Source organism: Salarias fasciatus, chromosome 13 (assembly GCF_902148845.1).
Source record: "Salarias fasciatus chromosome 13, fSalaFa1.1, whole genome shotgun sequence".
Taxonomy (NCBI): Eukaryota; Metazoa; Chordata; class Actinopteri; order Blenniiformes; family Blenniidae; genus Salarias; species Salarias fasciatus.
In genome coordinates, this window is record NC_043757.1 from 22,601,542 (window position 1) to 22,718,983 (window position 117,442).

General features: G+C 42.4%; 4 protein-coding genes across 14 annotated transcripts; 1 reads left to right on the top strand and 3 right to left on the bottom strand.

Annotated features, from left to right (window-relative positions):
- Positions 1 to 3,299: 3,299 nt before the first annotated feature.
- LOC115399517 (serine protease HTRA1A-like) lies at positions 3,300 to 28,403 on the bottom strand. Its single transcript, XM_030106937.1, has 9 exons — positions 27,763 to 28,403; positions 20,977 to 21,076; positions 20,195 to 20,399; positions 7,706 to 7,900; positions 7,583 to 7,615; positions 7,358 to 7,472; positions 6,821 to 6,878; positions 6,580 to 6,675; positions 3,300 to 3,500 (listed from the first exon to the last, which is right to left on the bottom strand). Exons 1-9 carry the CDS (start codon positions 28,226 to 28,228, stop codon positions 3,332 to 3,334), a joined length of 1,437 nt encoding a protein of 478 aa, XP_029962797.1. The 5' UTR covers positions 28,229 to 28,403; the 3' UTR covers positions 3,300 to 3,331.
- A 3,416-nt stretch (positions 28,404 to 31,819) lies between these two features.
- LOC115399407 (pleckstrin homology domain-containing family A member 1-like) lies at positions 31,820 to 49,867 on the bottom strand. 7 transcript variants are annotated; one of them, XR_003932643.1, is made up of 15 exons: positions 49,711 to 49,867; positions 45,586 to 45,843; positions 44,680 to 44,736; positions 44,510 to 44,555; positions 40,664 to 40,761; positions 40,147 to 40,278; positions 39,460 to 39,600; positions 39,091 to 39,159; positions 38,377 to 38,441; positions 38,169 to 38,232; positions 37,979 to 38,068; positions 35,762 to 35,835; positions 34,964 to 35,038; positions 33,810 to 34,081; positions 33,572 to 33,712 (listed from the first exon to the last, which is right to left on the bottom strand). XR_003932643.1 is itself a non-coding variant. In XM_030106738.1 (13 exons), the coding sequence occupies exons 2-13, from the start codon at positions 45,724 to 45,726 to the stop codon at positions 33,481 to 33,483; spliced, it is 1,209 nt and encodes a 402-aa protein (XP_029962598.1). In that variant the 5' UTR covers positions 45,727 to 45,843; positions 49,711 to 49,867; the 3' UTR covers positions 33,332 to 33,480. The 7 variants fall into 7 exon arrangements, 4 of the variants coding, with proteins under 4 accessions (XP_029962597.1, XP_029962598.1, XP_029962599.1 ...); XR_003932644.1 differs by lacking the exon at positions 34,964 to 35,038 and having other exon boundaries at positions 49,711 to 49,866; XM_030106738.1 differs by lacking the exons at positions 33,810 to 34,081; positions 34,964 to 35,038 and having other exon boundaries at positions 33,332 to 33,712.
- Positions 49,868 to 51,842: 1,975 nt separating this feature from the next.
- Positions 51,843 to 87,551, top strand: phactr2 (phosphatase and actin regulator 2). 5 transcript variants are annotated; one of them, XM_030106860.1, is made up of 14 exons: positions 57,869 to 57,926; positions 62,891 to 63,023; positions 75,157 to 75,342; positions 76,433 to 76,507; positions 76,817 to 76,957; positions 78,321 to 78,566; positions 79,797 to 80,334; positions 80,537 to 80,715; positions 80,981 to 81,137; positions 81,430 to 81,485; positions 82,619 to 82,680; positions 82,973 to 83,110; positions 84,757 to 84,833; positions 86,289 to 87,551. In XM_030106860.1, the coding sequence occupies exons 1-14, from the start codon at positions 57,921 to 57,923 to the stop codon at positions 86,302 to 86,304; spliced, it is 2,010 nt and encodes a 669-aa protein (XP_029962720.1). In that variant the 5' UTR covers positions 57,869 to 57,920; the 3' UTR covers positions 86,305 to 87,551. The 5 variants fall into 5 exon arrangements, with proteins under 5 accessions (XP_029962721.1, XP_029962723.1, XP_029962720.1 ...); XM_030106861.1 differs by lacking the exons at positions 57,869 to 57,926; positions 62,891 to 63,023 and adding an exon at positions 51,843 to 52,072; XM_030106863.1 differs by lacking the exon at positions 62,891 to 63,023 and having other exon boundaries at positions 57,842 to 57,926.
- Positions 87,552 to 97,925: 10,374 nt separating this feature from the next.
- sf3b5 (splicing factor 3b, subunit 5) lies at positions 97,926 to 98,784 on the bottom strand. Its single transcript, XM_030106872.1, has 2 exons — positions 98,732 to 98,784; positions 97,926 to 98,483 (listed from the first exon to the last, which is right to left on the bottom strand). Exon 2 carries the CDS (start codon positions 98,457 to 98,459, stop codon positions 98,199 to 98,201), a length of 261 nt encoding a protein of 86 aa, XP_029962732.1. The 5' UTR covers positions 98,460 to 98,483; positions 98,732 to 98,784; the 3' UTR covers positions 97,926 to 98,198.
- Positions 98,785 to 117,442: the final 18,658 nt, after the last annotated feature.

Below are 117,442 nucleotides of genomic sequence, written 5' to 3' on the forward strand. Positions count from 1 at the left end.
TATTTAGAGAATAAACAAGGAGCGACTTCATGTCATCTTGTATGCAATGCAAGCAAATTTCCAGGTTTCCTAATACAATATCCATATTGTATTAGGAAATCAGATAGTAATACGACAGAAAGATTAAAGGCCCTGTTCCAAGGTTTTGGGGCATTCACCATCACAGCAAAAACGTTACTTTAATTAAAAAGTTTACTGCAGGGAAATGTCAAGTTTAATTACCCCCACTAATTTGATCAATTACTGCTGAAAAAGAAGCCCGGTTGGCCTTAAAAGTCACTTTATTTTGAACCAACACATATACTTGTTTGATCAATGTTGGCATACAGTGTTCATCAAAGCACTTCATCAGCTTCACCTTGATCATGCAAGTTCCTGACTTTAAGTATAAGTTTAACAAACTGAAAGACATGCACAAACCAGCATGCCAAGGCAATAATTTGGGACTGAGGGCCACTCAGTGATGTAGCAGGTCACCTTCTTGCCTCGCAGCAAGAAGACCCTGGATCACTTTTGGAGTTGAATTTGCATTTTTTCCTTGTGCGTGCTGAGTTTCCTCTGTGCACTTTTGCTCCCACAATCCATAGAAATAGTTGTTAATGTTCAGAAAGGTGACTATAAAATGGTTGTAGGAGTAAATGTGAGTCTTTATGTGACTGTCCGTCTCTTTGTCTTCCCCCCGATGATGGACTGGTGACTTTCCCACAATGTACTCTGCATCCCAACTCCGGTCATTTTATCAGCTATGTCAGCAGGTAGAAAAAAATGAGTGCTTGGATCTGTTTTCTTGTAAATTTAGGTAAATTATGCAACACCTTCTCAATTAGTAAAACTAGTACACAGTAATACTTGCATCTTGGGTTGCTCTTTCTAAGCAAACACCATTTCTAAGAGAACAATAGCACATTTTCAAACTGATCTACTTTATCTGCCGTATCAGTGAAATGTAATATCTCATACGAACGATAAAAATGTAATTCCATACAGCCTGATTCAATTGCTGTGCGCCCGCTAGCCTGTTTGTTCAAACACCAATAAAGTGTAAAGAGAGAGTCCATAGATCTCCGGCACTGGGACTTCGTTCTGAAGCACGGGGGGTGTCAAATGAATGACTAGTGCATTCTAAGCAGGCTGCATCTGCAGTGCAAAGTGCTCCCAACTGTATCAACACTGAAATGAACATTACTCAGCTCAGACACACCACAACATCTCCCACAAAGGATGGACGTCCTTCGTGGAAATGGCTGTCCTCGGTGCACAAACAGAAGGCCATTAATTTCCCATTGGAGTCATCTGAAAAAAGTTTTTAAAAAATGCATTTTCAGTTTTTATTTTCTTTTATGTTACCCAAAGGAAATTAATACCTCTGTACAGTGAGACATTTAGTCAAGCAGTGGGGTCAGAATGGCCACTCGGGGTTGTAATATTCTTACATCAACTGTCAGGTGGCAAAGTTTAAACATTTTCCTTTGCTTTTCAGATGTGTTGCAAATCACAGCCCATTAAATGACCAGAGCTTTTCTCACTTTATCATCTTAATGCCAGATTTTGTGCAAAATCTGACACACTCAGTCAGTGTTGCACTTACAATATGTTTCGTATTTATATGCATTTGGACCAGGAGAGAGACTGTCAGTCAGCATTAAGACCCAGAGGTGGTGAGGTAATGCGGCCATACCCTGCATGACTGATGGCTTGGAGTTCAGGATTTGGCAGTTTCACGACTTCATTAAGAGTTCGGTGTTCCACATGTGTTTTGTAATCTCTCTAAATGTTTTGTGGGCTTGGAACGATTGAGTCATGAACCCGCGTCTTCGCCAAGTGAACTCAAAACAAATAAATGACATTTTTAATGCAACATCTGCCTAACATGTTTGAATAGCTGATTGTCCCGGGGTGAGGGAGTGCAACACTGAGACAATGCCATAAGATGGCAGCAACACTTACAGTCATGCTTTAGAAAAAGAAAAAAGAAACAACCATATTCAGTAATGCAAACACACACAGCTATATTGCTGAATGTCCGTTGGATCCTTGAAATAACCCGTGACTGTGATACATGCTTGTGGTCTGCCTAACAACATGGGAAAGCACTTCTGTAATACAGCTTCCATGTGGTGTATGTGAGTGGAAAAACCAAAGAAAAAAAAATGGGGGAAGAATAAACATCCACTGGAGCCAATGGTCTGCAATTCAAGCACAAAAAACTAGGACATAAACCACGGAATGAGAAAATAATCTCCCCTGTCTTTCACTCTTCAGAAGCTGCTGTGTTACTCTCCCCTCACACTGCGCAGCATTGCAAATCTTAAGTCTGACCCACAATTTCTGAAACAATCACGGGTCTGGACGGGTTTTTAGTTGCAATTTTGACATGTTTGTAAGGACAAAGATCCATTTGTTTATTTTGAAGATGCTTTTGTAGTTTGCGGTGGTTTTTGTAGTTCCTATTTCATCATCTTCATCCAAAATGTATGTGGTGAACAGAAATGTTTACCATGGCATTTCAGGGTATTCATGTGAGCCTCACATCTGTGACCACTGCATTGTGGGTCGAATCTCAGCTTTGGCTCACACTGCAGAACTCAACAATCCCCTCAGACCACTATCGAGGCCGTAAGGAGGCAGTAAAATCAAATTTAAACCAGATCCCAATTGGTTTTATGTATGCATGAGCACAAAATGAATGAACTCTTCACACACATAAAGAAAATGATGCAACACCAGGCTGTGTGCAGTCCTCCTCAACATGTGACTCAAAGCTGACCGAAAGAGAGACAGGAGCAAAGAAAGACAGCCAAGATGTCGAATGTCAAAAAACATTCAGGTAAAACTTTTATTTTATTCTCAGTATATATCACATACTCAACACAAATCGTTCTACAGTACTTTAGAAAAAGGATTTTAGAAAACAATCCGACTTGCTCAGCGAACATTAAAATTCCCTAAAAATGCAGGACAAGGCCTGACTGAGCAAACGTTAAAAATAAAAAAGACATGAGATAAGAGGCGAGCAGAAGAAAACACGATGTCGATAAAAGTGTGACGCTTGTAAACAAACAGTAGTAGCATTAATAAAAGCATTGAAGACTAAAAGTGAGAATGCACACTGAAAACTAGAGTACAGCTTCTAGAGCATCTGAACCGTCGTTCCTCTCGAGGCAAAGCCAAAATTTTCCTGGGTGTGTGGCATCGCCGGCCTTCGGCCACACGGAGAGGGTGTGTGTCAGTAGAGCCCCTCCCCCATCCCCCCCCGCCCTCATCCATGTAAGGTCCACTGGTGATGAGTAAAACCTAGCTCCAGCTCCTGGGCTGTGTGATTTACCGGGGGTCAAGGGTCAATCACCACGGGAACGACGGTGAGGATGGCATCCTCATTGCCGCGGCGCACAACTACTCTCAAGGAGTCATCTCTCTTGATGGCGGCGCTGACATCGGTCGCCGATGAAATCCTCTGGCCGTTGATGGAGATGATGACGTCGTGCTCTTTGAGCCCGCCGCTGCAGGACAGAAAAGACAAGACATGACTGATGAGAGGAAAGCGTCTGTGTGGCTCTTAAGATTGATAACCTCAAGGTGAATGGACTCGCTTTATAGCAACTATTGTTACGGCGAGTCTCATTTGTCCGTTCTCACACACACTCAGACACCGTTGGGGTGACTGCATGCAAGCAAGCAATTTCTCAGGGATATTTTGACGCTATGGGGGAATCGGCCTCGCAATCTTGCAATCTGAGGAAGACTCCTGTAGTGGTTCATCAAAGCTTTAAGAAAATTATATGCAACATACGTTTTCTATTGAAAAGGGATAAAATACAGCTAAAATGGTTAAAGAAGATAAAATTGCTAAAATGGCTCAATCATTTGAAAAGGTGAAGAGGAAAGAAAAAAAGAGTGAATCAGCAAAAACAGTCGAAATAGCGAAAAAGGATGAAATGGCTAAACCCACGAGATGCACGAAAAATTGGTGAAAAAAAGGTGAAACAGTTTAAAAACTTGAATTCTATCTCCGACTCAAAACTGTACTTATAAAATAACTTCATAAAACCAACTTAAAAACCTTTTTTTACATAAAGCAAAAAAATAAAACAACTTTCTAAACATTATTATCCTTACTCTGAATGGTAAACATGCTGTACGATTATTCACGCAATCTTGATTTCATAGACTGTTGCAAACTAAGTCCTTTGGCCATACAGATTGTCATCTCCTTATAGCTTTTCCCTCAAGACAAATAAAGTGCTTCAGAGTGGAGGGCGGATGGGCTTCTGCAGCTATGAAAGTACGTGGGAGTTGGTGGTGATACAGACTAATGAGCAGCTCATCCTGTTGAACCAAGGGCTCAGAATGAGCGGCTGCTGCACATCATTCTATATCAGGACTTCCTGCTTGCTCTGCGCTGCATGAATGCAAAAATGCAACAAGGACGACAAAAGAAGCCCAATGCAGACGTGCAAGTGCACTGACGAGGTTTCTCCTTGTCGATATCCTCAAAACGAGACCAAAACTATTGATGAAATTAAATCAAATGCATGCGTTTGGCATAAAAAGACAGAGGCATCTTATGAAATTCTTGTGTTTCAATTATAAAGCAACCAGTGACTCACACTTTCGCCGCAGGAGACTCTGGAGTGAGTCATTACATTAAGGCTTCAAAAAATGTTTTCTATACCACAATTTCAGCAACATTTTAGGATATTTCATAACTTTTTTTGCTTTGAAAAACAACACCTTCACTAGAAATGAAAGCCTTTTCCTTCACGGTGGTGTGAATAATTAAAAACATGACAATGATCCATACTTTTGTCCCTGGGCACTTGGTCCTGCAGTGACATCTAAATTTGAGTTGGATTAAGTCAAGGTTACATAATGTTAGTTTTGGGGGGGGGGAAATGGACACTGTCAGCAGAAATTAATGCAAACTGCTTGTGACAATATGATGAAATCAGAGTTTCAATAGACAGGCTAGCAGATGTTTCGTATCAGAGCTTGGGTAAAATGACTAAATATTTTGATTTTATGACAATTTCTTACACAATGTAGGGTTCAACAGTAATTCCCTCTAGATGTAAATGGAGATTAAGATATAATGAAGTTGTACAAGTTCCTTGAAAATTAATTAATTGCAGCTGAAAAGAGGCGGAAGCATTGTGAGATGTCCTCGGCTCAATGCACAGCCTTTCTGAGTGAAACGTGCCTGTTCGCAGTGCATGTTTGGGTCCCAGACTTCAAATATCAGATGTTTGAGGTTAATCTGTGGCAATAAACTGTTCATAAGTGTGATTGTCTGTTTCTGAGTGTTTGCCCTGTGAGAGTGTACCCTACCTTCACCCGCAGTCAGCTTCCATTATACCTAAATTAGATAGAGCGATTTAAAAGATGGATAAGTGGGCCGGCGGATGAAGGCCTTGGCATTCTGCATTAAGTCGTTATGCTGTGCTTCGCTCAGGATTGTTTTCACACTGGTGAATACAATCGACCTCAATACAACATCTGCTTGAAGACTTTTAATGATGCTGCCATAATGATTCAATGATGGGCGTAGTGATATTTGAGTATCCATTCAGTTAAAACACGATGGCCAGATGCGAACCGCTAATGAAACAACAAACACTGAAAACCCCGCACATTATCGAAAGCGGACTCCTAAACACAGTTGCTTTAATCGCAGCCAGATGTAAACACAGAGACGCCACGCCTTCACTCCGCTACAGCATCCAGGAAACAGTTCGGTCCGTCCCCTCATTACACTCGGCCGCTGCAACACCTCACAGGCTGCACAAGCGAATGGAGGGCTGTGTGCAGCGGGGTCCAGCTTTCCCAGGGCTGTAAACAAAAACGGCGCCGAGCAAGGATCAAAGATGTGAACGTGCGACCCTGAAAAGTGAAAATATAAAAGGAGTCACCGAGAGGTTATTATGCAAAGAGCCGTGCGATTTAAAGCAGCGAGTAAAACCGTGACAAGGCCGCGGAGCTGCGACCGCTCTGGAGCGGCGGGCCGGGTGAGCCGGCGCAGGAAAACCACAGCGCAGCCAGCTACCTCCCTGCATGAGGCTGGGAGGAAATAGCTGACCTCAGCGTCTCCCGCCGCCCCTCTCTGCTGGAGCTGCGGCGGTGGCTGACTGGTGTGTGTGTGTGCGTATGTGTGCATGTGTGTGCGTGTGTTTGTGCGGTCGGGGGTGGGGTGGGGGGGGGGTATTTTAGCAGGCCAGGAACTCCAGGAACGCTGAAGTGAGCCATGAATCTACATCCTAGCAGGACAAGCTGCTTGCGTGTGTATGTGTGTGTGTGTATACACAGTTGAACCACAGAAATAAAGAGAGGAAATGAAATATATGCTCTTATTTGCATAGTGCGAGCGATGCGGAGGCCGTATGGAGAGTGGTGACGGTCTGGCGGGAATTAAACGCTCATGCACCGCACCGGGTGCCAAAGACAATATCCCGAAGCACCAAAAAGAGTCAAAGACGACTTCCATTTGCACTTCAGGGCAAGCCGTAAAGTTAAAATCAAGTTAATCTGCACAGACCCAAAGCTTTGGGAGCCACGTGGGAGTAATATGTGTAATATGTTCCTTACGTTGCAGCTGGTGTCTTTGCAATGACCTCCATAACATAAGCTCCCGAGGTGATGTCAGGAAAGTCACGGTGTCGAGTCTTCAGCTCTTTGGCCAGCCTGGCGGTGGGAAAACACGTTAAATAGCAGTCACATCGTTTTACCAGCAGAGCACAAAGACATGTTGCAATTATGTGTTTTTTTACAGCACAATAAAGAGTGCCATCTGAGGCGTTGTGGGGATCTAATTTTATTAGAAACTTACGCTGGAGTGAGAGTCATCATCCTCACACCAATATATTTCTTCTTTGCGTCCGTTCTCCCTGGAGGTGGACAACAGCACGAGACAATCGGTCACTCTTCCAGTGCCAGTGTGCCCGTTTACACATCTGCATGCTGCAACTTCTAAGTTTTTAAAGGTTTTCACACAGAAATCAATCTAGAAAATGAATTAGAAGACACACATAAAATACAAATTGTTCTAAAACGCTAAATGAGGCAAAGAGTGAAAACCAGTGAAACAAAAATAAGGCTTTTTTTTTTACGGTGTACTTTATTTGCAGCACCAAAATTTATTGGGTAATACTGGGCAGAGATTCACGGAACTGGGAGTGTGGTGAGTATAACTCATGCGAGCACACAGAGATGAAGAAATAACAACCGCAGCAATGGTATGTTGGATTTTATGCTCCTTTCCTGTAAATGCAATCCGGGCCCATGGGTTTTACTTCGTTCGCAGAGTCTCGAGGATTAGAAGCCATAAACCGAAAGTGTTACAGGTTGTATGAGTGAGTGTTCCTACCTCTGGACTGCCTGTCGTATGACTCGGCCAGAAACTCTCGGATCTTGTCTGAGGGAATGGCGAAAGAGATGCCAGCTGTCACCTTCAATGTGTTGATCCCAATCACTTCCCCGTCCTGAAAGAACCGACCTCAGCTCAGTGACTCAACTCTGCACTATTAGGTGGGTTTAACAAGTCACAGTATTGCAAAACTCTTCCTGCAACACTCCCAAAAAAATTCCTTACCAGATTGACTAATGGTCCTCCTGAGTTCCCGTACTGTAAGACAAAAAGATGCATTAGTGGTTATCAGTTTCTGGCGATAATAAAGTCAGTACGTAGTGAGATTATCAACACTGCTGTGTTTACGTTGATGATGGCGTCGGTCTGAATGTAGTCCATGTCAGAGTTGCGCAGGCCCAGCTCTCTGCCGCCTCGCTGGGTGGTGCTGACGATCCCCGTGGTGACGGTGTTCTGCAGGGAGAACGGGCTGCCGATCGCAACCACAAACTCCCCCGGCCTCAGGTCTGACGAACGGCCCAGCAGCAGCACCGGAAGCTTGGTCTGCAACACCAACACAAACCGTTTTTACTGTGTTTCTTTACTGCATGAGGATTAGTTTGCATGAATGTGAGGTTCACTGATTACCCTCAGTTGGCCAAAAGTGTCATTGTGATTGCTTTCTAATGTCCAGGTTGTTGGTTGTCCACTTTGGGAGCTTAAATTGTAATCCCAGGAGTAATCCCCAGAATGTTCAGTTTCAAATATACAATATGTAGATAATACACCCAAAAAATACCCTTCAAACTAACACAGCCTCTATCAGTTTCATTTTTCACTCGTGCACACACATTAAAATATAATGACAGATATGTAAATTATCAATAATACATGAGCATTGCCTTGTCAAAACATGCTGTGTAGTATTTAAGGCTGTCTTATGAATATAACCCACTTGATAAGAAAATACTGCCATGTTAAAACATTACAACAACAAAAACAAACCCTTAATGTCTGAATGAAGTTGAATAAATTAATAAAAACATCAAACAATAAATAAATAAGTGGTAAATGGGCTCATGTTTATGCAAAATGCATATTTTTGTATGCACATTGTACGATGTAAAAAAGTGTTTTGAGCAACTCAACAAGCAGAGCGCTCCGAGAAAATGAAAAGTGTTGTGCTGCTTTAACTGCAGTCCTTCTTCTGAGCTTTAAAGACTTCTCATGATTGTGTTTTACAAGTGGACAGTCAGAAAATAATTACAGCTAAACCACAAGTCTTCTGAGCACCACCCACTCACTGCTGCATGACGGTGCTCCCACGCAAAACAATCACTACTTTCCCACCGCAGGGCAAAGTAACATATAAGCCAAACGGCTCCGCTTCAGATACTAATAATCTACATCAAAAGCTTCATTGTGGAGCTGGAAGAGCAGCCCAGTCGAGAGGTTTTACCTAATGGCGAACGTATGCCAACAGACCACAGATGCTGGAAAACGGACTGATATACAGTAAATAATGAGTACTTTAGGCTCTGGTTAAGTCTGTTACACGGGGCAGTGGAAACCAGGCTTCTGAACGTTTGCTTCCCCAGACAGACACAGAAAGGATATATTTATCCATCCACGGTGACAGTTTCCCTCTCTGAATGAAATAATCTGTGCCCGGCAGTCCACGGTCGAGGCTCACCAACCGCAACATCACGTTGAGTCTGTCGCACACAGACTGCACCCAACGACCGGGCGGCACGCAAACGCAGTCCTCGAAAAAAAAAAAAAAAAAACAACAGACTTGTCCCAAAGTGTACCCACTCTGTGTCCATTTTGTTTATTCAAGGTTATAAATAGGAGCCGGAGGAGGCTTTAAGGTAACTGAGACAGCAGCATGAGTTGGCACACACGGACAAAGGGATACACGTGAAATGTGCACACTCGGGAAAATACTCCCACACAGCAGGCCGATCACAGATGATGTTATTTTCACCGTGAGTCACAGCATCCTGCGGTGCGTGCATGCCGGTGTGTTTGCACTGTAATGCAGACAACAATAAACAGATCGCAGACGACCCTCAGGCTCAGGGTCGGCGTGGTAAACTTTGCGGAAGATGATCTTGACCTCCGGGTTGAAGGTATTATTAGAAGACGACTAATATAGCGCGTGTTCGCACAGAGATACACAAACATGTACACAACAAACACAAATGTCTGAGGCCATATCCTCCATTCCTGCGGGTTCCTCTGGACATCGCATGGGTGTTAGAAAGTAAACATGGCCCATATGGACACACACAGGCCCAGAGAGGAGTGTGCACGCACCAGGCAACATGCATTTGATATGTGCAAACACGCACAAACAGACACCTGACACAGGACTAATGGTCTGTATAATCACCCCTGCTCCCCTTCTCCAGTCACACTGTATGTGAGATAAGAGTATAACCAGCTGGAGCGAGTGAAAGCGACACACACACACACACACACACACACGTACACACACTTGAGAGGGTGAGAGGACATCGGCTGGATGCAATTCACTGCCAAGACATTCAAGACTTGGCCACTGGTCCATCATCGCCATGGTGACGATAACATTTTGTGATACTGATAGAGTCATGGTGACAGACTATCAACAGAGGGAGCAGCTAGCCTCTTTATTACCGCTACAAATGTGATATTTTTGCTTAATATGAATAAATAAAGCCTACAGGAATCCTTCTACCCAGCCCATTCAGCCTTGCAGTACTAGTTTGCGCCAAAAGATATTGAATTGTGTCACTGAAAGAAGCTGAAGGAGGAATTGGTAACATAGGCTGCAGCTTTCAGCTACTAGACTGTTATTTTTAATGTGATAAGCAGGTAGACACCATTTACCGACTGGACACACTCATCCCAAAGACTCTGACAGCCGGGTGGAAGATAGACGCCTGCTAAAGTGAGCCAACACTCCCACCCAATGTAAAACAAGAGGCATGGCCTACAGTATATATCACATTACGGCCCTTTAATGTGAACATTGTTTTCAGTCCATTATTGAACTTGAATATTTTCATGCGGCAGTGTTTTCTTAATGTTCTAATTTTTTAATAACACACTGCATCCCTTATCAGCATATAAATAACTTCAAGCAAGTTAACAACACAATTTGCGTATCCGACAGCGCAACGTATGCAAAAGAAAAGCAAAAAGACAACAACAGAGATGAGCGAGAGGCCATGTGATCCGCGACCTTGAGACGAATGATTTAACTGAAAGTAAGCCAAGAAAGCGGAGCGAGAGCTCCAAGACATCTCTCTGTCCACAGGCTTTTAAAATAAAAATGTTTGAAGTCACTCCAAAAGAAGAGACAGTTGATAGAAACTTCTTTCAAAGGGCCTCTTCTACTTTCATGTTTGGGACACAATTCCGAGTGTATGTATTCTTCCTGGGTTTGAAAAACACAAGTTTTATCATATCTTTTTGAAGGATTCTTCTGTTTGCTTTTTGAACTCTCAGGTAAAAATTCTTATTTGTCCGTATTTCCCACTAAAATGTGGTCAATTCCTCAACGGGATGAAAGAGCTGCATGAACTTCAACGGCTTGCTGCTCGTCTCCATCTGACCCAGGTGTACACACGCCCGCGCAAAGTCGCACCGCATTCAGAGAAAAACACGAACACAGGCATCACATTTAGACGTTTGTCGATAAGAGGCCAGCGCCTAGGTGACGACGCAGACCCGATTCAGCGCCAGGAGACTCTCAAACGTTGTGACAGACCCCTCGCGCAAATATCACTTACTGATCGTTGCTAGTCAGCTGGAATGCCTCGTGGAAAATCGCTTTCACCGCCCGAGTCTGCCTCTCCTGACCGCCCAAGTGACTCACCATGCTATTTCAGACCGAGGTTACGAGGCACCGCCACTTCCCAAAAAGACAGTATAGCCACACTTAAAAGGAAGGAGGCAAGGTGAAAGGGGGGAACAACAAACACCGCAAGCCACGGGCCGCCGAGAGTCGGAGGATGTGAGACGGATGAGTCAATCTGAGTCTTGTTTGATATTAAGGTGATGCATGAAGCACACATGTATGACCCAAGAAATATTCTGGGTTCCCATCAGTTTGGAAACACACGCTAAAATACACATCATAACCACTGTGGAGTTTATTTTTTTCTAAAAAAGCCCTGATTCAATGTGGTTTATAAGCATCACATCTCTTTTCAGAAAATGAAAGGTTCCCGTTTGTTGGAGGCTCCGTCATTGACTCACATGATGATGCCGATTATGCTCACCGGCGTCACAAAGGAAGCTATGTTTTCCACGTTTCCGAGTGTTAAGATAAGCGAGAGAAATGAGGCATCAGACTGCGGGAGGGATTGTTGAACTGCTCTGTTTGTCTTCTCCAGCGGAGCAGTCGTGAGAGGCACGTGCCGAGGAGATTTCCATCTTCATCTCATGCCTCCCGCATGCGGACGGGACACATTTCCTCAACCAACGTGGTGAAAGGACAATAAGAGCAACAAGCTGGCAGAGCTGCAGCAGGAATTTATCATTGTTTAATGTTACAGCCGGCGTCGTTTGGAGCCTCGTTTAAAACCCATTACGCTAACTACCGTTTTATGACTAGACCAGGTGCAATTTTAACTCCAGTCAAGCTGGGATGGACCCAAGCTTAATAGTTTCTGAAGCACACGAGGACACACATGCCAACGCACCGAGAGAGGCGGGAGGCCGCTTGGGCGCGAACGCTCACAAACTGCGTAAATTAAAACCCCTCCACACCTGGAGCTGCTTAAGATATACAGCCAGGCCACTTCGACGTGCACACAGAATCCTGAGTCGGGTCAGAGCACGACCTGAACTGCAAAGAAGATCAACTGCAGTCACTTAAGATCTCCAGTTTCTCACGAGAAGACGACTTCAAAAAGACGCCTCGCTTCTCAGTCCCAAAATTCACGAGTGCGCAGAGGTGTAGGGTTTTACTGGTACAGTCTGAACCTGTGCATTCCAGGTTGTGTGAATGCAGATAAAAAAGAGGCATGAATCAGCATGCTGCGGCAGCGGTATAAGATCAAGTTATGGGATCAGAAGATCAGGCTGAAGGGGTGGGAAGAAAGGATGCTGAGAGTGTGTTTGTCTCCGGGCCTAAGTGCTTGTCTGGCTCAATGTACGCTTGTTTGTGCAAGTCTGGTAGTAAGGAAAAAAAAAAAAGGTACTTGGCTAAATACTCTATGATTTTAAACAACATGACACCAGTAGATGGTATTTAGCGTCATAATAACCACATAAAGTATTGAGCCTTCCTGGCATTGTAGGTGTCCAAGTCACACTGGGTAGAGCCGTATCCTTGCTGACATCAGTGCGGAAACCACTATGGGTTCCATATGTTGTTGTGAACGTTGTTTTGGCTTCTATAAGAGCAAACATATGTCTGTGAGAGTCGTGTGCATGAAAAGGGCTTTGAGGGCGTCTCACTTCTCTCAAGATGCCGCAAAACTTTGAAGTGCACAAATCATAATAATGAGAGAAGAAGAGGCCAAACGTCTTCATTTGCTAAACTTCCTGCAGCCTGCCACAGGATGTGGGTCATACTTTTGTTTATACGCTGCTCAGAGTGTCCACCGTGAGGCCGGGTGACCAAACCAAGCTTTGCTTTAAGTAATGTGACCCAGCACGGCTCCAGAGTGAACTTATTTATCCAAACCGTAAAAGTTTGGCACTGTACTGTTGAGTTTTATGAATTAATAATTTAGTTGTTTAGGTATGGATGCAGAAATGTCATTTGGAGGAATTACTTTATTATAGGACACATATTAAAGCGACACTAAGGAACTTTTCAACCTTAATAAAACATTATAATATCTTTTGTGATGATACATCGACTTACAACTAGTTGAATGAGCCCTCTGTCACGGCCTGAGGGCGTCAGTATTGCTTTCACTTGGACTAAGCAGCTGTGAGGAGGGTGGTAGGAACCCTGCACACTAAAAAACTCCAAATGTGCAGACTGCTTTACAGCATGGTCTCCGAGGAGGGAAAAGCGGTACAAAGACAAAGTTACGTTTACCAAAGTTAAACGTTTATTTTCAGCATCATGATATAACATTGTTTAGCCACCATTAGATTCATTTAGATTCATTACCTCGTCGTTATCCATCCTTCACACAGCCACTGGAAACAAATGAAGGCGAGTTCAGTCCAACAGCATGCCACCAGGAGCAGCATTTTACGACGCCATGTGCTAGTCCTCATGGGAACTGTAGTATTCGTTCAGGCAAAACACTACCGCTTTTGTCCACCGGCGCCGCCAAAATCAACGAAAACTGAAAGTTCCTTAGTGTCGCTTTAAAATACTTGAAAGTTTTTTTTTTCCACCATCCACTGACTGTTCTGAGGCTTTTTGAAGACTTTTTTTAACTTTTTAACAGGTATGCAAATCAACAACCATATGCCACTAATATATGATAAACATTTCTACTTGATTCCTGCAGAAGATTTCACAAATCTGTGGTATTAGCCAACACAGTATTATCCTCCAATATAGGCATGTTCTGCAGTTGTCATTAACAGTTCATTCACGGTTAGTTTTGAAGAAATTGAAGTGCAGATGATGCATATTTTTGAAAAGCTAATTTATTATTAGCTAAGAAAAACACATTAGTAGATCCACAAACCAACAATATTTTCATGCATCCATTCTTTTATTCAAGTCAAAATGTTTTTTTTTCATTCTGTCACAATTTGACTGTTGGTACTGTGATTAAGATGTAAATTGTTTTTTTTTTCTATTCCTCTTACATTGTTTTAAAGCATCAAGTGTGCTTTTAACCTTCAGCAAAACATTTTTTAATTCCTTATCACCACTATAGCTTCTCCGTTTGAAAAAAAAAAAACTTGTTTTGTGAGGATGTCTTCTGCTCTCAATGAGCTCTCTGTCAGCAGAGATAAAGACTGCAGTCTGCATCAGTAATTCTGATTTATATAAGTGTCTCTCACAGTTACACAGTCGTCTAGACTGTTCTTTATGCACTAGAGTAAGCTCAAAAGAACCACATACTTGTAGCCTTGTTTGCATATGTTGCGCTTTCATAAAGTACACACCCAGTGTGGAAAATGGCACTTGCATGAAATGAGAGAGTGGTTAATGAAAGGCACAACTGGCTGAGGGCTAAATGTGAATTTACTCTCAATAAAAATAAACATTTCCACACTTATTTTGTAAAAACTGTTCGATTTAATGCTTTGAGATATCTGCTTTTTTATAATACAATGAAGGTAAGTGAAATTTAATTCACGGTGCCTGAAGCATTAGGAAAGCACATTTGAAATATTGAAGTGAAGTTTATTTACAGTATGTTGATTTCACTTTAATATTCAGAGGAACCATTTTCATAAAGTTTCTTCCACGGAGAGTGGCTCCTTTATATGAGAGAAATGTAATGCTGCGAGGAATGACATTCACTGTGAGCGGAGATGGTTTCAGAGGAGGATCACGAATCAAGACAAACGATCTGCTGCCACTGCACTGACAAAGCATCTTCACTGGAGTATTCACAGAAAGTCTAATCAAGCTCCGAGTTTCCTCAACATACCAACAGTTGCTACATGTTTAAAAAGCTAAGGAAAAAAGTTTCATCTTACTGTACTTACCGTCTGACAACTGCTATGAATATTTGACAGTTTCCTCTTTTCTGACACCCGCTGCTTAAAGCCTAAGAAGGCAGAAGGAACCGTGGGGCTCTGCTCTCACAGTCTGCGATCATACAGTAAATCAAGTTCGGGTGAGATTTTGCCATTTGCTCTCCTGGTTGACAGCTTTACGGTCATGCCCTTGTTTCGTTTGGAGCGCTGCCATCATCTGTCATGTGCATCTCGAGAGAGACATCGCTGACAAGTAAAAAGCCCAAACAGTTTGGTCCAGGCTGCACCCTGTCTGACGGGCCTGGAAAAGCCAGAAAGTAGGCCAAGACAAAGTGGGACAAAACTGCAAGTGCGTGTGTCTGTGTGTGTATGTGTGTGTGTGTGTGTGTGTGTGTGTGTGCCTACTTTCTTTCAAGCATGGGAACCATTTTTGTTACAGTGACGAGGGATGAAGGAGAAAGGATGGGTCAGGAAGAGAGCAGGATGTGATTCATTTCCCCTCCGCCTGTCTCTGAAGGACGCCGTGCACACAGTGGCTTTCCACTGGAGCGTGCGCTCCATATTACTGCAGTGAGGAGCCTCAAACCCATCCATGTGTACGGACACACACACACACACACACACACCTGTACACTCATTTGAATAACTGATCAAAAATCTGTACTATTTGACTCTACACATCATCTCCACCAAGTGGGATGATGCCTGTTTATAACACATGCCTCCATGAGGGCAAAGTCTCCACTTTCCTCTCACACACACACACAGACAGACACACACAGACACACTCCAATTATAGCACAGACCTAAACCAAGCAAATTTCCCTGGGAGAATGGTTTCAGACTCTCAGTCCTAAGTGATGAGTAATACACACAGCGCCATAATGAAAGGGGACCATCAGGGAAACATGAGGTCGACACGCCAGCCACGATACTAAACTTGTAAACTTTATGTTGGGTTTATGCTAATGCCCCGTTAAGCGGTCCCGTCAGCTTTTGACCCACCTTATCTTTACACTCCTTTCTTTCCATTCTGTCATACATGATGGAAGATCCTCCACTCCACATTTACAGGAACATTTAAAGACAGACGTGAGGCTCTGAATACGTCAAGTCGTAACTTCGAAAGTTTAGGAGCAAGATGAGGTTAATAAAAGACGATTTGGACACTGTTACGGGTGAAGTGCTGGGAGTAGAGATACTTTCAAACTTTACATCAGCCCTGCTTGGACCAAAAACGGGCTTGATTTGCTTCATTGGGAGAAGGTAACACACCCAGCTACAGACGAGGATACGCGACACACTTCTTAATTTTCATGACAGCTATCTCATTGATTTTACTGAGCTAAGCATATGCTGAACTTTTTTCCATCAAAAAAAGAAACGAAAAGAAAAGAAAACTACAATGATCCCATAGCAGAGGTGATAGTTTAAAAAGTTGAGTAACCATGACATCATCCTCATTTTCTCCTGATTTCACACATACTATAGCAGCTCTGGATGAGAAAGTATGGAAGTTTGTCAAAAACACTCCAACTCGATGATTGTCAGCGTCTCTGCCAGGAAATGATTTAATTGACACGTCAAATCGCGTGCACAGTCCATTCTGGATGTTCGTCCAAGATGCTGAGACTTCATGCAAGTCCGAGAGTGTCAATATCTGTCGAGTTAAAATGAAGGGCTTTCTAAATCGTTCCACTTTCAAATCTGAGAAAGTCCTTCCAGGTAAAAGCAGCACATCCAGCAAGATGAGCTTTCTCTCTCTTCACTGTGCTGTTGCCACATCACACGGTGCGCTCATTAGTCTATTAGCTGACATAACCCTCCAGACATATGGATCCGTTTTCCAGGCCTTGACCGCACCATCCTCTGTTTTTCTGTCGCTTTTCCCTTTCTCCCCCCATACTCTCTCTACACAGGAACAAGTGAGCGCCGCTCTCTTTTCCCTTCCCCTCTGAAGTTCCAGCTGCTGGAGACAGACTAATGCGTTCCCCAGAGCTGAGGGGCAGACCGCAGCCCCGGGAGCGGACGGGACTCTGCTACCAATAAACTCCAATTTCACATCGAAAAAAAAACAAAAAAAAACAAAAAGAGGGAGAGAGAGAAGACAGCAGCGAGTCAGTACAGTGAGGGAAAAATCCAGCGTTCGGCTTTCTCGCTTGTAAACAATTGGACTGTTGTGCACTGTTTATCAATTATCTCTGGCAGGGCTCTGGAGGGCTGGTGGCTACAGCAATCACTATTTATTTAACTGAGCATCATGAGGTCCACAAAGACGTCAAGGATTCAGTGGAGGGACACCAGAAAATAAAAGAGATATTCATTACTGTTGTGGTGATTTCCTGACAAAAACTAAATCTGAAAGGTTCAAAGAGAGCAAAAAACGAGGTCAAATCAGCTACAGGCCAACAACAATCTAGTAATTTGTTCATTTGAGTGACCGTTTCTTCCCCTTTAAGCAAAAGGCAATCGATTACCAGTCAAAGGACGAGCTTATTTCCACCGCTTCCATTTGTTTAAGCTACTATTATTAGCATATCTCATCCACACTGAGCCTTCAATTAGTCCTTCTTCAGCAGATAGCGTTCAAAAAAAGTGAGTGAAAATTGCTTTCAGGTTTAAATTCAGCTTCGAAGAGCTTTGATTCTAAAATACTGTCTCGCCTTAATGATCCCGCTGTGAGGATGTTTTATCTGCAGTTACCCTCACATTATGAAGACGTCTGTGTTGACGGAGACTTTCTGGAGCCCTCAAGGACTCGACATCGCTCTGTTATCTACACCTCCGACAAACTGTGCTGGAGTAAAAGGATTAATGCTTTAACGTCAAGCGCGCTGCTATTACTCAGCAGCTACCGAAATTAAATATCCTGCAGCAAATAGTATCAGAAGGATATAATTACCCATTTAAATCTAAATCCAAAAGAAGAAGTGTGTCTGCTTGTCCTTCCTTCTCATTAGAACTCGGTGATCCTTTAATTTCCACATGTATTAACTCTCACTAGTGGTGAGAATCGCACACATGCTAACTACGCCACATTATCACACACAGCACTTCCAGCTCCGTCGTGTAGTCTTCCCAAAGCGACCGCAGACCGACTCATGACCTCCTTAACTTCGCACAATGACGGACGCACTAAATCAAAGAAGTATATCGCGGCGCTGAATGTGTTTCCTCCCAGCGCGTCACCCGAGACGCAGGTCGCGTTCATCTAATTACAGCTATCTGGCTTTATTACAGTCACCTGTTGTTTACCAGTCAGATGGAGAGAAATGCTCTGGATAAACCTCGGATGAAAGGCCGCGTGAGATTTCTGGAATGATTTCTGTCACAATGAAGTACACTTGTTTGTGACTTCACCATAGAAAATCAGCCACTGGTGACTTGACTCTAGACACGGAGCATGCAGGGTATACAGGACCCCTAATGAGGATCAGCCTGTCATCAACAGACGGAGCGGCACTTCTTCAAGGATGAGCAAACACAAAGCATCTGTCACTGCTCTTTTCTGCACCCTTTGCTCGCATTGTCGCGGGGACAAAACCTAAATGGTACAAGCTCTTCGGAACCGCGAGTCTTTGTAATGCACCTTGTGTTGCAAAGCCATGAACATCCTTTCAGCTATGTCACCCAGCCATGAGAGCGAGCTCCATAATGCACCCCGCTCCGCTGTGACTCGCAGTCAATAGGCCCTGGCTCCTCGCCACGCATTCCTCCACATGACTGGCTGTGATTAACGTGCAATGTAGAACCCTCCAGTCCAGCAGACAGACAAATAAACACCGGGGAGCAAAGGGATGCAGCGGAGAGCTGGGAAGAAGATGCAACAAAAAAATGCTCGCCTCGAGGATCAGCCCTGGCTTTCAGCTGGCCGCAGGTTTTCACCTGTTCATACCGGGCGATTGTCTCTGCAAGACTTCTCAGGACTGGAGTTGCTTAATATCTGTCAGATGTTTTGGCAGCTTGTTGTCTGAACACCAACAGGATCTGGAGACTGACTGCCAGCCAGCTGTCTCTTTAAGACCCATCTGGTCGCACCTGCAGTCTCGTTTTACTCGCACTCTGGATAATCTGCGAGATTGAGAACAATTTTCATGCCAGACTTAAATCCCTCAACCCTCAACTTTCACAACAACAGTTTTACAGGAGTATTTTTTTTTTCCAGTGCAACACTGATTTGATGTTGTTGCACTGACTTGGAGTATATTTGGCAGTTGTTTTTTAAATTACATTTAATTTGAAAATCTTTGGATAAACACACAATTATGAGTCTGTATCCTGTGTAGCGTTTATGATACAAACTGTTGAGGTGAATTAGTTTGTAGAATTCTGATGACCAACACTGTTTTATCCAACTGTTTAGGGAAAGTTTCTTGACTTCCATTAGAATTTATTGCTGTAATGAGTAAAAGTAACCTGGTTCATGTTAAGGAGCCAAAAACAGCAACATGATTTTACTGTGCGGGAGGCCAGCTTGTATAGCTTTGACAAAACCAATCACTTCTGGTAGTGTGTATTATTTGAAGCTTTCCACTCCTTAAAATACTTGAACTTGAAAAACTCAATCCTGCAGATTGTTACTGACATTTTTTTCTCAAGGATTAAAAATGTATGAAAATGTTTGGTCCGAATCTCATACAAGCACCATCGACTATCTGATCATGTTTAGAGAGACTGGCAACGACTCTCAATCATCAGCCTCAAAGAAATATGAGGAAATGTGAAAGTACCCAAATGCATCCACTTGTGTGATAAAGGGATAAAATAATTGGGAAACATTTTGGAAAGTACTTCTTCGGTCAAAACATATGAAGATGTTTTTTGTTGGCTTACTAACTATGGGGATGAAGACAGGATGCAATTAGCTTAGATGTCCATAAAGGCTGAAAACAGCAAGTCTTGCTTCATCTCAGTGGCTTCATCTTCACTCAGACATGTAAGATTAACTGTTAGTGGTGCAAACAAAGACTTGCATGTTCTTGTAATTTCCTGGCAAACAGAGACTTAATGAAAGGAGTTTTTGTGCTAAGACCAAGCACATGAACTGCTGTAGCACTATGTTTATATAGATGGAAGAATGGTATTGATCTTCTTGTCTCGCTGTTGGAGAGAAAGAGAATCAGTTTCTGAAACAACTGTCTGAGAGAAATACTAAAAAAGACTGAATGTAGTCAAGTTTAAGGCACGGCTCCATTAACAGTGTTCCCTCAATGTTTCCTTTAAACTGCACACACTGACCGGCGCTTCGATCTTGATGAGGGCGATGTCCGACTTCTCGTCCACGTCTTTGATCTTGGCGTCGTACGAGGCGCCGCTCTTCAGCTCCACTTTCACTCTGTGTTTGTTGGCCACCACGTGCGCGTTGGTCACGATCTGGCCGTCCTCCGACACGACAAACCCAGAGCCGCTGGCAACCGCCACCTCCCGCTTGGAATAGGTCATCCTGTGACGGGAAAGGAGAGGATAGTGGGGGCGCGAGGGGATTAGAGTGCTGCAATTATGCCCTCTTCTACGACAACAAGTGTCTCATTTTAGAAAAGCAAACAAACCAAAGCATGATGTAACTGTTGTGTACATCTCGAGTGTGAAGCATGAGAGCCTTCATGCAAGTTACGAGGGGAGAGGTAAGCATGTGAAGAGCGAGCGTTCGAAGATGAGTTGGAAAGATTAAAATCAGAGACAGATCTGAGGGGAGCAAAGAGGGGAAGAGTGTGAGACAGAAAGGTGGATATCAGACGAGCGAGCAGGCATGCAGAGAGCCGCTTTACAAGCCGCTGCGACAGACAGAGCCGAGAGACGGGCCAGGTGAGGAAACGGCGTGTCGAAAAATGACAAGAGCAAAGATAAAAGAGCATAAAAAGCTTGTGAGACGATGAAAAGGGAAGATGTCGAAAGATTAAAGTGGGGAGTAAGGTGCCATACAAACGACCATGGTCTGGTTAAACACACAGGTGGGCTGTAAATTCAAGCCCCCGCTTCACACACAAACACACACACAAACACACACACGCAGCTCGTACTTGCGGAAAAGTTCAATGTGAACTACAGACGGGGCAATTTTCTCCACCACGTCGGCGATGAAGTTGTATTTGTGCCTCGGGCTGTCTGGGTTGTCCTGCGCTGAAAAAAAGAAAAGAAAAGAAAAGAAAAAAAAAAGCAAGGGTGTAAGGATGTGAGAGAGTAAAACATGACTCACAAACACAGACACGCACGCGTACACATGCACAAGCGTGTCGGACGAGCAAAACCAAACAAAAGATGTTCAGAAATACTACGTGATGTAAGAACTCTGTGAGAATAGAAAAACCAGCAAATTAAACTCCCTTTCGTCATAACAGAAGGTGGAAAAGGAAAGATGACAGCTCCTCTGTGGCTTGGCTGTCTCGTTCAGGTCTGACACACACACACACACACACACACACACACATACACACACACACACAGTCATTATCAAACTCCACATTTAAATAAATACTGCCCTTTGCCCTTATTTCACCCCATGCTCGAGGGTATAAACAGACTCCGAGATGTTTAACCATCGGCAGATCAATCAAGCATAATAACGTTAAAGTCACATGTGTGAGGATTGCCAAATTCAGTGAATCACCCATCCAGGATTGGACAAGTCAGGAAACGCTGACTGATTCACCTGGCAATTAAGACGTGCCCAGATGACAATTTAGCACCAAAGCTGTGAATCAAAGTTCTTCCCCTCTGGGCTCTTGCTTGAACAAACTCCTACTTTGCCACGTACCTTTGACTTTTCTGTCTCACAGGGGCAATTTTCAGTCTCTACTTTAGCCCGAAGACAGAACTTGTGAAAGTCAAAGGCGGCCGTAAGCCCTGGGATATCGTTGATTGCAGAAAAGAGAGAAGGAATGAGAAGGAGACTTTCCACCTGAGGTGCTGTTAAACTCACACAAGCATCGAATGAGGACCATGTTTCTATGTCGAATACCTCTAAAAGGTATCGTACGAAAACGTTCATCCCACAGGAGGAGGGTGCATCAAATCATGTCATTCGATCTGATAGTTCGCAAGACGTTTTGCTGAAAAAATAAACATCCAAGAAGAAAGTAAAGGCGCCACAGCAGTAAGCCGGAGAGAATGAATGTTTGTACAAAGTTTAATGATTTTCCATCTAATAGTTTATGACATATTTTAGGTTTTAGTGGGGAATCGATAGCTAAAATACAGGCTGGCCATAACCTGATAAAGCCATTTTCCAATTTGATTTAACTAGAGCGTACCCTTTCTCGGCTGCTTGATTCGCTCCGTCGTACAAATCCCAGCATGAGAGTTGGATGTTTGAATGCTGGTACATGAAATCAAGCTATAAAAAAATATGTGGAGAACATGGCAGTCATTTCCCCTGTGCAAACACTCGGGGATAGTTAATAGTCTGCTCCTGTAAGATTACAGTAAGAAGAGACAACCTGTGTTGTTTCTGGAGCATCGATTCGTGCTCACTTCCACTTTATTACGTTCTGACGAGCAAAGCCCTCCTCGCAGACGTGAAAATTTACAATCACCAACTCGGGGCAAAAATGATGATGGTAGACTTATAGGCCCGGTGGTGACAATCCGACACAGTTGGGAAATCGTGAATCAGACGTTGTGTGACTTCTGAGAGACCAGCCAAGCTATAGATTCCTGATTTATATACTAAGAAAGATTACTTTACTGCCTAGTTCGGCTTTTAAAAAAACATTGCGGTTATCAAATACATCTGACTTATGGGCCAAACTAAAAAACTGAAGTTTTCACCTTCAATGCCAATTACTGACATACTAATTCATCCTTTACTGTACAGCACAGATTAGAGGAGAACAAGTAAAGATTTAAATGTCTCTAATCCGTCTCCTGAATTACAGGTAAACTCGAAGCCACATCTCAGTATGCTGGAATAAATACATATTTAAATGTGTATAAACAGGGCAGGAAAACGGAAGAAGCCTCAGATCATGAGGTCGGTTTCTAGATGATTCGAGCACAAGTAAACAAGAAAAAAGGAATAAACACATTTAATCAATTTGCCTCCAGCAAAGGAACTTGCACTCAGGCACTTCATTGAACTGCTGGACTGTGAAGCACGAAGCTCGACTGACTTCAGAAGGTTCAACTCTGCCAATACTTCAAGGAAAAGCAAACAAAGGGAACTTCTATTTATATTTAAGGCCATAATGGCACTGAAAACTTTTCCAGTCACAACCACACACAAGTTGCAGCTTGTGTAGTAGATCAGCTCTCGGGCTTTAAGTGTTTTGACCAGAGATATCGACAAAGGCTATTTTGGGCAAGAAAACATCATTTGTTTTCCAGATAACTGAGCACCCTTTAAAAGCAGCCAATAAAACGGAACAGAACCCAAAGCATGAAACGAATGCGAAATCTGTGAAACCGCTCCTTTTCAACCTGTTGCATTTCAGAACATAAAAGAGCAAATATCGGGTTGAAAATGAAGCACCACTTCATCAGTTTGACTGCATAACAATGTCAGCAAGATAAAGACAAAAGCAACACTCTTTGAAAGTCATTTGAACAGTTGGATCGAATCTACAAAAAGATCTGAACTGTCATATTCTTGTACATATATTTTTTTCTTCAGAAGGAGTAGAGGACCAAGAACTGAGCCCTGAGGGACACCACAAGAATGATACTCATACAGAGACCAAGAATCTTATTCAGAGACTGAAAAACCACGTCAGCATAATGAATAATATTAAATCTAATCTTTAGACCATAGTGCTCAGTAGTATAATTATTATTCAGGAAAAACAAAAAACATCTACTTGTAGTACACAAAGTCTACTAATGTGTACAGTAATAGTAGTTTCTAACCTACACAGCAGCAAATTAATGCTGGAAAAATGAGTCCAATAAAAAGTAAATGTGGAGTTTTGCAGACTCAGCCAAAGATAACAAAATTTTAATAACAACATGGTGACTTATGAAGAGGAAAGAATTAGCTAGCGGTGCCCCGATTCACTCGCATGGAAGGCACTGGGAATCGCATTCATTCCAAATGAAAGCGCACACTAAAATTAAGCATCCGTTAACAATGATCAGATGTCCAAATGATTGCTCCTGGAGTTAGTCCAAGAGTTTAATGGTGAGGGGAGAAAACCATCCAAATACAACAACTTTAAAAAGACAGTTCGTTAAAAAGTGGACTCTTTTTTTCTCACAATATCTTTCAAGCGCACATAAACTCCCAGTCCCCGTGCCATATCCCCCTTTCCCCTCCCTATTCATCACATTGACTTTAACCACAAGGGTCCCCACTCAAATCGCAGCTCCTTTTCTTCTTCACTTTTCCCATACATGGTACTTGCTGTTTTACTGGCGCCTGAGGACGGAAGCAACTTTTTTCCCTTAAAGGAAAAAGCTTAAGATATGAAAAAAGTAGATGCGATGCTGTGTATCCCTCCCTCTGCATCTCTGGGCACAGGGAGTCCCTCTAGAGCGGCGCCTTCAGAAGAAATAAATCTTTTAATGATTCTTCACTATGGCCAGCATAAAGAAATGAGGTGACTGGGCGGAAGAAAAAGACAAATAAAATGCAAATCCAGGTGTTTTTCTTTTTTCTTTTTTTTTTTTTTCTTTATTCTTCACTGGCCTGAGGGAGGAAGCTAAACTTCTCAGGTTTTGCAAAGCTTGGAGAGTCAAGGCAAGCACTGGGTCTTACGAAATAATTTCCAATAGGTCATGTTGGCCGGGCACACACTCGTCACTAAAACATATGCATGAATCTGTTGGTTCTGATGAGGCTGTGTTTTTTTCTTTTCCACAGTTACAAAGACATTAGAAGTGATCTGCATGCGTTTATGATAATTCAGAGAATGACTGGCAACACTTCAGGGTAATCAGAGTGCAAGTTGGAAGTAACTAATTTTTTCGGCACAAATTTGAAACACTTTTTGCAATGCAATAATGCAACTACGACATCGGCAGAAAGACAGAGCTTCATTTAAGTTTTATTGTTTGTTTGTTTGGGAGTTCAGCAAATATTAAATTCCAGTTATTACAATACAACTGTTTCAAGGGATGACACAAAAGTAAGAAACATAAAGTACAAGATGCTTTAAGAAGTCAAAGAGTCTTCTTTCTTACTGTTGTCATTTGGGAAAGTCAGTGTGAAAGGAAAACTTTTGTTGAGCAGGAAGAAAAAAATTGAAGAAGCCAGAGAATTCCAGTCATCATGAACAGGAAAGAGAACAAATGAGGAAAACAGACAGGCAGACACTCGGAAAACAGCAGCGGAGACAGAGTGATAGATCGACACCCGGAATGTCAGAGACACGTGCATCGAGGTGATGTTTTAATATTATGAAAGGCCGAGACAAGTTGAGGAAGAATGTGCACACTCAGCGAATATCATGAGGCGGAGTCACCGAGTCCACTCTGCTACATCGCCTTGTAATGTAATAAGAGCTGCACAGTCGATCGCCTGCTACAGGCCGGAGTGGCTTTTCAGCTAGATTGGAATCGAAGCAATTTATCAAGTCCTGCAGGGGAGCAACTCTGTCACTGTTATTCGTCTAAATCCAACTCTTAGAAAATTACCTTCTCTTAAAAGCATCTATATTTATCTCTCATTTGAAAGTCATTCTGGGAGTGCGGGCAGCCTGTTAAATGGAACACATGCAAATTTGGAGCCTGGCAATCTGATTCATCCCACAACAGTCTCTTCATCATCTCTCCTGTATCAGAACGAACAAAAAAAAAAAAAAAAACATTCTCAACAAATATCATGGCAACACTTTGACCTACTTTCCTTTGCCAAATCAAATTACTGGCATAATCAGCATCTTTACTGTGCAGACGCAAAATGACCTCATGCAAAGTGTACATGTGTTTTCTTAACAAGGGGCCAGGTTGAAGGGAGGGTCAGGGGGTTTGAGTTTCATCTCACTGTCGACTCCTGAAGCAATCAGCGGCTCTCGTTTATTTATCGTGGAGAGATCCTGCAGACATCAGCCTGTGCAGGACAAAAAAAGGGACACGTCTTCCTGCAGCTATGGAGATTTTCAGCAGGCGCCTCGGAAAATCGATCGTGTTCACCGCAGTCTCGCTCGCCGTCAGACGTGTGAATGACTTAACCGGTAAAGTTGCTTACATGACTGACAAACAAATGTGGCAAAGCAGTCTGCCCCACACTTTCTGTCGCACATGTAAACCGTCCCTCAAATAATAATGGGTTCTAATTTTGTGTTTTTCCCTCGTGTCTCCAGCCTGTTTTAAACTGTCTTCACCAGAGGACGAGCTGTGGCTTTGAATCGGAGCCAGGAATTCCTCCATGTTGCTGTTTCGTGTGATTTATGGGCAACAACAGAAACACAGAGCAGCAGAGAGACACCGAGAGAGGAAGGAGCCGAGGGGTCGGTGGCAGGAGGTGGGTGGGTGGGCGTCGGTGGGGGGGGGTCCAGTAAGTTTCCGAGCCTTGAGGTAAATTATAGCTCTTTGAGGTAACAGGTGCTGGAGCTCTTCATTTTAGGAGTGTTTAGGTGCACATGTGCAGACGGACAGATGTAAAAGACGTGGAAAGCCGAGGAAGGAGGCGATGCCTTTACCACCTGCAGCCTCACCAGTTTAAAGCCGACACTTTGCTTGACGCTTCGTGTCGGACACAAACGCACAGCGTTCATGATGATGACGACTGCATCAGCGGTGAAAACGTACAGAATGTGCTCAACGGGGCTGAGCTGTCCAGCCTGGAGACTGATGTCTGTTTATAATCCAAACACCTCGATTGGGGTGAAATACTTGTCAAATGAGATGCTGAACATGTACAGGTCCACACTGAAACACTCACACACACGCCAATAAACATCCCAAAAATACTATTTCATATCAGGCTGCACTTATCTGGCTTTGGAAATTCCTTTCTTTCCAGCTAATGCAGATTTGCCTGGCGTTCACTTCATTATATCAAACAATCTTGCAGATTAGCGCCATGCGGCTGCTGGGTAGGCACGCCAGGCAAAGTCCGACAGCTCACACCCCAGCTTTACATCAGGGGGGAAACTCATGACTTCATTCAGTCAGGCGAAAATAAAAACTGTTCTTTGAGCAAATCTAATTGTAATGCAGGAACAAGAGGGGAAACCCACTTGAATGGGGTCTCTTGTTGTCCCGAACACATGGGGATTGTGCGCCACTGAACTCATCTGTGTCAACTCCGAGCCACAAGTGTGAGGATGGAAGGGTCACGGTCAGAGGAAAGTCAAGGGAAATTGGGGTGAAGCAGACTTTCTACCTGAGCTGGTTTCATTTGTAAAGGTGTCCCGACTGTTTCACTACTGTTTGAGTCAAAACTGTGTCTGGAATATTGTGGGACTTGGTAAGGGAATTAAATGAGGGTTATGTTGGATGAATAAAGACTGGAATGAGTAGTTTAGAATTTTGCATCTATACTTAGTGAAGTCTGAAAGGAAACAGGACTTCACCTCTCACCTCTCAGGCTTCATCAGGACTGAGAACCCAGTATTTATACAAAGTTCCGGTTCCAGTATTGGACTCTCAGATTATTGAAAACTGACCAGGATTCATCCGTTTCAACCAGAGTCCAATATTTATACTGCAGAATAGAATAGCAGGTCAACAATGAACTGCCAGACTTTCCTGAAACTGATGAAGACTTTCAGATGAGAGGAAAAATCTTCTTTTCAAACTTTAACACTGGAAATGTGTTTTCATACGACTTTTCATCCAGTCAACAAAAATCTCTCCTATCCAAACAACATCTCACTTATTTTCCAGGTGTGGCTGGACATTTATCTCGAACCAAACAAGCAGAGCGTTACCTTGCCCGCAGGCTCCGCGCTGAATGAAGAGAACAGGTGGCTGCTGCAGCTTTTGCGCACGGCGGCTGACCCGCTTCAGCTCGCAGATGTTCCGGTAGGACACCCCGTCGCTTCCGCACACCGGCTCGGTGGCTTTGCACACGCAGATCCCGCTCTTGCCTCTCCTCCTCACGGTGGCGGAGTATCCCACCCCGCCGGAGACGGAGCACTCCAGCCCCTCCGCGCACACCGGGTCCCCGAGCTTCCCGCCGCCGCTGCTGCACGCCTCGCCCTCCCCGGACGCGCACACCGGGCAGCAGTTGCACGCATCCAGGGCTTGTCCGGACAGGCAGGTCGCCGGGAGCCGCGGACACATTGTTTTGTCGCAGCGAGAGGGACATCCGACAACATACCGACCGGAGATCTGCGCGTCTCCCGGCACGGACGCGACAGCGACAATTACGCACAGCAGCAGCGAAGAAAACATGATCAAAACTACAAGAAAAAAAGAAGGTCAAGTTACAGAGGAGTTGTTAAAAGTTTGCTCTCGGCTTTCAGTGTTACGGGATGAGAGAGCTCAGTGCTGGAGGGGGGGAAGTCATTCCAGCTGGAGAGGCATTTAACTGAAACTCCGCTGCGCAACCAATTACGCGCCTTTACGTTTTCCCCTGGCAGGACATCACAGAGGAAGCACGCACTCCGGACAATCACAACAAGCCCGCTGATTGGTGCCTCCAAGTGACGTGAGGGACGGAACACTGTGGATGTGCCTCCTCAAACTTCACTTCACTCTGGAAACATGTATTGTGCACTCCAAAGTTACCAGTAACCAGAGATATTTTAGAAAAGCGCTTCAACAAAAATCCAGAACCTTCAAGTCTTCCTGCTACTGCTTACTGGAGCAATAATGTGAAGAATTTGCTCATATTCTACTGCAGCTATATCATTCACTTCTGTATAAAGTGGCTTTGCATATTCTGTTTCTCCAGAAAATGATAGTTTTTGCGAAAGTGGTGCTGTAATTGTTTCAGTGTGACACAAAACTTTAAATACTTGGATGAAAAATACCCCAAAGTAGTACGTAGGTTCTCCTTCTTGTTGTTGGGGGGGTTGATGTGGTCAAAGTCCCTTTAGAAAGGCAGTGGACCTCAAGGAAGGCACAGTCCTTCCAGTGTTTTCACTTGTATTCATATAAAAGCTGATTTAAATGCTCCCATAGAAATTAAGTGGGGGGAAAAAGTGAAAACAATTAGTGGTACGATGCAGAAGCCATGCAGTCCAGATGTTTTACACACTGCACAGCCCTCCACACACCCTGTGGGCCTACTTCCTTATGGTTTATTTATTTTTTTGTTTTACTACTCCCTTATGGACCTCAACATGGGCCTTATGTCTAATTAGAAAAATCAGCAGAGGGAAGGAAACGGCTGGGTGCATGCTGGGCTTTAAAGAGTTAACAAATCCTCTATAACCAACTTATCTGACTCCTACGAAAACATGAATGTGAAAACTGTTTGTTTCATTATGAGGCATGATTACACACACACACACACACACACACACACACACACAGTCAGCAAGAACACAAACAACGCCCTGATTATCAATAATTACCCATAATCACTGCCTGCTGGGTTTAAGAGCAAATCAATCAAAGAGCACTCAGAATGCCACTCCTCATTGGATTGTCTTTTAAAGAAATGCCACAAAATAATCCCAAATATTGATTTTTCTGTTGAAATGACACACATTTCCACTATCAAAAGAGCGCACTTTGTTGCTGGCCGCAACAACGGACCTCCTGTGTGATTTAGATTTCTGTGGCGAGCAGGAGTCCAATAAACCCTGCGGCCATAAATCAGCTTCGTAAAGCGCCCCAACACAGTGCGATCGGTTGTGGGCTCAGGGTTGTTTTAATGGCTGAAGGTGGATGAACCCTTGAAGTCACGGCGTGTGAATGTAAGGAGAGGTGGCATCCCGTGGAGCGCCGATAAAGCAGCACAGGCGATGGTTCTGGGCCTTGGATGGGATCAGAAAACCAATAACTTTGATTTTTATTAATTAAAAAAAAATGCAATGACTTGACTTGTTAAGAGTTTGTCCTTCAAACTGCTTTACATTGCAGGAGTGTAATCCAGAATTGACTGTAGGTTTATGGTACTGAGTTAAATGAGGGGGTAGGTTTATTTCCGAGGGAGTAAAAACAAAAATACATTGACCGCAATGTGTATTTACAGTGAATTCTAAAAATCTTTAATGGCACACAGTGTCGGTGGACGTAACGCGCAGCGTCGCCGGCCTCGCGATGTGGCAACACGTAGGCGAGAGACCTTGGGAAAGTCTGGAGATAAAAACAACCTCATCCATAAGGAACACCCATTCTCCGGCCCGGGATGGACGCCGCTGAGGTCTGTGAGGCCTCCACGGCGAGCGAAGCTCCTCCAGGACCGCAATTAAGCTGAAGCCACACCAAAGCCTGGCATTGTCCGACAACTAGCCGGAAGTCTTCCATATATAGAGGATCCAGCAGATGTAAACATGTAATCTGCTGCTTCAGGACATAATATATCACGGTTTCCCACTTTACTGAGAAACACTTGACACAAGCCTGATCAGATCTGTAGGGTCTGCAGATGCAGTTACCACCATATAAAGAGCTGGAATATCCTGATGCTCGTTATCTGACTGATTAAGGAGGCTTCAAGTATTCAGATTTTTTTCTTCCAGACCCTCGGTACAACAATCTGCTCAGACTCCCAACTCTCCAAAGGTTGAGTGTGTGAGCAGCACCTCATTAGGAGGTGATGAATGACAGAGTTTATTATCAGTACTGGAGAGGAAATGTGTAAAGCGGTAGACCGCAACGCTGAGTGCCGTTAAAAAAAAAAAAGATAGAGCTACTTTGAGTTTATTTTGGGTTTTTTTTTTTATGGTTTTAGGTTAAAGGCAAGTCACATGGAAGTGTTTTCCTTTTACATCAAAGTTTTAAAAAAATAATTTCTGAGAGCAAAGCAGAGTTCTTCAGACAGACACGGACTCTTTAAAGTAGGGAAACGAGCCAATTTTATTCTTCTGAGGGCTGCAAAAATGTCATCCTCCGAACCGGAGGCTCAAATCGTGATGGAGCCCAGTGATCGTACAGGACTTACGAGAATTCTGGGAGGTGAGTTAATGAAAAGAGCTCATCTTAGGCTTTGTCTGCATTTGACAGCTTGAAATAAACCAGTAATATTTTATCTGTATTCATTTTAATTGATATTAGTTTGAAAGGTGCTCAGAATAAACTCCATTATACTATTATCTGAAAAAAAAAGTAATTCTTATTGACAGGAAATCAGTTCACAGGTCAAAAAATATGGGGCCACCTTTTGGCCATGTCTGCTTTAAACTGCTGAAAACAGAGAAGTTCAAACTGGATGTAAAACTAACAAATACTGGCTCCATTATGTGGATTTTTTTTTAAAGTAGACTTTTTAATTTTAAGATTAAACTGAAATCCATACAGACAGGCCTGGTTGATCTAATAAACATTGAACTTTTTTTTTAACTCTATGAAATATCTGCCCAGGACAGTAAAACAGAAGAGAGTCGAGGCTGTTTTTAACATCAAACCACAACTGGAATTTTAAATCCAGATCAAGATTGTAAATAATGTCGGCTTTTCAAACGACACAGAAAATCTTTAAATAAGAAACGACACTCTGTAAAAGTTTTGGGGAGTTGAACTCCTTAAACGAGTGAATTTCTCTGATAGTTTAGTAAAAACAGCAACAAAAGACTGGAGGCACAGTATGAAGGGTTAAGATTTTACAATAAAAATGAAAAACACCGTTCACTCCGGTTTCCTCCCATTTTCAACACTGAAGAACAGTGATCGGTGTCTTGAAGAACTCAGTGGGTCTTCATGAACGTGAGCTTTTTTCATTTAACCACAAGAGGGCAGAGGAGGCTTTGAGGAATCCCACTAAAAGAAGCAGATCAAGCCTGAAGTGTTGCTGAGCTTCTTTCTTTCTTTCTTTCTCTGCTCTACCACCACACAGCGACCTGAACACCAGCGAGCAGCACGGTGAAACCCGAGCACATTTTCAGTGTTTATTTCTTTCAAGTCATCCACAGAATAAATAGAGACAATTCAAACCAATTACACCAGACTGTAAAGGTGGGATGAAATAGTTTGGCTTTGCTTGGGTTGAAATAAAAGAAAGCAGGCACTTAAAAAAAAAAAGAAGAAGAAAGAAAGAAACGCATAGTGTGGATTTTTTTTTTTTTTTTTGGAGAGAGTTTTTAAAACAACACCATGAGGCAGCGTTCTGCTACTGGTTTGGGAACACAGTTCCAAGAGGACCAGGACACGTCTAAAAGCATATCAAAAATAAATCTGTTTCTAGTCTGCAAACACAACAACAACCAAAGAGAGTAGATAAACAGAGACAAACCGAGAGAACATTGAAAAGGTAGCATGCAACAGAAACGTCGACTGAGGATAAACTACGATCCGGAGAGTTTCCACGACGTGTAGATTTTACCTTTGAACTGTGATCGAGCCACGTCTAACCCTGCTCTGCTGCACTTTTTATTAAATATGAATTACAAAACGCGTACAAACGCAGTCGCTGTATCGTATTTTCCCCACATAGTTCATTAAGTCTAACACACTGAAATGCAGTTGGCAACAAAATCAAAACAAAAAAAAAAAGCTGATTCGGGTTGTGAAATGACACACGTGCTTGTTTTTGTGGACTTCTGCATAGTACTCTCACTTCTGGTGGATAAACTGTACAAATTAGCTTGTGGTCATTAACAGTCGTCTACTCAATCAATTAAAAAAAACAAACAAACCCTAAAATAACTGATGTGAACGCTCCTGTGCATTCCCCCCGCCCCCCCCCCCCCCCCCCCCAAAGATGTTCAAGTCAAGATCTTAGCAAATGGTTAAAAAAAAAAAAAAAAAAAAAATGTGGCTGCAATACATTTGGTCTTGCATAATTATGCACATCAGGACACACAACTAATAAATGTCTGCAAATCTAGTCCTCGTCCATCCATGAATCCCACTTTGAATTTGCATAACCTCAGCACTGGCCAGAAATAGTACACAAATCCAGTGTTCTGTTAATGAGTGTGAGAACGGACCACACACGGTTTAGTGTTAGTACATCTAAAGGGACGCCCGACGTCGTGTCCTCGGTCTGAAGACACGAGGAGCCGGCCTGCGCCCTTGACAAGCTCCCTTATTTTCTTGGCACAAAGTGGTTTACAAAAATCCTCCTGCCATAAATACCGCCGAACGCATTGTGCCTGTACAGCTCGGAATAAAGTTCTATTATTCAATTTTAATCAGCACAAGTAAAATATGGGCTTTTGTTTTGGACTGCGTCTCTGTAAATGACGCCGTTCTAGCTGTGAGAGCGGGCGGGGCTGCGAGGGCGATGGGCTGGGTCGTCTTTGGCACTGGAGTGCAGCTCAGAGTTCACCCGGCGTGTTTCTCTCGCACGCTGAAGGAAAAGCTCCGAGGATGAGTTTTCTGAGGCGGCTTCGGCTCCGGGAACCAAACGCCGCCGTGCTTTAGCGCCAAAGCTCCCACCTTCAGCGTCCGTCAGACCTCGCTCACCGGCAGGTCGGCCTCGTCCAGGTGGAGGAGCGCTTCGGACGCGTGCGGCTCGAAGCTGCTCCGCCGTCGCCACGGTGACTCCTCGGAGTTGGCGGCGGCGGTGGTGGTGGTCACGGGCTGCTCGCAGGTCACTTGGCCAGGCGCGTCTCCTGCAGGGACAGGCGGGCTGGCGTGTGGCTGTGACTGGGGCGCGGCAGCAGGCTCATGAAGTGCTCGCTGTCCCACGCCAGGCTGCGCGCGTGTGGCGCACGTGACGGCGGCCCCCCACTCTGGGTAGCATGGTGGCATGGCAGATATGGGCGAGCGAGGGACGGGGGGACCCGCGGGGCTGCGGTAGAAAGAGGAACGGCTGCCGTGTTCCTGCGGCACAAAACACACACGTCACACAGTTACGCATCTGTGTTTCCTTTAAAGAAGCTAAACTTGAGTAAGCTGCAGCACAAAGTGAGTTACAGACTTGAAGTAGCACCAGCGTGTGGGGCTTTGATGCAGCTTGGAGGTTGTGGGTGCTGAAGAATGTAGCATTGCTAGAAAGTGGAGATGATGGTAGTAGCAGTGGTAGAAGTAGCAGTAGTAGTAGTAGTAGTAGTAGTGGTAGTAGTGGTGGAAGTAGAGGTAGCAGGAAGAGCAGTGTCAGCGGGTTTTAGTTTGGGTAGTCTCAATAGGAGTTCAGAGAGCCGGCTGGTTGGAGCTCATTATTCACAGCTTTTCATTGTCAGATTTCAATCTCTGGAAAAAACAAAACAAAACAGAAGCATAAGCGTAAAGAATAACACACAGCAGGCGTGGTGAAAACAGGACAGGAGGAGTCCGTGAGACGGTGGTGAAAAGTTAGTCAGACAAATAATGAAATCTGGAGACACCGAGACTAACGGAGAAGCATCGGTCATCAATAAAAGGTGCAGTTTGAAAATTTTAACTGTATGGATGTTTAGTTTTTAGTTAGTAATCTCCAAGAACTTGCGAACAACATGCAACACAACAGGACATGAGCTTTTCCTGTGCCTTTAAATATTCTGCAGGTGTGACATGAGTCCATAATTACACTGGTAAAACATCTCACTTAAGATATGAATCTCATTGTGTACACGATGGAAAAATGTAGTCCTGCTCTTCAGCGGAACAAAAACAGAACTTATGTCTTTAAATATGTTTCAGTTGGTTTGTTACTGGGCTAATTTTAGAGGAGAGCATAATCTAAAACAAGTGTTTGAGAGTCATGAAGTCTAGCTGCCATCTATAGTGTTGCATACATTTTTTCCTATCATCGATATCAGGATCGGGTCACGAATTACACACAGTGATAAGATCCAGCTGCACTAGGCAGACACATTTATGTTGAATCCAAAGTCCAAAGTCAAGCTGCTGCAGGATTTTATCAGGAATCCAATCGGATAATCTCCTTTCGATGAGGACACAATGCAGGTACGCCCCCTTAACCCCCCACCACACATTTCCCAAAATACCGAGTGACACAGCAGCTCCGGACGTGTAGATTCAACATATGCGAGTTCCCATAGCAAAGCTGTTAAAACCACACAAACACAAGAAGTGGACACGTAATCACGTTTGCTATCGTCCTGTGTATGAGAAAGAGAGAAAAAGACATACAGGCAGCGAACGGGAGGGAGGAGGAGAGACAAGCAGGATGTCACACATCTAAGACAGGTGCACAGCTGCAGCAGACTGCAGAGATAACAGGGGGGGCACGGAGGAAAGAGAAACACAAGGTGTGAAAGGCACAGTAAGAACCACAACAGACTCAAGCTCATCGCACACTTCATGCAGTCAGTGTATGTTTCTGCGTGGACGGCACGTTTATTTCTGCAAAGTTATGGTGAGCGCATAGGCAAATAAAAAAAGCTGTGGAAGTGAAGTGAAGCCAAACCAGAGACGGGGAGGCAGTGACTGCCAGGGCTTTCAACACGGTCACCTAAAACTGCTGCCAAGTGTCTTTCTCTGACTTTTCCCACATTCGAAAACTTGAGGTGCGCTGCATTTAAAGTGACATGCTGACGGCGGCGGCCGTCACATGCAAGGCAGTTTGGAAAATTCTTCACTATGAGAATGCAAATGGGCCTGAGGAGAATGTTAACGTGGAGGAGAATGGGAGCAGGAGGAGGAGAGGAGACGTGAATGAGAGAAGCTGGAGGAGGAGGGCATGGAGGGAGGAGCGCTTGTTGGGTTATCGCAGCCATATTTAGGGTGTGGTTGGTTCTCAGCAATAATAAAAAAAAAAATAATAAAAAGGAGAGTATCAGATGTGTGGTCAGATCTGATCTGCTCTCATGTCTGCAACCAAAAAAGGCCAGCCAGTGAGTGGGGGAAAATTAAAAAAAAAAAAAAAAAAAAAAGTATTGCAAAGATGAACTTATAGCTTAAAGGGGGGATTTAGACGAGCTGACATACGTGCTGCTGCACTCCCCGATTCGGGATGTATACCTCTGTATACAGGGGTTCGACAGCCGTCTGGCCTGCCGCATCTGCAACAACACAGTGCAAAGCAGGATTAGAGCAGATGGGCAGTCTGTCCACTGGGAGGAGAGGAGGAGGAGGAGGAGGAGGAGGAGGAGGAGGAGGAGGAGTGACAGAGAGAGAAAGGAGAAAGACAACAGAGAGAGGAGCCGAGAACAAACAAGCCAGAGAGAAAGACTGAAAGAAAGAACGACATGAGGCAAGAGAGGAAACTGTAGAGAATTGGAAGTGACGGAGAGAGCCCATTTCATCCAGATGGGACAGATTCCTCTGCAGCCTCAACTTCTAGGGATGTTTTTACATTGATGACTAAACCGATGAGGTTACTGATTACCTGCCGTAGTTAAAGTTTGGACTGGTAAAGTCTGAATCCAGCCAGGAGGTTCAGCTGCACTTTATTCTATTTTCAGTCCTCAGGGTTTTACACTGTTGAATATCTAACTGAGACTTACCAATTCTACAGAAGAAAAAAAAAAGAAAAAAGAAAAAAAAAAAACATCTCCCAAGCAGGTGGTAATGAGGAAAATGAAAAGGTGGAAATGAAGAGAGAAGCTGCCCATCAAACTGCATGACAATGAGGTGTAAAACGTATCTGTTCACCGTTCACGTCGGGCTGATGGAACATGTCTCAAGGAGCATCGCAGGTCCACATTAACAAAAGAGGAAAGTGCTGGACTAATGAAGACCGAGAAACCTGAACTCACTGGGGAACTGTGAACTGGTGTGAGAAAAACGCCATCCGTTTGTGGCTGTGGCCTCAGGGGATTTCAAATCAGAGGTGTAGCAGCATTTAGGCTTCCTGGGGTCGGACTATCACAATAATCTGCAATCTGCAAATACTGCCTGTGGAGTACCAAGAGGCTTTTTCACAGTTTATTTCATGTGAGATTTGTTTGAAAATTCAGTAAATTTATTTAATCCTCATTAAGACAAAAGGTATTTGTCGTACTTCAAACCATCAACTTTTTTATCAAATTTCATGGTCCCAAGTATGAATTGATTAATACGCTTTTCTCTTTAAAGATAAATTACTTTCAGCTGATACTGTTTATTGTGGGGTTTCACGTGACTTTTTATTCACTCCTTTGTTAGTTTTCTTTGCTCATCACTTCTTTGTTTCCATTACAATAATGTTTATTGATGGAGAGGATTTATTAAAAGTCCTTCTTTCCTCTCATGTAGTTTGATTTCATTTCTTGTAATTTTGTATTATATTCATATTTGTGAATAAAGTGGTGAACCAAGCTTGAGCCACCTTCCTTGTAACATGCAAAGAAATCTCCTCCTGCCCCCAAAGATCAGCACAAACTCATCTCTGCATTAAAATCTACTCATTCCTCGGTAACAGCCAGGTTTTTATTAGGCTGACTTTTCCAAGACAGGCACCGATCGGGGTGCGCACAAAGGTCGGCTTCTCTTCAAACATGGGAGACTAAAAAGTCAGAACACCAAAACCCTGGATGAAGGGGTTGTCTCTTAGGTGGACTCGAGCCGTGATTGAGGGATCGCAAACAGATCAACCGTGGCTGATCCATTGATCTAATGAGACAACCTGGAGTAAACGGGTGCCATCAGTTTCTAACTGGGCATCAATCAAAACAGCTGATCCATTGATTGACTGAGGTAACCCGGACCCAGTGGGTGCAAGCGGTTTACTCAACCCCGGGCTCCTCCCATGTGGAACCGGCTCCCAGTTCTCCTTCACTTCTCTCCTTTCTTTCATGTAATATTTCATAACTACGTCACTGACCATTGTTTCTCTTGTAGTCTATGTACTCTCTGTTTATATATGAAATATATGTCGATACAAGATATAAAGATTGTACCTGTCTGTCCTATCTCCTTCTCTTTCTGTCCCCTCACCCCAACCAGAATAGCAGAAAGCCGCCACCTCTGAGCCTGCTTCTGCAAAGGTTTCTTCCTGTTAAAAGGGAGTTTTTCCTTTCCACAGTCGCTTATGGTTGCTCATGTGGATCTGTTGAGCTTACTCTGTAAAAGTGTCTAGAAATGACCACGTTGTAATTGGCACTTAATAAATAAAGGTGAATTGAACTGGGAAAAAAAAAAAAAAAAAAAGTCAAGTCTGAAGTTGTTTGTCTGCTAAAGTCTCACCACAGGAGCTTTACTTATACTGTAGTTCAATTTACATACTGTGGCAGCAGACCTCCCCGGACCCCGCTGGGCGACAATGGCCCCTGAAATAGCCTTGATCCAGCTGTGCATCTCCTCTGGACTGTCGGCCTAGTGAAGAAGAAAAGAAAAAAAAAAAAAAAAAATTTCTGAAAGCTGTAAGTATGTGTAAGTGCCAGCCACCTTCCTGCTATCACAGAAAACATCTTACCTGGATGTAAAATGTCCTGGATGTTGTGACGACTTCGAATAGATTATCTCTCATCATGATGTCACTGCAAGGAGGTGGGAAAACAAGTCGGGTCAAACTCATCTCATCTACATCTTCATCTTCATCTGGATCAGAAACGGTAAACACGAATCCTCCTGGACAAAGACGTTCTTGTATAACGGAGAGAATGTCGGAACATGTTAAATACCTCTGCTTGCACTCCTGGACTTTGTGGACTTCTTTTAGCGGGATCATTCTTAAAGGTTCTTTCTCCTGGAGGTAAACACAAACAACAGTTGGTGCCACAGAACAAACACTACTTGCACTGGTATTGCAGATTCTTTTCCCCCCTGAGAGCGCTGCTTTAATCTGAGGCTGACATCCTGAGTTTGTTCTCTGCTTTACAGGAAGAGGAGAAAGTTTAATTTCCTAGAAGCAAAAAGCAAACAAAAAAAACAAAAAAAAAAAAAGCCCTGATGGTTGTAACTTTCTTGACCGCTCCATTTGATACAGTAGACAGTGAGTCTGTGCCCTTGGGCCCTGTTGATCGCCAAATACACAGACAGAGTTGTCAAATAAGGGCGAACCCTGACAAGGACGGGCTATGGGACATGCAGTGGAAGGACAGCCTGTGTCTGTGTGTGTGTGTGTGTGTGTGTGTGTGTGTGTGTGTGTGTGTGTGTGTGTGTGTGTGTGTGTGTGTGTGTGTGTGTGTGTGTGCGCGCGCGCGAAAGCCGGGGGGAACGGCGACGTGACGGGACATGTGAAGTGAGCGCACTGAATTCCACAGAAAACATGTTGAGACCCGCGACCATATGTTTTCTCTCACTCCACCTCAGACCGACGGCGGCGAATCAAATCCCAGCCTGAAGGAAATAAATGCATTCACTCTAGGATTTACGTAACTGCATCACTTAATTACCAAATCTGATTTGAAGTAACTCATTGAGTTTTCTTCCAGGAGGAAGTATCGTCGTTTCCAGTTCCTCATCTGGAAAGGGAAAGGAGAGAAAAGACTTTGCGTTAGTTTCAGTTAACATTTACCTATCTAGCAGTAAAAACCTCTTTTCCATAAATCTCAAAGACTGCATACTTATGAATAACTTGTATTTCCAGATGAAAAAGTCATACATTTTGTTGATTGTGACCGTTTTCATGATGACAACAGTTCTGCAGATTCATTTGACCATTTTCCAGGGAGAATTGAATTACAGGACTTCTCAGTCAGTCAGCAGAAGGCCAAATGGAATTCAATCAACCAAGCAAACTAGTCACAATGGCCGCCACTCACCACGGCTCCCTGCTTGACGCAGTATCCCGACTTGATGACGGTGTGCTCCTGAGCCGGTCGACCCAGGAAGTACGGCAGCTGGCTGTGAGAGCGATGCAAGGCTTCACGCTCCGCGCGGTCGGCACCATCACCACCTTCATGCTGGAGTGGAACAGAACAATAAATATTCATCCACTGCTGAAGCTGAGCCTAACTGTACATGTACATTCAGTTACACACACACAACACATCCTCACGTGTGCACCTGAAAGCAATTTAGAGTAACTATCAAAATCACACAGGAAGTACATATCAAACTACCTCAAGGTTTAAAAACCTAAACAAAACTGCAGATGTTAAACTGCATATTTGTATCTATACTGTAGCATTTTAAAGCTGGATCCAACAATAATGCAAAACAGATTTCAGTGCACATATACTGTCTTGGAATATGTAACTGCAATAAACTACAGAGTATGTACTACTCTACATTGGCTCTAAAGGTTTAAAATAAAGTGCCATGACAGCTGCTTTTACAAGGAGCTGCACTCTCTTGTTTCATGAATGACTGGCAAAAGGAGAAACATTTAACTTTGGTGGGCACATCAATGTATCACAGGAATGTGAAACAGTCATTTTCAACAGACTGTGTTCTCATGTACACATCGAAAAACAGTGTGCGGCAAAGCACTGGTAAACAACGTCAACCTGTGTTTGGGTAACGATGGGAACTCCTCCAATGATCTCGGTCTTATAGGAGACTTGCTTCTTGGGTCCGACGACATCTGGCAAGGACTTCTGGTTCTCAGAGTTCTGCTGGCCATCGGACAACTTTGGCACCTTCAGAAAGAAAAAGACAAAATAAATCAACCGCACAAAGTTGACAGAGTCCTTTGAGCAATTCATAGTTTGGAGAGGAAGATCAATCCTTTCTCCACAGTCAGTATGTGTAGCTTTCTATATATTCCTTTGACAAGTCTAACATGTTTAACCCATTTCCTTTCTGCATGTTTAAAACTTCATGGAGAACAATGGGAAAGGCCCTTTATCCCAGAAATCAGTCCAAGAATACAGCATCCTGTTAGTCACACTCTGACTCACCCTGCAGCTCGTGTCTTGACAGTCCTTTCATTGATTTTAATAGAGCAGGAAGAAATAAGTTTTCCTAAGTTATGAAGCACACTTCAAAGAGAGCAGGTAGGGGCATGGTGTGTGTTTCCCTTACTGTTATTTTGGTGGCTTTATTGAGAGCGCTGACCCAGTCTACAAGGTCCTGCTGATCATTGGCCTGCAGGAAGAACTTCCTCATCCCGGCATTGATGACTAAGAGATCATAAAAAAAAAAAAAAAAAAAACAGCAGTGGGAACAATGGGAAAAGTGAAAGTATGTTCGGGCTTCTTCCGTCACGGTCACGCTAAGCCATCGGATTAATTCTGTGGATAATTTTGAATCCCACAAAAACACGGAGTTGAAGTGCAAATATGAACCATCAAGATTGCTTTTTGTCTTCTTCGACAGAAAAGGTGGCGAATTTCAGAATACATGCTTCGCCATGAATTTCTCTGGAAGAGCAAAACAACTGAGCCAAGAGGCTCTACCACACACACACAGACACACACACAGACACACACACAGACAGCTAGAATCAGCTGCTTCAGTCTGCCACCACCTACCCACTGGAGGGGGGGGCACAGCTACCACTCACCAAACATTCTCACACATTTCCGCACTCATGATAATGAGCGAAAGCCTTTCTTAATCACAAAGAAATTTTTGGGTCAAATGCTGATTAGCCATGGATCAGGATTTGGGAGCTGAAAGAACTCGAGTCTCTCGTTGCCTCTCTCGGGCAGAAATCCTTCAGTTCTGCAGCTCAAACCATCCTTATTTCTCCATCTCCTTTCAGCACCACAGCGATGAATTACATTAAAGCTGAAATGGTCAACGTGATGGTTCTGGGCTGTAAAAGTCACAGGCAAACTCGTGGCACAATCGAAAATCGTCCTTTCTAGTGGTGTGTTTGGCGCAGGCCTGGGAGTCAAGCAAGTCTGCACTCTGGAGTGCTGGGATGACCAATCTGGGAAAGAGGGCATCTGACTCATAGTTAACACACTATAAAACAATCCATGCTGCTGGGAAATGCAGCCCAGCGCCCAAAGTTCACACAAATGCTGCAGATCTCTCTCAGCTTCGCACATCCATCTCAGACCGTCATCAATCACAGAAAGCAATCAAGTCTCCTTTTTTTCCCCCTCACAATAAATGTAACATTTCTTTTTTATCCTCATCAACTCGCACCTCTTCTTTGAACTGTATGAGCCAGAGCAGCGATATTCAGATATCAGAGCAACATGTGGCCGACAGAAGACAGCTTAAAAATAACTTCATACATCTCCGAATCAGGTTCCAATTAGGATGTCAACATCCTGTCGAGAGCACGACGAGGCAAATGGTGCGCACACGGCCAGACACGCAAACGCACACGCTCACACATCCACTGTGGTTCACGCCAGTATTTCCTGCCATTGAATAGGACGTAAGAAAAAGCGTGGAGATAATGAACAAAGATCTGATGAAATGTCATTTCCATCCGGGCCTAATCTCCTACAGTCGTTTCTTTCGAAAAGTAACTTTTAGGAGAGAGACTAACAAGCGGGGTTTCGGTTGAACGCGCTCACTTCAGGGCTAACTCGAGCTTTTAAGTTTAACAGAGACATTGACAAAGCTTATACTACATGTCTCATTTGCCGGGCTTCATTAAGGATCATAGCACAGCAGGCAGAATAATGACCGACAGACTGATTAAGAAAAGGGCCATTTGTTTTTTTTTTCTCGATGGTATAAAGCTACTGATAACATAGAAATGATGACAGACTGTAACCCGGCCTGAAGCTACGATTGAACGAGTCTTTAAAGTCCCAAGGAGGTGATTTATTAGGATCACTAAAATTATTTGAAATATCACTGAATTAAAATGTCATTATCTTGAAATGGATTAATTATAACTACTGATTCAAATTTTAAGCATTGGTCAGCTAACCATGGAGTTCCACACGGTTCTATGTCAGGAATTATACTTTTTACATTATACATGTCTGTTCTGAAGAATATTATTAGGAAACACTACATTAACTGCTATTGTAATGCAGATGACAGTCAAATCCACTCATCTGTTAAACCAGATGATTCTGATCAACTTGTCAAATAAGAAACTTGACTTAAAGATGAAAAGGCCTGGATGAGCTGCATTATTATATTTGGCTCGAAACATGTGCCAGCCAAATGATCTCAACATATGGATGGAATCACTTGTGCCTCCAGTACCACTGTGAGAAACCTGGGAGTTATTTTAGACTCATTGTTCAGCTTGGTAGGAATGCTGTCTTTCACCAGCATCACCTAATGTATTTAAAATCAGCAAGATGTTGAGTCAGAGTGACACAGAGAAATTAATCTGTGCATTTGCATCTTGGAGAGTGGACTATTGTAATTCCCTGTTGTCTTGACAACCAGGCCCCACCATATCTTAAAGAGGTGTTAGTCCCACATTACCCCAGGGGAACACTTGGTTCTCGGAGTTACTGGCGGTTTCTCGGTTTTCTAAAAGTAGAAAGGGAGGCAGAGCTTTCAGCTATCAGGCTTCTCTTCCATGAAACCAGCTCCCAGTTTCAGTTAGGGGGGCCGAAACAGTCTAGTTAGGGTTCAGACTTTTCTATTTAATAAACCTTACAGTTAGAGCTGGTTGAGGTCATCCCGGGACATTTCGTAATTGAGTTGATTTAGGTTTAGACTGCTGCACTGAGCTTCTTTCCTTTCTCACTCACCACGTTTCACTACTAAACATCACTAACTTTATCTCTCTCTCTCTGTCTCTCCGTCTATCCCCACACTCCAAACAGAATGGCAGAATGTTTTCACCTGGCTCTTTTCAGGTTTCTTGAAACGTAGTTCCTTTCCACCATCGTCTGTTTGTTCATGTGTTATAGTTGGGTTTCACTCTGCTGAAGTGCCCTGACATAACTATGTTGTGTGCTTATTTGACACTATATCAATACAACGTCAGCAAATCCTCCTTTTGCCTCAGTATAGCGAATACAGCAAGAACATCTAAGTATTTTAGTAAGCTGTTGGGCTTATTAAGTTGTTACAGTGAGATCTACTTGTACAGCCACGGTGGGAAATGATTATGGCAACCATCATTGCATTAACAGAGTCTGCTACTTTTTAACAGCATTGTCTCTTTTGGCAGCTGCAGCAGTGTTCTTGCTTTTTGCCTGGATGACATTCTCGTCGGCCTCAAAAGTTGTTAATATAGTCATCCTTTCCTTCCATAGTGATGCATGTAGCAGATATAAGCGCCCTTATGCAACAAACACCACTTTTATGTGAGCACGCAGAAGTAAGATGTGAAAACTCTGGGTTGAGTTGCCAAATTAATGACAAGCTTAGTTCCATATGTCCTTTTACGATGTCAAATCTCAGAAAGGCCGATGGAGTGTCAAACTAAATTGAAATGAAATTAAAGCTACACCCGTGTTTATCCAATTTAAAACCACCAGTTAAGGCTGCGATTTATAGTGGCTCACACATTTATACACAACCTTAAATGCACAAGCGGCTCTAAAGTGGTGGAACCTGCTAGCATTAACTCAGATCATTACCTGCTGCAGCCGCCTGCATCTTTATGTGTTGACTAAACAGTGTTAAACTGCTGCCTGGTCAGCAGTGTGGAGAACAGGAGGAGAGCGGTGTTTGACTGAGGTTAAGTGGCAAACGAGGACAAGGCACATTTCTCCTTCAGGACAAACCATAGACTGCACTAGACTTCCACCACAATGCAGATATTTGCTCTGCATTCCTTTTACGAGAAACACCTGAGATCTCTGTCCATGCCAATCATACAGCCTACTGACACGTTGCCCGTGTGGGGAAAAAAATATCAAAAGATAAAAAATTTCTACAGAAAAATAAACCCCTTTTGGTTTTTTGCCTTAAGAACATACAGCTCGAGCAAACTATCACTAAGAAATTACAAACACACAGCAAAAACGTGATGCTCAGTTGTCTTACCAAAACAGAATTCTGCTTTAGGCCTCAGCTTGGTGGCATCGCTGACCTACAGAAGGACAAAGCCCATGATTATGACCTTCCATGTTCAACCAAATAGTGCAAAAATGTTGTATTTATCCATAATCTCATCACACGAATGTTGGAGAAGATTCACGGTGCAGTGGCCTTACCTTAGAGATGTAGGTGAGTTTAAGTGAACCAACACAGTCTGCACCAATCGGCAGGTTCTGTGGAAAAATGTGACAGAACAACAAATAAATAATAAGACAAGAGCTCTCCGTCTCATGCTTATTCAAAACAAGTCAGAATCATAAAGCAAAGCACATTATACATTGACTTTACTTCCCGACAGCTAATTTCAGCGCTCTGCTGTATGTCTGAAACTGGGAGATCCAGATTTAACGTCATTAAAATTTAACAATTTCTCAATCTATAAAAAGAAAGGGACTCCCTGAATTATTTAAAATTTTCTCCTGAGCTACATCATTTATGAATACTTAATGTAACAGTGCACTAACAAATGTGGCGTCTCCAAAAGCAGCGTGATGCACAAACTTGAGGCCAAGACTGTGGAAAATGTTACAGTGACGAGTCAGAGGGCAGACAATGACCAGCACTGTGATCGATGCAAATACCTGCTGCGGAATTCACCGTCTTAACCTGACAGCTCTGCTGTTTGAAAAGCTACTTCCATGTTTAGGGTTGAAACACACGTTCACTCTCTCCTCGTTTTAAATGATTTACAGCCATAGTAGACACTCCTGCATCTGTAATACGTGCTCATCCATTCTGTCGACTACAATTACATAAGAACAAGTCCTCCCATCCTTGCACCGACGTCTGGCAATGAAAACACTGAGAGTGAACTTAATTTTGTGGCTCTAATGAATGTAGAGAGCTTCACTATAAGTGAACTGAGGTCAGCACACAGCTGCAGGAAATAATCTCAATTCAGAGCAACCTACTTGTTAGCAAGTATCTGTTTTCAATTGATTTCCATCAACAAATTAAACAATTTAATTTTAATGAGTGCAGAGATGACTGAAGGCTACAAGCTAAGCTAACGGTGTCATTACCTGCGGGTTGTCCATAAACCACACCAAGCTTCCCTGCTGTGTGTCCAGGATGAAGTAACGGCGCAGGAACTTGCCACTGCTCTCATTCTCCTCGATGTCCAGAAAGCCACAGATGCGGTTCTGTCGGTCCACGTAAGGCATGTTGCCGCCGGGACATTCCCCGGCCTGCTCGGTCCGGGAGCGCAGAACGAGGAGCGAGGGAAGAGCGGAGGGAAGTGGGGGGGGGGAGCAGAGGCAAAGCTGGACCTGCGAGAAATCCTTCAGGGCACAGAGAAAAGGAGAGGTGTGAGGGGGAATTTCAGTTGTGTTAATGATGAGCCTTGCTCCACTCTCCTCTGTTTCTGTACTGTATCTGTGTTTGTCTGCCACCTGGAGCTCACCAGGCTACGGCCACGGAGAGGGGATCATGTGACAAGCCACAACCCCGCCTTCATCCTTTCATATCAGCCTCACCCACAGGCTCTCCCCTCTCTTTCTCTCTCTCGGGCTCCGTTTTTCCCCTCCGTAACACATACTCCACACTGTCACTTTCTCTTCGACCTCCTCCACTCATCCTGGCTCGCTCCCTTTCTTCCCTGATCCCTCGTCCCTCGCAGTCCTCTCCTCACTATCTCCTCCCCAACTGCTCTCTCATCCGATTTGGCAAGCCTCTGGCCGGCCCCTTCTGTCCCCTCCCTCCCTCACTCTCTGTCTCTTCACAGCTGAGCACCCACTTGAGCATTGTCAGCAAAGTAATAATAATATTAATAAGGGTAAAAGGAAAAAAATAAACACAAACACACACACCACTGAGCTCAGGCTTGTTCGGCACAAAGAGAAAACACAAACACCCCGAGGAGCTGTTCCAAGGAGGTTTGCAATATTTAACCTGCAGAAACCTACAGCGCTTCATTAATCAACAGAAGAGTAAATGATTACAGTCCATCTGTTCAGTCCTCCTACGTGCTTAAGTGCACCCGTCTCAATGTCGAAGTCTGTGTGGGTGGGCGCACTGTGTCACTGTGGGCATATTGTTCCGTTAGCCCGTTCAAACCGCCGTCTTTTTGGACCGAGCCGAAAATATGTGAGCGAGATGAGTCTGTGGAAGGCCAGAGATAAAGACGCTCTTTCTCCGGGACATTATGAGCACTGTGTGGGTGGAAGAGGGGCCAACGAGGGACAAAAGCGCCGGTTGTTGTGCATGGACTCTGGGCTGAGGAGCATCTCAGTTAGCCGCTGCATCTAACCGAGTCATCCCAATTGACACACAGGCGTAAGAAAGGAGCAATACTGTGCTGCGATCATCGTCTCTGACAATACTGAGAGTCATGTGAGAGACATCTCTGTAGAGCCCAGTGATCCTGGGAATAAAATACTGTGCAGCAATTCAGCTGCAAACATGCTCGTAATGTAGAAAAACAAACAGGAGAGCCAAACACACCTTACTTTACTCTTCTGAATGACTGTTGAAGGTTCCAGTGATCAAAAACTGATATGACTATATGCTAAAGCAACCAAGGAAAAGTCCAGAAACATAACAGTAAATGCATGGTGTTCATATCCTAGACATCGTCCCCACATGGGACAAATGAGATCTGATTAAAGGCGTTGATGTAAATGAGAGCGATCCATGATAGTAACACCAGCCATGCGTCAAACAAACGACGCACTGAAGAAAACAGTCTCTGTAGAGCAGTTGCACACTGGAACAGCTGACCACCACAAATAGCTCGAGAAAGCAGCTCTCAAAAGAAAACTGAAGACAGCAGTGCTGAATAAGGAAATTATGTTGCATCAATTTTGATTTTGTTCAAAGCTACAAGTTTTTGTTTGTTTGTTTTTTTAATTGCTGTTTTTTTAATGGAACCTTAAACCCGGGAAGAATAGGTGTCACTACTGTTCACACCAACGAGAAGAATCCTGGCACAGTGAACAAAATGGAAAATCCGAACATTGATTTTAATGCTTTTCTTCCAGACACTATGCAGTTAAAGTCTCCTTCTTGTAATAGTCAAATAATGTCCTCTATAGATCATAACAGGCTGGACATTATGAAACCAATTGTGTTTTATTTGCTTCTATAGCTGCAATAAACAATCCACCTGATGCTAAAATGTACACAAAAACAGTAGTTGAAGGTACTGTTTTATCAATAGAATTACATTTTAAAACTGAAGTGACAAACATTTTGTAGGAGAAACATTTACACCGATGGTACAGAGCGATCAGAAACCAAAAGTTTAAATGACCCGTTTCTATGTGAATATATGAGGAACCACATCTCACCTTGCTGTGTAGCTCATGTAACGAAAGAGAAAATAACCAGGTCATACAAACTGAAAAAAAAAACAGAACACAAGTCGGGATAAAGGTCAGACTGTGACAATCAGATTGCCAGATAACAGCTGACTTCCTCCTAAGACAAACACTCCCAGGTAAACGCTCTCTTTCTGCTTGCTGTGAAGGCTTTCCCCCGCCGTCATATGGCGACCAACTGGTCACACAGCACGAGCCGTAAGTCAACAGTGAAGGAGTCCAGGTTTCAGTCTTCTCCTTTCATCGATCTCAGACCACAGCTGGACCATCAAAACAAAGACAACAGCTGGAAAAAACAACTGGAGAGCTGAAAGCTCGTGTTTTCCAATGTAACGAGAGGAGAAAATACACGGTTACTGTTCTTAGCTTCCGTTTCAAAATCCCCAACATAAACAGTGCGGACTTTTGATGATTCAGTTTCAATAGAATGCATCAAGGAAACAATACGAACTACAGAAAGATTTGACAATGGAGGGAATCTGTCAATTAGATGGAAGTGATTCAATAAAATAAAGTCTCAAATCACGACTTTTTCCTGCAACAACTTAGCTTCTAACAACTTGGCTACATGTGTTATCTGAATGTAGTTTCAAAATAGTCCATCCCTAGACTGTTTTAATGTAAGAAAAATAATCCACTGATTTATCTCTTATAATGCTTTAGGGTGGGACAATGTGGAACAATTAAACATCTGTAATGACTTCATTTACTTTTAAACCAGGAGTGAAAATAATACCTTGTATACTAAAATAACTATGAATAAGTGATACTTGTATTCAGAAGGTACCATTAGAATTGGCATTGTTTTGAGATTGTAGTCATTTTTGGTCGTAAATGTTTGGTTTTGTGAAAACAGACATTTTCACTAAGTGTACTCTGCGCCACAACAAAGAAAGTTTAAATTTAAAGATTATGATGGTACTATTTTACCAGTCACTAGACACTCATTAATATTCATTTTTTTATCTGCATTTTTAAATTGTGCTGTTTTCCCAAACAGTTTATAGTTGTAACAGAAACTGTTTAAGCATGTATTTTCAATTGGATGCCTACTATTGACAGTTCAAATGATTGTGGTTTATCTGTAACGGAGTACAATCCAAAGAATAAAACATAAGTTGCCAGTACTCTTTCGACTTTGGCGTTTGCCTTCCGAAGGAAAAGATATTTAGAGGTTTAGATGTTGAATGGCTTTCCATATATAGAAGATTTTACTGCATCACCAGTCCCAACGTGCTTTCCACTCTCAGCCACACGCAGAAATAATCACAGCAGTAATTATCCATTCGATTTGAAGATGTGGAGAAATGAAGTAGACTGAGGTGCACATGCAGGTGAGAGAGGGCTGGGATGGGCGCTCAGGTCAGGACAGGTCAGCTGGGAGATGTCAGCAGGTTTGACAGGGTCCCGATCACCACAGTAATACGATCCAGAAACTGCTTAATTAATAAAACATCGACCTAGTTAGCGAGGCGCCATGGTGGATGAAGAAATGAAGCACACAACATGAGTGTTAGCAGCATCAGCAGCTGTCTGGCCTCAACTTCACTGCCTCACGTTAGCTCATTATTAGCACGCAGCGAACTTGTGAAGCGATCAACAAAACGCAAAGACACGTCAATAATTTGCTATTTAAAACAGACGGCTAAGCAGCGGGACTCGTTAGAGAGCAGCTAGCTAACATGGTGAAGAAGTTTAAGGCTCACGCGTTACAGAACCGAACCCAGCTAACTCCTGTTAGCAGCCCCGTCAATTATTAACTTTCACTGGAAGGAACGGCGGGCTTCACCTGAGTCAAAGAGAGGGGGTGTTACTTCAAGGAAAGCTCACCTGAGTCGGTCCTCCTGTACGTGTGCTTGAGGCGCAGTGGCCGTCGGTGTCGGTGCTGTCGGGTCTGTCCCGTCTGCCTCAGCCCATCTCCCCCTTTCTGATCCCGGACTACAGCGCTCCAGCACGGCCGCTGCCACAGCGCACAGATCGTCTGAAAGCGAGAGCTTCACTCCAAGCAACAAACACAGGCCGAGTATGGGGCTAGATCGATAGATAGAAGGGACAAAGGGGAACATGAAGAGAAAATTAAGAAATTAAGGGAAAAGAAAGGAAAAGGGAAAAGTAAAACCGAAAAATAAAAAGAAATCATGGAAAAATAAACGAAAAATTGAGAAAATAAAATAATAAAAAAAGGAAAAGGTGGTAGGTGCAAAACATCTGATGAATTAATTTATTATAAAGCACAATCTCTTGAGAAGGGCAGTACACATGTGAATAAATATCTACATGAATATAAAATTTTCATGACTGGGGCCTGAGTCACATTACTTAAAAAAAGAAAGAGGGAGAGAAAAACCACAAGCCGAAAAAAAACAGGAAAACATGTCTACATGTTTGTTTTGAAAAAAGCTTCAAGCAAACAAATCTACTGCAAATATTTCTGCTTCTTCTAATATTACTGTAATAGCTATCATCTTCCGTTGTTCTTGTTGCATATGATTTTTCATCCTAATAAAAAAAGGACTATAGTCTTCTCTGGTTCTGGTTTCAGAAAAATAAATGAGAGTGAGAGCTCTGTGTTTCTCCTCTCTGTGGGTGTAAAGTATGAAATGAGCGCTGGGTGTCAGCCTGGCGTCAAACATAAAGCAAGGCACACATAGAACCGAGCGCCATCTATCGCTGAAGGGTCTGGAACTACAGGCTGCTCTCTTCCCCCGTGATGCTGCATGGACATTTTATAATTGCGTAACATTTATCTGGTGAAGAAGGAAGTCTTTGTTCGGGCAAAACTCGCCTTTTTATCGACATATCAGCAGAATGATGGAGATACAGACTTCTGAGCATGATGAGGAAACTGGAGCTGTTTAATATGCACGTGCTTTCAAAACAGGCTGCAAAATGCACATAAAGGCAGAAAGAAATTCACCTGTGGATCAGATGTGGAATGCAGTTGTGAAGAACCATCTCTTAAAATGTCAAAAATATATTTTTTCATTCAAATTACAAGGTTGATCATCATTTATTGTGAGGAAATATCAAAATACCCTCTCATGTCTGTAAATGTGCTGACACATTGTTTCACTTGTGTAGTGCATGATGAACTTTTGTAGATGGTGCATTAAAATATTATGTTTTGCATACAAACAAGAAAATGCAGCAAAATGCATTGAGGCCTATGTTCATGGGAGATATCACAGAATGATGTGTAATTAATTTAATTTAATTTAATTTAATTTAATTTAATTTAATTTAATTTAATTTAATTTAATTTAATTTAATTTAATTTAATTTAATTTGATTTAATTTAATTTAATTTTTCTTTGGGGGTGTAATGTTGCTCCTGTCTCACATTTGAGATGCCTATGTTACTGTTAAATTAAAGGAAGAGTTCAATAAATTTTCGACTAAAAATGTCACCAAACTGTCAAATCATCTAAAGATGAATAGAGGATAAAACAGGATACTAAAATTGTTTTGACTATGACAACTATCACCGCTCAACCTGCTCAGATATCTTCCACCATGGCAATTTAAACATTTTCCGCATTGCAGCCGTGCTTCAAACAGAATAAAGTGACTTAAAATGTAAAGTACAAAGATTTAAGCAATTCTTATTTGTAATATGGAAGTTTCATATATGCATCTAAACATTAATCTTAATTATTTTTGATAAAATCCGATGCCACACTCTAAGTTTATAACCTCTTTTATGTTTATTTTGGAAGTTACATGGAAATTGTGCAGAAACGTCTCTCACCATAAATGTTGCCGACCTCTTGTATAGTGCTTCTGGCTGTGTGAGTCTGGGCACATTTCAATGTGTGACTACCTACTCAACCTGTCTGTCAGAGGCAATGGGCGTCAACAAACACAAACACACACACACACACACACACACACACACACACACACACACACACACACACACACACACACGCAGGTCTGTAGCCACAGAGAGTTTTGGAGGAAGAGGAGGTGGAGGCAGCCTGTGCAGGCTCAGACTGATGCCTGTGGGGTTCATGTGAAGTGTCTTGTTTTCTGGAAGTCTCCTCTCAGGAGGTGACCATGGAAGAGGAGGGGGACTCACACCCAGAGCTGAGGACTTTCTCACAGCTGTGGCCTCTGCCCCGGTTCCGCTCCCTCAGTGACACCTCTGGGTTCCGGTCCAGGGTGCTGTTCCGACTCCGGGGGGCCTGCTCAGGTAGGACACGGCTTTTCTAATCTAGATGCTAAACTCCCAAGCAGCTCAAATCTGGATCTGCTTCATCGTTCTACAATATTTCTTTTAGTTTTACAAGTCATACCAGATGCTCAGAGAAGACATTGCCATCAAATGAGTAATAAAGAAACCATGGCTTCCTGTTCTCCTCATGAAACACAAGCCCACTCTTCCTCTGTGCCTTTTGCTTTAAATAGGCCATGCTTCTGTTTCCAATAATTCTTTAACTTCTCCTTTGTCAGTTCTTCCACATGCAGTGCAAGCAGGTTACACACAGCAGTGTTTAAATGAAGACTGGGGACACACCTGATTTGTGAATGCTTGTTGGTTTAACTCAAATGCGCGGAGATGTATTTCAGTTCTAATGAGTGATTTCAGCTAAATGACATCAGTAACTGAAAGATCTGAGCAAAATGAGCATGTGGGTGGTTAAACTCATTCTGCTATTCACTATTATTTCTTGGATTGGATGGGTAAAGAGAGAATAAACAAAGCATATTATTGATTTAAATATTGCTCAAGCTCACAAACTTTGACTGAGTTGCAGCCTAATAATCATGTTTGCTGCTCATGCCAACCAGCTCCAAGTCCTCCAGGCTACAACACATCATCGGTTCGGTAAAACTCACCTTCAATGTCAGGTTCACAGTTTTTCTGCGGCTGTTGAGCATTGACATGCTTGTGTATTGCTTCAGCGGTTTGAACCACTTCCTCCTCAGTGTCAGCCTCCTCTGCCCGAATCGGACGCCACAAATGCAGGCGTGAGGTGTAGAAATGTGCTTCAGCCTCATTCGGAGGTTTCACCGTATTTTTTATTTTCATTTTTTGTGACATCTTTGCAATGCCAGAAGATGCTGTTGGTCTCCTTGTGTTGGTTTGTCGCAGGAAGTGTCCTGTGTGTGTTTATGGCTGAGATGTAATTACAGGAAACGATTGTGGAGCAGAGCTGAAAGGAAAATAGATGTCAGAGGTATTTATGCCTCCTGACAGTTTAGATCTTAAAGGTCATGGTTAACTGTGAGTGCGCCTTGGTGTCACGCGGCCTAGTTCAACCCGACTCAGTATAACCTGAACTAACCTGCATCTGATTGATGGATGTGTTTCATATTCAATTCCTCCCTGTACATTTATTTTTATACATACATATTTGGGTTATATTCATGTAACAAACATATAAACTGAGTTAATGGCTTCATAATCATTAAAAAAAAAAAAAAACCTAAGTCCTATGTTGAGTTATTCGCTCATTTAACAGATAAGGCAACAGGGGGCGCTGTTCTACCGTTTTCCGTTCCTGCAGGGTTGTAAACATCCAGGAGGGCCAGAGTATTGCATATTTCAGATGTTTCCTTCTGCTTCATCACACATGACAGCCCCAAAAACTAACACGACCCTTCAACTTTGTAATGTTTATTTATTTTATTCCAATTCTTACAAGTTTCATAGTCATCCAGATTTGTACTGAATCAGAATAAATCGGAGTTAAACAAGGAAAAGTTCCAGAGTCAATGTAAATGAGACCTGCATTATTGATTTTCCTATTTTCAAATTCGAAAGGACAAAGGTGTATATGCATGAAAAATGTGCCTTGTAGGAATACTGGAAACATTCTTATGCAATGAAAATCCTAGTAAGTGTGCAACATGGTGCTGCAGTGGTTAGCACTCTTGCCTCACTGCAGGAATATCCATGTTTGAGTCCAGAGAGAGGCCCTTTGGGGAATACAATGAGAATTTTTATAGTCATTGTACAAAATAGCACGCCATCACAATCAGGTAAGCAATTATAGAAATGTAATCAACCAAAGAACAACACACACAGGACGATGCTTCCAGTTTCAGTAGTGTAGAGATTATTGCATGGTTTCAAAATGTCACACCAAAAGTACAACAACCCAAACACATGACCTGTTTTCCACTCTGTTTTGGCTTTAATTGACCTGCAGAAGATGAATGGAAAGATTGATTAATGTTTTTTTTTTGTGTGTGAAGGTATCCTCCTCAGAGTAAAAGTGCTTATCAATAAAGGGAATGAGCATCAACAACCCCTACATCAGATTATGCCTGCTCTAGTGAGGTTATAAGGGTATGAATTCAGTTCACAGGTGACATTACAGGTAAATATATAAATGTTTTTTTTTTTACCTACAGTGCAAATGAGATTATGTATAGACGCACAAAGCAAGGGCATATTTTGATTCAGTACATACTTGTTTCATGTTGTTGTATTTCTTAAGTATACATGTGATCTGTGTGTGTGTGTGTGTCTGTGTGTGTGTGTATGTGCCTGTGTGTTTGTTTAAAAAAAGATCTGTTGGTGAGCATGTGTAGGTTGCACTGGGTTTGCTGCTCCTAGTAAATAGCATGCTGTCCTCCAGATGGACCCTCGTAATTAGAGGTTGATATTAAGTGGAAGACATAAAATAGCGGGAGAAGATGATGAAAGGGAACACCGACGGAAAGAACAGCCAAGAAGCGTGAGGATGTGTTGAAACAAAGGAAAGCAGCATTGGACATGAAGAGGAGAGCATAGTGAGTCAACGGCGGAGAGTAAATGAGGCGGTTGAGTGGAGACAAGGAAGACTTATGAAAAGAGAGGAGAGGGGAGACGAGGCAGAAGGAGATGCAAGGGCGGGATGATTAAGGAGGAGGAGGAGGAGAGGACTGAAGAAAAGAACAGGACAACAGAGGAGTGTCAGCTTGCTGGTATATGCTGTGCTCCTTGCGGGTACTCCGCTCGAAATAACATTGATTACAGACCCTTTTAGTCTGCAATAACTACTTGTTAAAATGTACTGTAATGCAGAGAGCAGCCCTTCCTCCATCGCTGCCCACTCAGTCTGTCCTCCGCTGTTGTTTGTTGCCACTGGAACGTTTCAGGTTTTCTTCAGTCTCTGAAGATGACTTGTAATTTTGTCGCAGCGTTGATATATCATCTCCACCAACAGCTGTGGATTTTACTTTTTTTTTGTCCTCGTTTGAAGCCTTTGAAGATAAACAAGCAAATAATTCTTAATTGGAATTATTTTAAATTTCACTCATGGCATGTTCATGCAGTTCAAACCTTTTCATGTTTTCCGTGTGCACGCAAGACTTTTCTATCGCTGTTTCTGCATTTTCTTCTCACAAACCACTGACTACTGTGTTAGTTTGACCGGTTGTTGGAAATTTCACATATGACAGTTTTCTGCAACATCAGCAGGGATAGGCTTCATCTCACTGCCATTCTGAGCTAGAAAAAAGCAAATAAACAAGCTGAATGACAGTGAATGTGGTCTGTGTTTGCCAGAAAGGCTGATCCATCCATCTCCTTAGTCTGCATGGTGTTATGGGATGACCCAAGCTTCCTGATCATGGGTGAGGATGGGGATACAGACTGACTGGTAAACGGAGAGCTCAGCTCAATCGTCACCACCACAGTCGGGTGCAGTGACCGCATTTCAACAACTGCGAGTCCAAACCTGCGACTGTCACCACGATCATTCCTTCCAGCACTCGTGGAGAAAAAAAAACCCAACATAACTTTAACTCCTTCACCTGGGGAGGGTGCTCCTCTCTGCCTGGAGAAGGCGTGCCATGGACAGATGTCTATGGTAATGTCTGGTAATGTCTAACCAGATCATCTCAGTGTTGAAGCGGCTGCATACTGACCAGTGAATGCTGTTCCAAACATGGTTTGACATTACATTTGGTTGATTTGCTGGTATCCTGAGTTGCCTCATTTCACACTTTCTCGAAACACAAAATCTGATCAGAATCTGATGACTGCAAACTGAGAGATGAGTCCTCCTGTTAGATAGTTCATCAAAGCCTTTTTGTTCACTCACATTAGTTTTCAGGCGCATTTTTGTATTCTCATACTTTCAACACTGTCTGAATCTTATTTGTGAATTGTGACTCTCAGTCATTACGGGTTGATCTCACATTTAATCGTGAGAAAGAAAGGTTATGATGGTTGTTTTTCATTCCCAACCCGACCTTGAAAAGTGCAGATCTGCATTTGCTTTGTTGTGTGTCAATTTCTTTTGCGTGCCATCACGTGTGTGACTGTGTGGGTAGATGCAGTTGGAGCTGATGAGCCCGTTGTTCTTCTCTGCATCAAAAGTCAAAGTCTCACCCTCTCCCTTTCCCCTCCCTCTCCATCTGTCTTATCAGCAACTCTGTGTAGTTACTCACTAAGCCTTTAACTCTATTAATATTTGCTGAAAGTGCCTCAGCTGCAAATGAACAGGATGTTAACGTCGCCCCTCGCGGCCTCTAATAACGCTGTGTACACTGCGAGTCTGTGCACACTGCAAAGACTATAATCATATGGAGGGCTATTTAAAAAGGAGGCGAGCGACAGAAATCACAGCTTTTAAGATTGTAAGTGTAAAAGGAGAACTTAAACAAGAAGAGTCGAATATACAGTGGAGAGTGCAATAAACGTGACTGACGAGATGAAAGCGGCACTGTACAGCGCGTCTGCTGCAATGCTGTCAATCACCTGATGGTTGTATGGACATTGTGTCTGTTCTCAGTCCACATTACTCTTAAATTGTTTACATTGGCACACACACGTATACACACACACACACACACACACACACACACACACACACACACACACACACATAGTGTTTCCATTTTCTTACCACAGGCTGAGATTTACTATCAAAAAACTCTCCCACAACAATGACATGCTTTCATCTTATACAAAGGGATGGAGCATCTGCTATAAGTTGATTGGTAACCTTGTCGAGCACACAGAATACGTATTCACCATGTCGATTGGTTCTTCAGAACACTTGAAGCGGTTGATAGAAATAAATAGATGAAACAACCATCTGTCTGCTTCTTAGTGTTTCTTGCACTGTGTCTCCTTCTTTGATTTCTTCGGCTTGGATCTCTCTGCCGTTCCCTCTTGATGTTTGTGCTGAATTACTTTGTGTTGGATTAATTACAAATATCATGTTTATGATTATTCCGAGTGGAATCTCTCTGCTGTTTTTATCATGGTGCGGTCACTGTAGTGCAAGGCCTTCCAGATGTTTTCAAGCTATATTTGTTACTGTGAAAACAACCAAGGCTGGAAAATATCAGTTTATCCTCTCATCTCACACATCCAGTTTATTATTGCATGTACTGTGGCTCAGATAAGGACTCTTGTCTGAAGAAAAGAGATTTTGTTGACATCAAGATAACACCAAACAAATGTGTCCGCTTGGTGTAAATGTGTTCTGCTGAGATCAAGCTTACAGAGACAGTGAACGCCCCATCATGAATCGTTTGAATCTGATTAAAGACAAGATTTGTTTTCCAACTAGCAACATGTTCATGAGCTTAAACAAAATAGATTAAATTGCCTCCTCAAAAGGACATAAAATGTTTGGGGTTTTTTAGGTTCAGTTCTTCTCATATTCAGCTTTCTTCTTGTTTTCTGTCATTGAGGGATTTCAGCTCATGGGGCGAGTAAGAAACCTGGATGAGACAGGAGCCAGACTCGGTAGCCAGCAGGAGGAAAAACTTGACAGGCAGGGGAGATGGAGATAAATACAGGACGGGATGCAGATAGGGAGGGCGATCGAGGACCTGAGATGGAAACAAACATTAAGTTTTAATGCTCTTTATTGGAGCGAGGGGAGAGGGGAAAGGCAGGAGTGGAGAGTGAGTCGCAGACAGTGGGGAGAGACTGAGGGAAGCAGGGAGGGAGGGAAGGACGTAGAGAGAGGGGAAGGGAGGGGAGAGAGAAGATGAGAGGGAGGGAGGGAGGCAGAGAGAGGTGGTGTGTCGGGAAGAGGCAAGGATCAACTCACACTGCTGATAATTTTCCCTGGGTCAAGTCATGGAACATGACGGTGAGCCACCTCCTTGTATAATGCTTCCTTCTCTCTGTGTCCACTGTCTGTGTGACTTTCTGTGTCTGTGTTAGTGTGACTGGAGCCTGTGTTTGCACAGAGACTCTTTTCACTGCTTGTTCTCAGCTTTGTCACCTGTTTGCCAGCAATGGCTTTGAACATTAAACACACACCGAGGCTGTAAAACCCTGAGTCCGTGTTGCCTAAGTTTTTAAGCATGGGTGCATTTTCAGAGGAAAGCTCTCAGTTTATCCATCGTTTAAGTGTGTGAAATGCTCGGAATGTGCACTTGACTCAGTATTGGTGCCCTAGGTTGTTTGGGAACATGAGCTATTTATCGTTGGAGTGTTATTTGGCTGGGTGGCACTCCTCTTACTCAAGAGGAGCTCACTACTACACCCTTGATTTGTTTAATAATCTTAACATAAATACGTCTCACTATGTATAAGGCCATTCTGTAAGAGACAAAAACAACTGAAGTGTGTGTGTGTGTGTGTGTGTGTGTATGTGTGTGCAATATTTATTAGATGCTAATGCTGTAAGCAGGACATTCACATTGAGGTCTGCTGTCATCAGACAACCAGATTCCTTTTTATACAGTATTTATTGAGATTTTCCAGGTTTTCTGTAAGAGTCAACCAGATTTCTGATGTGCTGTGATGATCACAGTTGACATTTGACACTTTCATTAAAGATTATTCGCTCATGCTTATGATTCATGACCATGCTGAGTGTGTGCTTGACTTTAAAAGGAGTCATTGCTTCTGTAAGTCTGCCCCCAGCTGCATTTTAGCATTAGAGTCTCTCTGTGACCTAAAGCCATTTCTTATTGCACTGACTTATTTGTACTGAGGAAAGAAAGCTCATTAAGAGTCTAACAACCCCTGATGGGGCTGGCTGGTGTGTTAGACTAAATGACAGTGGTAGGTGGGCGCATTGTTTGGTGTATCAGTCAGTCAGAGCAGACAGGCAAGCTATATCAGGAGCTTGTTATCTAATATAGTTTAATTACTGTTTGCAGAAGTTGTCAGAACACATTAGTGTTCATTAGACAAAGCCCAAGCTACCCTATAAGCCAATAATGAAAGCCATAGATAATCTTCCTACGTTTTCACTGTCTCAGGTGAGCTTTACGGTTGTTTTCTTTGAAGAAATAAGACTGAGGATCAAATGTGTACAGAACAAATTATTGTTGTTGTGATTTTGTGAGCGCCTGTTTTGCAAGGCAAAGCAGTGCCTGCCAGTGTGCACGCTTGCAGAAATGACGTGTATGCATATGCTGTGGATCGTTTGGTTGTCTGCATGTTGAATGCCAGATTTATATCTGTGTGTCCTGGACACTATGTGAGGTAAACCTGAAAATGAACTTGCACATATATGTTTGATTTAAAGCAACTGGGGTTTGCACTTGCAGTCTGCACTGTGTCATGATACGTTGGACTCTTTGGATTTGCTGACAGCTCATCAAGCTCTGCCCTCAGGGCTCCTCAAGTTAAAAAGAAGTGCCTCTTGCAGTAGATCTACAACACATTTGTGAATTAGAACTATTCCTGTTTGGTTTGATGTTGACACTTGCCTGGTAAAACAACATATTTGCAGATTGACATATTCATCTCCTTGTTTGACAGGTACTGCAGTTGCACGAATAAAGAGAACTATCCTCATGTGACTTTAGTGACTCACTGAACGATCTTTCTCTGTCTTAACTTCACAAAGGAGAACCGGTATTAATTTAGCTTATCTGGTAACAAAATCTGTTTACGTTAGCTGTTCTCCTACTCCGGTATCCATCTGCGGAACCTGCATTTAATGTGCCAGAGGAATGAACAGACACCCAAGTCCAGACCTTTTCAGCCACACTCCAGTGAAACAAACCTCAGTGTGTTAGTTAAAGCTCGCTGGACAGTGGCCAAAGCAACCATCATCAGCCAGTGGCAGTCGCCTTTAGAACAGCCCCACAGCAGAGGAAACACGGCAGATGTGCAGTTGTTTTTGTAATAGCCAGCTGCCCTCATAAATCTGAGCAGATATGACTTCATGTAGTTACAGTAGCATACGTGTTGAAATAAATGCTGGTTTGTTTACTCTTTGTGCCTGCTGTCCTCTTTTGACCTCCCATCACGCCTGTCTAATGCAGTCAGGCTCTTTCTTTCATTTTTTTGTGCAGCTGCTCTTATGTTTTTCTCTGCCACCGGACCCAGAACGATCAGAATCAATCTTTCCGTCTCTTTTTGTCCCAATCGCTGTCTCCAGCTATTTCTATCGTCTGCCTCTCATGAGCCGGCTTTCTCTTAAGCTCTCTGGTTGCCTGTCTGGCAGGATGTCAATTATTGATTTATACAGGCAACATTTTAACAGTGATGGCAGCTTATGGGTTGTGCCAAACAGAATACAACAAACAGGAGATCAGGTTTCATATGAGCAGGGTTGTGGATGGAAAGAGGAACAAAACAACAGAAATAAGTGTAAGTCTGTGCAGTAAATATAATATCAAATATGCACACTTTTGGCGAGTCCAGCCAGGAGCACTGGACTCAAACAAGCTGTCCAATGTTAAATTCTGATTTTTATTGACAGCAGCCATATGCTGCACTTCCGTGTCCCCACAGGTGAGCAATAAACGTCAGCCAGTGATTTATATTTCAAGGCTACACTGCAAAATCCACAAGATAGCCAGACTTTGAGTTTAATGCATTAAAATCGTACATCCACATCAAAGTAAACGCTGACGTGAAAGCCGCATCACACTTGCCTGGGGCGGAAAAGATGCTATCTTGATAAAAGAGGAATCTCACATAATATAAGGGAAACTGTAAATGGTTAAACTGTGACATCTGTGGCGCATGTGACTTAAATGTCATTTTGAGTTTCCGCTGTACAGAGGGCATAAGGCAGGCCTGTGCAGTAGAAATGGATGCATGAACCAAATAAACTAATTATAAATACCACGTTTACACCACTTGTTGTATTTTGTTCTCAGCATGATTGTGTAGTGAAGAAACGCAAATGTACGTAAATCACTTTCATTAATTTATTAAATGATTTTAATTCTGAATAACTACACATTTCATCCAACAGGTAAAAATGATAATAGGCACCTGTGTCAGATGTATGTATGTACTGGCCTCGCCCTGAAATAAGCCTTGTAACCCACGTATAACTATACCTAAAGCATATAGCATTGAATATTCCAGGTAAATGAGCAATGGCGTGTAATATTCTGCAGATTTATTCAGGAGACTCTCTCAAACTTTAAAAACCTGTCCAAAACTGGAGAAAGATGGTTTCCTCTTGGCTCAGATTGCTGTGCTTGTATAACAGATCCTGTTCCTTGCTGAGTCACACTTCACTGTTATGACAGTTTGCAGTCTGAATCATGATGCTCGTACGGAGATGTCCGGTCTGTAACTCTTGAAAAGGTTAGTTAGTTTGTGACACAGAACATTTGCAAGTGTAAAAACTAGTACTTTGCATCAGAGATTTCTCCTCTTTTATTTAATATACGATCACTGTCATTCATGTTGAACTATGACAAGTATGATGAGCGCGTATCTATGTAGAAATTATATTTAATAATTAAATTACATGAAGGACAGAACAGCTCTAAAAAGTAGCACTTAAACAATTATTCTCTAGGTTCTGCTGAGGCTACTGTTTAATATTTGATGACTCTCTTCCTTTCTTCTGGCCTCTGTCCTGCTTCACCTCTCCTGTTTCTTGTTCGGTTGTTCCGGTCAATGGAAAGGTCAGGCTCCCTCGGTTGATTTCTGTTATTTAGTGTCACTACAAGTAAGAACCCTTTCCCCTGAAAGTGCTACCTTGACATACGATTTCTCACACTAGAAAAGGTGTCCTCTTGGCTGTGAATATACTCCAGACGATCCCCCCCTTTTGTATATTGCACTCTTGTACAGATTTACAGTAAAAGCATCAGATTGATCGAGGCTAAATCCAGAGGGAGCTTTTCCCCGCATTTGATCTGTGACTGTCAGAGACGTATAAAGATGTAGGAAAGGTTTCAAGCACTCGCAGTCATTGGGGAAATCATTCGCATGGTGCAGCGGACGGTGCTTTTGACTGCAAAGCATGTGGAGAGTGCAGGCTAACATGCTTTTCTTGTCAATACTCGGGTCAACTACAGTTCTTCGAACATACAAAAAGGAAGTGAATGCAGCAGTATGCCAAAGGATGCTCTGATCATCACGACACAACACACAACACAATCCTCTGCTGGCCGTGTCAGTAACCTGATCTCAATCTGATTGCTGAAGATAAAAATACAGACAGCAAGCTACAGAACTGAAGGCAACTCCAAAAACCGTGAGCATCTTCAGCAAAAAACACAGAGTTTACTGATGGCTGTGACTCTGAAGTCAAATTCAATTTTGAAAGAGGTGTTTCATTTTGATTTCAGATGTGTCATGTTGGGTTGTTGTGACGTTATGTGTTACATCAAGCAGGGCTGTGGTCCTATAACAAGAAAGTAAAGTACGTTAAAAAAAACAACAGTGCTTGTTCTGTTTCAGCTTCTGAAACATATATGGTAACAGGTTGCAAAAAAAGCATGAAATAAAACATATAAACATGTAAAAAAAAAAAAACTGTCAGTCACATTGACTGGAAACTGTGTATGATAAACAGCATGTAGGGACACTCTGTACTGACAGATGACACTTCACTCTGCATTTCAGATGTGGTCTAGTTATCTTTGAATCTTCCTTTGATTGCTTATTTTCCGTTTACAAATTGCGCCTGTGCATGTTGCTGCACGGAGGCATGGTGTTGCAGCGGCACCAGCTCAGCTGTCGTGGTCTGAACTCGCTGGCTGATTGAGCCCTGTGGAGTTTGCATGTTCTCTCTGTGCCTGCATGGGGTTTCTTTGGGAAATCCAGCTTCTGCCCACAACCCAAAGACCTGCCTGTCCACTGAGACTGCGCCAGTATTTGTCTGTCTTTCCGTGTCAGCCCTGTGATGGACTGCCTACCTGTCCAGGGTGCACCATGCCTCTTGTCTCGTGTTGGCTGGGAAAGGCTCCAGCTACCCACAACCCTAGTCTGGATAAAGCAAATGCAGGAGAAGAATGGATGCCTTGTTCTGGTAGGTTTTGAAAGCATCCATTTTGTGTTTTCTCATCTCTCAATCTAAGGTTTTGATTCTTTGCAGCAGATGTGCTGCAATAAACAAGGATGGCACAACACTAATGAGAAATCCAACATCTTCTCATGAGCAAAGAAAGATATTCCATAGAAATGAGCTGCAGGACGCACTGCACAGACCAGCAGTGTCATTTCTGTGCATCGCATGAAGCTTTCAACAAGTTTCAACATGCATTTCTTTGAGAAAATGACGTTACTTCCAGTCAATGCTAACAAAGTCATATCCCTCCGTTAACTTCTTAAAGTACCTCATCCACCCGTTCTGTCTTCATCCTCCTCGCTGCCTTCCTTCCTGTTCAATTAGGATCCTCCATTTGATTCAGTAATGACAGGCCTGTAACGCTGCAGCCGTGCAAGCAGCTCCCACTTGGCGCTCTTATAATCTTGATTTTGACGTTTAGAAAAAGCTCTGTTGTTAAAAATAATCACAGATTAAGTTTTAGCATGGCATTCAAAATCTGAGAATAAGGAGAATTACGAAGAAAAACGCAGCCGGTCATATGATTTCATTGACTGGTGAGATCTGAATACTCGACTTTATTTAGGCCGCCTATCTCTTGCTGCACGGACATGCCAAGTTAACTTTGCTTAAAGGTCACTGCTGGCTTTGATTCTGCTCTGCAGCAATCCATACTAAACAATGATCTCTACTTTAAATGCTTAGACTGTTAGTGACTTCAGAGTGTGTAATGACTTAGGGGAAGAACAAGGTTTTGCTTTAATGCGAACCTAAAGAATGAAAGAGCTTTCTGGTAAATGGGCTGTCATCATCTCAGATCTTCTTCACACTAGATGGCAGTGTTGTCCCAAATGGAGACTCATTTCACTTCCAAATGAGGCAATATTGATTTGCTCATGTTACACTGGAAGTCTTCCTGTGTCAGGCTGTGTGCTGCAAGTTTTCAACTGACACTCTGTCGACAGATGACGACCTGAGCTCCCTCTGTCTCACACACACACGCACGCACACACACACACACACACACGAGCCCAAGGCACAAGTGTTTGGCTTGGTGTGACACAGTCGTCAGTGAGCGCTGACGTTAAACAAAGCTCCAGTTGAAGGATTTTGTGGACACGCTGACAAATACGACTGGTTTTGAACTCTTTCGACCCACTGTCCGCCGGGTTCAGGGTTTCCTGTCGTCTCATTCTCCATCGTAATAAATTGGCTCCGGGGCAGAGCTTACTGTACTCACTGTCCTCTGGGGCCGTGGACACTGTCCAGACGCTGGCCTGATTTATTCATTATGTACTCAAGTTAAATATACTGTCGAATCTCATGCCTGCTCCCATAAATATCTTTCAGTGATACATTTTAATAGCTAAATTATGTAAAACTGTGGAATGTGTTTGATTCAGACACCTTACAGATTACTCAAGCAATCAATTACTTCATAATAGGTTTCCTGATACTTGGCCTTATTCTCAATGCTTCAAAGCTTTTTTTTAAAATGATGAGGTTTTCTCTTTGTGCTAGGCAGTAAAGGAGCAGATCATTTGGTTAAAGATGCTGCATGGTCTAGTAGTGGCCCTCTTGCCTCACAGTGTGAAATCCCTGGTTTGATGTGTCTTCTCCTCAGTTACTCCAGTTTCCTCATACAGTCCAAGAACATGAGTTTGAGATCAGTTGGTGACTAAAAATAGGCGTTACCGTCTCTTTTTCTGTGCTCGGGTCCATCGTGTACCCAGAGTGTAGCGTGACTTCAGCTGGGATCAGCTCCAGCGCTCTACGAGACAATGTGCCATAAAGGTTTATTGCTCTCGAGGTGATTCTACAGCTGACAGGATCATTTATGTCTGTATGATATCATTTTGTAATAGATTGTTCCATTTGAACATGTTCATTTTTTAATAATGTGACTGTGAAGTTCGAAGCAAATATTGCATTATTACCAAAGCATCCTGTCAGTTAGATGTCAGTCATAATTGTCAGTTATATTTTAGTGCACCATCCCTTTAAGGTAACACATACTGTGCATCAGCTGGCCAGCAGCCATTTTACCTCATCCGTGACACCAGGATAAACCGAGGGAAATCTTTTTCTCCTCAGTGATGCCAAGTCATCCAGACTCTGAGGCTGCAAAGCTCGTCTCCTCTTGGATGATGTTCCAGTGTTGGTATGCAGTGTTTTTTCTATTGTTGGGTGTTCTTCTCCAAACAATTCAACCTCAGTTTCATCAGTTCACAAGACCTTTCCCCCCGTAGCCCTGCCGATTATGAGGGCTCTTCTGTGCAGCAGTTACTCTGAGCTTCCTTAGCTCATTATTTCTGTGTTGTTCTATTTTTTTTTTTACAGTCAGCTGGGTGCTCAGTTCTGAGAAGCACATCTAATGCACTTAGTCTTTCTGTATGGGCAGTTTGTTGAACTGAAAGTCTGTGATTACTGGATAACCTTTATGAACTTTGTGCAAACTAACAGTTCTTGGTGGCAAGATCTTCACGTGTTAACATCAAGAAAACACTTGTCATGAAATGAAAATAGGCCTTCAAATTAACAAATGAATGCTGAGTGTGATCACACAGTTCCTCCTTTTTGTTTGACCTTCTAAATTTCAGCCTGAATATTAGGAGTAGGCACTTTTATAAGCCGTTTTGATAATAAACTGACAGTATTACTGTTTAGTCAGCAAATTCACGGATGAATTAAAAGTTACGGTAATTGTTAGATTAATAACTGACGGCTACATTTAGCTATATCTCTTACCACAGCTGTCGCCCCCCAGTTTTTATCAGAGTGGTCTATTTTTGGATATTTGCTTTCAGGTCAGAGCCACACACTGTTTACACACGAACAAGCTTGTTTATGTCTTTAAATACCATTACAAATCAGTTTACACCAGTAGAAGAAGCATTCAGATCATTTAGTCATGTAGCACACCGAGGTTAAAAATAGACACTTTGCAAGCTGGTCCAACAGACAGACCTGTTTGTCAATGTGTGATGAACAAGATTACTCAGTAAAATAGTGTGTAGTGGAGTGTGAGTGTGTTTTTTCATTTTACTCTTGTGGTATATGGAGATTTTGAAACCACAAGTCCGTATTCTGGTGGGGCCATGAGATGATCAGTGGAAGAAGAACAAGAACAATGTGTTTAAAAATCAATCTGAAATGAGTGTTCAAATTATTTAAAACATGAATCTCTTGGTACTTATTGATCACTGTAGAGGTAGGCGTAGCTGTTATTCAGGTAGGTCTTAATCATCAATAAAGGGCTGCAGTGGGGCAGCACGTTTCCCTCAGTGACAGTTACCTTGGTTTGGTTGGGGGCTTTGGGGCTTTTCTGTGTGTCATTTATGTTTGTTCGGGTTTGGGTTTTCCTTCAACTCGGACTACAGTTGACTAGTATCATTAAGTAATGCATCTTCTGAGAAATCCCCTTTACATTTCAGTTTTATGCATACACCTCACACTTTCCCTGTAATGTATTGCCCATGCCTGTGCTCTAAAATACATGTGTACTACTGGAAATGAGGTGGTAGCGCAATGACTGTCACCTCTCCTGACCTGCCATTTCCCAAAACGGTCCAATCTGTATTCTAAAACAGCCAGGAAAGCTGGAAGCGCTAAAAAAGAAAGAAGATGAAGACTTAAAAAAATTGTGGAATAGCTTAATTGAAACTATTCTAAAAATAATAATAATAATAATGAAAAACTGAATAAATAAGTAAATAAATAAATAAATAAATAAATAAATAAATAAATAAATAAATAAATAAATAAATAAAAATAAGGCATACATTAAAAAAAAAAGGCCACATGGTGGTGCAGTGGTTAGCACTTGTGCAAAAAAATCAATCTGTCTGTCAAACCAATTTACAAATGATTTTACTATATTAATTTGTTTACATGTGTCTGTTTATTCTTTACTGAGCCATCATTTTGATCATGATTGATTCAGAGGAGCAGGTATTCTCAGACCGGTGCACTCTTTATTTATGGTCTGTGGCAAACTGGTCCTTCCAGTTTTCCTGGTGCAACATTTTGCAAAATAGATTCAACAGGCTGAGAGAAAATCAATCAATCAAAAAGATGTCATCGCTTGCATCTTTTGAATTACTGCAGGAGGGATGAGACCGGCCATGTAGCACAGATCAGTGTGAAGTTGGGGGTGTTGGACCCTGTTACCCTTTGACCCCAAGCAGCGCCTGTAATCTGCATGGAGGAATGAGAGGCATTTTTCAGCTGCTGGCTGGAGGAGGAGGAGGAGGAGGAGGAGGAGGAGGTGGGAGGGGAAGTTACTACGTAGTAGGGACCCAGTCAGTCAGTCAGAGTGAGTGAAGCAAGTTTCCAGCGACTCAGCCATCACGGCCTGAAACTTCTTCCCCCCTCACTGAGATGCACGCGCCGCGCGGCAGAGGACGGGGTTTATGCCGGGATAGAAGGCCGTGGTAGCGGGTCGGCGGCGGGGTCGGGGGGGGGGACCCGGTGCCCGCGCTGAATATGGGTCAGACCGCCGTGTCCGCCGTGTCCCAGTCTGCGAGCGGTGAGTGCGCGTGAATGTGTGCATACATATGTGTGTGTTTGTGCGCGCGCGTATACGTGCAGACTCCCTTCCTCTTGACTGTCTCTCACACTCAATCCGCTATCTTTATTCAGGAAGTGTGCCGCTTCTGCGCTTTCTGTATTTTCTTTTTCGCCTTTCTGTGGAGGAGAGGGAAAAGAAACCAACTTTTGGCGCAAACAAATGTCGCGGTAAAATTAATCCCCGGTGTCTGCTTCTAAATGTGTCGCTGGCTGTGCTAAACAGCTGCTGTAAAAGTAGTCAAACAGTGTTCTGGCTGCAGTGTTGTATAACCGGAGAGCCGCTCATAAGGCTGCATTGTTGCCTCTGGGTGATAAAGACTTTATGTATTTAGCAGCCAGTTTGACATGAGTCCAGATGAGCTGATTAGTTGTTGTTTTCTTTGTTTTTTTCCCCCCTTCTTTCTTTTTTCCTCAACCAGCTTCTTTTCTAGCTTTTGGTTTCACAGATTGTGAGGACTAGTCTGAGCTCAGTGTAATTTGCATTTAAATCATGGTCAAGGGCAAGATGAAGGCCAAGTCTTCTTTATGTTGCATTACTGAGTTTGAGACTTCATTTTCATAAAGCTGTAGACTGAGCTAAAAGTGATGCTGGAGCTCCTCATAAGGCTTGAACTGAGGGTCTTATCAGATTATCAATCAGCTCAGTCTTTATAATCTTCAATATAACCAACCTGAAGTATTTAACAACAACCTAAGAGGTGAATTAGTTTACATGTCATTCATTCAGTTTATCCAGTGGCATTGAGAGGCCAGCCCTTCCTCGTGCCTAAAAAGCTTCATTGGAGTCAAAGCAGGAGAAAACTGTGGGTCTGAGGATGTCGTTTTCCTGGATGATCTTAATTCTCACTAATTATTGTAATAAAAAGATGTATTTGCAATACTGCGACTTCCTTTGTTACACATAAGTTTTTTTAATCACTGAATTTGCTGTAAGTAGAGTGGATGTAAAGTAAACTCTTGAAATAAGCTTTTGTGCTAAACAGAAAGCCTCTATTGAACACAGTGAGTGTTTTGCTTTTTATTATGTAATAGTTGCTCACGTCCACACACTACTCCTTAAGTCAATCATTTCAGTGGCTTGGAACAAACAGTGTAAGAAATTGCTTTCGATGCCTTCCATAGTCATGTTTGATATGAGATAAAGAGACCGATCAGTGCCAATAAACTCTCACAAAAGCCACAATTAAACTACAGAAACCATAAAAGCAGGGATTAACATATCTGCAAGGTTGGATACAGAGAGTAAGGTACAAGATCAAAACCAAAACCCTCTCCTCAGTTAATTCATATTTTCTGGGAAACCCCCTTTTCTAATCTCACCTATCTGAAAGTGACAACATCAACATTTGTACGAGTCAGAGAGCAGAGAAGCAAGCTTGTAACAAACAGGAAGATCAGTGGTTCAAATAACTGACCAGCAGAAGATTTCACTGAGGCTTATCTCCCACCCTAATCACCTTTATCCCGGCTACTGTGGGCCCTTGAGCAAGGCAACTAATATTTGGCCCGAAGTGTAACACGCAAATAATGTAGCTTTTTCATATATACCAGGAAATAATAATATTGCGTTTTAAGGCAGCGAGGTACAGGAAATGACACAAGACTCAGGAAGAAAACTGAAGTGGGCCATTTTTATGGCGCTGTCAGCATTTATGAAAAGTGAAGCACATGACTGTTGTAGCACATTTTAGTAAACATGCAGAGCAATCCCAGGCCATTTTAATGATATACACTCCCTGCATAATTGCATTACAGGTTGCATAATGACGTTGCGGTGTGCCTTAAATGCTGAATCTACATTCCTGGGAGAAGGAGGGGAAGTGTGTCAGGATCTTATTGAAACATCATTAGCATAAGACTGATATCCTCCAAGCCCCCGAGTCTTCTGACAGCAGTTACGACTGTGCTCTGAGACACAGGCGAGCTGCAGCTTCCTGTTTGGTTTTTCCTGTAGCCTGTTGCTCTTGAGCCAATCCGGGCTGCTCAGTCCCGCGAGTATCATGAGTATCATGCTGTGCTTTGCTTCTACGGCGTTCGTTGGAGGAACGTTTGGAAGAAATGACCCAAGTGTTGAAACTGCAGCCAATGCCCAGTGTGGCCCCTCCCGCCCCTCCACTCCAGCACCTCTCATTCACCGTCATCTTTCCGTTTACTCTTCCTGCCGTCTTCTTTCCCACATTTTCTTTTGTTCAGTGTCCGTCCACTTCTCCCCATTTTTCTCACTTTGTCTCCTCTTTTGTCTCTTTTTCTTTTTCCCTCTTTCTCCCCCTCCATCCCTCTTCCTCTGCGGATGACGTCAGCTTCTTCCCTCCCCGGTGACTTGCAGTGAAGGAAGGAAGCCTCTCCCTTTCCCCTCCTCCTCAACACATGTTCCTGCTATAACTTCTGTGAAAAGCTGCGGCGGCTTAGTCACAATACATTGCTGTCATCCTTAAACTGTAGGGGGCAAATAAACCTCGCTGAAAGCCATTTTGATGATAAATGCCGTATGGGGTTTGAATATAAAAATATATATATGATTTAATTCAGTGGGATTGTACGGTGGTGTAGTGGTTAGCCCTCTCACGTCACAGCAAAAAGTTCCACTTTTTGAGTCCAGTGTTTATTTTGTGTACCGAGTTTGCATGTTCTCCCTGTGCAGGCTTGAATTTTCTCTCTGGTTTCTTTCCATTGTACAAAAACGTGTTTTTATGTTTGCCGCAGTTGTTTCAGTGTACGCCTCACTTCAGCTTTTCCTGTGGCTTACTACAATCCGCATAGAATAGTGCGAGTGTGTGTTGCTCATGCTTTAGGTTCCTCCTGCTGTCTGTACTCATGTTAGATCACTGTGTTTGTCGATCCAGAGTTGTGAGCTGGGCGGGTTGACAAGAACATACAGAAATGTTTTCTGAAGTGACGCCCCTTAAAAAAAGAAAAGTGTCACATACTGCAGTTGGAAAAACTGACTAATAGCATGACAGACCTACGGTTAAAATGTGGTTGTGGCTTAATGAGTGATAACGGCTGGCGAAAGATCACGGTGACCTCAATTGCAATGGCTGTTGTTATGAATCGTTGGCTTGTTGACAGTGGTAATCATGTTAATGCCTTGAATGTGAAATTTTAAGATACTTTATCGATCTGCTTGGGGGAAGTCATTCTATTCATACTTTCCTTTACTATCGTCAGCGGGAGCAGCAGGGCAGCTGATGCAGATCAACCCAGGGATTCAAACCAGAATACGTACTCCCACATGCTTGCTTCCCTGACATCTCCGGTGTATTCACGCCCCCTGACTGTCTCCACACATGGATGTGCAACAAGTGCCTGTTTTCTTCCATCACAAGCTGCAGGTTTCTCTTTACGGGCTCAGCAGTGACTCCTTAAGTTCTCCAAAACACAACAATATAGGCCTCAAAGGTCGGTTCTTGATAGCTACAACATTTCAAATGAGATCGGTCACAAATGACTTGATTTGTACTTGAAGTATTTTGAAATACAGCTCCGGGAAATGTCACATTGTGCTTTACTGTGGTGAAATCGGCTCATTCTCAAAGAATTTCCCTCTGGGATTAATACAGCTATTCTATTCTATTTTATTCTTTAAAAAAACTAACCAATTTGACTTGAATCTGACAAAAAGAGAGCAAAATGCTTCAAACACACAGGCAAAAAACAACTGACCCTGTGGTTGAAATATTCTCTTAAGAATAAAAGTGACAATCCACTGAAATACAAACTGAATTGTACCCTTCATTGACTTAAGCATGGTTTCAAATTTCTGTCGTACAGAATGTGTGTTGGGTTTAAAATAAGTTACACAAAAGCAAACAAGAAGTCTGCAACAGAAGACAGGAAAGAAGGCACCAAAGTGCGTTGCTCTAGTCAGTCAGCTGCAGAGCCGGGGGGGATATTTAAAGAACTGCCTCTGAGTGATGGGCCGTGATTGGTCATTAATGATAGTCCATTACCGAACAGGACGACAGCCAAAAGGTGGCAATGAGGACACACATACGTTTCCTCTAAACACTAAACACAGAGTGCGATTGGTTCCAGCCAGTGTATTGTTTATTGTAATACCAGTTTGTTTCACATGATGGTCTGGTGAGTTACTGCAGCATCTTGACCCCTTCACGGGAGAAGAAGAAACGGCTTGTTCTGTTAGAAAGACGAAGTAAAGTAGTTGTTCTTTTAACTTCCACTTTTCCCCTTCCTTTGTATCTAAACTAAACAATAATTCTCTTTTCTCTGCAAGCGAGCGGTCTGTCCATTGTCACTGACCCGTTCCCACTGGTTTTAGTCGTGGATCCAATGGTGCTGATAATCACTGGCGCTGATTTTCCCATCATTAGTTGCACAAAGCAGCTGGTGAAATGCACCTATTGTTGTGATTTGATATCAGCACAGGAACAGGAAATGAGAGTGTGTGTGTGTGTGTTTTAGAGAGAGAGGGAGAGAGAGCGAGAGAGAGAGAGAGATAAATTGATGTCTAGGGAGAACATGCTTGGGGCTCTGTTCTGCACTTTTCCATGTCCTCTTTTTAAATTTCCATGTTGTATAAGTCCACACTGAGTGTTTTTTGCTCAGCAGGCACAGTCAAAAGAAGAGCGAACTGTGGTTGAGGGAGCGTTAGGATCGAACAGTTTTGTTTCTTCTGCTAACAGTCATTTTACACGGTGTACTTTCACAAAAGGAAAGGGCTTCAGTAATGACTTCCGTTTTTTGTGTTGATGTTTGACTTTTGGAGGCTCAGATCAGCCCTCTGCAGACCACGGAGTGCTTCGACGCCCTGGAGTTGAAGCACAATATACCAGTCTAGGCGTCTTGCGGGATATTCGGACACAGTCTTGATGAAACTGTGTCGAAACGTTTAGACTCGTGTCCACCCATCAGTGCCTGTTATCCTGCAGATAGCCAACATCATCTAATGTGAGCATCAACAATCTCAGTGCTCACGCTAATGAGAGCCATCCAATCAGCAGGATATTGATTGTCATTTCCTGGCATTCAGCTGTTTTAATTTATATTTTCAACAGTAGTTTAGATGGTGTGCTGAGTGCTTGGGTCATCTGACTCACTCTGAATTAAATCTGACAGATTTTTTTTCTTTTCTTTTTTGCTGACTGTTGCTGCATAAGCATCTTGGATACCTTTGAAACGCCACTGCACTGTTTCCTTTTCAAGTTTAAGCACTATTGTCTTTCTGTCAGTGTGTATTAAGACTGACATGAGCTGAGTTGACCAGTATGAGGTATATTCTACTGGCGGGTCTTTATTCAACAGCAACCTGATTGATTCTCTGATCTTCTGTGTGCGCGCTGAGGATTTATCCCTGCATGACCGAGCCTTTCTTCTGTCAGTCAGACGGCTTAAGATTTGGGTTTATATGTGAGATGGGAGCAGGTGAGCGTGTCCAATCTCAGCAAAACGGCACCACAGGCATTTACAGTGCAATTACACACACTACTTTTAAATGAACAGCTTTATTTAAGTGCTTTTTGTTAAGATTATGCAATAACTAATTGACACTGTTCGTGTATCTCAAAGTTCTGCTGTTCAAAACCAGCCTGAAAGAGGCTCTCGTCCAGTCTGCCAAATCACCAAGCAAATGGTTGAAATTTCGAAGAAAACATAGATTTTTTTTTTTTAAATATGGCTGCTTTAAACATGCTTAAAAAAACTTTCTTGTGGATTCTGTAACTCTTAAGATATAGTATATTTAGTGTGGAGGGTTTAACAAAGACATTTTCGATGGCACGGGACACACTGAAACGCAAGGAAAAGTGAAACTATGTAAAAGGAGGTTTCACAAGTAGTGAAAAGTAGGAACACGTTAAAAACAAGTTAGAAATCCCCTTTAGCCCAGTTGAAAAACAATTATTTCAACATCATGGGAAAAAAACTGCCAGAAACCAACATTATCAGCCAAAAGTTAAAAACGAGCTTATTTAAAACCAGCCTCAGTCGTACCGGGTAGAAATCACTGTGAAGCCAGTTAAAGAGCCAGTTCCAGACTTGTCCATGCAAGAGTGAAACAGCAGGTAGAAAGCAGTCTAAACACAGTTCAATACCAGGAGAAACACCTGGAACATCTGGCCACCAGAGAGGAATCGGCCTCAGCCAAAATTCTGTCAAAGACCAATTACTAAACAGACTCAAACCACAGTTGAAAACATGCATTTCATTTGAAGAATGTCCAGAATTAATGAATACTTTTGTTTTTTTTTGGTTTCTAAGTTTCTTATTTGTTACTTCCTGGTTCAGTTTAATTGGATGCAGGAATATTAAGGATTTGATTCCTCCTGAGCTTTCCTCAGTCAGCGCTGATTCAGCAGCATTTTGTTGCTGAAAAAAGCAAAAAAAAAAAAAAAAAAAAAAAAAAGACCCTTCCTCTTGTTGAATCTGAGGAATCACACGCCACCTCTCTTTCCTCCCTAAGCTTCCCGCACAGCATTGACACTGTGCAGTTTTCCATAAGGCTCACAGCACTTCTAATCTTTCAACAGGAAGAGGAGGAGCTGTGGAAAGGACGAGGGTTTCGCCAAGACACACACACACACACACACACACACACACACACACACACACACACACAAGCGCGCACACAGCAAATACTGTAGAGAAACATTCCCATTTGGCTGTTGAGAGCTGATTTCTACAACTGGAAAGACGTATGACAACAATGTTACTTGAGTTTTTTTCCTTATTGTGAGCTGTTGCTTACTTTCAGAGCAGCCCGTGTTGATTCATCTTTCATCTTATTGCAAAAGATTTCCCAGAGGAAATCTAGTTTCCAGTCAGGCATTTCATAACAGTACGCAGCTGCCGCTGAGGAGCGGCGCTCGCCAGACTGATATACGCACAGGAGGGTCAAAATGTAAACAGTTAAGCACCAAAGGAAATAGAAAATGCAGATTAAGCGAAGTATACAAGCTGTACTGGGATTTAGAGTCAAATAAGGTTTGCTTTCTGGTGGGATGAAGCAGGTGCGCAAACCTCTGACACATTGGGAGTGCGGGTCTGTCGGTGGCTTCGGGAGTGTTAAGTGCCTCTATTCTGAGCTCCGTGCTGCAGTGACCTGAAGGGAAGAGGTCAGACGATAGCAGATGTCTAAGAGGGGTCCTCACCCTCTCAGATCAGTGTCAGTAGGGTAATTGTTAGGGAGGTGAAGGGATGACGGTCTTTAATCTTTTAAGATGAATGTCGGGTGTGCAGTTCACGAGATACGCAGGCGAGATACTGTGTGAACCTCAAATGAATGTGGGAGGAAACTGTGGTGCTCACATAAAAACATGCAAAAACCCCAAAGCCTTTAATCTAGCAGTGAGTATTATTGATGTGAGGCGGGAGTGCTAATCACTGCAGAACTGTGAATCCACGTAACGGTGAAAGTAATTAGTCTTCCACAGTTTGGATGAAGAAAGTCAATCAAATGACTTGCTTGAAAACTAACTGCGCTGTGTTTTCCCTCTTCATGCTCAGACAGAACTACTAGTTTGCTCATGATGCAGTTAGTATGAATACCGTTTCCTCCTGCTGAGCGGGCTGTGCGTGGTGTGTCTTGCAGTTGATGGGCTGGAGAAGTCGTCCTCTCTGGCCAGCTGCGACGTGGCGGTGGAGAGCGCCACCAACGCCCAGAACGCCCCGGCTTCACGGCAGCAGCGAGGCAAGCTGTCAACCCTGGGAAAACTCTTCAAACCCTGGAAGTGGAGGAAGAAGAAGACCAGCGACAAGTTCCAGGATCTCTCCAAAGGTACGTGTGTGGGCGCGTGTGACACCGCCTGAACGAGGCCTCTTGATTCGCTCTGCTCAATCAAAAGTCTGGAGAACATCACGGCTCGCGATTTTTGTGTTTGTGTGGCGCGTGGAGTGTGAACAGGAGAGCTGTGTTTCTTGCAGAAGAGCTTTAAAAGGAAAGGAAGAGAGTGACTGGTGTGTTTGTAGTTCACACTTATTCATCCCTGAAGTGCAGAAGTAAATACAATCCTCAAGTCGATTTTTTTCTTTCTTTCCTCGGTGTTATCTTTTGTTTATTGTGTATCTTTAGGGAAGGGTTCCGTTTACATGTTGGTAATTCTAAGCCAGTGTCCGAGACAATGTGAGGCTCTAACTGGGAGGCAGACCTTATCTCATGGTATGTTTTAGTTGGATTTTGTGTTAGATTTGTCTTGCTTCAAATCAACACTGGAGGACACCCAGAGTCGGAGTAAGCAGCTACAACCGTAAACACCCTCATTAGTCAAGTCTTGATTATCTTTCTCTGATGTAATCTGCTTAGATGTTATCAGCAGCCGCCTCCTGGTTTCCAGTCGCTCTTTCCTCTGGCCAAGCTTCACATGGTTACCGCTTAGCAAAACTCTTGGGTAGGGTTGTTATGTAACGGTGTCAATAGTGAAGGAATATATCAATGTTTTTATTATTATTATTATTATTTTAATTTGATCAAAACTTCAGATATTGTTTACATTAAATAGATTCTTTTTTTGTAATTTTTCAGCCTGATATAAATCTGTATTTCTGAGGTTGAGATCTAATTCTGATTATTTAAATGTCAGAAAATATGAAAAACATTGCCACAGTAGTTTCCCAGATGTCCTTGGTGTCTTTATATCTATTATTTCAGCCATTTGTCCAAATGGTAGTTTTGTTGTAGAAAACAGAAAATCCTTACATTTGATTGGCTATAATAACAAAAAAAAGTTGAACATTTTGCACTGAAAATCAAGTTATATTAATAAAAAATATAGTGAACAGAAATGACTGCCACTGGAGGGCTGATTAAAGAGATTAAATCTGATGCCTGTATTGATTTAAGATGACTTTCCTTCTTGTTCATCTTTCAGTTCTCGAGAGAAAAATTTCCACCAGACAAACTAGAGAGGAGCTGATCAGAAAAGGAGTTCTCATCCCTGAGCAAGGTCTGTCCCATGGCTCATTCATTCACATCCTCGCTCTCTCATTTATTTAATCGCAGCTCTGCATTCAGTTCTGTGTGTTTTGGACCAACGCTGACGAAAGACAAGGCGATCGCGATGGTATCTTTGAACATAAACGATGTTTTCCCTTTACAAGAACAGCAGCTCGATTCTTGTTTCCTTTTTTTCCAAATAATTCTACATCTAACTCCAATAAAATTATAAAGATCTATACATTTGTCAGTGTTTTTTTTAACACTTCAAACTCTCCAGTTAACACAGTCTGATGTTGGTTCACTTCTTCTCTCCCAGATGAACCGATCAGCAGCGAAAACCTCAACGGCCACGCCACGTCCAGTCTGGCGTCAGAGGAGGTCAAAGTTGACATTGAGACTCCAGAAACGACCCGGGAGGAGCAGGCAACCGCGCCAGTCAGCACCGAGGATCAGCCAGGTAACGGCTGCACCCGCTCCTGTGTCGTTTCCTCACTCTGCTTCCTCTGAGTGGATTTCAGAGGTTCCTCAATGTATTAATGTGTGCCAAGTTTGTGCAAAAGAATTTGCTAAAATGAAAAAGAAAACATGAGACAGGACCGGTTTGATGAAAAAGGTGAATATTTAAAGATGAACATGTGCCATGTTTATAATTTCCTTTCTAGGTTGTGGAACTATTCTGAATCCAAATTAATATTAATATGTGCAAAATTTTCTCAAAGTGTTTTGCATTTAATAAGGAATAACAGATTTTTCTGTGAAGATTAATTACATACAAAAAATATTTTGGGGCTATTTTTCTATTTTAACTACATTTGGCCTGAAACGGTCAACTAGTACTTTGAGTACTGACCTTCATTAAACCCTGGATGTGAAATCATGGGGCGCACTGTTATTTAGCTTCTGGTTAAATTTTGGGCATCTCCTCAAATAAACGAACGAATGAACTTGGAAGCAAAAAATAACTTTTTTTAAGTGAATGCAAAAACTTGATCAAATCTTCGTTGATGCTTCTTTGCAGAAATGTTTTGAGCATTCCAGTACTGTAATTCAATATTTGAACAGATTTATCATTTCAATCAGTGTTGACCTCTTTATACTCAGAGAAAACCTCGATGAAGCCTTTTCACAGTACGTTTTTTTTTTTTTTTTTAACCAGCTACAGCTAAATATCACAGCTTTTTTTTTAGACGCTCTGAAGCCTTTTCCCCTCTCGACTGAAGAATGCATTTGAATCTGCCTCAGGTTTCTTGTTGACATTGAATCCTCTGTGGGATCCATGAGCTGGTCTAATGTGCTCAGATAGATATTGCCATTATATCAGGGCCTCGCAGTCTGAGCAGAGCGGCCTCTCTCTCTCTCTCTCTCTCTTTCTCTCTCTCTCTCTCTCGTAATGCTTCCCTCTCCCTGAGGGGATCTGCTGCTGTTCTTGTGTATGCTGCTGCTTAAGTGTTTGTGCTGTTTTCATCTCAACGCTGTTAGCATTGAACTTATGGCCATTTGTTTGTTCATTTGTCAATAATCCAAAAGGCACAGGCAACAAACTCTGCAAATACAGCAACATACCACTGCACTGGAGGCAAGGAAGCGATGAAGGTTAATGGGCACATTTTATCTGTCTCGGCGGTACAAGACTCTTTTATCGTCATCGGCTCAGTCCCAGCCGCTCGCTTAATCTTTTAGTATCTCCTGTGTGTCTCTGTGCTCGTCTGCATGTCAGTGTGTGCTCCTTTCACTCGGATGAGCACTCAGAGGAGCATCTCTGTTTTGAATCTCCAGTTGTTAACGTCTGAACACTGCACTGCTTCTTTTGATCTGCTCAGAGAGGCGTGATACTAAACCCGCCGCCCGTACAAACCAGGTGCGACCTCGGGAAGGTCAGGCTAAAAAGCTGCAAAGCTCCACTCTTCCCGCCTCTTCCAAAGCCGCCGGTGGCGCCGCGGCCGCACCGAGGCACAAAGATGGCGCCTCGGGGACTAAAAAGACAGCTAAAACTACGCCCAAAACAGGCTCGTCGTCGCAGCCTAAAGCTAACCCCCGGAGTACTAACAGCACTAGCCGCGGGACGGGTAAGTTCAGCTCGGCGGGACCGACGCCAGCCCCTGCCTGCCTGCCTCCTTGCATGGGAAATGCACCTCGAGGGGAAACAGGACTCACTATTAAACTCTCTGCTCCTGTGAACTGCAGCTTCGTACACACCCTCGTGTACTTTTGAAGTGCTGCTCTGAGTTTCTGTGAAGTGGCTGCAAAAACACCGTTTCTGTTTCTCTCTTTCGGTGGTGTCCTCCGCCCATTGAAACGCAGTTTGAAGCCGAGTCACTCGGCAGCCGTAGAAGTGTTTCATTTATAAGTCTTTTCTCTTTTTTTATTTTTAAAAAGCAGAAGTGAAAATTTATTTTGTGTCACTTTAGAAATTCTTCAGTGAGGCCCAGTGTGTGTGTGTTGGGGGGGGACAGATAGTAAAGACAATGTTGCATGACTTGATTAAAAAAGAGACAAACTTGTGTTTCATGGCATGATGTCCAGGCATGATATCCACCCTTGATCCGCTATGTATGCTTATGTATGTGTGCTCTTGTGTTCACGATTATTATTGTGCATGTGATCTCCATGAAGCCTCTACTGTGTATTAAGTGGTGCAGCTGTTACACAAAGTGATAAAACTGTTATTTTTACTGAGTTATTCTACTCCCAGTAAAACATAATCACTTCCAGCATGATCTAAAAAAGCTGTTTATATATATGTATACATATATATATATATCAGTTGGGATATCTTGGTTTCTGGTTCATCTTATGACACTGAAATAATCATGTGCTCCCAGGATGGATATGTTTCTCATTTCAATGCTCTTTATCAACAGTCCAATGCACAGGAGGTGGTATTTTATTTGAAAATCAGCCAGTAGTTCACTCTACGAATCACGTGTTTTGGGTTCCTCTCTGGGTAAATGTGAGACCGAAGACAGAGATGCAGATGTTACAGGCTTGAAATTGAATTTGGATATGTTCTGTATGCTCTTGCGTGGTTCTTCTTTTAGTTTAACAGTAGTTATAGGAACTGTGAATACACAACTCTTTCTAAAAACTCTTTGTCTTAGAAACATTCATACTCCTGCATTTCTGATATGTCCCGGAGATTTTTTCACATTTTTAAAAAAAACAAGTTGGAAACACAATGATGCCTTCAGACATCTGAGAGTTTGATATAAAACCTGACTTGAACACAAGGATTTTTTAATTTTTTTTATTTTTTTTTGTAAAAATCACATTTTGTGCTTGTTCTCACTTTTTCTCAGCCAAATCTTCCCATCCAAAGAAGCCAGGATCCACGGCAAAAAGCACTACCACCTCCACACTCCGATCCCGCACGTCGAAGGATGCCGGCGCCGCGGCGTCGGCCGACCGGACGGACGTGAGAACCAACCGCAAGTCGGACACGTCCACCCCGTCCACCGTACCTCAGAAAGCCTCCGCGGAGACTCCCGGCCAGTCCGGGGAGGTGAACTCTCGTCCCCCGGCCTCGGAGACCAAGGCCCTCTCATCTAAAGCTTCAGGCAGTGAGACTGAGGGAAGTCGGGCTGCTTCCCAGCCTGCCCTGCGGCCTAAATCTGCTCCCAGCGCTTCGCCTGCAGGAGACGACGCCCACAAAGACGGAGTTCCTGAAACTACAGTCCGGTCACCGTGCGTCAACGCTGCCACAGAGGACACGTCGTTCACAGAGGGGCAGACGAACGCCAGCTCACATGAAGAGAAACGGGGGAAGACGGAGGAAGAGGGAGGAGGAGATGGAAAGAAGACCAGAGAAACGGAGTGCAGTGCGGAGAACAGCTCCAGGTAAAACTCCAGTCAAGACATGACAAGTGAGACATTCCTCACAGTTCCTTTATCCAGTGTACATCAGTGTGATGTACAGCTGAGGAAAAATTGATTGAATCACCTGATTAAAAACAAAGACGTGATTTCTTTTATATACAGAACAATAAAAACATTTCATGCTCCTGTTTACAGAAATGTTTCCTATGAATGATTCATGCAGGTCGGCAGAGAGCCAGGCGGAGAAACCGCCGGGTCTGAGTGTTAAAACCGAGCAGGCCGAGGTCACCGTCATTCCCGATCGGCCCAGAGACAGCCAGACGAGCGACTCGGACTCTGACGGACCCATCCTGTACCGGGATGAGGAGGAAGAGGAGGAGGAGGAAGACGAGTACATAAACAGTATGGCAGTCTTTTTTATGATCACAAACAAACAAACGGTGCCATGTATTAACCATTTGCAGTGTTACCTTGTGTTGCAGTGTAACCTTGATCAGTGTTAGTTTGGCCTCCTTGTTTCTCAGAAATTTGACGACTAACTGACATTTAATCTGTTACTCACCTCCGTAGTAACATTTCTAATGAGCATATAACTCTTCACTCTTCTTGAGAGTTGTGTTTTCCTGCCCTTCTAAAGCCTGCTACCTCCGTATCGTCCTCCTCCTAGGTTCTCTGGCCAGCAAGATCCGCCGACGAGACACCTTGAACATTAAACTGGGGAACCGGCCGAGCAAGAAAGAGCTGGAGGAGAAAAACATTCTTCCCCGGAGCTCGGAGACGGAAAGGCATGAGCTGCGCCAGCAGATCGGCTGCAAGCTCGTCAGGTACACGCTCATGCAGACACACAAAGCGCGCTGTCAGAGTGTAGGTTGGCGTTAGCTTCCCTCTCAGATTTGGCTAAGCTGTTGGGTAATATCAGATTTTTTTTTTAGGTGTGGATGTGGGTGGTGTGCAAGATGTAGTGGAAATGAAAATGTGTGGTCATTTCTACTCAATAGGGAAAGCTACTAGAAAGGTGTAAGATGGTTTAAAAAACACACAGATGTTTATAATTAGGTTGTTTGGATCATTTCCCATCTCGCACAGACGTGTTTGATCTGAGCTTTGTGTTTTCAGACGTCTGAGCCAAAGGCCCACCACGGAGGAGCTGGAGCAGAGAAACATCCTCAAGCGTGAGTTTCAGCACTATATCCTGAAACTCGACTCAGTTTTCAATACTGTTTCCTTTATATTACTCCAACTGCAACATGGCTCTACATTAAAGAAAGACACAGACAAAAACCCAAGAATTCCATGAGCAACAGTGGGAAACGTCCACAGGAGCTCCTAAAAATCATGTAAAATAAAACGAAAGGTTCTTATCAAGAAATTATTTTTATTGAGCAAAACTCAGTGTCTTAGCCCTCAATAGTAGTAAAAGATCTTGGGTGACTTGAGCCAGTTACTAGTTCATTGTAAGGTTGTGGTCTCCCTCATTGGAGCCTTTTAGATTTCCTTCCTATCCAAAGTCTTCATCATATTTGCTGTAAGATTAGGTTTTATTCTTCTTCTTGTTTTTGCTGGTGCTACCAAACAGGAATCCAGTCAGTTTTTTGCTGTTTTTGCATTCCACTCTCACCCTTTATACTCTTAAGAATTTGTTGTCATTATTGCAGACACTTATCTGTGCTCATGGCTGAACACAACTGCTCAACAGCTGCTTCAAACCGAGTTCTTGAGCAATAAGCGGAAAACAACAGCCAGTTGGTGTCCAGTGGGAACAGCACAGGAAATTAAAATTACATGTAAATCTATAAAATGCCTGTTATATAAAGGACATATCCACATTAGCTATAGGACAGTCGAAAGTGAAACTTGTCTTGCTCAAGGACATTTGGGCCTATGGACAGGGCCAGATGGAAAATTGAACCTGCAACCACTCCACCCCCCCCTACCCACACTGTGAAACTAAAGAAACAAGCAGCTCCACACAGGGAAGAAGATTGAGAAGATTTAATGTCTTGTATCTAGTCTCTGATGGGCCCAGGAGAGGTGGGGGAGTTTACAAGCATCGCTCACGAAATGTTTATCCACATTTCTACGCCGCACATTCATGAAGACAGTGCGGGAATATTTACAATACAGATTTGACTCTGGTGATTTACTCATTTCCCCTTCTGCCTTTGTTTATCTAAAGGCAATTACCCTGCCACACAGACACAGTCATGCTTTAATGCAGCACGCCGGGTTGTGGTTATTAAAAGAAACAGAAGCCGGTTCCAGACAGAGGAGGTGTGAAAAGACTCTGTTGCTTCTTTACATGCAGAGAAAAATGAAGCCGAGGAGCAAGAAGCCAAGCAGGAGATTAAAAGGAGGCTTTCCAGGAAGGTACTGTAAACACAAAACACACTCTCACATCTAAGAGAGAGCAGAAAGGACACAGTCAGTGCTATATTTAGCTGCTAATATGTTTTGCTCCACCTTATGAGTCATGGTTGGAGGCAGAGGGGATGCTCTGAGTGGGGAGACAAGTCCATCTAGTGGATGCAGGTAGAACTGAGACTGGGGAGCTTCATACTGATATAATTCAAAACTAAAAAGCAAAGACTGGTAATATTATATGTAAATATTACTGACGTCTGTAAATAACAGTGTTGTCCTGCTGTGTGTGTGTTTTTAGCTGAGTGTGAGGCCCACAGTGGCAGAGCTGGTGGCCCGGAGGATCCTGCGCTTTAACGAATATGTGGAGGTAACAGACGCCAAGGATTACGACCGGCGGGCGGACAAACCCTGGACTCGACTCACTCCTGCTGACAAGGTACTGCTGCCACTGCAAGGCTGGACATTTTCAGATAGATTTCATTTCTGAAACAGGTCCATTTCCACGTTTTACCACCAGAGGGGGATGTACACAAACCACAGTCTGACAATCAGTGAGATAATTCATTAACTGATCTGTGATCAATAACCAAAATAATTTAATGGAAATGTGTTGTACAGTCAGATGTGTACAAATCTCTGAGATTATTGCACCTTTGTATGTTAATCTTCTATTTCAGTTTTTTAATATAAGCCTTTAGAAAGATTTTGGCTGCAGGAGTTTGACCTCGGCCACAAAATCAAAGTTGAAGTTCGGGATTCATGTTGCCTCAAGCACTGGCAGTTTTCCAGTTAATCCCAAATTAGATTTGTTGGTTAAGATTGAAGTCAAGGCTTTTAGCAAGCTCTTAAATTGTTTCCTTAACAAGCCCAGAAAGCAATGCATTAATGCACTTTAGCATATCGATGAATGCATGGGACAACCTGAACAGCGAGCATGCTAATCAATAAACACCTGACTGATACATTTATCAATTAATAATGCTGTTTTGTTAATCTGTCTGAATTATGGGGCGCAGCTTTTTAACACAATAATTTTATTTATTCTACAAGTTTTGTCACTTATCACTCATATTGCAAAAAACCGACTGGAAGTCAGAAGGACTGGGATTGATCATGTTACAATCATGTCACCTGATGTACTCTGAACTGATCATTTGTTTCAGACACTTACAGATAAAAAACTCAAAGGCAAGAAAACACAGTTTTAAATTTGGAGTCAAAAATTTACACAATAGCACGTTAAATCCTGAGTGTCGTTTCAATACTTCTCTATCCATCCTTTCTTTCAATATGCTATTTGTTAGGGGTGTGCAAATGATGCTGACACAGAGATTTAGCGAGATTTAATGGCAAATATGAGTCACTGAGCAACCCACAAACATAGAAATGGGCTTTTCTAAAGTGTTCCAACATGTTTTTATTCTGACATTCAAACTGCGTGGTTAAAATCATCTGCAGGGCAGCAGCTTGTTTTTGTTTCAACTCTGCCCTCTGGTGGTGATGCTGAGAACAGCCCTCAGAGAGAGAGAGATGTGTATCACACTCATTTATAGCGCACATTTAAAAACAAAAGACACAGTTAAGGATCGAATAAAGCATAATATAAGGCTTAAAATTAGGAGAAATAATTGGAGCTTTCATTCAGAGTTAAAAAAAAACAAACTGAGTATCAGTCAGTTTAGGCTTTGTCCACTCCTGTGGTCACTCCTGTGTTTGAGATCTTTGAAGAATAAAAGCATATTTGTTGTGACATTGCAGCAGGTCAGACAGATATTTTGGAGCGAGGCCATGAGGAGAGTTCAAAACAAAACAAATCTTAATATTGAGGGTCTGAGGAGCTCATCTTCCAGCTACAGGCCTTCTGCTCTCACCTCTACACCATTGATGGTTCACATATGATCGATCAAATTCTACATTACTACACATGTTATTTCTGCTGCTGTGATTATTGCTCCTGATTGTCCTGATGTTTCCTTTAATCGCCCCCCTGCCGTTCAGTCCAAATTAAAAACCTGAAGCACCTTCAGGTTTCTGTCCTGCAGCGACTTGAAATGCTCATTCTGTTTGTGTTCCTCCCGGCAGGCTGCTATCCGTAAGGAGCTGAACGAGTTTAAGAGCCGAGAGATGGAGGTTCATGAAGACAGTAAACAGTTCACCAGGTACTTAAGTGGTCGCTGGCCTCCACCGTTTAACCCGACTGCAGCTTCATCTGTGATTTATTACAGCGAGTCCTGCAGTTTATTAACTTCACTCGATCAATATTTACATTATTCCGGGGCCCTGAAGCTATTCCCACCGTTCACATTAAAGACCTGACATACAGCTGGATTCGCTCCTCTGGCTGATGTTGTGTTGAGTTAGATCTTTGTACATTCAGAGAGTTACAACTCGTACCCCTCTGCTCTTCATGCATTTTACATTTCTGCATTTCTCATCACCTGTTTCATAAACTTGCATTAAAAAAAAAGAATAAAACAGGTCTTAATTGTGGCACCATGTGCATCAACATGTTTAGGTTGTGATCATTAGAATTTGTCAGCTGACGACAGTTCTAGAGTTTCCCTCCGTAAGACGTCAAAGTCTTCAATTATCAGCACCTCCAGATTCCTCTCAGCACCTGCCTTCAAAGCGGAGAGGAGGCCATAAAAGGTTAGCGATGCGCTTCTGCCTTGTAATTTCCACTGTCTGAATGTCATTAAGAGGTGGCGCTTAAAGTAGTAAAAACCAATGGCGGCATCCCGACATCAGGAAACCTTTAATAGAAAAGAAGCGCGGCTCCGTCGGGCAGTTTGCCGAAGCCACGTTTCTACTGTAAACTGCGTGCAGCACAAACAAAGTATAAATGGAAAAGACTTCGGCAGAAAACTTTACCTGAAATCCCATCACACAAGTCAGAGTCTGGATGAGAACAATTTACCAGAAACAACTGTGGAGAGAGGAAGTTAAATTGACTTTTTTCATCCACGGCACCTCATCTATTTCTGGGAAAAGAAAAGCTTTTGGTAAAAAAACAACTGCTTGGTTCTATTTCTTTCCAAATCGACCGATTATATGATTTTCCTCATACCAGAAATCTGTTTTCTTCTCCGTAGTAAGTAATAGCGCTATTCTCTGTTGAATAATCTGAGAGGGAGTCTCTCAAACTTCAAACTGAAGCACATTTTCATCCATAAAACCTGAAGATTGCTGCTCAGTCGGAACATTTAACTCAGTTTTGACTGTTTTTGATTGTCATACTGGTGCTTTTTTGGGAGGGATATCAGATCAGTGGCTTGTTAAAACCATGATCAGGTTGTAATTTTGCCTCTTGACTCTTTAATAGGCACCTGAATGCAACCACCACATGCTTTTCTGAGCGACTCTATCAAACAGATGCTTTATCCATCACCACGCCTCATTGCCTCTGATTGACCTTATTCAAAACGCAAATCACTCCACAATGTTGTAACATTGCTTTTCATTTGGGTGGTATAATACCTGCCCCATAGCAACTTCAATGTGCAAAAGAGCCTATGAGCAGAGTTTGTGTTGTATAAAATCTGCATTCGCTGATACGTCTGGCTCCTGGTAGTGCATTCTGTGTTTTCATGCAGCCGGTGGGTTTGTGTTTACAGGTTCCATCGACCCTGAGTGCTCCGGCTGCCGCCATCAGTCTCCACGGCGCCCAGCAGTCTCCTCCGACCCTCCAGACCGTCAGTCCGCCCGCCCTCTTCCACGGCATTTTGGTTTGGACTAGCAGGAAAAGCGTTGTGAACGACTTGACGCGAGTTCGCATTCCTTCCACATGAGCCGGTCGCAGGATTTCGGCTGTCTCGTTGCCTGGACTGTTGAGGGGGCTGAGCCACCGTTGGTGACGTCTGTGCTTTTCCTGCTACGGCATGTCAAAATGTTCACTGCGAAGATGGTCTGCTCCTCTTAACGACGCGTATTTATATCTCTAAAGACAGCTACAGGTGTGTCTTAAGGCCGTGGCCGCCCGGGGCACCAGTGAAACATTTGCACATATCTATAGATAGTAGAGACAGAACAGTAGTGTGTATAGTGCTCAAACTAGAACCATTTATTTATTATAGAGAGTTAGAAACAGCTGGTATACAGTGTTGTTCTTGTTTTTTTTTTTTTTTTGTTTTGTTTGCTTCAGACCTAATGAGTGGCTTCAGGGAGGAACGAATTTTCCGCAATCACAGAGAATGTGGCACAAGTGTACCGTACAGTCGTGTGCTTGCCGAGCTGTGCCTTGCCGCAGACTGACAGCTGGCCATATTTGGGCGTCCTCCTCAGGCAGGAAGTGGGAGAAGTGGACGGGTTCGGGCTGATGTCAGTGCCTCTGTCACACATGAGGAAAGGAGGAGAGGCCGTTCGCTCTGATGTGCCTCACAGACGCCAATCAAAAAAAACAGAAAAAAAAAGAAAAGAAAAAACACTGCCTTTCAATCCTTAAGTTCAAGTTTTATTGCCACTAGAGGGCATTATATTATCAGAGTTACAAAAGGGGCCGATGATGGTGTGTATTTAGAGAAGTGTGATACTCATGAAGCTGAGGGAGGGAGGGACCCATGAGGCTGTTACACTGAAGTGCAATGAAAATCCCCCCATTTTATCAGAACTGTTCCATCAGCGCGCCTTCTGAGGAGACGTGACAATCATGTGCCGTCGCATGGTCTGCTTGACCATTAAGAGCAGATTTCAGATCACACTTTTTGGTTTGTTCATTTCAGGGTTTTTGGCATGAGCTCCTGTTTGCACGCCGCCAAAATAAAAGCAGGGATTTGATTGTATGTTGATTTTCTCAGCTGGGTGGACATCATGTGAAGGTTTCAGGAGTAGGGAACAGGCAGTCGACTGCCCCCCCCCCCCAAAAAAAAAAAAAAAAAAGAGCCAGACAGGAAGTTTTGTCTCCCCCTCTCTTCGCTGAACATGCTTTTTCAATTTAGTCACGTCTGCTTATTTATAGCCCAGACGTCAAAATAACAAAATGTTGACCAAAGTGCTTCAAAGTGTCAGCCTGAGATCCGGCTGTTTGAAGAGTTCCCTCTTTGCACTTTAGCCTTACACACACCTTGAATCCAGTGAGAATCCATTATTTATGTCCATCGTGTTCAGATATTGATGAATCTGAACTGAATTACTGCCTTCAATTAATCCGTCATGTAAAAATACCGCAAAATGTAAAGAGGCTTTTTTTTTTCTTTCCCTCTTCTTTTTGTGTGAATACGCCGCAGTTCGCAGGCTTTTAGTCATCTCTCATGCGAGGCCCGCTCGGCCGGAGAGGACATGTTGGTGGAGGTGGAGTGGAATGATTGACGGATAGGGCTTGCTGACCTCCAGAGGCTCGCGTTCTCCTCCGATAAAGCCCCGACCGACAGCGCTCGTCATCCTTCGGAAATGCAACTGAAGAGGACAGATGTGTTCTTCCTGCCTCTGAATGTGCGGGGGTTGTGAAGCAAAATGATGTACAGGGATGGAAGGAAGGAGAAAGAAAAATACAAACAAAGCAAAACCCAACAGTATTCATTCATGTCGATGTCATCGTTGTTATATATTGATTATTTTGTACAGAATGTATATCGAGCATGTGCATAAATCGAAATCAATTTTACTACCAGTAAGATCCAATACAACTTCGATGTGAATGTTTTGAGCTCTTAACTGTAATTCCTTCAACCGTCCGCCAATCGCTGCTGGAATGAACGGCACAGCTCTCTCTGCTGTACAAATCAAACCCACCTGTTTCCTAAAAGTACCACGTACCACACATCAGACAGACCCTGGTGAATCCCCATGACATTTGGCTTAAAGGCATTTTCTGATCATATCGATAGAAGAGCCCAGCGTTTGATGATTCCCTTCAAAATGACTTAAGTCGGCCTCCGTGTGTTGGTATTAAACTAGAAAATGGTTATTTTAATACTGGAAATATTCCAGATTTTAGCTGTACTTATTGTACATCAGTGAGCGATATACTGAAAATTTCCCAAGAGGATTTAAAAATAACGCAGAAAGCAACAAAAAAATCAGCGCATCTCAGTCGGTTGCACTCTTATTGGAAGGTTAATTGCCTCATCAGTGACTTTTATACTCATTAAACTAAAACATTTCAAAATTTTTGTTCAGTTATTGCTGTGATTTAATTTTCATAAGTCAAAAATAAACAGAAATGTCATAAAATGTTCTGCAATATTAAGATACTGTATTTTTGCTTTTTGTGACTAAGAAGAAGAAATTACTGAAATCACTTTATGTGTAATGAATAAAAATATTAAAGTTAAATATGAAACATTTGAAAAAGGAATCTTCCTTTTTTGTTATTGTTTTAAGATTCCCCTCTCTCCTTCTCTGAGTGGAGAGAGCAGATTAGAACAGGGGAGATTAAATTCAGAATATGAGAGAGGAGGAGAGGATGGAACAACCTGCTCAGCTGGACCGACCTTAACCACCGAGCTGCGGGGATCACTTTAGGTTTACTACTGTCTTAAACTGCCAGCATGACTTATTTCTTAAATCATTTAATCCACTAAATTGTTGCCTTCCTTTATGGGGGCATCACATACTCGGATTAGCTGCTTTTACTACAAACCAAAACCATTTAAAGGCAAATAAAACTCCATCAAACACATTTTCTTACTTTTGTGCGCATAGTTTAGGCATCAAGACACTTTGTTTTGATGGTTTTCAAAACATACTACCAATTCTCAGTAGGTTAATAAATCACACCTGATAAATCTTTATCGATTTCAGACATTTTGAGCATAATCTGTTATTTACTGAAAAACGCCTATTGCTGTGATGAAGGAAGAAACTCGCAAAGTGAATTAATAAACCCTTTTCAGCTCTTTCCGAGTTGTTTATATGCTTTCTGTCAGTGAAGAGGAAGGTTAAAATAACTCCTTGCCTTACATGTGTTTTGTTTTTCTTTTTTCTCCCCACTTTATCTCTTAAGAAGAAAACACCCTCTCGTGATTTTCTGCAGCTCCTGATCTGAACCACCACATCATTTATATTGAAGGTAGTTTTCGTCCCGGATGATAAATGCTTGTGTTTACGCCCGGCCACTGTTAATGATAAAAAAGCTAGTCCTGTTAAAGCGTTTATGGCTGCAGTCAGTTCCATCACATCAGATTTGGAAATGTACAATAAACACCATAAATCTTCTCAGATCCAAACAAGCTTTTTCCCCTCCGCTGCACCACATCTTCACTGACTCTATTGTTTGTTTGTTTTTTGTTTTTTTGTTTTTGAGCTGTCACTATTCATTTGTCTCATGGAAATGTTTACATTGTCTGCTGTTGTAATGGTGCTTGAAGGTTTTCTTTATTGCTCCCCGAACGTCTGACTGGAGTCATTTTCAAGCTGCTGCTGCTGCTGCTGTGTATCCAAGTCCGTCAAACTCGCAGTCATTTCAATCTGCTGTCCGGAGAGCGGGGATGTTCTCCGCTGAAAGCAGCAAAGAACCGGGACAGAACGTTTCATGGCCTCCAGACAATTCACAATTAAAATAATACATGTTATATATCCTGTTATGTCCAGACTGTATGATGTTTTTGTACATAAAGATTCACTGAAAGTATTGTTTTCTTGTCATTCTGGTATTTCTTTGAAACCTTTTTTTTTTTCCTTTGACTTCCTGTAATATTTGTGGCCTGTTTCACTCAGACATAGTCTTAAAGTCATAACGGAGTCATGTGAGATTATTTGATTTGTTCAGAAAGCTAAAAGAGAAAAACACTTCATGGGATTGTATTACCTTGCTCCTTGTACATGTCGAATCAATTAAAAGTTTTCTTTTCCTATATTTCACGAGGCTATAGGAACAGGCTGTCTCAAAATACAAAAAGTGCAATTACAGACAATTTAGTCCTCTCTTTGATATTAGAGGAAGAAAAGAAAAGCCCTACAGAAAGCGTTTCACTGCTCTATTGTTATCACCTTCCTCGGGCCTTAATTTTAATGGAGACAGCGTAATTACTGTGATGACAGCGCTGGATCCCTCACTGCCTTTTAGTGTCGACTTCCACTCGATCGGGGTGAGAAAAGGCCAAATAAACCTGTGGAAATAAGTACGGCGCTCCGTTTTTATCGCCTCATATTTTTTTGGGCCTCTTTGTTTCCACACTGAGATGTGACTTTCTCAATCATCCTCAAATATCATTCATTTGCGAACTAATGGAGCCTCCGAATGGACTGCCACAAAAACATTCCAAACGATTTAACCACGGTTTTGTCGTTCCATGAATTTCCTCAAAGCCTTTTTGGGATCGACATTAATAATTTAAAGTCCAAGCCGTTAAATTTTTCATGGATTGAAAGGAAATCTGATATTCCTGTAATGTAATTTTCATGAATATGCGTGTAATTCATGAAATTTTACAGTCTTACATTGAATCTTTGCATGACAACTGATATCTGCAGTTGTGAATAATGTCCTCCCACTTCATCTGTCTTTCTCTGTCTCTTTAAGTCTGGAAAAATGAGGCAAAGGCAATTTATGCAGAGGAAATCCTTAAAAAAAAAAAAAAAAGCAACAGTTGATTTAAGGATAGCTACATCTGTGAAGCCAGTGTGACGGTCCGTGGTTCCTTCTTTTACAGCGGTGCATCTGAATTTATTGCTGCTGGTTCCAAACGCCAGGAAGAATAGCTCAGCATTCAGCCAAACGTTAGTATTTGACGTGACAATCGGAAAAATTAGAAACGCTTCAAGCTTTTCTGGCAGTTTGGGAGAAGGACCCAAAATGCCAGGCATCGCTGTACTTGAAAGCAAAACTCATTTTTCACTGTTTTTTTTTTTTTTTTTTTTTTTTAAAAGGCAGTGCAAAGTCTGCAAAGGTCACTAAGAAATTGCAATACAAGGAGCAGGGTGCAAAAACATGGAAGCTTCAGAGGCAGAGATATAACACTAATACAGAGACTGACACACAGTCAGACACAGACGGACCGACACGAACACGTAAGGACAGCGCTTCATAAATCCAAGGCACCAGGCGAGGACAATCACACACTCGAGGAGGAGGAGCCAAGGAGCCTGAAGTTAGAAAACCACACCAGACAAAACATGAAGCACAAAATATGTATTGACTTGTCTATAGTTTCATTGCATGTGTGTATGTGTGTGTGTGATTCTTGCAGTTGTGACACACTCCACTCATTCTGCCTCCTGAAGCCCTCGGCAGGATAACGTGGATGTGGATGGCAGATATTTTCTGACCTATTGAGCCCCCCGTCAGAGGATTGATGGAGCTCTGAGGTAATGAAGGACACATCAGGTGATTCCCCTTCAACAGAAAACACCAACACACACACACACACACACACACAGGAGCTCCAGCACTTCAATCTCCACACAACAAAAACAGTCTTGAGCTGGTCGATTAATTAACCTGGCAGATATTTAAGTCACAAAAAATGTCAGATATATATGTCGAACGTACCGGGACGAGAAATGAGAGACCGTGATTTAAGACGATGTGGATGTAATGAAGGTCTGATGTGAAGGAGAAGGAAGATAAAGATCTGGAGATGGAAGGAAGCAAAGGTCAAAGAGAGCTGGAGAAGAGATATGACTGTGATGATGAAGAACATAGATCATTGGAGAATCGCTGAAAACCAAACCACTGTGCCGGTTTGACCTCAGAGAGCCGAAGGGTGAGAAAAATAAACAGAATTCTGGGAGCAGTGATAATTGGCTTTGATGGAATTTAATGTTATTTACTCTTAGAGGTGCACAGTATACCCTGACAATTTATCATTAACATGATTTCAGCATGCTAATTACATATTCATGTGCATATTGCTATAAATTATATTTTAATGCGCCGCAAAGACAAGATGGCAGAACAGTCTCTCTACATCCTGGAGCCACAAAACTCACAAACCTTCCACCTTAACGGAGCGTCACCGGATGGGAGGCGGTCTTGTCCCTGGCACGCCGCCCGGAGGGCTCTGCTCTGGCGCAGATGTGGTCCGCCGCTGGAAGGGAGAGGCTATTAGACGTCAGACTCGCTCTCGCCAAGGTGACAAAAAAGAGTGCATATTGGAGGGTTTTAAGCCTTTTTACGCTGTGCAAATTGCAGCCATTTTGCTCCTCAAATTACTTACACTCTTTTCAAAAAGAGGGTAAGGTTAAAGGATTAACCATGAAAAAAAAGGAAAGAAAGAAGAACTGTAACACCAATTCAGGCTTTAATTTCGTGAACTCAGAGACTTTATGAAACACTTACTTGGTGCCAGCCTTCATTTTTTGTGCACAGAACTGCTTCCAAAACAGTTCAGACAGGTGATTATTAAAGTTATATAACAAAGTTCCAGTAATGTTGTGGTCTGTGTTGGATTTTCATTTTGAAGAAGAGTCAACACACACACGGACGAAATGCATTTTGTTCCTACAGATCTTTATTAAATGCGGGATGTTTCCGCTTGACTGGTAGACTCGTCTACAAGATGACTGAGAAGGAAGAGGCGACGAGCTGAACAGGAAGCAGATCAGTAGATAAACCTGGTGAGCAGCAGTCAGTAAAGATCATTAGACCTTAATATTTGATGATGGGGGAAATGCTTCCTGCTAATGAGAGTCAGAAGAATATAGGAGGAGAAGAGTGAGGGAAGGTCTGGACGTGTGTGAGGTGGAGCGGCTCTGCTGTAACCTGTGGGTGAACCAGACGGAGGACGGGTTGTTTAACTGGCAGGGAAATGACAGCTGACAGAATCAGAGGAAGGAGCCGCTCTGAGGCGTGACAGCGTAACGACCGGCTCACACAGGTCGTGGCTGATGAATCACGAATGGAAAGAAAAAAACTGTAAATAAACAGAAATGTTTTTCTCCACGTCCAAGATGAATTCATTGATTGATGCATCTTCAATATCAGAATTTTCGTCTTTACAAGGACTCATTTTAAACGGATTTTAAAAGCAACCATCTGCACTTCATATATGCTATGATCCAAGCAAACTATAGAGTCTGCACATTCAATGCAGCGGATTTAGAGTCTGTTCCACCACAGAGTAGCACATTGTTGTTTGTGCGGCTTGTTCAAGCTGCTGTTGAGCAAACATGCAGATGATGGGAGTGCAGCGGGCGCAGATTAAAGCAGAATAACCAACCCTCCCAGTTTTCTCGTGTTCATTACGGGGGAATAAAATGTAACCTTGTCTCAGTGATCAAAGAAAAGAGCTCTTCCTCTCCCATGTTCTGTGCGTGTTCTCTTACATGATGTTTTCAGGTGAAAACGGAAAACTTTCTTTGTATTTTGAGTTCCATTTTCACAGCAACACTATTCAGAGCCACTATATGCAACTTTCACAATTAATGAATCACACAGCATATTATTATTTCCCCATTTTAAGTGAATTTAAATTCATAACATCTGTATTTCAGCTGCATTTGAGACGTGAGGTTTTTGTTTTGATAAATTTACACCTTTCAAGCCAGTAAGAGACGATGTGAAAATAGAAACTGTGCCTGGCTGACTTATTATCAACACATAGAGAAGATATTTCATGACAGAACCGTTTAAATCCAGTCATGTGTCGGGGCCCTCAGTGGATACTCAGCTTTTTTCCAGATATTTCATTTGGTCTGCGAACATTCATTTCCAGAGCTCAATCTAAACACTTGTCATTATGAGTACGGGCCGTGTAATAAATGTGTCCAGCACCGGCTTTATGGGCTCGCAGTGGAGTCGTCTGTCAGGACAGATGCAGTATTTATGGTCACTGTGAAGGACTCCAGGAGGAATAAAGATGACGTTTAGATACGCTGCTTTTCAATGAAACTGTATGGAAACAGTCAATCATGTGTCCAAATTAAAAAAAAAAAAAAAAAAAACCCACAGAATAAAATCATTGCACAGAATTTTGTTTTAATACAAGAAATATAATCTCTTGGAAATATTTTAATAATCTGAAGTACTAACAGTGCTCCTCATGATGGAGAATGGAAACCTGAACCTACTGGAGGTTTTGCCAGCGATGCGAACCCCTTCCCTATATTAATGGGAAAAACAAACACGGTGCCTGAGAGGTTCTTCGCTGCAGAGTGGACGTTAGAGCACTGACTGAGAGGGTTGTTTTTTTAATCCACTAACACCCACTTGTGAACCTTATCACGATTAAACAAGGTGGACCAATCTGCACTGATGGAGCTGGAAACAGGGGAGCAGACTTCCACTGATGGAGTCGTGTCTGAGGAAACAAGAAACAAGTCAGGCAGTGTGTGTGTGTGTGTGTGTGTGTGTGTGTGTGTGTGTGTGTGTGTGTGTGTGTGTGTGTGTGTGTGTGTGTGTGTGTGTGTGTGAGACGGCACACCATCAGACCTCATACCGCCTTCACGTCTGACTTGGCAGCACCGTCTCTCTGACTCTCACAGTGAGGACAGATGGTAAGGACTTACCCCACTAAGAAAAACCCTGCGCGCACACACACACACACACACACACACACACACACACACACACACACACACACACACAGAAAAAAACTTCCTCGGCTCCCTGTGACAGGTCTCTCAGTCCAACAATGACTCATGCATGGCACTGTCTCCCACCCAATCTCTGTGTTTGTGTGTGAATTCGTGAGCCAGTCTGCTTCATAAATCACCTCGAGTCAGCAGATCTATCCAGAGCACCTGCTGCTCACTTCAGTCCAAACAGGAGCTAACTTCAGACATCTACTTGACTTTGCGCAGCGTGTGTTAACATGATATCACACGCAACCCTGTTCAGGTGAAGTCATTCAGTTCCACTGGTAAATGTTTCATTATATAGTGTTGTGGCAGTTTTTCAACTCGATAACATTTGAGAAGTAAACAGCGATTTCCAAATGTAAATATCATCACTTAGTTTTCAGATGGCAGAGTTTAAAGTCTACCCATTCAAATGTGTTTTTTTTATTTCATTTCCGGCTCATTAGGCACACAGCAGACAAGACAGTTGGACATTTAGCATAATAGGACTCAGTGTGTCGAGCCGTGCTCAGCTGATCAGTGCAGAATAAAACGTGTGGGTGGACAATTTAGCACAAATGTGTGTGTGCAGCACTGTGTAGGTGGACAACAGTTTGTTGAATCTGCAAGGCCAAACAAATGCTGAAATATATTATTGTGCATATACTGATGACCTTTAGACCTGTATAGGAGGAATTTAATCATCCAGGTGGCAGTGTGCGTCCTCCAGTCTCGTTTTCTCTCAGCTATAGGTGTAATATGATTTTCCCCACTGAATACCAGTGAAAGGCGAAAATATGCAGTCTTAATGAATTTACACAGCTCTGACTTAGACGGCAAAGACTTGCATGCACCAGAGGAAAGTATTTCAATAATGGGACTGCACTTCATCACAATGACACTAAATTTAAGTAAAAAAACCTAAACTTTCTTTACAGTGAGTTTGAATCATGTGAATACCGACGACTGAAGTTTGGTTTCTCAAGAGTGACTGATACAAATGTAGTGAGTGTATTTATAATATCTTATGAGAGCCTGAAGATTTTGACTCACAGACATCAGCAGATTCTTCATCTTTTCCCTCCCACTCACAGATTTCGCCTGCAGGGAGGTCTTGTCTTTTCTTTTCTTTTTTTTGTTTTAAATATCTATGCTTTCAAACTCTTTGTTTCCTTTTTTGTAGTTACACACTCAGACTCAACGTCCTGCTGGAAGATGACATATTGTGCAGTGAGTTGTGACAATCTTACATGAATTCTGAGCACTTGGGAGCATTCAGTGTTCATCTTTCTGCTTCTATGACATCGGTCAAACTACTGAACTGCAATTTAAGACCATAACTGACGTATGACTGACACATTACAGAATACAGTTCAGACCATGAGTGGCTCCTTTCTTTCTCCCCTTTTTTGTTGAACTTCCAAGGTAATGGAAAACTCATTTTTGCTTAAGTGTTAAAGACGTTTGTCTGCCTAAATCAAACTAAAAGCATTCCTGACTGACTTTGCATCATTAAAGGGGATAATTTCAATGTGCAAAACATTTTCTGCTCATCTAGATTTTCTACTGGCAGCCCATGTTCTTCAAACTTTGTCACAGTCCTCAAACATGCCTCATTATTGCTGGGGGTTTTTAAGGAAACCAATATATTTCTTAATTCCTAGCTGCATTCTCCTCAAATATCTACTAAGTCAGTGTCTCTTATGTGCATTACTTATCATTAAAACCAATGTTCCTCAATAAACAGCAGCTCTGCATCTCATCTGATTCCCTGCAGCTTGAATACATGATATAGAAAAAAAAAAACATGCATTTTTGCTAACACTAATAGCTAACCTTTCAAATCAGAGTCATGATTTCACACTGTGAGGTGGTGTGCAATACTGAAACTGAAACTGTTTTATGTATGTCTTTTCAAAGAGAGATATGTCAGATGTTGTGATTAACTCATACTCTCAATGATCCCTGGTTTGAGTCTGTGCTTGGGGTGTTTCTTTGGGGGCTTTGCATGTTTTCCTCGTTTGTGCCTGGATGGACTGGTGGCCCACCAACCTGAGATGTGTCTGTCCATGGCTCTCTTTCTTAACACTGATATTTACTTTTCAGGATAATGCACTTCAGCCCGGTGGTAATGATTTCCTAATGTAGTTTTAAATCCAATTCAATTCTGAGCTTATTTGTTGCATCTTTCAGATTCAGACGAAGGAACAAAATGTCCTGAAATACTCTAGGAAAGTCATAAACCTAACTCCAGTACTTCCTGCACCAGATTAGTCGAAAGACCATCTGCTGCTCTTGACCCTGCATAAGGAAAATACATATTTATAAGAAACTTTCTGGAAGAATAAAAAAAAAAAAAAAAAAAAAAACTAAGACAGATCATTGAAAAATTCTTTGAGAATTCATTTGACAGTACCAAAACTGACAGTTTAATTCAACTCAGTGTAACACCTATGTGAGACCTGAGATAAAAGTAATTTTTTGGATCAATCTATGCAACGGCAATTATTTACCTTGTTGGTTTTAAAGCATGGTGGCACAATGAGTGGCACTCTTGGCTCACAGCCAGAGTATGGTTTAAATACTGGCTGGACTTTTCTGTGTGGAGTTCTCATGTTCTCTCCATGTGTGCATGGTTTCCTCCCACTGTCCAGAAACATTCATTTAAGCTGTCTGACTCTCACTTTAACCTGAGGCAAAGTGGTGATCGTGCAAAACAACCCTGAACAGGGATGATTTTAAAGCAGCATACTGACTGATAAAGAGGCTATCTATTCTGAAATCTGAATTTGTAAGGCATCTTGACACAAAAGAAAAAAGGTGTAGAAAATTGTTTTTAATTCAACCAAACTACTTCCAATCAATACACATCTCCACAAGATACTTCAGAAATAACCAATGCACAGCACAGCTTTGTATGTGCATCATTGCAATCGATCTAAAACGTGTAGAAATCCAGATACATTAAAAAAATCAAGAGATCCATCTCCGATTTTGTTCTGTGTTGAGCCAAGAACAAATCTAATTGCATGGTACTGTTCCTTTGAAAGTAGAAATAAACTCCTCCAAAGCCCGCATCGCTCTGCACATCAGGCGTCGTCAGGTTTGTCTGCTGGTGGTCCACACGGCTGCAGCATCTTCTCCATCAGGTTGAAACGGACACGAGCTTTGCTCTCGTTCTCGGCGACGGAGAAATAGTTGAGCAGGTCGAAGTGGCCCATGTAGGAGCAGTACGAGTCCCGGTGCTGGTTCACCAGCCATTCCCACTTGCTGGTGTCGGCGTGTCCTGTGCCGATGTACTTGGACTGCAGATGCTCCAGCTGGCTGTGGATGTTGTATCGGTCCGTCATGGTGGCTGAGGGGAGTCCTGGAAGCTGAAACCGCAGAGAGAGAGGTCAGAAAAAAAACATAAACTAAACATGTTCAGTCGTTTCGAGCAGCTTCTATGTTAGCATGCTAACAATGCTAGCGGACGGAAGCCCGCTTTACCACCTAAACCATCCTTTCAGGAGCTCGTTGGGCTGAAGTTACTTCCTCGTTAATAAAATATGATAGGATATCAAACGCAGACAGTTAATGCTGGTTAAACTGGAAAGAGAGAGAAAATTTAACAGAACTTTACCTTGGTCTGATAAACACGGCGATACTCGCTTCCGCGGTGTCCGGCACTGTAAAATGATCCGGGCAGGAACAAAGATAAACGGGAACCTCTCTCTGCGGCGCAAACTGGTATTTATATTTACAATAAATTTAAAATATATACAGGTTTCACAGTTTGATGAGAATTTGGGAACTTTTTTCTAACATTTTATTCTATTTTTTTTAGATACAACTGTAGTTCTGAACCTGCAATAAAGAAAACCGAGCACACAGAAGTTAAAATATTAAAAAGCGATATTAAATATTAACACATACAGGAATCCGTGTATCATTCGTTCAATTGATATTCAATTCAGAATCAAAAAACAAAATACTGAAAAATGAGTCGTTTTTCCTTTTTTCATTTTTAAAATGAAAACAAATAAATGAAAATTGGTTTGTTTTTCAATATCCCGTTTGTTAAGACAGATCAAATAAAGGAAAGTTGAAATACGGCCACAGAGCAGACTTTAATGTGATTTTTTAAAATTTCTTCGATCTCCGTGACCCGGAAGTTCTATCGTCTGTGTTTTGGTTTTTTCCCGGCGGGAAAGTGGGCGGGCCACGTCAACCTGTGGGCCAGTTTAAGCCCAGCACACACTACAGAATGATCAGGCCGAATTTTGCCCCGATCTTCTCCTCCCGACCGAAGCCGACAGGGTCCGACTGTGGCAGTATGCTAATGAGTTCGGGTCCAATCTTCGTGTAGTGTTCGGGGGGTTCAGAGAGACTATTTCCGGTCGGAGCCTCTCGGGAGGCGTCGGAAGGGGAGATCGTAGATAATGAACATGTTTAATATTTCTGATCGCAAATCCTATTGTGTGTGGTGCTCTGAGAGGCGCTGATCAGCTCCGAGCAGACCTGTCCACACCCTCGAAATAAAGCTTCCTGATTGGCTGGTGCCGCTGCTTAAAAAAAAATCCCCTCTCAGCTGTCAGAGATGGAGACATGTTGGTGAAATATATTCTTGACATGACAGTGAAAGAGAAAAGTCAGAACTCCAAAACTTAGCAGTGCAGAAAGTGAGGGGTTAATCCTCAATAACTGGATTGCTCCTGGATAAACTGTATTTCCTCCATTCAGACCCAAACTCCGATCTGATTCATCCATCTGCATCTCCAGAGTCCTGCAATAATCCCAATGTATGAACTCATCTCCACCATTAACCATCACGGAAGAATGAGGAAAAAAATACATGAAAAAAAAGTCAATGACTCCGTGACTTCAGAGTGACAGAGCGACGCATAATGAAACTTAAAGCTCAATGAGATTTTATTCTGGTGTAAACTATCCAATCTGGGGACAATAAGAATGATTTAAGATATTTGCTGATTCAAAAAAGTACCACAGACTGCTACTAATAACTTTATTCTACTGCTCCACAAGTAAAAAAAAACAAACAAAAAAAAAAAAACAACGCACACATTAATAAGCTGAATTATTGTAAAAAGCAGAGGGTAATTTATATGAAAATCATCTCAAACTATGGTTCCCTCTTCAGTAGCCTACTAGAACATTTATTTACATTTTCTGACAAGTGGGGACAAGTGATCTGTCCTCTGTTGTCTTCTCGTGTGTGGTCTCTGAATCAGGGAAGATTGAAAAAATCCTGTAGTGTGCCGAGTGGAGCAGTAGAATAAAGTTATTAGTAGCAGACTCTGACAAATGAAAGCTACTTTTTTAAATCACGAAATATCTTAAATCATTCGTTTTGTCCCCAGATTGGATAGTTTACACCAGAATAAAAACTCGTTGAGCTTTGATTAGGTCAGTTTAATGATACGTCGCTCTGTCTCTCTGAAGGCAGGGAAAGTTTCTTTTCTCCCTATTCTTCCGTGATGGTTAATGGTGGAGATGAGTTCATACATTGGGATTATTGCAGGACTCTGGAGATGCAGATGGATGAATCAGATCGGAGTTTGGGTCTGAATGGAGGAAATACAGTTTATCCAGGAGCGATCCAGTTATTGAGGATTAACCCCTCACTTTCTGCACTGCTGAGTTTAGGAGTTCTGACTTTTCTCTTTCATTGTCATGTAGAGAATATATTTCACATATGTCTCCATCTCTGACAGCTGAGAGGGGATTTTTTTAAGCAGCAGCACCAGCCAATCAGGGAGCTTTATTTCGAGGGAGTGGACAGCTCTACTCGGAGCTGATCAGCGCCTCTCAGAGCTCCACACTCCACAGGATTTGCGATCAGAAATATTAAACATGTTCATTATCTACGATCTCCCCTTCCGACGCCTCCCGAGAGGCTCCGACCGGAAAAAATCTCTCTGAACCCCCCGAACACTACACGAAGATCGGACCCGAACTCATTAGCATACTCCCGGACCTTGTCTTCGGTAGGGAGGAGAAAATTGGGGCAAAATTCGGCCCGATCCTTCTGTAGTGTGTGCTGGACTACAGGTTGACGTGACCCGCCCACGTTTCCCGCCGGCAAAAACCAAAACACAGACGATAGAACTTCCGGGTCACGGAGATCGAAGAAATTGAAAAATCACATTAAAGTCTGCTCTGTGGCCGTATTTCAACTTTCCTTTATTTGATCTGTCTTAACAAACGGGATATTGAAAAACAAACCAATTTTCATTTATTTGTTTTTATTTTAAAAATGAAAAAAGGAAAAACGACTCATTTTTCAATAATTAGTTTTTTGATTCTTAATTGAATATCAATTGAACGAATGATACACGGATTTACAGGGTTAAACAGTGTTAAACACGGAAGCATGAAATTAACATTGAAAAAACTGCACTTTACAAGAGGAGTGAAACGTCGGATTTCCTGTGATTCTGAAAGAAATTATGTTTATATCTTGTATTATCTTAATATTCAATAATGTCTCATTTTTAAAACTATGATTGTCATCTCAATATTATGAGTGTTTTGATGTGGATAAATTAAAATAAATAAAAAGCAGAGTTATTCCTGGTCTGAGGAGAGATGATGTCTTGAATGCAGTATGAAATTCTTTCAATATAGCAGCATTGCTCAAAGCACCACAAAATGTATACGCTATGGTTTGGCGTGGTGTGCCTCTGTCTTCACAGAAAAGGGGTTTTCATTGGATGTTTGCTCTTGTACTATACAAAACAAATTACTACAATTATGAAAAATAATCAGCAATGATGATGATGAGAAGCCGAAAGGTCAAAAATTAAACAGGGTCTACCACTGTTTCCAGTTGGTAGACCCTGAAGCTCGTACACACACAGAAATGTGTTAACCCCCTTCTGCTTCTGTGAAAGTTTCATTAATAAAACATGTTTCTGTCCGTATTGTCTTCTGTACTGTGGAGTTTCAGGCTTGCTCCCGTATTTCTCTTTTGCAATTTGTAGTTGCTCAGAAACATTGTCACACTGCCTTTTCAGAGCTAAATTACACAGGCGTTTTGTAGTAGATGTCCTGAGGTTGTACTTTTCTCTGGGTCCAGACTGTGAGAGTGCTGCTGCTGCTCCGTGTTGTTAGAGGAGCTCCATCAGTTTGCCATGGGCAGGAGGTTTTCAGATGATCACTTTGTTGCCCTGGACAACCAATCCTGGTACTTTTCTTGGGAAGTGTCACTTATACTGACAACTTCATGCAATCTGTAAGATTTCTTACTGAAGGTATCCTGTGTCCAAGTACATTTCATACACAATTTTATATTGTAAGTGCACAATTTTGAAGATTTATAGAAGTTTTCTACTACTTTTATTTTTGTTTTGCATCTTTTTAATGGTCCTGTGATTCAGTTTTTTGCCACATAGTGTTGTTTTAAAGCTCTTTAACAAGAATAAAATCGCAACAATTGCATTAGCCCCTTAGTGTCCCTCGTGTCTACTTTTTATTGTCATATTTATTTCGAACTCCATTTTCTTTATGGGCCCCCCTTGGATCGTTACCTGAGTTTTATAAAGGCTGTGTGGTATGATGTGTGTGTGTGTGTGTTTCTTTTATTTTGGAACTTATTTTTTTATTATCATTTAAGCATTCATCACATATTCCACTTTAAACGTGCACATTCCTGTAGTTTCATCCATTTCCATCCACTCCAAGGCCTTGAGCTCACAACTGCAAGATTGCATCATTTACTTTACTGGACTTGCAAAGAGCCTCACGGCAGACTATTACTGTGAATCTATTGCTGCATATTTTATCAAGTAATGGTTCGATTGGTGACAATTCCAAACTAAAGGCATGCCTAGCCTGGTTCTGAATAAAACTTGTAACTTGCAGGAACTCAAAACATGCATTGAGGTAAAGTATATTTTAACCCTTCTGTTTAAATTACATAATTTTATCTCCTTTAAATAAATCTTTGCGAAAAAATGCAGTTATTAAAACAGAGAGAACCTTTTGTCTATCATTCCTTGTTGATGGTGTGAATGACTCGGTTCCTTGTTACAGTTGTTCATTGCAAATACAATGATTGGTGACAGCATGAATATATGAAACAGCAGTGTGTTCTCTTCTTCACTTTACTCGGTGATGCTCCTGCTTTTGTTCCCTCCAGAGCCACGGCGAAAACAAAATTACAGCCATTTTTATAGGTCCCTCTCAGGTCGATTCCGCATATCTTTCCCATGACTGTTTCCACACAAAAACACAAGAAGAAAATCAAGCTGTTAAACTTTTACAAATCAAGGTACACAGTGGACTGAGAGTGAATGATCTGAAGATAATGATGAAACTGAAACCACAGCTCCCAAAAGGTTGGAACATTTGTTGTTGATTTTAATAATCTAGTATACTTTACAAAATCATAAAATTTAGCAATTAATATGTTTTCTATGTTTCAATGTAAAACAAAATTGAGTTTTATATGAGACTTTGTTGATGCAATTGTTACCAAGCTTTTTCACCACTCCACAGGTGGGTCTTGATCCACTTTCAAACAAACTCCAATGCAGTTTGATTTAGGAAGGAATGCATGCATGGAGGAAAAGCACATAAATAAACCAAGTGCAAGATGTGGCAGGATTCAGAAGCACCGTCCTCATGCAGCAGGAGAAATTTGTGCTGCTCGTTGCACTCCTTTATATTTTATAAGCGACACTGAGTTGTGAGCGCATAAAAATGGCATAATAACTCCACGAGTATATCCAGGCCAGCAAGCCAAGTAGTGAAAGTATGAGAAAGTCACATATACAGAATACATGATGCAAAATCCAACTGAACACGCCATCTGTTTACATTTCTAAGTCCAAATGTGAAAGCTACCAGTGCCAATATAATAAAGAGAAAAAATGAGGAAGTTCTGCTTTAGTAGAGAGAAATACTGCACCACAGGAGTGACTACAGTCTTAACACACATCCATCCAGTCCATCCCTGAAAAACCAACTCATTTCAATCCCACTGGGTGAGGAAAATATTTGTGAATTAGGAGGCAGAAGGTCTGCAGAGCGATGAGAACTCCTGTACTAACAAAGCCCAGCTGGAACCCTTGAGCGCTGCTCTGAATTACTATTGATTGTACGTGCAGCACGACTCTGTGAGGAAAAACCGAGGTTTTAGGTCTAACAGTAATAAACTGGTAGAGCCCATTTATCCCGCGGCACTGTGGGGGATTGAGATTAGGCTGTATTCTTGAGAGTACATCCAGTGAGAGAGAGGTCAGTGCAATGTGACACGTGAGCTGCGATGGAAACAGGTTTTCTTTATTTCAGCAGTTAGAGAAAAGCAGCAGCGGTCAGGGGACTTTTTATTTTTTATTTTTATAGCATTTATTAGTTTGTGGTTCATGGCTTTCCTGTCTGAAACAGGAATAACAAGGAGCTCAGGGCCATCACAGGGATGAGATCTGTCTGCGTTATCTGTGAAGAACGACATTACCGGATGATACTGCATACAGTTGGAAAAAATTGTGGTATTTGCATTAGAAAGAGATTAAAGATACAGATGGATGGTCGGGTTATACGTCTTCATTTGTCCTCCTTTGTCTGTTTGCAAGAGGAGAAATGACACAGAACGGGGCCACTTGCTGCTCGCTAATGTATGCCTCTGGTTTCCATTCTGATTACAAGTGTTATTAGCAGAGCTGCGTTTCTGTCTTGCCACACTTCAGTAATTCATCAGCTTTCTCATGACAAAGCAGTGCGTTGCAAGCGGTGGGCTAATTACTAAAAGAAAAACGCTAAAAGCCTACGACTGAATGCGGATTCATCAGAGAAAGAAAAAAAGCACATTTGCATCTCAATTTCTTCTTCAGATATGAAGAAAGCAATTCACAGATCCAGTTCTCTCTTTCAATCAAACTAATTGAATGAATATAATCATGGATAAGGTATTATTTGTAATATATGAGCAAGACTGCATTAATTAAACTAAATAGTCTAATTGACCTTTGAAATAATGAACTAATGATCCTTTAAGAATCATCTTCCTTGATAAAAGCCTGTGCTGCTGTAGCTGGAATAAAAGCTTTCAATAGCCTTGTTTTAATGTCGCTTTCACAAATCCAACCATAGAGGAAACATCCAGGTTGTATTCCTGCTGCTTTTGAATTTTTTTTTTTAAAGATAGTGGTTGTTCACTAGCTACTGAGCTACTGGGTGCAAAATTATAGAAATTATAGAATGATAGATATTCTTAATGTTTAATTGTTATCCTTTGTTGTTGTTTGTGGAAGAAATATAACATTTATCTGTAGACAAGCATGATTTAAAAGAAAAAAGATCTAAATCTTAAGCCTGTTTTTCACCTTGTGTTTAACAATGATTGTTATTTATCTCAATCAAAAAACTTCTAAAACATTAATCGTATCTTTAATGCTGGTTTATCCAAGTTAGAGCCGAGCTGATCGCAGTTAACTGTGGGTGAAAGCAGGAAACCCTCTGGAAAGGCCTGCAGGTCAGCGACAAACCTGAAACTGAATAATAGAGAAAAACAACGACAGAAGTCAAGTGGGTGAGACAATAAACATCTTTAACACCAGTTACACAATAGAAATTACACATAAATACAAGAGCCAGGTTAACTGAAGCTGCAGAGGGAAAGTTTTAATGTTTTCCACGTATCATAGTTATTTTAAATGTGACTTTTGTTTTTTAGCCTTTTACATATAAATATTTAAAATTACTTTAAAATTTTCATGTTGTCTTATTTGATATTTTAACATCCTGTTCATGATTTATGAGTGGAACGATGCTCTGAACACTTTCCCCTTCTGATTGATAAAGTATTTCTATTATTTTCCCTCCTATTTTAATTGTAAGTTGTTTGGCTTTTGCATTAGAACTGAAACCCTTGCTGCTCGGTGCTGCAGTGGTTGTGCCGCCACCCCACAGCATTAATCTGGGTTAACGTTCCACGTGGAGTTTGCATGTTTTATTCATGTACTCAAGGTAGCTCACACAATCCTGAAATACAGTATTTTATTGTATGGAAATCCTTATCACATAACTCTACACAGAAAAAAGAAGCAGTAAGTACAACAGAATTAAACTATCAATTTGGCAGAATAAAGTTAAATAAGTACTTTCAAATGTTAATAAACACAGAGCTAAGCGAATGCTGTGACCGGTGCAAAACTGAAGAATGAAATTAAGAGAAAAACCCACAAACACTATCCATAAAGAGGAGGTATTGAGTCTTCTCGCCGCCGGAATGAAGGGTCTCCTGAGGCACTCTGCGCCGCACTTTGGCGAAATGAACGGGATTGTCATTTGCACTTGAATGGAGGCCACCAGGCGACAGAGATAAACATGTAAGTTTGGCTTTGTCCTGGCCTGCTCTCTGACCAGTGTGTTTATCGCTGCGCTTGTGCTCCATGAGCAGTTCTTTAAAAAAAGCTCCTCAAGTGTGTGGAGCAGGAGGCCGCTCCCGTTTCAGCGGGTGAGTGGCTCCAAGCTCCAAGATTCACAATAAATTGGTTTTCTCAAGTGTTTTGTTTTTCCCGCTCGCACAGGTTTATGAGGTTTTATCTTATTTTTGCAGAGTAACACGTATGGCGAAGTGACAGTCGAGGGGCACCATGATGAAACTGTGATAGCCCGTCTCCTCGGTGAGCAGAGGTGGGAAGTGCGAAGCGAAAAGGGAGGACGGAGTAATGAAATCAGGTGGATGGATGGGAATATTACCTGACTGGAGGGCTCCCGCGCCCCGCCGTCCCGCTGAGCGATGGCCCAGTAAAAAATGGAGTCAGCGATATTTTGCTGTGATTTAAACCAGCTGCCTGAGCGGGGAGCGCATTCCCAACCGGACGGGGGAAAGAGGTGAGAACAAACGGCGCCCAGTCGGGCCGTTAGAGCGACGGCTGGTTGGTTGACTGACAAACCGAGGCAGCGCGCAGGCTAATGGGGCGAAACACAGCGGTCGCCGGACTTCATCCCTCCTTATTCGCCAGAGCTCAGCCAGGTGGCTGGTTTATTTCCCTGGCTTGCTTTCAGTCCGGAGCCTCCTCGTGTGCCGCGGACCACAACAGCAAAAACGCGCTTTTCCTCTTGGTCGGGCGATAACAGGGAGTTATCCTTTCAAATAGCCGGAGGAAACCACCTCTCTTATGACCGGGCTGAGCGGCGGGACTATCAAGGCCTCGGGGGCTTAAATCGGATTTAGCTCAGCTCCGAACACAATCTTTAGTCCCTCTCGCCCCTGCTGTTTGGACGGTTTCATAAAGGATTTACGCTCGCTTGCTGTAAAAAGTCATTACTCTTCTCCTTGCTTAGTCGCTTCGATCACTTACAAGCTGGTTTAAAGGAGGCTTCAGTTCTGACCTGAGCAAAGCTTCCTGGCTGACAAATAGAAAAAAAATAATAAATTTCTGCCATTTGGATGTTTTTCTTGGAGTGGTCAGAACGGAGCTCAGCGCTCAGCATGAGGCGGATAAAACCGTCTGAAAGACACCAGAGCAGTGTTCTTAGATGCAGTGTTCAATGTCATCATGTAGCTTTGAGAGTTAGAGTTTAATAATAAAGGGCACATTTCTTACAACTAGCAATATAATAATTGCAGATTATCTGCTGACTTTTGAATATCGGTGCACCATTTAGATTTTTTTCTTCCTGCTTTTCATTGTTGTTTTTTTCTTCAGTTCCACATGGAAAACACCATTTGATCAGTCCAAAACAACACACTGAAGGCTAACTGTCACCATTTTCTGACAGTTCTTTCACCAAACACTCACTAAAGAGTACAATCAAGAAAATAAAAACAATGATTGTTAGTTGCGGTTGTTTGTTCCTTTTGGTTTTTCTTCCTCTGCGTTGATGTTGTCCGGATATTCTGATTTTCTTTCACAGTACACCGTGTGTGTGAGGTGAATTGATGACTCCACACTGTGTGTGCGTGTGTGTGTGTGTGTGTGTGTGTGTGTGTGTGTGTGTGTTCATGTCGTGATGGACTGTGACCTGCGCACGGTGAACTTCTCTTTCCCCCATAATCAGCAGTGATTGGTTCCAGCGTCCAGCGGAATTATGTTTGATAAAGTAAAATACAAAAAGGATCGATGGCTGGAACACAGTTTTCTGTTGTAGTAGTACAGAGTGTGCATCATACTGAAAACATCATACACACACACACGGCAGCGTGTATTCCAGAAGCATGATTGTAAATATGTTTCCGTGCAGATAAAAGATGCAAAACAAAACATTAAAAAATAAGGTTTTCTGAGGGTTTTCTTTTTCACTGAAGCAGATTCTCATTTTGTCCTGAAGAGAAAGATTCGACCTTTCAAATATGGGGTCATTCCACTTCAATTTGGTACATTAGCTTTGGTTTGGTTGATGAGCTTCCACGTGCAGACAGGTGCAGGTTGTTAGCATGGGGTCTGTCTGTGAAGGAAAGAGGGATCCTCCGTCACGTTTGATCGTAATCGCTGTGACACGGCTGATCATGCTGCCAGCTCCGATGAGCCGACGCCCGGCCTCGCACATGACGAGACAGAGCTATGGACATATGCACCGGCAGACATGCTGTGAAAACACCCGCGCACCTCCACGACAGCGCTGATGACGTTATCCCTGGCCGACACGCACAGTGCACGAGCGCATACACACTCACGCTCACCTGCAGCCAGAGTGAATGAAATGTGGGTCGGTAGTGTCCACTTAGACAAAATTGAACTGAATGGGATCTCGCATGTATTTTTTCCAGATAGTCTTTGTGAATTTTTTTTTTTTTTCGTGCAAAGAAACAAGCTTTTTTTTTTTTTTTTACAGTAAGTGTGGGGCTTTTTCAGTCACAATGTGACAGCGTGAAAAGTAGTGTGAGAGCAGCTCTCAGTCCGATTTAATGCCCTCCTTTTGCCCAGCCTCTTGCTGAGTGGGAGTACAGTGTCACCAGTGGTGGGCCGTCAGGGCCTGCAAGGCCTTCTCTGCTGGCCTAAAAGGTATCTGAATTACAGACTGATGTAAATTATATTTTGTACATGAATACTTACTAAATGATTCCAAATGGTATGTTCTGGTTCCTTTCATAGTTTTCCCGTGGTTGCGCTGCTTCCAGACATGTTTTTTTCATATTAAATCATTTAACCAATCAGATTTCAGGCATCATCTGTTGCTAGGGTAAAAAGAAATCTGCCTGAGGCCTTCGCTGTCCGTTCTGATAGCCCAGTAAAGTAAAGTAAAGCGTCAAGCAGACAGTTGCTTCGGCCAATCAGATTTCGAGTTGGCGACTCAGCGCCTTCTAGCTAGCTACACTAACAACAGCATGTCCAGGCCTTCTGATTTACATTCACCAAGAGATACAGTAGGTGGCGGTATGCACCTAAGTTGTTGGTCGCCACCCGCAATTATTCCAAAGAAGAAGAAGAAGCAGAAGAAGACCTGAAGAGGAGGAGGAAGACTCAGAGCTCCAAGACTCTGATGAATCAACCGCAGGTGAATCTTCATCCGCTGAACGTCGCTCTCTTAGTTTTGTTTTTTTGCTTCTTGTTTTAATAAAACAAGAGAAAAGGAATAAAGAAGGCGTCGTACCTTTGTTTTGTTTTTTTTTTCCAGTGTGTCTGGAAATGTGACTGGGAAACACAGGCCTGAAGAAAAAAAATCAAAAAATCCACGTGATGTTGACCAGGAGGAAACAGGTTTTCATCTTCAAATGATTCAGGCAATCCTTTCATGAATTTCATAGTTTTATTGGTCCTCGTGTGCAACTCATCATATTTAAAGGTGTAATATAGGATGTTCTATTTGCTTTGAGTTCCGGGTGGATCATCAAAATAACTGGTGGGTCTGCTTGTCAATCTTTTGCTGTGTTCGAAACCCCACACTGCCTACTACATACTTCCATACCCATACTGTCCATACTGCATACTGCATAAACAGTCCATCAGACAGGATGCAAAGCGTTTACACTACAGCATACTGCAAAAGCTGATTTCACTTTAGCTCTAAACTCTTCAAATGTACAACTTTATCGAGATTTTTTTTTTTAAATTAGGCGACAAAGTGGTCGTTTAGAGCCCGAGTGTGTCGTTTATTTATCCGAATACCAACCGTTTATGATTTTGTTCGGACGAATTTGGCGAAATTTAAAGGTGCATTATGCAGTTTGCTCGTTTTATGCGAAACACCGATCCCTGCAGGCATTGGGCGTAACTGCAGAACTGTTCGTGCACAGAAGAGAGGAACTCCTTCCTCGCTCTTTTAGTAGCGCTCGAGTAAAATGTAAGTTTCTTTTGCCTGGTGGGGTCTGTGCTGGAGTTGTGGCAGTGCTAGAAGCCGGTCTTTTCTTACTTTCTGGAAGCTCCATCCTCAGTGCTGCTCAGTTGTTGCTGCTAAGCATCTGGCGGAGTAATGGCGGACAAAACGAAACTTAAGGATGGCAGGCCAGCGGGAGCGCGCATTACATCAAGCTCAGAGCGATTTGTACCCGAATCACTCATATTGCTGTGCCTTCAGTGCCCTGCACAGGAAAACAGGAGCGACTGCGATCTTGCAGAAATAGCTCTTGCCCATCAGGAAAAGGTGAAAACGTGTGTGGGTGTGAATAATTGATAATTTAATATTTCGAACTGCGCTGTGCTCCTTTAACCCAGCCGCAGTGAGCAACGCACTTCTGGTTATTTTCACAAAAATAAACCCCCCCTTTTCCCTTTCTCATGCACAAAAAACTTATAGTGATAAATCTGTGCTTTTACTTTGAAAACAAGAAGCCAACCTTTCAGCAATATATCTTGCTTAACATCGCCGTTTGGACCGTTGTCCCGTTAACGGAATTGGACCATTTACGATGCCTTAGCGACGGAGAGTTTTTTCGGCTCTTCAACGAAGATCGGCTCGCCGTCTCCCGCTGTCCGTCGCGTTGCATCTTGGGTAATTTCAGTATGAGTAGGAAACCCACGATGTATATTCAAAATTTCTTGCGAATGCAGTTTGCATCCAGGAACTTCTCGCACACTCACAAATCGAATACTGCCAGTGTAAATGCACTGCATACTCAATAAGTTAGTATGAGCAGTAGGTAAGTATGCGGTTTCAAACACAGCCATTCTGATGAGCTGCTTTCACAAGACCGTTGTACGTGCTCGATCCCACTAAGGTTCTACCTTTTGCGCATGCGCATTCAGAGTGTTTATGTAGCCGGTGAGCTTCGGTTTCAGCGAGTACTTACCGATGGCGAGTCTGACATACTGAAACTGTAACTGTTTCGGAAAATAAGCCTTATGTGCGAGGCCGATCGAAGAAACTGTAAACAGAGCCGTGCACGCCCGGAGAAGATGAGCTCGCGTTCGCACACTTCCGCCATTGATAGGCGTTTCCTGGGAGAAGCAGGAGAGCGGAGCTCTCATGGTCTGCCGCATGCGCGTTTTTCAAAAAGTGAGTAACAGACATTTGGCTTCGTCTTTTCGAGAATATCCTATATTACACCTTTATTAAGTTGAAAATAATTACCGTACAAATCCTTACAATATTTTCAGGTGTTTGGTCAATCACAAGTTCGCACTCTTCCTGTACACTTTTTACAAAATAAGTTTTTCCGCAATGGGTCCCACAGTCAAATGTGAAAAAAGGCAAAAAAGGAATACAAAATCAGTTTCTTCCATCTCACCAAACCATCCCCAAAAAAACCGGCCGATCTGTTTTCCTCTGCTGTTTAAAGCATGCTGAATGAAGATGTTTTTGCTGCAAGCTTCCCATATTAACCACTGAATGGAAGCATTCGAGCATGACTGGAACTCTCGTCTGTAATCATCGGGTGAGGGTTGAGCGAGTGTATTTTCAGGTAAGGAATTAAGGCTGTCCTCCTGCTCTGGTGTTGTCATGCAAACTACACCGTACTCCAGCAGTTGAGGATATTCTCCCTTGAAGTTCTGCTGCTCCTCCGAGCTGAATCTGTGAAGGGAAATAACCCTTGGATTGATCGCTGAACCCGAAAGCTTTTGGAGTCGCATCATGAGGAAAGAGAGGGAGTCGATGTGCTTTAAAGCGTAATCAGAGTCCTCAGAGCAGATGACTTTACTGCCCTGCATGAGGAGGGGAGGTTTTATGCCCATCTCTGTCATGTATTGCAGGACCAGGTAGCAGTCGAGTCCTTTAGACTTGTGTGCAATGAATGCGTCGCCCTTTATACTTCAGTCTCCTGAAGTGCAGGATAAACTCTTTGGCACAGTTCAAACCGTAGGCCTTCCACTCTGTGCCGTTCAGCGTTTTCGCGCACTCCAGAAATGGGATGTGCTGACCGTCGGGGGCGAGAAAAGTTTCACAGTCGTAGAAAATTAATTTTCCTGGGTGCTCTGTAGCAGGAGGAAGAGGTTGGGTGAAGCACAGGTGGTGGTTCACATCAGACCCTGTAGGTAATTTCACTTTGCAGATTTTACATTTTGCAGGAAGACTTACATGTGCTTTGCTCTTTTTACCTTCTGTACTATAGTACAACACAATGCATTCATCGCATTTCTTATGCAGGTCGCAATAACTGACTAACATTTGTGACTCAGTTTTGAATTTTGACTCCTTGTGTCTGTGCTAACAAGCGCGTGAACCATCTTTTTCCCTCATTTTTTAAAAATTGATTTATCATCCTTTATTTTATTCCTTTTATCAAAAGGTATGAACTTAATTTTGTGGCATAATATAGAAATGCAAACAGACAGATTGATTTATTGATTGATTTACAACAGAAGAGGAACACAGTTGTTCATAAATATGAATACACTACTGAATCAAAAACAACTGAATGAATATTATTTGGAAAATCAAAACAGAAATTGTTATTTAATGGACAGAAGAGTATTTGTGGACAAATATAATTAGTTAAAGGGGAAAAAAACTCTGTCCATTAAAGAAAAGAAAAACAGTCTGTGACGCACATCGACTTCCTCCTGGGTTGTATTTCAGAGTCCTTAGCAACCAGCATAGCAACCAGCGGTGCAGAGAAAATGATTAAATAATTAAACAAAATCGGTAAATGAAAATTTGTCATGAAATCTTGTCTTCGCCTGTGCTTTACATGTTGATGTTAGTGGAACACAGCCCTCGGACAACTGTGAACAGGAAGTAAACGTCTCCTGGCCGATCGTTTTTTAAAAGTTTTTTAAAAGTCGACAGCTTACCTCACACGAATAACCGGCTCAGGCTGTTCACTGAGCAGTCTGCGTATGTGTCTTTATCCCCCGCAGCTCTCTCTGCGCCGCGGCCTCGCGGATCAGGACCACATGAGACAAACGTGTGAAGACGGTGTCAAAATGAGGTCAATCAGAAGTCAGACCCATCAATCTGATTGAAAGTGTCTGATTTATCTCTCTTATGAGTCACATGCTGGTTTCGGTAGAGTTATTTGTTGGACGCGTGCGTTTGTTGTTTGGTGACAAATCCTGACTTCATGGACGACGTCTTTACTCACAGCTGCTGCAGCGTGCGGAGGCTGAAATATGGAGGTCAGCGAGTGTCAGCGCAATTCTTTTTCCTACATCATTCGGTCCTGAATTATCGTTGCAGAGAGCAGCACATGATTGAGCAGCCAAAGATGCAGTCTGTTGTTGAGTTACATCTTCTCCTGACAAAAGCAATATATTCTGGAAAGACGGTGCACATATCTCAGTAACTCATTCTTATTGTTTGTCCCAGAGAACAAACGCTGCACTGTGGAAAACAAAATATGCCTGCGCATAGAAAAAGACCATCATATCACTGATGACACTTTAATTAGGTGCAAGAAAGAAGGCATTCAGTGAGCTTCAGAATTACATTTTATTCCATTGACGATGCATGTATTTTCCACGATGCTGTATAATAAATTACAGTATTTCGCTCTTAAATGTGGAGACAACAAAAACAAAATGTAGCTCATACATTAGATTACAATAAATTAATTTTCAGGACATTCTGTAATATATTATGGCCAATCACGTAAACACAAATTAAATCAAAGTTTCATGACCGTGCATGTACAAGGCAATAATTCAGCTTTAATGATTTTGATCTTGAGGAGACTGTTCTCCCGTTCACAACGACTCACATCTTGCACTATTTCTGGTTTTGCACACAAATGCTGGATGCCACATTTTCCCTCGTCCCTTCAGTTCAGTGAAATACACTATACAACCCCTAGCAAAAAGTATAGAATCACCAGTCTTGGACGAGCACTCACTGAGACGTTTTATTCGGTAGAACAAACTCAGATGAAAAGCATGAAACAATAATGAAGTTTTTCAAAAGCACAACTCCATGGCATTCAGACACTTAAAAAAAAATGAAGAAAAAACACTGTGCTGTAAATGTTACTTCTATAGAGCAAGCATAGGGAAAAATATGGAATAACTCCATTCTGAGGAAAAAAATATGGAATCATGAAAAACAGACAAAGCAAAAAAACAATCAAAATGCATCAAAACACCTCAATAGTATTTAGTTGCATCACCTCTGGCTTTTATGACAGCTTGCAGTCTCTGAGGTATGGACTTGATGAGTGATAAACAGTATTCCTCATCAATCTGGTGCCAACTCTCTTTGATTGCAGTTGCCAGATCATCTTTGCAGGTTGGAGCCTTGCTGTGGACCTTTTTTTTTTTTTCAATTTCCACCATAGGTTTTCAATTGGGTTGAGATCTGGGCTATTTGCAGGCCATAACATTGACTGGATGCGTGTTTCTCCAAGGAATACTTTCACAGTTTTTGCTCTGTGGCATGATGCATTGTCATCTTGGAAAATGATTTCATCATCCCCAAGCATTTTTTCAACTGAAGGGATAAGAAAGCTGTCCAAAATGTCAATATAAACTTGTGCATTTGTTGAAGATTTAACCACAGCCATCTCCCCAGTGCCTTTGTCTGACATGCAGCCCCATATCATCAAGGACTGTGGGAATTTGGATGTGTTCTTCAGGCAGTCCTCTTTGTAAATCTCACTGGAACTCCACCAAACTAAAGTTCCAGCATCATCACCTTGTCCAACGCAGATTGTGACTCATCACTGAAGATAACCTTCATCCAGTCATCCACAGCCCATGATTGCCTCTCCTTAGCCCATTGCAGTCTTGTTCTTTTCTGTTGAAGCATCAATGATGGTTTCCTTTTAGCTTTCCTGTATGAAAATCCTTCCTTTAAGCCATTTTGCACAGTTCTGTCACATACATTGACTCCAGCTTCCTCCTATTTCTTCTTCATTTGTCTTATTGTGCATTTTCTGTTGTCAAGACATATGGCCTTTAGTTGTTTGTCTTGACGCTGAAATGTCTTCCTTGGTCGACCAGTACGCTTGACTTTAACAACCTTCCCATGCTGTTTGTACTTGGTCCAGATCTTCGCTACAGCTGACTGTGAACAGCCCACATCTTTGGCAACCGTACGTCTAGAGTTACCTACTTCAAGAAGTTTGATCATCCTGCCTTTGGTCTCAAGAGACATCTCTCTTGTTGGAGCCACGATTCTTCCCAATCCACTTGGTGCAGCAGCCCTCCAAGGTGTGATAACTGCACTGTTTATAAACTGCTGACGAACGAGCAGATGTAATCTGAGGCAGGTGCCCAACTAAGGAAAGGAAATTGACTGGGTGTGCCCTTATTTTCGACTCAAAATGGAGTGATTCCAATTTTTTTTCCTCAGAATTGAGTGACTCCATATTTATTTCCCTGCACTTGCTCTATAAAAGTAGCATTTACTGACCAGCACAATGTTTTTTCTTCATTTCTTCTAGTGTTTCTGAATAACAAGTAGTTGCACTTTTGAAAAACTTTATTATTGTTTCATGCTTTTTATCTGAGTTTGTTCTACAGAATAAAATGTCTGAGTGAGTGCTCGTCCAAGACTGGTGATTCCATACTTTATGCTAGGGGTTGTATAACGTTGTTGAAAAATCTGCATTTTAAGATAGTAAATATGGCAGATTTAGGACTCAAAATTATTGGTTCTGTAATTTTGGATGGAAACAAAGCAAGTGACCTTCAGTTGTTAAATGAAAGTTTATCAATGTTCAGGAGTTATTTATTTACGAATAAAATAGCTTCACATGTGATGCCGCAGGCTCCCGTTTTGTTTTTCAGACTATAAATTGGGTGGTAAATTTAGAATTGTAGCAACACAGCATGCTAATGGTAACATTGTGCTTTGAATCTGACGTAAAATTTGTTTAGCTCTCAGTTCTGTCTGCGCTGAGATCAGCCTTACTTATCTTCAATATAACCATGTTTAATACTTTATCTGTGCAATTCTTTGTAATTTAGAAACAAAAAAAGAAGCAGCTTTGGGATGAGGACTATGCCGTCTTTCTGTTTATACAAAAAAAAAGAAGGGAAAAACGAAAAAACAAAACTGAGGTACAAAGCATTACCAGAAAAGAGAAACATACTCAGAAAAGACTCGACCAGGTCCAATACGTCACTTTTCTCTGAATGGAGAAGCGACGTATTGATACCATCAGCTACAGGCACGATAGACTGGAAACAAGCTCAGACTCAGTCTTACAATTTCCTTCACTTTCCTCCCACTGAGACTGTAATAAAAGCCATTGTATGACCAGTGGGATTTGGCCTCTTAGTTTTCTATTTTTGAGTTATGTGTGTGTGTCTGTGTGTGTGTGTGTGTGTGTGTGTGTGTGTGTGTGTGTGTGTGTGTTTGCACAATATTTACTGATATGAGACATGCTGCACGCTTTGTCCATGTGGTACATGAAATACGGCACGTGGTTTGCTGGTAGAAGAAGCATTTATTTAATAGCCGGCAGCCTGAAAGACTGGAAAGAGTAAATAGTCTGCAATATATTATTTCAAAATAGACATCAGCGACACCACAAATGGCCCACAGCGAGACACCGTCATACATCAGCATCCTGTCAAAAATGGAATAATTGAACAAATGAATGGAGGCATGTACAAATTTAAAGCCTGTGTGCATTTTCTTATTCACAATTTCAGATCTTACACAGTGTTTCCTCTTCGACACACCTCTACGGAGAGCAAGGCAGATTTATTAGGACAAAATCTGGACTGACGAGCACACGGATTTCACAACTGTAAAAAATAAAAGAAGCAACGGAGTACTTACAGTATTTTACATGGGAGATTAATACAATCATGTTTATTTATACAGAGCTTTAGAAAAAATAATGGTACATATATAGTCAGCTTAGAGCTACTGAAAAAGGCAATTGTCAAGTATAGCAAACAGCAGACGGTGCAAGCACAAGCAATTCTAAAGATCACAACAGATGTACAATCCTGCTTGGCTCACTTGTTAAGCTCTTTAATGGAAAGTGACTCCATTTAAACCCATTTCTGCTCTAAATGGCTATAAAGCTGCAGAGGGTCGTATGCCTGTAAAACTGTGT

Coding starts and splice junctions, on each gene's coding strand:
- LOC115399517 (XM_030106937.1), bottom strand. CDS start 28,228: ATGTTTTCTTCGCTGCTGCTGTGCGTAATTGTCGCTGTCGCGTCCGTG. Junction 20,400..20,976: donor CACATTGAACTTTTCCGCAA/GTACGAGCTGCG, acceptor TTCCCGTCACAG/GATGACCTATTCCAAGCGGG. Junction 3,501..6,579: donor GCAAAGACACCAGCTGCAAC/GTAAGGAACATA, acceptor TCTGTCCTGCAG/CGGCGGGCTCAAAGAGCACG.
- LOC115399407 (XM_030106736.1), bottom strand. CDS start 45,726: ATGCCTTACGTGGACCGACAGAACCGCATCTGTGGCTTTCTGGACATC. Junction 39,160..39,459: donor GCGTCAAGCAGGGAGCCGTG/GTGAGTGGCGGC, acceptor TTCCCTTTCCAG/ATGAGGAACTGGAAACGACG. Junction 35,039..35,761: donor ATCGGGGAGTGCAGCAGCAC/GTATGTCAGCTC, acceptor TTATCTCTGCAG/TCTGCTGCAGCTGTGCACCT.
- phactr2 (XM_030106860.1), top strand. Junction 78,567..79,796: donor CAGCACTAGCCGCGGGACGG/GTAAGTTCAGCT, acceptor ACTTTTTCTCAG/CCAAATCTTCCCATCCAAAG. Junction 81,486..82,618: donor GCAGAGAAACATCCTCAAGC/GTGAGTTTCAGC, acceptor CTTTACATGCAG/AGAAAAATGAAGCCGAGGAG.
- sf3b5 (XM_030106872.1), bottom strand. CDS start 98,459: ATGACGGACCGATACAACATCCACAGCCAGCTGGAGCATCTGCAGTCC.